The 144,179-nt window shown below is 43.2% G+C and overlaps 1 protein-coding gene across 1 annotated transcript; it reads right to left on the bottom strand.

Annotated features, from left to right (window-relative positions):
- Nucleotides 1-9,863: 9,863 nt before the first annotated feature.
- ERCC6 (ERCC excision repair 6, chromatin remodeling factor) lies at nucleotides 9,864-89,575 on the bottom strand. Its single transcript, XM_054034710.1, has 20 exons — nucleotides 88,911-89,575; nucleotides 81,405-81,525; nucleotides 78,980-79,088; nucleotides 75,397-76,129; nucleotides 62,906-63,034; nucleotides 57,029-57,187; nucleotides 47,518-47,653; nucleotides 36,146-36,316; nucleotides 33,319-33,495; nucleotides 31,812-31,928; nucleotides 29,841-29,936; nucleotides 26,931-27,149; nucleotides 23,587-23,697; nucleotides 20,990-21,109; nucleotides 18,665-18,759; nucleotides 15,948-16,093; nucleotides 15,128-15,853; nucleotides 14,322-14,523; nucleotides 12,933-13,011; nucleotides 9,864-12,446 (listed from the first exon to the last, which is right to left on the bottom strand). Exons 1-20 carry the CDS (start codon nucleotides 89,342-89,344, stop codon nucleotides 12,015-12,017), a joined length of 4,512 nt encoding a protein of 1,503 aa, XP_053890685.1. The 5' UTR covers nucleotides 89,345-89,575; the 3' UTR covers nucleotides 9,864-12,014.
- Between the last annotated feature and the right edge of the window lie 54,604 nt (nucleotides 89,576-144,179).

Below are 144,179 nucleotides of genomic sequence, written 5' to 3' on the forward strand. Positions count from 1 at the left end.
CGGAGAGTTTTGCTATTGTCCTTTCTGTTTCCCTTGTGCTGTTGTAAGTTTTAAAGACGCAGCATGACAACAGGAGCCTAGCAGCTTTGGCGGTCCTCAGCTCTGTAGGATCCCATGCAGGTGACATCCACCTCTCCCTGGCAGCATGGTATTACATAAGAAGATGACCCCAGGTGGAACATGAGCAGCAGAAGCAGATGAACTAAGCAACGAAGGACCCTGGGGCAGATCCTCTGTCTCCATGCAGATGTCTCTTAGGCTTTGTCTACATGAACATGTAATTTAAATCAGTGTCTAAACCAATTTAGTTAAGCTGGTGTAGGCTCTAGTGTGGATGCTCTTATATTGGTTTAAGTGGCTTACTGTGAGAGCGCTAAAACCAATTTCTAATTGATTTATGTTAAACTGCAATAAGTCCTTCTTACATGGAAATAAGAGCATTCACACAGGGGTCTGCACCAGTTTAACTAAACCACACCTTGAGTCAAAGCAATGCAGTGTTCTCAAGTAGACGAGACCTCAGTAAATAAAACTGCACAGAACCAGCTGCCTGCAACCCATCTCCTCTCAGGAACTAGGTGAAGTATCAGTGGAGTTGCATCTAATAGAACATTTGTAGTGTTTTCCAGGACATGTTGTGTAGTGGTGGCCAGAACTCGTGCATTCTCAGCTCTGCCCCTAGGACAAGTCACTTCATTGCTCTGCATATCATTTTTCCCCATCTGTAAAATGGATCTAATAATAATGAAACTGGGCCTCTCTTTGGTGCTTTCCATGTGAGGGAATGAAAGGATTTTACAGAACTTGTTTCGTTTAGTGCCATGATCCATTTGTATCAAGTAACAAATCTGTTGCTCCCTGGGACTTCATGGTGGTCACTGTGCTGCACACTGCCGCCCCTTGTCACTTCAGGGTAACAACCAGTAGAGAATTCAGATCTTCCTGCTCTAAAAGCACAAGCCACTACCACTCGGAGGAAGAGAATACCTACTAGCTGCTAGCAGAATAGGGCTTGTGATACACAACTGAGCACTTAGAAATCCATCCAGTAGAGGGCCGTGGTACACCTCCTCACTAGCCAGTTCCGTATAGTATTATCAGCCTCATTTTGCAGATGGGGAAACTGAGGCAAAGAAAGGCTGAATGATTTGCCGGGGTCACACAGGAAGTCTGCAGCACAGTCAGGCAAACGACCCAGATCTCTGGAGTCCTAATTATTAGCAGACTATCCTTCATACCTGGGCACAACATGCTTACCGTATGGCTTAACACATTGCTTATAAAAACATTGGTGTGAAAACTACGTGTGAAGTATAAATTATTTTGGTTTTAAAATAAGGCAACTCTACAAACTGAGCATTTTACTAACGCACACTCTTATTAGAAAGATAGATAAATCTATTCAGAATTCAGGAATGTCACTGTGTGTGTCACATGAAGCCTAAAATGTCTGGTAAGTCAGTATAGCATGATGGAAGCAACTGCAAGTGTGGCTGAGAGTTCTTTATGTTCAGTATATCAGCAAGGTGAATCATTACTGGGTGTCATGGTCTGTTACCATTCAATTGTTAAGATCTGAGCCATTTTGACTTTATACATTCCACCTACATAGTGCACAGCTGCAGTAAGGTGTGACTCTATGCCATGCCAAGAGTCCTAGACCATTGTGATATCAGAGTTGACTCAACCAGTCATCACCCTTACTCTACAGCTAATTTGAATGCAAAGATTTAATTGGTTTTTTGAGCGAGAGACTGCACAGATCATGAATTACTTGGCTCAATGGCCACACCCATGCTCCCAATTGCCACCTGCACAAATCAACACAAATCTCCCAGCATAACCCCTCTGACACAAACCAACACAATCCCCCACACAACAACACAGTCAGCACACAATGACCCCAAACACACATTGCTGCAGCACACACCCTTTATTTGCCACCCACACAAATCATCACAACTGTCCCAGCACAATACAACAGTCACTCAACCTCACTCATATTTACCATAAAATCATAAACTTGAGTTGCAAAGCTGTGCGCCCGTTTATAGCAAATGGGTGTGCACTGGGAGCAGGGTTGCATTTGAGAAGGTTGCATATGAATCCATGCACTTCAGAAACACTGTTCACTAATCCGTCACAGCTAATTGTCAGTCACATTAAAACAAAGCCAAGAAAAAGAAAATATTGATGATAACAACAACATCTCACAGTCACATAGCACCACTCAGCCTGACACTTCTCAGGGACGAGAAATCATACATGTACAACAGCACTGAAATGCAACCACTTCTGGGATGGAGTTTGGCAGCCAGACAGGGAACACCGCAGTGTATAACACTGGTGTAGATGGGAATGATCTTTTTGGCCAAAGTTGCAGAGGCAAATCCCTGCTTTTGTGAGAAGAGTCATGGGATCATTAATGTCTATGTTGAAAGGACAATCTAAAACCATGTTGTCTTAGGGGAGATCCTTCTTAGCATGGCATCACATGCTGTGTATCACTTAGCACATGCCAGTACAAAGCTAGCCCGTATTCATAGAATCATAGAAGATTAGGGTTGGAAAAGACCTCAGGAGGTCATCTAGTCCAACCCCCTGCTCAAAGCAGGATCAACACCAACTAAATCATCCCAGCCAGGGCTTTGTCAAGCCGGGCTTTAAAAGCCTCTAAGGATGGAGATTCAACCCACCTCCCTAGGTAACCCATTCCAGTACTTCACCACCATCCTAGTGAAATAGTGTTTCCTAATATCCAACCTAGACCTCCCACACTGCAACTTGAGACCATTGCTCCTTGTTCTGTCATCTGCCACCACTGAGAACAGCCGAGCTCCATCCTCTTTGGAACCCCCCTTCAGGTAGTTGAAAGCTGCTATCAACTCCCCCCACTCTTCTCTTCTGCAGACTAAACAAGCCCAGTTCCCTCAGCTTCTCCTCATAAACCATGTGCCACAGCCCCTTAATCATTTTTGTTGCCCTCCGCTGAACTCTCTCCAATTTGTCCACATCCCTTCTGTAGTGGGGGGACCAAAATTGGACACAATACTCCAGATGTGGCCTCACCAGTGCCGAATAGAGGGGAATAATAATTTCCCTCGATCTACTGGCAATGCTCCTACTAATGCAGCCCAATATGCCATTTGCCTTTTTGGCAACAAGGGAACACTGTTGACTCATATCCAGCTTCTCGTTCACAGTAATCCCCAGGTCCTTTTCCGCATAACTGCCACTTAGCCAGCCGCTCCCCAGCCTGTAGCAATGCCTGGGATTCTTCTGTCCTAAATGCAGGACTCTGCACTTGTCCTTGTTGAACCTCATCCAATTTCTTTTTGCCCAATCCTGTCACTTTTTGCCCAATCCCTACCTTCCAGGGTATCTACCTCTCCCCCCAGCTTAGTGTCATCCGCGAACTTGCTGAGGGTGCAATCCATCGCATCCTACAGATTATTAATGAAGATGTTGAACAAAACCAGTTCCAGGACTGACCCCTGGGATACTCCACTTGATACCGGCTGCCAACTAGACAACAAGCCGTTTTTATCACATATTACTTACGTGTGGTGTGTCCTGCCCATGTTTCTAACCTCTCTTGGTCCTTTTGTACTATTTCTTCGTCCTCAATATTGTTTGTAATTCCTCCTGATGTCGTATCACCTCTGAATTTCATTAATATGCTGCTTATTGTAATGAACCGCTTGTGATGGGTAAGGAGCGGTTGCATAGGTCTAAAAGATGCATCTGTGGGAAGGGAGCTTGCCTGTAAAATAATATCTGCTCACTGCAGTTAGGGTGATATGAGTTTTCACTAGGTGATATAAGTCAAGTACTTTGAGAGTCAGATGAAAGGTGCAATTTAAGTGCATAGTACTATCGCTGGGTGGGGGTATTTGCATAGGCATGGCAGGGGTGGAATCTGAGCAGGGAGCTCTATGGAGATTGCCTGCCTTTTTTGGTAATTGGAGGATTTTGAGGCCACAAACATGGCTAAAAGGAACTATACATTATGGATGGCTGTAAACCATGTAAATGCCTGGATCAGAATACCAGGAAACTTCAGAACACAAACCCAGCTCTGGCTCCAGATCTCACGGCTGACTGGCTCCCTTTTGGCTTTTGATCTGAACCGAATCCCAGGCTCTGAGCACCACTGAATATCGCAGGCTTTAGCATGTGGCTCCAGATCCAAATTTTGCAGTGGGGGCTGGTGTAAGAGCTACCTATGCCCACTCTACAACCACTTGTGGGACTCCTCCAGGGGAATTCCCAGCTGAAGAGATCAAGCTGCTTTCTATGCCATTGGCTGGACTGTAGCTCTGACCTCTTTGTTGTGAAGTTAGCCTTCAGAATAGAAACTGGATGCTACGTCTGTCCTTGTGATTTCACCAAATATTACTGGCTATTCTCTCCTCTTTCTCCTGTGAAATATCCCACCTTCCTCAGGTGCCTGCTTCTGATAGCTGGTCTCTTCCCGGCTCCCACCAAGAGATGGAAACTCTGCCAACCTCTCCATCCAGGGATGCACTGCCCTCTTGGGACTTGTCTACCCTGGGAGATTACATCGTGTTAGAATACAAGTAACACTAACAGTGTTAAACACAACGCAGCCGTCAATGTAGACAAGGTCTGTCATGCTCAGCGTTCTGCCATCCGCTTGTGGGCCCACTTGTTAACCACAACCAGCTAGATTAGAAACACAACAGTTCTTGTCTATGCTGAGGGACAGACCCTCAGTTGGTGAAAACTGGGGTCGCTCCATTGGTATCAATGGTTTATAGCAGCTCAGGAGCTGCACGGAGTGGTTAATATTAGATTAGTTAATGTTCTATAACGCCATGCAATTTCCCAGAGCTCTTGGGGATTGTACATTGTGAGGCCTATTTGAAACAAGACGCTTTCTCCTGTGGCCTGAGAAAAGCTTGATGTGTATTTCCTTGTAGATTTATTTTTTGTATTTAGCAAGCTGGCAACAGCTAAGTTTTTGAGAAGGCCTTTTTGACTTCAGTTAGCATTAGGATCAATTTTGCTGGAGCACCGGTAGTTGCCATTGATTTCCCTGGGCGTTGTGGCAGCTCAGCATTTCCAAGGTGCTGTGGAAAGGTTACCATTGTTCCAGTTTCCACAAGGTCCTGGGCCAGGTGCTGCTAGACATTTCCTGTCATGGCCAAGAGTCCTGACTTCTGGGGAAACCCAAAATGAATGAGAGATACAGACCCTGTAACTTCCCCCCATTACACTGAATATGAAATTCCCAGTGTAACTGTAACCCACTGGTCAATGTGTGTATATGGCCCGCTCAGTGCCCGATCTACAGAGGATAAGTCTGTTATAGCCCCAACTATAGAACCTGTCTATTTAGCTCAACCCATAGTAACTCATGAGGATTACTGGTTCAATCTCTGGTGTTGACCACTATTAGAGGTGGTAGCCAAGAAGTTCACACAGGGCAGAGTTAAGGTTGTTTGAATGCCTTAGCTGTGCATTTTCATCCCACAGCACGTTTGGGTTTCCTGTAAGGGTAATGTTGATTCTAAGTTCTGAGTTTGTAGTGCTTGGTTCTGATGTAATTACAACATTTCTGTAATGATTTTTACCCTTAAGTTAGTTACATATTTTCAACCTTAATTTCATTTTTGCATAGTGTGTTGTCTAGGAACAAAGAAGGGTGCAACTTGCTTTCCTCTCTCTGGGCCTCCCAGCAGCCATCCCCATTCGCCCCTCTGTCTCTGCTGCATAGCCCTGACTCTTCGCTAGCCCATGATGCATTCTCCTCTCACCAAGGAGAGCAATTGTCTGCTTGAGCAGTTCACTTGACTTCTTCTGTGGGGGATAAGGGGCAGCTTCCCTTGTGGCTGGTGCAGCCAGGGCACAGCACAAACACCATCAGCTCTTCCAACCATAGCTTGACACTTCACCCCAGAGGGAGACAGGCACTGGCCTGTCAGGCTCTCTTCAGCCCAACAGCTCCCCCAGCAGGGAGGAGGTTAGACTAATCTCCTCCTCTCTGCTTAATAAAAGCACTTTGCTCAGAGTCCTCCAGAAGCACAAATCTATAAAGGCATGGCTGAAAGAGCAAAACTCACACCACATCGGCAATTTAGAATGAGGCAGAAGTGCTGACATCACCCCAATCCCTAGAACAGCAACCCCTGAGTGGGTAGTAGTTGGAGAGAACTGGTGAGTTAAGAAGAGTAAATTCAGTATTTAGTTTGAATTGAAATGGATAAGAGAATAAGGGGCCCTAAATGAGTGTTTTTACCACATCTGCTACCCTTCCCCGTGGAGATTTGCTCCCAGCTCTAGGTTTGCCAGCACATCCTGGTGCTTCACTAGGGTCTTTAAAAGAACCTTATAAGAATCAATTAAGTCTTTAAACACCCCTATAATGGATTCACAGGTCTCCAAGTGCTTTACAAAGGAGGTCAGCATTATTATCCCCATTGTACAGATGGGGAAACTGAGGCACAAGGGGTGAAATGACTTGCCCAAAGTCATCCAGCAGGTCAGTGGTGGAGCCAGGAGCAGAACTCAGGTCTTCCAAGTCCAGTGCTCTGTCCCCTAGGCCAATGGATAGAAATTTATTCGTCAAAGAAACCCACCAACTCTGGAGTAGACTGCTGTGGCTTTTTAACAGCTCACAGTGACAGTGTAAGGTAGGAAGTGAACAACAGTGTATCCAATTGAAACTTCAGGGAAATTTAGGAAGGCAGAACATAATTACTTGAGCTGGAATTTGGGGTCAACTCCTAGTCTAGGGATAAAACTGACATGGGATCTTTAATGGTAGCTCCTTTTACATCGTATCTGACAACACAGCCAGCAGCCCAGGCGTCCCCTAACACCATGCGGGGGCATTGGCTCACTACTGACAGAAGAAAAAGTGCTTCCTACTGAATCACTAACACTACTGCCTGCAGCAGCTGGCTGTTCCTGCGAAGACTCCCAGCCTAAGTCTTCTTCACTTTGAGGATGTGACAGATCCACAGTCCAAGCTGGAACATTAAATAGATTCCACAAGGAATCAGCCCTGTACACAAGGGGACTGCAAGACTTAACACATTATCCCCCTTTGGTGCTATTTATTCATATACCCAGTTCTTCCCCTTAACACTAATGCCAGCCTCCTCTATTAGAGCAAGGTATTACCCTTTCTCAGGGCCGGCTTTAGGAAGTGCGGAGCCCGATTTGAATACCTGGCGGCGGGTCCTTCACTCGCTCTGGGTCTTCCATGGCACTGAAGGACCCGCTGCCCAAATGCTGCCAAAGACCCAAGCCGCTGCTGGATGAGTAAAAATTAAAAAGTTAGGCGCTCTTCTTTAGGGGGCAGGGCCCTCTTAGGCGCAGGGCCTGATTCGGGGGAATCGACCTAAAGCCGGCCCTGCCCTTTCTTTGGAAGAGCTTTGTCTGCGTTCCCTATTTACTCCGCGTTTTCTATGTCCTTGTTTTTAAGTCCATCCCGTTTTAACAATTTCATTTTGACAATCTGTCAATCCTTTTCATAACTTTCCCCCAGAAGATGCAGCTTTGCTGGATATGCGATGGCTGCCAAGATGTTTTTCTCTCTGAAAGCTTCCTTAAGAGGCAGCAGATTTCTCCTGAGAATCCAACTGAGAAATACACAATATTCTTCTTACGAAACCATATCTTGCCTTTGTTTCTTGCAGCTTTCAGGCTCTGCATTTTCAATCTGTTGGAGAATGTTCACAACATGGTGCTACCAACAGGGATTCCTCTGTGGTATTTCCTCACAGACATTTGATAGCATCTCTCTTTAAGGAATGGGTTTCCTTTATGCTCAGTCTCAAGAAAAAGCCAGAAAATCTCTTTCCATAAAAAAGAACGAGGAGTACTTGTGGCACCTTAGAGACTAACAGATTTATTTGGGCATAAGCTTTCATGGGCTAAAACCCACTTCATTGGATGAATGCAGTGGAAAATACAGTAGGAAGATATATATACACACACACACAGAGAACATTGCATAGAGTACCAGTGTATCTAAGAGCAGTTTCTGACTCAGTTATCTATATACTGCAATTATCAGACACTGGGTATCAGAAGTAGCCAAAAACCAATGTGTTATGAATTGGGCAATAGAATGAGGACAATGGTCAATATCGCCTCTCCTCAAGGTTTCTGAAAGTACATCACAGAAGCTATACAGTATATGGAGTCCAGCTGACCAAAAAACCCCAACAAGGTCATCCTGTGTAAAAAGCATTTTAATCGGCAAGAGAAAACCCGACCGGAAGCAGGCATAAAAGACATTTCCCAAATGTTTAATGAGCCAGAGCTGTCAGTAACACAACTGCTTAATTATTTATTGTGTTGGGAAATGGACAATTACAGTCTCAGATCCAAAACATACCCATGGAAATCGGAGAAATTGTTGGACTTGTCTAGGATTTTAGTATGCACCTGCTTAAAGGGATTATATTGCATATTCTGGGAAGAGCGAATGCCAGTAATTGATACGGTGGACCCCATGGGCCATATCCTCAGGTAATGTAAACTGGCATAGCTCCATTAACTTCAATGGAACAGTGCTGATTTGCACCAGCTGAGGATCTGGCCCACTGCATAGCAAGCTTTGTAGCCGTAATGATTTAGCGGAAGATTTTTCAGAAGTGCCAAAGGGATTGAGGAGCACAAGTCTTGTTAGATGCTTTTGAAAAATCTTCCCCCCTTATGCAAGGAATTCCACTAATAAGACTGGTTAAAACCAGTCACAACCAAGTAGCCTTGGGATTATAGCAGACAAATGGAGGTGATCTATGAGTAAGGCTATAATTTAGTCACGGGTATTTTTAGTAAAAGTCATGGACAGGTCTCTGTCCATGACTTTTTATTGTCCGTGACCTGTCCGTGAGTTTTACTAAAAATACCCCTAACTAAATCTTAGGTGCTGGGGGAAGTGCTCCAGCGGATGCTGCTGCTCAAAGGGGGGTGCTCCGGCGGTCGCTGCTGCTCCTGGGGCGGGGGGGAATGGCCTGTGGCCCCACCGCCGCCGCTGCTCCGGGTAGGGGGTAGCCCAGGGCCCTGCCCCCGCTGCTCTGGGCAAGGGCAGCCCAGGGCCCCACTGCTGCCTCTGGGTGGGGATGGCCCAGGGCACCGCTGCTGCTCTGGGGTAGCGACCAGGACTAGGTTGCCCAGGGCCGCCACAGCTGCTCAGGTGGCCCTGGGGTCAGCCACTGCAGCTGTAGAAGTCACGGAGGTCCCAGAAAGTCATGGAATCCATGAAAGACTCACAGCCTTACCTATGAGTAAGGCTATCATTTTGTCATGCCAATTTTTAGACAACTTCACAGAAGAGGTGCAGAGGGGGAAAAAAAACAGTCATCAAAAGGTCACACTGCAGCAGCAGTTCCTGTCCCACTGGGCTGGGTCTGACTGCCCATTCTGGGTGTTGCAACCCAGTGTGCAAGGTCACAGCACCATTCAGGTTTGACACATCCGCCCCTTTGTATTAAACTACCATGTATTCAGCTCCTGTTGCTAGAGTTTCAAGTTCAACTGAGTGAAAATCATTTTTGGTGGTTCTCTCAAACACACAAAGTCCAAGGACAGTGACTACAGACACAATCATAAGTACAAAGTCTTATCTGTACTACAAGTTTTAACAACACAATAAGTAAAGTTAGACTTACCCATGCATATAGAAACCCTGCAAAAACCCATGCAACAACTAAGACTACAGTTATACTCACATCCGCAAAGATATTCTAGGGTCTGATGGACCTCTCAATAGATGATCACAATGATTTCTGCTGGAGTTTCCAGTGGGGTCTTCCCATCTTTACCCAACCAGAAAGCCTCTTATATAACTTAACCCCAAAAAACTGGAAGTCTCTTAGAAAAAGTTTGTTTTTACTACTGACATTTTATTAAATTCATAAAAGTTGAGGAATTATAAAAGCATGTACAGCTCCTTTTACATCATGAACACATCAGAGGAGAGAGCTATAAACTTTCCTCCCTCTAATATAGGAAATATGCCTTTAAAAATGAAAGCAGTATGTGATATAGGGCACTCAAACCCTTTGTTAAGCACCAGAGATTAAACACTTAATTCCTGCAGTTTCAATCAAAATCAGTGTACAAACAACTTGAAAGGGAACTGGAAAAAAATGTTTGGTTTTGCCCTTTTACCGTTCTTTCATGGTGCATGAAGTCAGACTCAACATTTTCTACACATTTTTGCATTAGAAATATCAGCTCTTTGGTTCCCTCTCTTCACTGGAAGTCCTTGGCAAGTTTAGAGACTTTGTCATAATAGCCTGCAACCTGAACTGTGGCAATCCCTCCTCCAAACTGAGTGTGGAGAGGATGCCAGTTCTTGGCCAGTCGGACTCAGCAGCCTCTCTCATTCCTTTGTGCTGAAACTCAAGCGTGGCATCACTATTCAGGTAATGGAGTTCCACTAAAGATCTTTCAACAAAGAGAGGGAAGCAAGAACCCAGTATTTCTAGGCTAATACACAAGCAGAGGAAAGCCTGTTTGGAATAAACTCAAGAGCTGTCTTTCTAAATCACACTGGAGCAGGAAAGTAAAACACTTTATTCTTGCTTCACCATTCACCTTTAAGTTTTGCTTGTACTTGCAGCTTAATCGTTAGTTAATAGAAATTGCTTATTACTAATGAACTCAGATAAAACTCTGCAGCTGATCATCTTTGCCCTTCTCCCTATAAGGGGAGCCACTGACTACATTTGGTTATTTCTAGTTTAAATTATACAATAATGTTTTAGCTGTGCTGCAAAGGAATGCAGTTTTCTCATTTTGGCATTGAGCTGTATCACTTTTCCATTAAAATCTATCTCTGTAGCATACTGGCATCTTGCAGAGAGACTCAAGGTGGCAGTGGTGGAAATAAAAGTCAGGTTGACTACAGTGAATCCAGTTCTTTCTTCCTCTAAAGGAAATTCATGTTCATTTAGTGCTGGTTTGGAAGCTATGGAGATTGAAGTTTTCTTTTTATCCACAGAACAGGTACAATAAGGAAATCTTCCCCATACACCACAAACGTGCCTCAGCCCTGACCCAAAAGGACCATGCCAGCAGTGTGAGGGCAGTTCATTCTCCATGGCTAGTTCAGTTCTTGGTCAAGACTGAAAACAGGTCACAATTAGAACCAATTTTGGTGAGATTGTTTGTGATGTTACAGAGGCCATAGATGACAACTACCAATCACCCACTACTAGACTTACTTGTTACTATCACCTTGGTTTCAATGGGACTCTTCATGGTAGTAAGTATTACACCAGGCAAGTGCTTTGGGACTTGGCAGGATTTGAATTGGTGATTTAAAGGTAAAAGTATTCTATAACCTGTTACCAATCTGCTGACATCCAGATGCTCTGCCTGGCTCTTTATTTTTGCAATTAAACCGTCATGGCAGTAGAATTTAGTCCAAGTATTTAGTGACATATATCAATTACTGGCAAAAAGGAAAGCAACAACTCTACAAACAAATTTTCAACACCGATGAAAGTCTCTCACAATGATTCTTGATACTGTGTTGGTACAAGTTACCTTTTTATACCCACCTAAACTGTTCATTATTAATGCTTCTGGTCATTGGTGTAATGTGCACCCCATCGTGACCAGTCAAGTAACATACAGAAAATTAGACAAAAACTGAACTTCACAGAAATTGGATGAAAATCTGAAAACATGACAAAATCCATGGCTCTTATTGCAATAAAACATTAATACACCTGTTTCACAGCCCATCTACATTAAGATTTTTTTAAAAGAAAAGGTGCTGCTATTTTGTATTGTTTCAATTGTGAGGTAGATGCCACTTTTTATATATAAATAGAGTAAATAGGAAGTTGGTCAGTTATGTCTCCAGTGAAACATTCTTAAGTGCTGCACCAGGTACAGTACAAGTCAGTGATTAAAATATTTACACAAAATGAAACAGAACCCTCCAGTTTAAAAGATGAATAGAAAGTCTTATGGAGCAGAGTTTTGGCCAAGCACACACAGTTGCACTCCTAATCAAAGGGTCAACGGAATTCTGGCTTTAGTTTCCAGACACCTTCACCATTTGGGCTTCTATGGAAAGTACAAAGATTTCTCAGAAGTTCTCTGAACACACAAGACTGTGCTGCTGACAGCTTGGATTCAAACTCCTGCAGTATCTCCTGAGTACTAGCCTCTCCGTCCACACGAGCCTGGAATGCTATAAAGTTTCGTACATCCACTAGCAATTCGTCATGTTCCGTCGAAGTTGGGAGTGGAGCAGAAGCCTGAAGATTCTCATCACTGTCATTCTCCATCCTCTGCGGTAAAATAAGGTGGTTTCTGGCCCTCATCTTAGCTAACAAAGATGATGAATCTAGTGCACTGGATGATGATTCTCCTGCTTCGAGTTTCCCGTCAAAATGTACACTGGAAACATTTTTCTTTACCTTCTCTTTCCTTATTGTATCAGCATCCTGCAAATAAACACAGACACTATAGGAAAAGTTGGAGTCTGAGATCCATGGAACCTATTCTTAGTGAATTTGCCTGCCATTCAGGCTTACACAAAAACAAAACAAACCAACCTCAACAAACTGCAGGAGTTAATTATGTAAATTAAAACATGTCAGAGTCAATGTGTGCTAACTTCACAACTTTAATACGTATTTCAGTTGTTGGGAAGCTAAAAATAAAAACCTCTACTCTTGAACCAGAGTGAGCACAGCAAGATGAAATGAAAGACTGGTGCAACTGATTAAATTGAACTTGATTCTTTTTCAAAATGTAAGATCAAATCTGTATGTAATTCAAGGCCTAAAACTTTTGGAATTCTACACACAGAGTATGGTAATTATTTATGAGACATATATCCTAAATAGCAAAAGTCAAGCTACAATGTTTCAACTAAATCAGCTAATACTCATGGAAAAAATAAAGTAGTACCAGTTCTTGTGCTTTACCTTGCATCTCTTTCCAGGAGATGTAGTGCAGGAATTTGGGACAAGCAAAGTAGGGTTCCTTTTCTGACCAAACCTACTCCTAAAAAACATGCAAGAGGAGTAATTTATTACAATATCTCTCCTAAATATACATTGTGACACTTTGTAGGATACTTTGATTGAATTACTGTTGTAACCCTCTCCAAGTATTGTGGGATCTTATCACCCCTTTAGTGATCAATGATAAGAATTTCTTAGAATTTACAGACCGAGGGGTTCTCATATACAGGATGCAATTGTCACTATCAGAGGCCCAAGAGCAGCAGGAAGCTGTATCCTAGTACACAAGACAATTTACATTTATATACGCCTTTCATTCCAAAGTAGTCTACAACTTCACCCACCTCTAGTGTCAAATGTAGCAGCAGTTTAACATGGCAACACCACACTTGAGGTTGAGATGGGAAGTGAAGACTTACTGTATTCAATTGAAACTGCAAGGGGACTTTTAGATAGCACCATATAATCTGACATTCACACTAGGATCTGACACCCAGGCTAACATGGAATGTGACACAGGATCCTAAGGCTATGAGAGCTCAGGACCTTGGTTTTATGTCCCATTGGAAGATAGTGGGGCAGATCTTGGCACCCACTCCATCCCCTCTATGCCATTCTAGTGGTGCAAAGGGCACAGGAAATTAAGTTACAGTCAGCCAATAGGTTACTTGTACCTGACACCTTCCCACCCACTGCAGTGCAATAAGTATTCTGGAAGGGGGGCATGGCCAGAGAGCACTGCCCTCCTCCCCGGAATCCTTGAATGGCAGAATGGCCCCTAGAAGGCTGCTCTGACTTGTGCTGGTTGCTGAATTTGCCCCAGCTGTACCCAGGAAAGGTACACATATGTTCCCCTTCTGAGGTGTGCAGAGCTAGCCAAGGCACACCTAGGGATCTCATCCAGTAACTCGGATAGCACAGCATCTGTAGCACCTTGCAGGTTTCCCATCCAGGTACTGATCCAGCTTGAAGCTGGCTTAGTCTGAACGATCACAACCCCAAAATGGTACTTTGGTTAATATGGACCCTTCATTCATTCTAATTATATCTTCATCTCTTCTCAACTATATGTGGTGAGAGGTAACATTTTCAAAAGTGCCTAAGGGACTTAGGGGTTTAACTCCCATTTTCAAAAGTGTCTTAGGCACCTAAGTAAGCTAATACGGGAAAATGGGACTTAAGTGCTTTCGAAAATTTTATCCAAGAGCGAATATTTCAATACAATTCCTGTAACCAGCCCTGTATCTCATTTATAGTTTTTGAAGTAAATTCAGAGCAAATAACCAGCACAAAAAGCAGACAATGTTAAAGGCTCCCTCTCTGGAGAAGCCATGTGGGTACTCATCTTACTTTAGTCCGGATGGTGCCCCAGTCAGACCACTGTTGCCTGTCCAGGTTGGCACACCAGAAGCTGCTCCTAAACATCGCTGTCGGGAGATCTTTAAGGCTCTTAAAGCATCCTGGGCCACTCGGGTTGCCTCTGCTTCCACTAGCACATAATCTGGATTTGAAGCCTCTATAATAGCATCATGCTTCATCACACTGTGTACTCCTAGCAGAGTACGTACAACGGGGAGGAGGAGGAAAGAATGTGTAAGAATTAAGCAGTGAACTTTTAAAAAAATCTTAATTCATTTTTACACTGACAGTGGAAACAGTCAACATTTCAATACATCCATTTATAACAGAGATTCTTATTATATCAAGTGAACCGAACTAACTTGCAATATAATAAACCACTTCTATTGCCGGTAGGGCGTCAAAATTCATTCATTCATACTGGAACTCCCAGTTGTTAGTGCAAATTAGTAAGGTTCCATTGTATTGCTAGATGTAGGCTAAATCCATTTGGGTAACTTTATCTTCAGTGAAACTCCTAGTTAAGTGAAACTCAGTTACCTCCCTCGGCACCAGTGTTCCCCACCATACTGCTGTCCCACTTATTACCTTTGGCCAAAGAGACCTGTGGTTGTTTTCACTATATGAAGATTAAATTACAAATATTTTCAACAAATCATTTACATTAAAGAAAATGTTTAAAAGTCATCTATCGTATTGTAGCTGCTAGCAATTACAACAATGGAAACCCACATGTGCAGATTTTTCTATACTTTTTCCTAGCCTGGCATTGTTGCGCAAATCAATAAAAAGGTTACCTGATTTTTTGAAAAGTCTCTCCAAGACATAATCATCATTCTTCTTTTGTTCTTCCTCCTCCTCTTGGTTGTCCTTTCTGTACTGCTTTTGTTTCACCAAATATGGGATGCGCTCACCTTCAAATCTGGCACCTTTGCGATGTTTTGGCTTTTTAGAGTTACTCTTGTGGCCCTCAAGTGTCAGCATATCCATACTGTGTTTAGTTTTTGAGGTGCGTTTGTGAGGATTATTACCTAGTTGTCCATCTTCAAAGTTACCATTCTGTTTCCCCTGGGAGCTCTCTGTCTCACATTCGAGACCATGTCCACTCTCAATACTTACAGTAGATGCCCCACGCATTTCATCAAATAATGCAGAGTTTGAACATTCCACATTCTCTGAAGTCCATGCATTCCTTGGCAGTGCTTGGAATACAGACCCCTCAGCTGTTTTCAAACTTTTCTTCTCATCTTTAATCAGTGAAGCTATGTTATTTGTAGCTTGTGTACCATCTTTCGCAGAACCGTTTTGGTTGAAAGTTTCCAAGTTTCCTTTGGTTTCTCTAACTGGCTCTATTGTTTTAGAAGAATTCATTAAATGGCCTGTCGAGGAAGAATGTGTTGGCTTGTCATATTTAGGCAAGTTGTGCTCCTTAAGATGCAGTTCACCTTTGGAAGCACCATCAGCTGGCTTTTTAAGTTTCCGTTTTAATTGGCGTTTCGGGGCTTGAACATCTGAACCAGTACCTGATATAGGTATGAAGTTAAATAATAATAAACATTTTGCATACTCTTGTACAAAACCTAGATTTCACAGTTTAGGTAAAACGATTTCATGTACCTGCAAAAATAGCACTAGTTTCTGTCCCTTGAGACCCATCTGGGCTGGTCAGAGTGAAAAGTTCGTAAAGATCGTTGGATTTGAAAAAGCGCCTTTGTTTTGGGTCTTTCAACACTCTGTTTGTTAAAAACTGTTTGAAGATTTGTCTGGAAAAATATTAAATAAAATTGTATTGCTGGCATGAAACAATGTCTAGCTATGTTTAAGTACTGAATACAGTGCTCAAGCAGAAAACTTTATCATCATGAATTTTACCCTGCAGAACAATTAAGTGGTGGGAAGATGATGTTTGTTTTACAAAGACAATCTGAGTTAGTAACTTTTAAACAACCCACTAAATTGTTAACCATAAGAATTTATTGCATTTCAGTAATCCCATAGCACACTAGGTACCCACCATCCTGAAGTGTCCTATGAGACTTCATTTATTCTAAGTAGTAAATAACTTCACAGCTAGAGGGTTTTTTGTACATTAAAACTGGAAATCCTGCATATGTATACCACACAACCATCAGGAAGCAATGTGAAAGAAGAGGGTGAGATTGTCGAAGTGATGAAGTTTAAATGGTATGATGTTGGTTAGAGAGGCCACAAATCACATAGGCAGTGCAGCAGCACAGAGCCCGACTGCCTGCTGGTGTGGGCTGAACTACCCCACAGGGCTGGAGGAAGACCAAGAGCCCATCCAGAGGGACTGGGAGGAACAGAGTCTGGGGGAACTAAGCTGCCAGAACACTCCATTGAGTATTGGTAGATCTAGGCTTCTGTTTAGCATTAGTCCACCCCTGCAATTAGGCCCTGTTTGTACTACTGTATTCAATGGCAAGCTATTAATACTCTTTTCCCGTCCACAGTAGGCATGGCCTAATAGGATTGTAAAATAGTTCTCAAAACCATTCCCCCTTGTCCACACCACAGTTTTCAACATAGTTAGTCCCTTGTCAACACTGTGCAGGGAAACTGTGTTAGAGCCCTGTTAGCAAAATCTGTGTTCAAAGACAGATCACATTAACATGGTTTTGAACTATAGCATAATGTAATAATAATTATAATAATTCTTATCTAGCAGAGGATTTCAAAGGCGTTTACAATAATCGATTAAGCTTCAAAAACCCCTATGAGATTGGTCAGTATTACTGCCATTTCACAGATGGGGAAACAGAGGCAAAGAGAAATAAAGTTGCTTGCTCAAGGCTCAGAGTGAGTCCATCACAGCTCTCTGAAAAGAACTGAATTTCTGATGGCTGTTCTAACCCTTAGATCAGACCCCACTTCCTTTGTGTGGTCAGGGTTAGTCAAACTGAACCAATGTTTGTCAGTGGGAAGCGAGCCAAATAGCAGCGGAAGCCTTGTGTCTGTGTGGTGAGGCAAATAGCAAATGCTCTCCATAAGTGAGGTATTGGATTATTTAGAGCTTTTCATTTATCTGCCTTTTGAAAGAGGATGTTCCCATTGTGAAGAGAAATGTACATCCAAATGACGTCGAAGTACCTAAGTACACTCATTTGGAGTTCACATTAATGGAGTGATTACAATAACTGAATGGTGAAGCAAACTAAAAAGTAGTTTTGATTTAGAAGTGTATAAGTTTTAAGGGGTTTGTATGCATTTTAAACATACATCTAATATTAACCAGTTCTTCATGGGGACTTATTCATTTTGATATTTGTAAAATTAATAATTTGGGGATAGAAGCAAAACTATAAAGTCTGGTGAGTAGTTATTCTGTTTTTTATACTATGTATCACATATCACGCATAATACTAGAAATCTTATTGATTTCAGACTATATACCTGCAATAGCACTCCCAGGTAAATATCAGGTTTTGGCAGGTAATGGAAAAGAAAATAATTTAAAACGCATTTATTTTATAACATTGAAATTGGTTCTATGCTGACAGCTGTGTGGTGTACCACTGCATTCTGTAAACTTGTACTCATTCAACTACCTCAGTGTCAGTACACAACTCTGTTGACAATGCATCAGAATTAGTATACTCCAGCTCACTTGTTTATGGCTGCAATGGCTACGCACGGCTAAGAGAAATAAAAAAAGCAGTAGCCTTCCTTTTGTAATGAAAGTAATCTGATCTGACTGAATAAACATAGGGAATAGATCTGTTAAGAGATTATTTTTAATAGCAGTGGGTTATTTACTTATGCTTAAGGTCCATTTCAATTTTTCTACAGCATTCTCCTTGTTTAGAATAAGAAAATACTTGCAGAGTCCTATTTAGAATACTAAATGGTGTAACTCGTTATGATTTACTAAATATACAAGGGGATTGCTATAAGGGGCAAAAATGAAGAATGATTTAAGCATGTGCTTAATTTTGCTTACGTGGATAATCCCATAGAAATTAATTGCATAGGCGTGGCCCAGCGCAATGTGTCCTGGATTAGGACTCAGGACTCCTGTGTTCTATTATTTGCTCTGCCATTGGCCTACTGGGTGACCTTGGGGGAAGTCATTCACCTCTGTTCCTCAGTTTCTCTATCTATAAAGTAGAGATAATCATACCGACCTCCTTTAAATTGCTATGAGAACTACAGATAAACACACTCTGGAAGAGATAGGTATTATTATTACTACTATTATTGCTACTCATTTGAGTAAAGTTGCAGTCATGATTACATTTTTGCAGGATAGGACAAGTCACTCCAACCGTTCCTCCTCCAGCACAGTTCAGTTATCAATGAATATTGGTCCTACTGACCTGTGGTAAATCTTCTCTTCAATAGTACCTGCAGTAAGGAGCCTGTAAACAGTCACCTGTTTCTTCTGGCCTATTCTCCAAGCACGCTCTCGAGCCTACAGCATAAAGATGTGTTTAGCAGACCCACCCTCTGGAAGCAAAGGGTTGTATTCACAGGGAGCTATTGATACTACTATGTATTTTAAATCTACTTTGAAAATTTAACAAATAGTTCAAGAGATTATAATGATCACATTTCTACACTGATAGGAAATGAAAACAATTCCATATGGGCCAGCTTCCTAGAAAGATAAGACTCTAGTAACCATATCTACAAATCTATGTAAAATTTCAACAAGAAAGGAACCAGCATGTGATCTAACCATGTTTTCCGATGGATAAACTTATCCCCAAGAAAGATCCATTTCAGAAATCAATTGTTCTTTATACATGTGCATCCCAACAGTTTTTTCCTCCTCCACAATTTACCTTGAAACTTGAAGGTCTTACAAAATATACCCTATACAGAACAACTCAGGTCACCCAGACCATCTGTGAAGGGAGTTTCATAGGGCTGTGCTGATGGTCTAGTGGAGCTACATTTTTTCCCCTTTTTCAGAGGGGTAAGTCCCTAACTTGCATTTAAAGATATCCACAGAGAGATTGAATGTATTTCCCCCACACCATATGAACATGCATGCATTCTGAGAACAAAAGTACTGCAGAGTAATTTTATTTAGAAATGTGGCTATTTTACATAAAGCCCAACTCTTTCAGAAAGAAAGTTGCAGTGTATAAAATATAATCTCAACATCTAATGGCTTTACATGGCTTAATTTACAATCAAATAGGAAACTACCATGCTGACATGGATGTTTTTAAATGATGAATTTAGGGAATGCAGCCCCCATCAGAACACATGAGAAAGCAGAGGAATTTCAAAGTACCGTATATACTCATTCATAAGCCGAATATTTTTAGTAAAAAAGGGAAGCACCAGAGAAGAGGGTTGGGTTATGAACGGGTATAGAGAGGGAGAGGTGGGACACAGCCCCTCCCCCCAACAGAGGCAGCACAGCCAGCAGAGCCAGAAGGGAAGAGGCGGAGCCAGAGTGTCTCCGCTTCTGGCCACGCTGCTCTTCCCCCAGCCTCCAAAGCAGCTCCAGCTCCAGGGCTGGCAGGCTGCAGCCGTGCTGCTCGGCCCCGTCCCCCAGAGCAGGTTGTGGCCGCGCCCCCCAGCCAGAGCACGCTGCAGCTGTGCTGCCCAGCCCAGCCCGCTGGAACATGCTGTGGCCGTGCCGCCCGGGTCTGGCCCGCCGGAGCAGGCTGCGGCCACGCTGCCCAGCCTGCTGGAGCAGCTCCACCCAGGCCAGAGACATCCTCCCCTAGCCCTCCCCAGATAAGGTGGGAAGGGATGGGATGGTGAGAGTGTGGGGGTCCCGGGCTAGGGGTGGGGTCAGGTGGGGGTGGTCACAGGGGGTTACTCCCCTGACTCCCAGCTTCTTCCCCTCCCCCACCAAATTTCCTCACCAGTTGCTGTCCCAGCCCGTCAGGGTAAGCCGCTGGCGCGCCGGGACACTTTGTTTACTTAGGTTTACCTCTGTGCCTGCGGAGGCGAGGTAAACAAACCATCTCGGCCCGCCAGCGGCTTATCCTGATGGCCCGTGAGCCAAAGTTTGCTGACCCCTGAATTATAGGGTTGGCTTATGAACGGGTCATAAAATGTTTCCATTTTTACTTATCCATCTTGCAGGGTTTGGCTTATAAACGAACTGGCTTATGATAGAGTATATACGGTAGTTTTGGATGTGTGGGCTACCTTAATATTTGGCCAAAAACCATGTTCAGATTAATAAAAAGTAGAATTTACCTTTTAAAACAATGTTAAAGTCCCTGCAGCTTCACGCATTGAAATGGGACCAGAATTCCCAAAGTCCTACTGCATATCATTAGATAAGAGAACTTCCTCAGATGTACATGGCATAATGGCAACTTTCACTGAGAGACCATTCCCAGCTAGAGAGAGATTCAGATAGCAGTCGGTGCTGTTCTGAACATTTATCGTTCATTCATTCTGCTTATTAAATAAATTTCTAAGGTGTTCTGGTTAGGTACTGCAGTTTATATTTAAGGGTAAAAAAGGGACATAGCAGTTCCCCTGCCATGCGAGATTGTGAAAGCTATAGAAAAGAACACTGAAATCTTTCAAACACCTGCAGTGCTGAAATAGAAGCAGCATAACACTGATCTCTCACTAGTTATTTAAAATAATTTAGATTACCTCTTTCAATCCTCATTTTTATTTTAAATTTAGCTGTTAAATGATACATTCTGAGCCAAAAATACCTGTGTGTCTGTACTGGGATTCCAATCAGGGTCATAGATGATAACTCTGTCAGCACCTGTCAGATTGACGCCAATACCACCTACTCGTGTTGTAAGAAGAAAAACAAAGATGGACGTATCCTGTAATACAAGCAACACAAGATAGGATTTAGCAAACACCCCCAGCTAGAATGTCTGAAGTAGTGATGCTCTTGTCCCGTTATTTTCTTGGATGTATTATGCACTTTTTTATGTAAAGAAAAGGGGGTTAATTTAGTTTCAACATGTACTATAGAAGTGAAGACCACCATTAATAATCCAGAGACCCAGAATCCAATCACAACAGACAAGTTATTCCATAATTGCCCACCACAGGGTTTATTGCACCTTCCTCTGAAGCGGCTGGTGCTGGTCCCTATTGGAGAAAGGATATTGGATTAGATTGCTCATGGAGCTGATCCAATCTGGCAATTCCTATGTTCCTAAATTAAAGGTGCTATGGAAGCAGAAAATATTTCCTCTCCAGGACTTCTGGATCTAGTTTACAAGTCAAATTATTATTTTTTCAAATGGTTACCTATCTGTCTTAGGGTGTTATAATATCACTCATCACCATTGCATCTGAGCACCTTCCATGTAAAATGGATGGGCAATATTGAAGACCTTAGTGGACTTTTCCTATTCTAAGGTTAAAAATCTCAACCTCCAGTTGGCTTTATTGTCTGTTGGTTTGTTTCAGGCCTTTTAATTAATTTTTTGTAGGGGGAAGGGCACCTGGAAGGGGGTATCTGTGTTACAAGTGCCGTTCTTGCTATGGTGGACTCTTTTTTTTTTTTTTAAAAGGAAAGGAAGGTTTTGCAATGTTTTCTAAAGATGATCACACTCTGACTGAGTACATGCCCATTGGTCACTAGATACATACCTGAAGCGGCTGCCTCTTTCTGCTGCTTGTGCTACGTATGGCTATATTCTATTTTTAGCATGCTAGCTCTAATTGAGCCAGCGTGAGTATGTCTCCTCGAGCTGGGAATCACACCCCCAAGCTCAAAGTGTAGACATACCGCAGTGAGGAGCAGTGTTCTAACTTTTCCCTCCCATGTGCGGAATGAATTTTATTATGTGCACCAATATGGAAGTGATATGTGACACATCTCCTTCACATCGGTGCACATAAAATTCATGTGGAGGGTGGGGACAAGGGGTTTGGAGTCTGGAAGGGGGCTCAGGGCTGGGGCAGAGGGTTGGGGTGCAGGGGTATGAGGGCTCCAGCTGGGGATGCAGTCTCTGGGGTGGGGCCAGGGATGAGGGGTTTGGGGTGTAGGAGGGTGCTCTGGGGCTACGGCGGGGAGAGAGGACTCCCCCCAGCCCTCTCTCCCCACAGCAGCACCCAGGCTGTGGGGGGGAGGGAGAGGTGCCTCTCCCTGCCACGGCAGTTCTGGGGCTGGGGCCGCAGGATAGGCACCCTCCCCTGACTCCTGCACGTCCGGACGGGGCTAGGTTCAGGGAGGGGCATCCCAGCCATGAAAGGTCTGGGCTGGGGCTGGGCCCGGGCCGCCTGGGTTTGCACTGCACTGCCCTGGCCGCGGCTGGGTTCTGGCCGGGCCACGCTGCCCCAGCCGTGGCTGGGTTCAGGCTGGAGCAGGGATGCCCCGGCAGGTTTGGGCTGTGGCATAGCTGGGGCCGGGGAGGCTGTCCCGGCTGTGGCAGGTTGGGGGCTGGGCTAGGCTGGGGCCGGGCGCCCCTCCCCTGGTAGGTCCCTGGGTGGGTTCCTGAGCGCCTGCGCAGTGTTAAATAGGCTGCTGCACGGCCATGCAGCTTACAGGGAACTTAGGTGAGGAGTCAAAGTAGATGCAGAAGCTTCGTCTCACTTTGACAAATAGGGGCTATACACCTTCAGTAGAATGTGGAGAAACAGTGTTACAGTTAGTGCTTTGAAACATTTCCCCCCTCCAACCAGTATCACTTCAGTATTGCCTGGGTTGAGTTTGAGCCAGCTGCTCTTCATCCAGGAGCTGATCTCTTGCAGGCATTCTGACATCTTAATAATGGCAGTGGTTGCCTCAGTGGAGAATGACATATGTTGGTGTTACAAACTCCTGGGATCTCTCTGCCTCTTCATCCCAAGTAACAGCGATTCTATAATTAGACCATAGCTACTCCTTCTGTTGGCAATGCATGAGACAGAAAAGAATCTAGCTTGATTTTCCATGGGTGTATTGGCTCTGCTATGCTAACAAGTGTAAAAGCTTGATTTTGTCAGGTAAGTCAGGAGATATGACAAAGATGTAGAGGGAGTAGATACTTGGAGTGCATTGCCTTGCTTGCTCACTCACTTTTCTGACCATAATTACACTTTAAACCGTCTAAACTTGATTTGTTCTTTCACAATGAAGTTCTCTTTCTTGTTCAGTCTTGGGCTTTGTTTTAACAGAGAACCAAACTTCAGTTTGAGAAAAATGGTGATTTCTTTCCCTTCACACTAAGATAAGCAGTTCTGAATCAACTCAAATGCCAAAAGCTTGCTTCCTTAGACCAGACTGACCAGAGTGAATGCCCCACGTAGTCTACTCAGGCATCAATTATCAATATGAATTTATGGACAGGTTGCAATTTCTCACCTCATTGTATCTTGTTATAAGTGGCTGTCTGGATGCAATTGTCGTGGTACCATCCATCTTGAGGTAGGAATAGTTTCTGTCTCTCAGAAATACTTCAAGGATCTTCAGCATCTATTGTGATGGAAAGGATTTAAATGAAATCCAGGTATGAAGATTAACTGACTATTTGATCAAGTCAAAACTATTTCTGGTATTAACAGCAATTGCAACTGAAGGGATAGATCATGCTTTCCTGGGTGGGAATGGGGGGGGAGACTTATGAAGGCTAAAGAACAGAAAATTCACGAATTACACTGCTACCTCGATATGACGCCACCCGATATAACACAAATTTGGATATAACGCGGTAAAGCAGTGCTCCAGGGGGGCGGGGCCTGCGCACTCCAGTGGATCAAAGCAAGTTCAATATAACGTGGTTTCACCTATAACGCGGTAAGATTTTTTTGGATCCTGAGGACAGCGTTATATCGAGGTAGAGGTGTATATGAAGCTGTAAAACATATGTGACGTATCCTCTTGTTGGGAAGGAGAGTGTTTGCCCTGTCAGAATGCAGCAAGGGGCATGGCCTCAAAAGACCAATTACCAGGGAGGGGGCGGAACACTCCAGGGAACCCGCAGAGGCAAGGTGAAGTCATGCATTTCTGGAACAAGGAAGAAGGGAAAGCCACGTATACACTTTGAACTTGTGGGATGGAACAGTTTTATGGGCTCTGCCTGTACAAGTGCCTACAGCAGACACTCCACATAGGTTACCAAAGCTGCCAGGCAGCCATGTAATGGAGGACAGAAAACATCAATGCCGAATTGTCAGCATTAAACATTTCAGCCTATTTCTGCTACTCTGCAGGGGGACCATGCCAGAGAATGGTTCTCCCCTAACTGGCCATATCACATGGAGAGGCTTCCAAGTGACTGTTTTGGCCCAGGAGAGTAGATGCTGATGAGGCTCAACTTCCCATCTTGCTTGGACAAACTGCTGGTCATCTGGGTGGACCTTTTTTATCCCCTCTGCCCTTAAGAAGGTAGTGACGTATACTGTACATGGCTGAAGATTTACAAATGTGCCCCAGAAAACAGCCATGCTGCACATGCTTTAATACCCTTTCCAATTCAAACATTACTCCTTCCTCTTAAGGAACCCAGTTTTTGGAAAGTACAAGAATAGTAGAGACCACAGCATTCATTACCATCCAAACTTAAGGCTAGAGATTTTTTTATTTTAAACTATGTTTTCATTTCCACAACACTGTAGATCTAAAATGGAGACACTAATACACTAACAGAGACACAGGAGGGAGAGATGCTAACATCACATCACCCAAAAAAGAAGCAGGACAGTAGCCTTTGCCTTTGGAACATTCAGTAAGGAGAACAGGACAAGAAAAATCAGAAAAACACTCATGCATCTATACAGGTAATTTATACCATTCTTTGTTACTTGGGATTCATAGATTCCAAAGCCAGAAGGGACCATTAAGATAATCTAGTATGACCTCCTGACCCCTCTGACTTCTGGCCTGACCACAGAACTTCTCCAAAATAATACCTACAGCAGCTCTTTTAGAAAAACATCTGATCTTTATTTTAAAATGATCAGTGATGGAGAATCCATCACGACCCGTGGTAAATTGTTCCAATGGTTAATTACTCTCACTGTTATAAATGTATGCCTTATTTCCAGTCTGAATTTGTCTAACTTCAACTTCCAGCCATTGGTCCATGTTATACCTTTTGCTAATAGATTGAAGAGCCCATTATTAAATATTTGTTCCCCAATTATAGAATATAATCAAGTCACCCCATAAACTCTTTGTTACGCTAAATAGATTGAGCTCTGAGTCTACTGCTATAAGACATGTTTCCTAATCCTTTAATTATTCTCTTGGCTCTTCTCTGAACCATCTCCAACTTATCAATATCCTTCTTGAATTCTGGACCCAAAACAGGAGACGGTATTCCAGCAGCACAATACAGAGGTAAAAAACCTCTCTACTCGTACCTGAGATTCCTATTTATACATCCCAGGATTGCACTAACTCTTTTGGCCAAAGTCACACTAGGAACTCATGTTCAGCTGATTATCCACCATGACCTCCAAATCTTTTTCAGAGTCACTACTTCCCAGGATAGAGTATGCCCTACATTCTTTATTCCTAGATGTCTACATTTACATTTAGCTGTATTTAAATGAACGCTGTTTGCTTGCAGCCAGTTTATCAAGTGATCTAGATTGCTCTGAATCAGTGACCTGTCCTCTTCATTATTTACTACTCCCCCAATTTTTTTTTTATGGTCAGCTACAAACTTTATCAGTGATGATTTTATGTTTGTTTTCTTCCTGGTCATTGGAAAAAAAAAAAAAAAAAGTTAAATAGCATAGGTCCAAAAACCAATGCTTAGAGGACTCCACTGGAAACACACTGTTCAATGATAATTCCTCATTTATATTTACATTTTGACACCTATCAGTTAGTCAGTTTTTAATCCATTTTATGTGTTCCATGGTAATTTTATATAGTATTAGCAATTTATCAAAATGTCATGTGGTACCAAGTCAAACGCCTTACAGAAGTCTAAGTATATTATGTCAACACTATTACTTTTATCAATCAAACTTGTGATCTCATTAAAAAAATATATAGTGTCGAGCCAAGGAACAACTTTATAAAAGAAGTGATAGGCAAAATGGAAGCTGCAATTTGCATTTACCACTCCGACCAAAATATGAAGTGCAAGAAAGATATTACTTCAAACTTCCAAATTGTAAGAACTCCCCTTGAACAGCAAAAAACTCAGTACAATTCTGAGAGAATTAAAGACATGGCAGGAATACCTAATGATGTGTAACCAGCTATTACTGAATCAGAAAAAGACTCATGGCACAGGGCATGTGAAGCCCTATCATAGACAGTTATTTGTACTGTAGTACTGTGCCAAACACCACTCCTAGTTACACCAGTGTAAATCCAGAGTTACTCCATTGGTTTCAAAAGGACTTGTTTTCATTTACACTCACGTAAGTGACAGCAATATTTGGCTCCACATATTTTACTTGGGCAATACTTGGTATACACTATCATGCTAAGAAAGTTTATGGAACTGAAGTGCGTAGAAGTCTACCCTCCCGTTATGCTACATCTAAGAATCAAAGAAATTTCCCACTTTGACACTTTTCAGGATAATTGGAATTTTGTTTTTTTGAGGAATCCACAAAATATCCTAGCTTCTAGTGATAGGTCTTTTTAGATCACACACACATCTAGTCTGGTGGAGGTGGGTTTTTTTTTTTTTTTTTTTACTGCAGTTACTGCATAACTGTAATAAGTTTGTTAGATGTTCTTACCTGTCTCGACTGGGTAAATAGCAGCACCCTGTGACCCTGCTTGTGCCATATTTTCAGTAAGGACTCTACCACTATCATTTTTCCAGAACGTTTCCAGTATCCAAACTGATCTGCTTCTTCTAACTCATCATCTGGCACACCTTTCAAAATCTTGGGACCACCAGAAAAGAGGTCAGGGTGGTTGCATATTTTTCTCAAGGCTACAAGTCCAGAGAAAACCTACAGAATACAGGAGAGAAATGTCTTTCTTGCAAATTTTTCATTCTACCATGGGTTACATTTAAGAAGAGACAATAATGGACCAAACTGATAGTCACTGAGCAGGTGAATACTGGTGCTCTGGTTTTTACACCAGAATACTTTTGTTCCCATTTCAGTAAAAGGTATTATACAGTTGCCAAATGAAATACTGTGTTATATGAGAACCCATTTTGGTGATGTTACAAACATTCTAAAACAGTTTCTGCATTCATGTAATCCGTATTAGTCATAGTTTTTCTAGCGCTTCAGAAGCTAAGAAGTTCCATCCAACTGCACATTACATGGTCTTCCAGTAAAGATATTCAAAATATATATCACCTGCTAAAAGCTGCTATATATGCAGCTGGACTTATAAAGCAAGTTCAAATTGTTTCTGTGCATAGGTTGGGTCCTAACTGATTTATTTGCACTAACTGAGCCAAGATGGAAAAAATAAAAATAAAAATAAAAATAATAAAGAACCCAGGGAAAAAAGTTAAACATATTATTGAATTGGTTCATTTTTCTTTATTCATAAAATGAATTTCTCTCCCGCAAAAGTGGTGCAAATTCATAAGTGATGCTATATTTTCAGTAAAAAACAGTCACAATTTTCTTTTTTTCTTCTGAAAATAGGAAAATTGTGACAGACAAGATCATGAAAATCAATTCAAGACAAAAATGCACAAATGCTGGGAGAGAATTTGAAGATGAAAAGAAAGTTTCCCATGTTGGCAAGTACAACCTCTAGAATCCACACTTACTTAAGAGTGGGTTGTCTCAACATGTTTCAACAGAACACGTGTAGGAGGCTGATAATGACCACTGCTTACATCACTGCATTAGATGGATTCTTTTCTATTATTCATTAGACATTTTAAATACCATAAGTATAATCCCTTCTCTCTTCACTGAGAAAACTGTAGTTGCAAAAGCAACTGCCCCAGCATTGTAGAATTGAGTGAGTCAGAGCACCAAACCAATCTGTTAAAGGCCCAATGAAGTGTTAAACACTACATCAATGTGCAAACATTTAGATAGTAAAGGACAACTTCTAGGTAAATATTAAGATACGATGCAGGTAAAAACCCACTTATGAATACTTCCGTTATACACATTCTTTTACCTACTACTCAGTATAACAAAAGCTGCAATTTGAAATAGCTGCCCTCACTACCATCCCTCCAAAATAAGGCAATACATCAGAAGGAACACATGATTCCTGGGAGAAATTTTTCAGATTACATAGTTTATTTGCAGAAAAATTCAGTTTCAGGTTGAAACTATTCGTGAATTTGTATCACATTTTTCAAATACTTCCAACCAAGCTAAAGAAGGCTAAATGTTTCAGTAATATCAAAACAAAATCTTTTGTTTCTACCTAAAAAATTTCATTTACAGTTTCAGGCATTTTGACAAAAGTAATTAAAGGACTCACAAAATGGCCAGAAGAGGCAGAGGTGGTGGTACCCCCTTATAAATAGGACTTCTGATTTTTGGTTTTAAACTGATAAAACACCCCTGCTACAAACAAACAAAAACAAAACACTGGAAAACCACTGGGACTGGTTAATTGTACCTACTGATTTGTCTATACTGAGCAGTAAGGCAGACTATGGGTGTGTGTGTGTAATTTCTAAAGAGCTCTACTGTGTAGAAATTACTCATTACTGTATAAACAAAGAGAAAGGCCCAACCCCCCCAATTTTTGGGCATCTACAGAGAACTGAAAAATTGTTAAAAAATAAACCTGGAAAAATGAAATAAATAAATCCCCCAAACCAGAAGCTCTACATACGGTTAATGCATTCCCCTGGGATGTCGGAGATGTGGGTTCAACTCTGCCATATGTAGAGAAGGGATTTGGACTTGGATCTCCGCCAATAGAGGAGAGTGCCCTGGCCACTGGGCAATGAGATATTCTTTTGTGGGGTTTTCAATCTCTCCTCTTAAACAGTTTTACTTTTAATAAAATAATTGAAGTCTTACTACAACAAGAATTTGAACCTGGATCTCCCACATCCTAGGTAAGTGCACAAACTCCCAGGCTGTAGAGAGTGACACTCACTCATTTTCTGGCCCAATAACAATTCATTGTCATTCATAGTAGATATTCATCATCATTCATAATTTTTTCAATATCTGAAGTATAATCTATAGGCTACATTCCTTCTGTGGATACCACTATGCATTATAGACAGCATTTTCACTTCTAGAACAGAGGGTCATAAGTTGAAAGCCAACACCAGGATTTAGGTTGTTTACACTTCAAGGCACGTACTAAGGCAAAAGCTGCAAAGTTAAGAAGTCCTTTTACCTATGATTTGTATTTGGGTGAAAGATGAAGATCCTAGTGATTTTTAGAAATGGTAACCCACCTCCTTGGCCAGCATTCCCTCGTTCAGCAAAACTGGTTCTAATATCCAGTTGTGTGTGCATGCTATTGTTCAACACATAATGTCTTCCTCAGTCACTCTACTACTAGCCTCTAATTCATTACTATGTAAAGGGTTCTGGGGACATCTTGGGTATAAAGGTTTTTGTTTTGTTTCCCCTCTAAGATCCTGCTCAGAGTCCAGCTAGAAAAATGCCAAAGGGCAGTCAGCACCTTTATCCAGATGGCTATCTTTAAACTCTTACATGTCATCATCTACCTTAATTAATGCCAACCTGCATTTCTCCACTGAGAATCTGGTAAACTTCTTTGGAATCAATGAAGTTTTGGTAGACTTGCCGTTGTTCATCTGTCAAACGGCAAAACAGAACCTAAAAAAATAAAATAATAATATCGTGCACTTATCCAGTTACCGTTCAACTTCATGAGATATGAAATGTGCAACAAACAAAAAGAATAAAGCTTCACTGAGGAACTCTTGATCCATCAAAAGTGCAAAATTAAGAATAAGAGCCCATCAGAAGTTAAAACATTTAGAAAAGGGTACAGTATCTGTAGGGGGCAAATGCTATAGTTAGGGATGAGTTTCAGCATCCATTCTGTGCCCTTCTCAGTTGTTCATAATTTTCTCCAACTGCATTTATTTATGCAAGCTTCACTTTCCGATTTCCTGACTTCATTGCTTAACTGTGCAATCTTAACATTCCCTTAATGCAAGGGCTTTTTAAAGTGGAATGTATAGAATACTAAGTATTGGAAGCACTTTGTACAGTGTATCTGTTATGTCCCTTAAAACCTGCAATCCCCTTATGATCTCATGGGTAAACAATAGGTTAGCATATGTAATCTGTTCTGTCATTAATCTTTGAACGTGATCATATAATGATTTTTCACATTGCCTGATGGGCTAAAATGGAACAAAATCACTCACTCACATCCTGCAAGGCAACAAACATTATGCTGTAAGTCAAACTCACGTACACATGAGTCTGTGACTGACAAGAAAAATCAAATGATTTTAATTCACTTTGGAATGTGTTCTTTAGGGGGAAGCAGCCTACATTCTTTAAAGTGTACTGAAGCCATGTTCCAGAGTTTGACTGAACAGAGAGCATGAGACTTCACAGCAGACACAACGATCTCCCCTGTTAACTCACTGCCCACTCCATGACACTGTCCCAATGTGGAATCACTAGTATGACTACTTGTCTTAGATGCCTAAAGGTGGTAGAAATTGAAGGGAGAAGCATATCAAGGAGCAGTTGTGAGGGGAGCAAGAAGGGGAGAAGGAAGAAAAAGGGGTGCGGTAGAGAAACAAAGCCTGATGCAGGGAGGAAGTAAACTCTAACCCACACTAGAAACAGTGGCTCCTGGGAGTCACAGATGTCTATTTTTTTTGTTAAAAAAACACAACCCTTTCATTAACACAAGAATGGCTGAAGGAATTTAGCTCAAGACCTTTCCAAAAACATTCACCTTCAGGCACAGAACAAGCATGGAAAATTTCAGTCCCAGAAGGGAAGATTTTGGAAGGTTATTAGCATGTACAAACGGGGTCAGAACGGAAACAAATTTGCAACCTGAACTACTACTGTCACACTACATATTTCCCTGTAATAATTTGTTGGCCAAATGAACCTCATAACAGCAGGAACAACATTTCTTATGATAACTCTGATAATGAACATACCACAAGAGGTACCCTACAGGCACTGTTCTTAGGATGCAAAAGTCTGGCCATTTGAGGGCTGCACTGATCACTCTCCAGGAGCCCAAGGGCTGAAACCAATTTGCATAAAATAGACTAGAATGCACCTTACATGCCCTTTGCTTTAACATGGATGCATAGCTGTGCGGAGAATACAAGGTCAAGATGAAGCACTGCATGCTGGATCATAGAGGAGGCTGTAAACTGTAGGATTTGTGGGGCTACAATTCCTTATTTAAGATGAAAACAGATACTTTCCACATTACAGAATTCCATCAGACTTTTGTGCCCAGATGATATGGTAATCAGGTGATTTATAAATACCTACAAAATAAAATATCTCCGTTGATATTCAAGCTGCTAGACACACTTTGGCTTCCCCAGCTCATTAGCCTTATGCCACTACTGAGAAGTTAAAATGTGTAGCTTTAACTTCTCTATGCTCTTTTTCCACACTTGCTCTCAACAAAATCAACTGAAGTTTTGCTATGGATTTCAGGAGGCAAAGGATCAAACACTATATATATTTTAAACAAACCTGTTCATTTTTATCTGGCAGTGACAGGCTCATTTTCACATCAGCCTTCATTCTCCGCAGCAAGTAGGGATTTATGGTGTCCCGTAAAACACATGCACACTTGTAGGCAGTTTTTACCTTTAGAAGGGAAAAAAAACACAGCATTTAAGGGAGTTCTTAATGTAGAGGTTTTTTTGTTTTTATTTAAATGAGATTCATTACCTAGGAGTAGGAAAAAGTAAAAAAAAAAAAACTAGATGGCACAAGCAGACACATTATTTCAATTTTCTACCCTTTAATAGATATATGAAGTTACAGTAATGTTTTTTTAGTAACCAATATAATGTGATTTGTAATGAATTCATGTTAGCCAACAATAATATTTAATAAATAGACTCTCTCAGATCAGATACCATTAATTTATTTTGGCTTAATTTGGTGAAATTTATTCCACTGAAAGGAGACCAGAAATTATAGATGTATTGGCTAGTAAGACACACTTCCCCCTAGGCAAGTCCCTTCTATCAATGAATCCGTGTGTGTAAGCTTGCATAAACCAAAAGCCACACACAGAACTGCTCATCTACAGACTGAAGATCAAAACGAAGCCTGAAGCAATGGTGGGTAACAGACAATAAGTGAAGATTAGTGCCCACTTGAGACTATTAAAAAAATCGGTATAAGAAAATCCCTATGATCACAGAAACTAAAGGTCATTCTGGCCTTAAATGGAGCATATGGTTCTGTAATGGGTAATGGATGTGTGAGATGAGTATTAACTGTACATAATGGCTAAAAATACCCTCAATTCTCTTAAAGCAAAACAAAGAATATAATAAATTATTGATACATAAAAATCCAACTGGCCATTCAATTTAGTAAATTACCAAGCCTCAGACAAGGGAAGCACTTAAACTCAGAATGAAGATAAAATTATAGAAAAATGTGTGCATAAAACATTACCAGAAATGTTATAGTAGAAATAATTTATATTCTAAGCATTTATATAGAACTTTTAATCTTCAGGTAACTTTACAAACAATCTAATAACTAATTTAATAAATGCAAATACAGGTAAATGTTTAAAAGTCAGCTAAATAAAATACTTGCCATAACTGCAACAACTGCAAAGATTAACAGATATACTCATGTTTAAAAGAATAATCCGAGGCAGTTTATGCTCCAAAATTAGATTTAGTTTAAAAATACTTTCACAAAATCTGCTATTAATAGGATGGGAATAATTTAATTGTTTTTAAATGAAAACCATTTTCAGTATGGATTTAAACATTTCTCTACAGTGTCTGAAATTCAAATATTACAGCATTTTGCTAATGTTTTAAACCCAAACAGTGAAAAAAAATATATTATATATGTATATATAATGTATGTAAATGTGTTTACTCGATCAGGGCATAAGACATCCAATATAATATACATTTTTAAGTGAGTTTTGAAACAACACAGCAAACCATTTCCTTCAAATTAATGACCATCAATTAGTAAAAATATTTTGCTGTATCTTTACCTGCACGGGAGAGGCATTGGAATATCCTCCCATGGTTATTGGAACAGAGAATTGCTCCATGAAGACAGGCAGTGTTCCCAATTTCCCTGGGAATACAAAGTCAAAGAGGGACCAGAGCTCCTTTAGGTTATTCTGCATAGGGGAGCCAGATAAGATGATTCGATGGGGAGTGCGGAACTATAAATATAAAACAAAACAACTTAGTAGTAAGACATTTTCATGAGTTGGCTTGTAATACAGATGCCTACCGCAGAGGCTATCCAATTTCACATCAATGAGTTGTCACATTTTAAAATATATAGCATATTTTCTCTGAAATGAATATAAGCTTCTTGTGAAATGCTGTCTACCAAACGGATAGCTCAAACAGGACTTACAATTAATACTCCACAAACTAAAATGAACATAATCTGTTTTGGATATATATGATTTAAACCCACATTTAGCACTAATTTACAGCAAATTCTAATAAAACTTTGAATTTATCTGTCTGTTACAGCTGTCCCCCTGCTGTTCTATTTGTGCTGTGTGGCCGCCCCCCCACCTCCCCAGCCATGGAATTAACCAAAGTCACAGCCTGGCCCTGATCATGACAATGGCTTGTGCAGACTGACTGGAGCCATTGCTCTGCTGGGGGGGGGGGGGAGGGGACGGAGGCTTTCGCCCCTTTGTCTAGCTTCTTTGTTTGGACCCGGCTCGGTGTAGGGTGCTCTGCCCAGGTATGCAAGACCTAAAGTGGCCACATAGCTAAGCATAGGAGTCATACCTGTGGCTCAGAATATGCCCAGGCCTGCCTATGCTTACCTGCAACCTTTCCCTGCCTTCTCTCCTCCCCTGTATCAAGAGGAGCCAATCAAAGTTACTGGCGGGAAACTGCCTGAGTTTGCTCTTAAAAACAGACATTTTCTGATCAGACCCCCGGAGAAGGTCCTTGCTTTGCCCCCTGGTCTGATCAGCTAGGGGTCTTTGGGGGGCCCTCTCCCCGCTCTTGTTGTTTTGGAGCGTACCCTCATTTTTAAACTCCCCTCCCACGAACAATGAATTTGTGCCTGGAGATCTCCTGATTATTGTAAGCGAATCGAGTCCTCTCTGCGTCCTCTGATGCTGAAACTACTGTTCCTGCTGCTGCTTTGGGGATTGGTAAAGAAAAACCTCTTGCACACCCCCCTTGTTTTACCTGCTGGCTTTCTTTCCCCCAGCAGGCAGATCCAAGCTAACTCCTTGGTCTGTATCTGTAATCTGTTTCTTGCTCCGCAGTGCCTTTGCTGCTAGAAATAAGCCTGTGCCTTCCTGGACTGTATTCTGGGCTGCCAGCTTGCAGCCACCCCACTGCTAGAGCCACCACTAGTTAAACACTCCCCCCCTTTGGAGCTGTATCCTGGGCACACACCAGTCTGCCCTCTGGAACTACCCCTAGTATAAGGTGCACCCATTAGGTTAGATTTAGCTTTTAGTCTAGATAAGTTGTAATTTCATTTTGCATAGCTGTGGTTAAGTTAGGTTTAGGAAATTGCTTGCATTGTACTCTGTAAATTAGGCTTAAAGAATTGTTGCATTGTGTTTTGTTACTTGCTAATTTGTGTAGTCTTGGTTAAGTTAAATCATAGATAAGATTTTACTATGTCCTGTATAATTGTCTTTCTGCTGTTTAAACTTGCAGCCTGTCTGCTCTCTGTGTCTCCCTGAGTTTAAATCTCCCTCCACCACATGCTCCTCTTCCCCCATCCTCACTTCTCTACCACTTTCTTTCTCTCTCTCTCTCTCTCTCTCTCTGCTGTTTAAACTTGCAGCCTGTCTGCTCTTTCTTTCTCGCTCTCTCAATCCCTTCCCCCACGTGCTCACCCCATTCCCACTGCTGCCAAACCTCAACTGTATTACTGAAGTCTAGCATAAAACCCCATTGGTTACCCCTTTTCTCTCTAACATACCTCACATTTTACATTTACACAACTGTGACACATTTTTTACCTAAAGTCGTTGGTTATTTAACACATTTTACCCATACTGTTAGTTGGTTATATGCTGCTGTGACACATTCTTTACATAGAAATTGTTAGCTACCTGTTACATTTATACTTCAGTGTTAATTGGTTACCAACTGTATTGTACCCCACTGTACTGTACCCCACTATTGAAACCCCCATCCTATTTACTAAAAGAAACCCCTCCACAACTGTCTACCTTAACAAACCCCATACCCCTCTCTATTGAATTTTCCCTGTTTTTGCATTTTCTTAATAGGGTTTATTTTGCACCCCACCAGTGCAGTAGTTGTCCCCCAAGATCCCCTACCTGCTGGCAGGGACAAGAGTTGGCTTGTAATACAGATTCCTAACGCAGAGGCTATCCAATTTCACATCAATGAGTTGTCACATTTTAAAATATATAGCATATTTTCTCTGAAATGAATATAAGCTTCTTGTGAAATGCTGTCTACCAAACGGATAGCTCAAACAGGACTTACCATTAATACTCCACAAACTAAAATGAACATAATCTGTTTTGGATATATATGATTTAAACCCACATTTAGCACTAATTTACAGCAAATTCTAATAAAACTTTGAATTTATCCTATTATGATAACACTATTGATTTTTAGTGACCATTGTAAACAATTTTAAAAATGCCAAATAAATTAAGTATCCAAGCAAGATTTTAAAAGAAAGCCTCATGACATATGCCTTTATTCTTCGCTAAGATTTAAATCTACGACTTTATGATTCACCAATCCACGGTTACTATCAGATTCTGAACTTAAATTTTTCAAATTATTTTAAAAAACTATTACAAATGAAGATATTTGGTTTGTTTTCTGGTACCGTACCTGTTTGCATGCAAGTGTAACTGCAGCATGTGGATTCCGGATTTTATGACCCTCATCTAAAATCACATAATGCCAGTCATAGCTGTTGATATTATCCTGCATCAATCGAATGTATGAATAGGAAGTAATTAGAATGCCATGGCATGCTGCAATTTCACGAATTAGTTTCACCTGTAAAAAGAATGATTTGTTGTCAATAATTTAGCATTAAGATGCCAAATTAAGACCAACTGAACTGTGCATTTGTTATCCCGGTTGTGTTAAAAAGCATCTGAAATAACTAAGTATTCTTTGTAAATAAAATAACTATGGCCGAGACTAGTACTATCTCATCCCAAAAGAGCTAACAAATACATATGAAGGAACAAATTCTGTTTAGATACAATGGTGCAAATCTTAAGTAATTCCAATGACTTAAAATGGAATTACTCAGCATTAGCATGTGTAATTGATCAGAATTTGGTCCACTGCCCTTTCAGAAGAAACACTATTATCTCTTACATTAAAATTCAAGACCTGTTTGGGACCTACTGAAGTTAAGTTTTGCCTGCATAACTAATTTCCTCAAGCCCTCCTCTCTATTGCTCAACCTTAACTTTGGCATTGCAACTAAGATGCAATAATAAAAAAAAAAGGAAAAAATTAGTTAATGAAGATGTATATTTTACAGCCAACAAAGTCTTTCCATTTGGCTAAATCCCACCCAAAGAATTTTGAAGAAAACCATAGAACTAACATGACATTTATCACACTCTTCATTCTGCTTGCTTGTAACATCCCTTTCCCCTACCCTATGTGTCTTGTCTGTTTAGATGGTAAGGTCTTTATGGCAGAGACTGTCGATCTTACCTTTTTCTTGGCCACTTCTATAAACTTTCAAGACTATAGGAGCTGAGCACCTATGCTTTTGGTGCATTTATCTTCTCAACATCTCCGTGAGGTAGGGCAGTGCTATCATCCCCTTTTTACAGATGCAGAACTAATGCCCAAGGAGACTAATAGATTGCCCAAGGAAGTCTGTGGTGGAGCAGGGAACTGAACTCAGGTCTCTTGAGTGACAGGCTAGTGCCCTATCTGCTGGGCATTCCTTCCTCTATTATTCTTTGTCTGTATACTCCCTAGCAAAATAGGGCCTCCTGTCTCAGCTGGCTTTTGGGCATTAACATCAAAATAAATAAAATAATATAACAAAAAGAAGAAATCCACCAATTACCATTTTGTTGGATGTTTTAAATATTGGAAGATCAAAGTCTGGCAAATGAAGACTAACAATAAATAAGAAAATCAAGAAAAAAGGTAAGGGGAAAGTTTGAGAAAAGAATTACGAGCAGGTAACTGGAACTTCTAAACCTTCTCTCAATTTAATCTGCATTCAGGAAGTCAAGAGAAATTAGTCATACGTGAGCCTCAGCCCTCCAGGACTTGGAAAATTCAGGGTGACACACCCACAGATCTGTGGCAGCATTTGGCCAATTATATCTTAACACGTAACTGAGTGTCTTTTTATGCAGAGCTCTCTTACTGGCTTGTAGTAACTATTCAACACTATTTCAAGAGCTGTGCACATTCACTGCTGACCTGGGACTTAATCCTACAATAGTGAAATCAATGGGAGTTTCCCCCAATGATGTTAATAGAAGCAAGATTTGGACACCAGCACAAAAACAGAAAAGAAAAAAAGATGACAGCCAGGGTGTCTTCTGATATTTTAAATTCCCAAGGAGAAAACATGAAAATGTTTGCCAAACAATGGCCAGAACTGGTACGTAACAAAAACAATCATGTATCTAGCAGATTTTGAGCTTATAAACAAAGGTGTGATTTTTAAAAATCAGAATTTTTTTATTTTTTTTTAAACACACTGCTTTCCTCCCTAATGACTCAGATGAACATCTGATAAGCCACCAATCACTTTCTGTAAAAAAAAAAAAAAAAAAAAAAAAAAAAAAAAAAAAAAAAAATTGTAACTGATCCCTATATAGCTGAAGACATGACATAACGCCCCCCCCAACCTCTTCCAGTTCAACCTTAGATTTTCTACTCTTTGAATGTTATCGACTGAAATAAGTGTAACATATGCAATTGTTAAAATAAAAGTAGAAATTAGCTCCTTAATTCCCATAACATGAACTCTTTTTATAACATTCTGTATTACAGAAGCAGTAGTATTCCTAGGCAGATTCGCCCACACAACTTAACTTCACCTGATTCATTCCTAGTATTCTGTAACTGTGTGTTCTAGATTCTCAGTAATGGCCTATCGCAGAATATTGTAGACATCTCTACCCAAACACTTAAGACAAATCATCTCGGGCGATTTCAAATTAAAAGCTTGTAAAATATGTAACCTCTCCTAGTTTTTGCAATTAATAGGGTATGTCTGCAATTAGCCTGACTTACAGAATGCTACACTGTTGTCATTAAAAGATGTTTTGTGAAAGTGCTGCTGTTATTATGGAGGCTCAGGAGACCAATCCCTCCTAGAGGGCAAACAGTGGACTGGTAGAAAAACAACAGCCATAAATCACATTGTCAGATAGCAGAGAGAACAGGAGTGAAACATAGGCACATGAAGGCCATTCACTGTAAACAGCACAGCAGATTCCTAGTCAGGATTTACTGAACCTGTAATTAATTAAAATTTCCTTCAAGCTAAATCTTTAATAAACAAGGATTTGTGCTGACAAAGAAGAAAAACATAGCAAACACAATTTTAACAATGCATACAACAACATTTATTACCTATCATTTCGGTGTATCTAGCGGATACTTGAGGGTGTACGGCGTAAGTTACAGTTCTTAACATAATATAAAAGGAAGAGGGTTTTCAGAGGTTTCAGTGTTAAATTTTGATGTATCCTGTTCTGATACTGTAGCATTTCGGAATTCATGCTACTTTATCAGCTGGTGTATTTATAGTCTTTAGTTTGCAATCTGCACATAATACTCTTTATTTTGCTTAAATTAAGATGTACTTAATAGCAATGTTAGCTTTACTGGGATGTCTCAGGGAACCAATTTAGCCTAATGATAGTGCATGGCAATGACTGCTGCTTAACTGGGACAGCATTAGAATAAGTTTTGCTTAATGGGGACAAATTCATCCAATGCCTAAGGGTTAAGCAGTGGTTAATTAGGCTTGAAATTCTAAGTTCTGGTATTAAAAGAGACGGTGTCACAGACTACAAGAAACAATGACAAAATGAGAACTTTTTTTTCCTTTAAATTTTGCATTTTTATACAAAACAGTATTTTTTGCTATCAGACTTGAAACAATGATCTTTCTTCCTAAATCAGGGTGATAGACTGATTATCTAGGGCCTCCCAATTAAGATGTGTCTAGTGTCCAACACAGGACAGCATTTTGACAAGCAGCAACCAATGATTTTTTTGGCCGTATCCTATTTCTGATGATGCACACCGGAGAAATGCCTCTAACTAAACACATTCTTCTTCCTGCTGAATATTTAAGTGTTATATTGCATGATTTTGTTGTGATACAACCTATGTATGTGAATGAAAAAAATCTGAACAAAAACAGACCATGAACAAGCTGTGCTACAATTTCCCCAAGATTTCAATATGTATTTAAAAAACAAGTGTGAACCTACCAGGACAATAAATATAGAATCGCTTACTCAACCATGTATTATTGTCAATCAAAACTGCCTTCTCCAGCACTCTTTTCACTATCTCATAACTAACCATTAAGAAGAGATCCATAAATTCAACCTATAAAACCTCTCTTTGCTATGTGCCCCCCAAAACAATCTAAATGGCACTATGGAAAGGCTTCAACAACACATTACAAATCTTTAATAAATGTAAAAGTTGCAATTAAAATAGTTAGAGAGCTTATTACATATTTAAAGGGACACTATTTATTGTTGCTTCACTTTAAATTTATTTCCATATTGAGAAAGGGATTTAGTTCCAGGCCTTGGCTACCTTTGAAATGAGGTTTTACAGCTGGTTCTGCCACTGACTCTGTGACCTCTGTACTTCAGTTTCCCTATCTGTACAATAGGAAAATACCTATGTAACAGTAGTAGAACAAGGATTAATTAACATTCGCAAAGCACTTAGAGACTCTCAGGTGGGAAGGTGCTTGTACAGATTCTAGACAGTGTCACATACATGTATATTAGATTTTAAACAGGCTCTCTATGTAGGAAACCAGACCAGTAAATATTGAGCCTGGTGGAGAGAAAGGTATTTCTTTTTTGAAGAGACAATTTTTTAAAATAGTGAAACTATATTGCAGTTAGCCATTTCTACGGATTACATCATTTTCCTTTGCAGTACAAGGTGCCTTTGGCTTTTTTTTTCCTGAAGAAATATTTATTTATAAATAGAGCAAAAATTGCCTATGGGTACACTGCAGAGAGACATTAGCAGTACTTTGATTTCAAAGTCTGGCACTGCATGGTAAATTGTCATGTCAGTATCTGCATGCCTTTCTGTCTTGGAGGGCATGTAACCATGCTCCTGTGCACTTATATCTGGGCTATTCTGCTCTTCAACTGCCTCAAACTGACTAGACATACAAAGATGACTCTGCAACTTTAACAATAGGTTGTGCTTCAAGCTGTGCGTGGGTGCTTTAGTTACTCAGATTGGTCTACATTACACAATTAGGTTGACGTAAGGTAGCTTATGTCGACCTAATTATGTCAGTGTCTACACTACAGCCTTGCTTCTGCGGATGTAAGCGCCCTACTCCACCTCCACAAGAGGCGCAGGGCTTATGGTGGTGTAGTTAGGGCAAGACAGTATCTGTGTAGATACTCCGTTACTTACATCTGCTGTTTGCTGTCCTGTCAATTTCACAGCAGGTGCCATGAAACTGATAAGAAAGCTAGGCAGCTAGAGCCCAGCTGCCCCCCACTCTACTGGAGAGCTGGATGGCTGGACCCCGCTCCCAGCTGGGAGTCGGGGCAAGAAGCCTGGGTACACTTCCATGCTCCCACTCCCTGTCGGGAGCTGGGGCAGCTGGACCCCATTCCCCAGGGCCAAGAAGCCCCGGGAATCTTCCCCCCCACTCACATCGGGGAATGGGGAGGCAGGAAGCCTCAGGCAGCTTCCCCTGGCTTCTGGCAGAGAATGGGGCAGCCTGTCGGGAGCCTGGGGGATAGCTGGGCTCCTGGCAGGGAGCTGCTAGCAGAGCTGAGAGGCTTTAACAGCTTCCCACACTGCCCTTCTTAGGTTGGTGGAAACAATCCTGGTGAGGATGTGCACCACGGACCCAAGGAGAGTAGTGTGGACATGCATCACCGCAGTAATTACTGAGTGCAGTGTAGACATACACTCAGAATTTTGTTGGGTGAGGGAGGTCTTTCCAACCCTCTTCTTTTCCCAGTGACGAAGCGCACTACTGGAAAGCTATATGCTCCACTTTTATAATGGTGTTGGTGGTAAAGAAAAAACAAGTTAACCTCCCATATCTTCAAATACATACATTATCCCTGGGTGAGAGGAGGAGTATAGCAGATTTGCAAGACTGACTGATACAGTTCAAAACTTAGCCACCAGCACTACAGCTTTTTTTTTCTTCTCCTGAACTTCAAATTCTTGTCTTGTAATGCCACATAAAAATTCTCAATAGGAAATGTCTGTTATGCAGTTTTTAAAGTTTGACGGTTGGAGTGATCTGAATTGGACCATTTTGACTTTACAGCTTCTTTGGTCATGTAGTAAGAATCGTTGTGCTGCAAAACCTCGTTTGTACATTTTAATGATTTGCTTAGTTAACTAAACTTTCTCTTGTATTATCTGTTAAGTCTTGCACATGACTTGGCTCATTTTGCCCCCAAATAAACAAATTATTAAACAAGTTTGTAAGCATCTAAAGGATAATAGGGTTATAAAGAGTACCCAGCCTGGATTTGTCAAGAACAAATCATGCCAAATAACCTACATTTCCTCCTTTGACAGGGTTCCTGGGTTACTGCATAGGGGGAAAGCAGTAAATGTAATATATCTTGATTTTAGTAAGGCTTTTGATACAGTTCCACATGATTTGCAGTCTAGGTGAAAACTATAAAGTGGGTACATAATTAGTTGAAAGACTACACTCAGAATAGTTATCAATGGGCTTGCTGTGAAAATGGGAGGGCATATCCAGTGGGGTCCCACCGGGGATCAGTTCTAGGTCTGATAATAGTCAATATTTGCATTAATGACTTGGATAATGGAAAAAGCAACAGAGGGTCCTGTGGCACCTTTAAGACTAACACAAGTATTGGGAGCATAAGCTTTCGTGGGTAAGAACCTCACTTCTTCAGATGCAAGTAATGGAAATCTCCAGAGGCAGGTATAAATCAGTATGGAGATAACGAGATTAGTTCAATCAGGGAGGGTGAGGTGCTCTGCTAGCAGTTGAGGTGTGAACACCAAGGGAGGAGAAACTGCTTCTGTAGTTGGAAAGCCATTCATAGTCTTTGTTTAATCTTGATCTGATGGTGTCAAATTTGCAAATGAACTGGAGCTCAGCAGTTTCTCTTTGGAGTCTGGTCCTGAAGTTTTTTGCTGTCAGATGGCTACCTTAACATCTGCTATTGTGTGGCCAGGGAGGTTGAAGTGTTCTCCTACAGGTTTTTGTATATTGCCATTCCTGATATCTGACTTGTGTCCATTTATTCTCTTGCGTAGTGACTGTCCAGTTTGGCCAATGTACATAGCAGAGGGGCATTGCTGGCATATGATGGCATATATAACATTGGTGGACGTGCAGATGAATGAGCCGGTGATGTTGTAGCTGATCTGGTTAGGTCCTGTGATGGTGTTGCTGGTGTAAATATGTGGGCAGAGTTGGCATCGAGGTTTGTTGCATGGGTTGGTTCCTGAGTTAGAATTGTTATGGTGCGGTGCGTGGTTGCTGGTGAGAATATGCTTAAAGTTGGCGGGTTGTCTGTGGGTGAGGACTGGCCTGTCTCCCAAGGTCTGTGAAAATGAGGGATCATTGTCCAGGATGGGGACGACAACTACAAAGGCACAGTATAACTAGATGTAAAGTGAATAAAATGTTTAGTAGGGTTAATGTTTGTAAAACTTTTGGAGATCCCAGGATGCAAGGCAGTACAACAGTAATAGTACAGTAGATCTAGATATTTTCTCAACTTCTAGTTAAAGAATTCAAGATTCATTTGAAGATTTATAAAACTCTTGTCCTGTTGCCTCTTAGGCCTGGTCCCCACTAAGTCCCCACTTCGGACTAAGGTACGCAAATTCAGCTACGTTAATAACGTAGCTGAATTTGAAGTACCTTAGTCCGAACTTACCGCGGTCCAGACGCGGCAGGAAGGCTCCCCCGTCGATGCCGCGTACTCCTCTCGGCGAGCTGGAGTACCGGCGCCGACTGCGAGCACTTCCGGGATCGATCCGGGATCGATTTATTGCGTCTTAACCAGACGCGATAAATCGATCCCAGAACATCGATTGCGTGCCGCCGGACCCTCCGGTAAGTGAAGACAAGGCCTTAGGTATACTTTGCAGTTACTACCATGTCCAAAAGGCCATGTCAATTCCTATTCAATTTTTTTTTGCCATATAGCTAAATTTTATTCATCAGCTGTAGGAGCTGAATATTTTTGGCTTCTTGGGAGTCATTTGCCCTCTCATGCATCCCAGAGCGCCTCTTATAAGACTACTGTTGTGAATGTTCTTCTGGCCAAGGGCATCTGACTGCAGCGTCCCCTGGAACTTGTTACTTTTCCTGTAACCTCTGGTTAATTCAGAGGAGCCATTAATCACTCTGCACGGACCCACAGCATTCTCATCTCTGCCAGCTTAGGGAGTAAAGGGTCCCTCCTAATGGTGGGCAACCTGTGGCCCGTCAGGGTAATCTGTTGGCAGACCGTTGGTTACATTTGCACCCACACCGCTTCCCGCAGCCCCCATTGGGCAGGAACGGCAAACCACTGGGAGCTGTGGGCAGCTGTGCAAACTTAAACAAATGGTCTGGCAGCCTGACAGCGGATTACCCTGATGGGCCACAGGTAGCCCACCACTGGTCCCTCCCGATCAGGAGCAGAGTATGCTACCACTGCAGGGCTCCCAGATCCTGTTTGTCTGAAAAGCAAAAGTATCAAGCTCAAAACTCACGTGTCACATGGTAACACATTACGATATACCGCTAGATTAATAAGCCAGTCCTAGAACTGTCATTTAAGAATCAAACACCTCTGGGTTGTACTGAGAGAACAGGAGAACTCTGATTTTACTTTTTATCACTTCAATTTCATCTTTAAGTAAGCAAACCTGCTTATCTCTCATCACAATATTCACATTTATTTACTGAACTCAGTATTGTCAGCACAAAGGGGCAGCAAGATCCTTGAATCAAACACTATACAATCTGAACAGATGAATAGCAAACTATATTTAAGGTCACAGGTGATCTGGAGATGGAATCACTGTATTACTGTTGTGTAAACCTTCTGTAGGTGGTAGGTCAGCACTGACAGGCTTCAGAGTAAGTGCGTATTGAGGAAGAATTTGAAATAGGAAAGAACAAGCCTAAAGAACTACTTATTTTGCAGGATCAGATTTCACAATGTTGTAAATTGTATTTGTTTTAATGAAATCATAACAGTAACAGACTCCTTCACTCCAAGACCAATGAAGTGCCAACACAGATTTTATGAAGGGATTTAATTTAATTAGACATATAAACTGATCCTTTTTTGGCTATGGAGTGAGTAGGAAAAACTGTGGCATATAGGGCACGTCTTCACTACCCGCCGGATTGGCGGGTAGCAATCGATGTATTGGAGATCGACTTATCGCGTCTACTGAAGACGTGATAAAATCAATCCCTGATGGCTCTGCCGTCGACTCCGGAAATCCACAGCGGCAAGAGGCGGAAGCGGAGTCGACGGCGGCGCGGCAGCGGTCAACTCGCCGCCGTCCTCACAGCCAGGTAAGTTGACCTAAAATACGCAACTTCAGCTACGCTATTCACATAGCTGAAGTTGCGTATCTTAGGTCGACTGCCCCCCCCGCCCCCCCGTAGTGTAGACCTAGCCATAGCCATGAGCAATGTATGAGTTTTAGACCATGCTGATTTTCCTTGACACCCTAGCGTAAGACATTCTCTTTCAGGGCTCCAAGGTGCAGAGTGCCATTATTGCTTTTGTTGTACAGAAGCCACTGCCTAACCTGCTGATCACTATTGCCTCATTGTTTACTTGTAATCTCCCCTTGCCCCCCATCTGTCTGTATCCATCTGTTGTTTCTTGTCTTATACTTATGCTTGTCTACACTGGCAATTTACAGCGCTGCAACTTTCTTGCTCAGGGGTGTGAAAAGGCACCCCCCTGAGCGCAGCAAGTTTCAGCGCTGTAAAGCATCAGTGTAGACAGTGCACCAGCGCTGGGAACTACGTCCCTCGTGGAGATGGGTTTTTTAGAGCCACGACCACACAAACCACAAGCGTTGCCAGTGTAGACTAGCCCTTAGACTGTAAGTTTCTTGGAGCAGGGAGTGTCTTTTTGTTTTGTGTTTGTATATCACCTTTCACAATGGGGTGCCTGTCCATACCTAAGGCTCCAGGTGCTACGGTAACATAAATAAAAATATTTAAAGAGACATCAGCAGAGGGTATTTGAACTGTTGATTATTTAGATGGTGGGACAGAGTTGGGAGTCCTGAAGTCTTCAGTGTACCTCTCTCCCTACTAGTGGAAATTCTGTGTAAGTTAGACAGGTTCATTAATTAACAAAAACACTAAAATAAGTATGCATGATTTAATTTAGGAAAACATGCAAGCATATTACTGTGGTCAGTAGACTTTTAGGGCTTGAATGAAGACACTGAGTTAATTGAGCAACAGGAAGCTATTAGCACATTTCTCAGTGAGCTGTTCATTTTTTGCTGTGTACTGTAATTGTATCGATTATTTCATAATACATTTAATCAAATGCAATTAAGAGCCATACCACTGTAATATTATTACAAGAAATTCAATAAATATTTAAAGAGAAATTTTAAAATCGTTTACTGAATTCTGCAAACTCACTTAAGCGCCTGAAAACAAATCTAAATATTCTTCTCATTTTCTTTCCGACAAGTACCAAATATTGAAACTTCATGTGAAACGGATTTCATCAGTTTGAGAAATGGAATACAATTTTATAAAATTAAAGGTTACTCCAGAAGTGAAAGAGTAGCAGACACATTGTCAGAGAAAAAAGTTACACTGTCACTGCTCTAAGGGAGTGGGACTCATTGATTTAAACTGAGATAATGACCAAATAAATAAAAAAAAAGTGGACGTGTGTGTGTGTAAGGTGGAATGAATTAAAGATTGGATCAAGGCTTTTCTGATGCAGGATAGCACAATGAAAGAATTCTCCAGTACCAGTAGTCTGTACACAAATAGGTTCTTAGATACACTGATCATTTGCAGAAAAGAAGGCTAATAATTTCATACGCTGTTTTCTAATTATATACAAGGCAAAGGAAACAATTACACCATGGCCTTGCACAATGGTGAACACTTACTTGAGAGCACCTTACCTCTACGGGAATATACAGAAAAGAGTTACTTAAATGATCAAGACTACACTTAACTCAGAGGGAGTTGACAATGCTCAGCACCTTTCTGGATTGAGCCTTCAGACTCTAAAATTAGAAGAAGAGCAATTTATTTGTGCTCACCATGTGCATGTGGGCTTGTATTACACTGCAAAAGTACCTAGAGAGGACTGCATTGATTTTGAAGAGAGCAAAAGGAAAATGTGGACTCCTGGGAATTAAACTCAGATGACAAAAGTTTAGGTTAAACTGATGCAAGGACAACTCTCTCCCTCCGTCAAGAGCATGAGCTGTGTTTGGAATTTTTTGCCTCTGGAGGTAGAAGAATCCAATGTGACAAGATTCAAGAAAGACATGTTGAATATTACATGGCCATCAACACAGTAGGGTGTGAACAGGGTTAGATGACATGGTATGGGAATTCTTACTCACATGCACATGGTTAAACTAGTCCTCAGACATGGGGGTCAAGAAGGATTCCCTTCCCCCAGGGTACACTGGAAGGGGTCTGGGGTGGTTTTTAGTATGTCGGAGTATTGTGAGCTATGGCACGGCGAACAATAAATTCTGTGCGAGAGCACTGCTTACTATGGAAGCATGCGTTAATGTTAAGACTAATACAAAGTTCTTGGTTACATTACGGTTTAGTCATCACTTTTTTTCGTTGCGTTTCCCAGAGAATCTATGCACATCACTGAGAATGTTTTAAAGGATAAAACAATTTAAAAAAAAAAAAAAGAAGCAAATACACAAATCTTCAGGAATAATGGATATACAACCCTATATACTGAGATAACACAAAGTACACACACACACACACACTTTTCAAATGCTACCTTTTTGTTGGTGTAAGAGCCAGTTTCATGTAGAACTGCAACTCTAAAGGGAGGCCACCAACTGTGGAATTCTTTCACCCACTGATGCATCACTGTGGTTGGACACACAATCACCGTTGGGCCCAAACCTTTAAACCTAAAATAAAACATTCAGGAAGAAAACAAATGTGAAATAAATACGCTATATTAAGTGACTCATTAAAGTAACCAACAGACACTCAATAGTTCAAGTAGAATACGCAAGCTAAGGAAATTGATTGGCATTTTTTTTTTTAAAGCATGATGAAAGGGGTAAAGGGTACAGCTACAACAGTTGAACAGTTAATGGATGCATTTATCCATATAAATACAGAAATAGAAAAGCTCCAAACAGAACGGTAAAAGAGTACTGTGGTAATGCAAATCAGATTTAGGATGCACAATGTCTCTTTAAAAGAACCGAAATTATCAACTGCCAACATTTTTTACTTGCATGCTGGCTAAAAACAAATGGGGGCTTATATTCTCTCAATCATCTTATTATACACAGTGTGGATGAGGTAAGGACTTTTATTGCACCAACTTCCGTTAGTGAAAGAAACAACCTTTCAAGCTCCAGGGAACTCTTCTTCAGGTCTGGAAGGTAAACAGTGACACAGCTAAATACAAGATAAGGAGGTAATACATGTTGCAAGAGACCATTCAAGATGAAGTGGACAATTAACAGCACTGCAGTCATAGGGCAAAGGAGGGTTAGAGGGTTACAGATTGGTGCAATGAGACATAAAAAGTATCTCTATTACATGATTTTTAGTGTCTGGCACAGTTATGAATTTAAGCTCCCAGGCTCGTCTTTTGAAGGGGTTATGCAGGTTTCCTTTCAGAAAAAGGACTGAGAGGTCAGATATGAAAGTGATAATTTCGTGAAAAAAGAGTTTGCCCACATCATTATACACTAACATTTTGCATTATGTTGGTAATAAAGAATATACAACTTTAAAACCAAAAATACTTGGAGTTCTGACTACTTTTGGGCTCTGTCTTGTATCCTTTTTATTAAAGGCACACAATTAGAGCACATTTCATATTCAAACTCTTTATAAGAAACTACCTCAACACCCTATGAGGTAGTATCAGACCCCCATTTTAGAAATGGGGATACTGAGGCAGACAGGCAAAATGATCTGCCAAAATCTACAGATGAAGTCAGTGTCAGAGCTAGGATTAGAACTTCCCTGGCTCCCACTTCTTTTGTTCACATCTGACTTCTCTCTCTCTCTCATATATATATATATATATATATGTGTGTGTGTGTGTGTGTGTGTATGTATATATGTATGTATGTATGTATGTATATATATATGTGTATACACACACACACTGTTAGGAACAAACTCCAGGAAGATATAGTTGAATTCATAGCTATCCTGCTCTTCAGAAGGAAAATACTTTATCTCTCTCTTGTTTAAAAAAAAAAAAAAAAGAAAAAAAAGAGACACACAGGGTTAGTCCAGGTAGAAACACTGACAGACTATCATAGAGAAGATACAACAGCAGGAAAAATCTCAACCCAAAATGATACTGTTTTACTGTTAAAATATTCTCTACCTTGAAACATCAACATACATACACATATACGTACATACATACATAAGTCATCTTTAGCATAATCACATACATCTGTATTTTCAAGTCATGAAAAACTGTTGTGGAAAATCATGTGCATTTCAAGAGGTATTATCTGTGAGAGACTGAAGAGAAATCACTAAACACCTCTAGATTACTGATAAATAGCCAGGAAGGAAATAAACTAGAATAGCCACAAAAAAAGGATAACAGTGTTTCAGAGACTGGGGACATTTTATGAAGGATTCTGGTTATTTAACGTATAGGTTTCCAGAATGACAAGAGATCCTGCTCGTTCTAGCCTCATTTCTCCACTTCTTTCTTCCCCCAGCCTCAGCTCCCTCTATGTGGAAAAATGTCTGTGCACTAATAGCCCTTGCTCCCCTCCTTGCTCTCCATCACCAGCTTCCATTACTGTGATGTTTCTTTTTCCTCCTTCCCCACCTCAGTCTATGAAAAAAAAAAAAAGCAGAATGTATGAGATTCACCTGCTACAATACACCTATTTGTTTTAATTCCTGTGCCCCTTCTCCCTACCCTCATTCTTTGCTATCTTCAGGCTCTCTCTATATCTAATTAGTCTGTTTTAGGTACTTTCATGGCCCTAGCTTGTGGTGTCTGAGTACATCACAATCTCCTAATTATGCTCACTACACCACAGTGAGTTAGGAAAAGGCTATTATTCCCCACAGTGAGGAATAAAGACGGGGGAATGGAGGCACAGAGAGACTAAGTGACTTGCCTAAGGTCAGACAGGAAGTCTGTAGCAGAGTTGGGACTTGAACCCAGGCTGACCACATCTTAATCTACTGCCCTAACCACTGGACGATCCTTCTTCAGACTTTAAACTCTTCAGGCAGGGACCATGGCTTTTTTCCCCTTAAATCTGAAAAGCTCCATGCAAAGTAAATAAAGTGACAGGCTATTCAAATGTTTACTCAAAAAACAGCAGAAAGAACACAGGCTCCTCATTATAAACAACCAGACTCAACTAGTTTAGAATAATCCCTAATTAATGTAATTCTCTGACATTTATATCGCTCTGTAACCCCATAATCCCTTTTGGACACTGATAATCCTTTGTCCCCTTTACACTCATACTTCAGCAGTTTCTTTAAAACCGCATGGGTTTAGCTAACCAGTGCAAATGGGCCCAAAGAGCATGTTTGACAATTGAAGTAGACAGCTCGACTTGAGCAGCTGAAATGGTATTTAAAATGCATTCAGAAAACAAGGTATAGCACTTGGGTAGCATTGGCATAACTCCTCTCTACCAGTGCTGCAAACTCAAAACTTCAAACCAAAAATCTCCCAAGCTGTGTAAAGTTTGTCAGTTTTGGTTTGCAGGGGTTTTGTAATCTGTTCCACTTCACAGATGTTTGAGACCCACCCACCCTTCCCTGGAAGTTCATTTCAAAGTAACACACAGGCAAGAAAGCTTCTGATCAAAAACATGTAAAACAATGAGTTGAAACTGAATCCCTCCCTAGAACTCGCATGAAAAAAGGGGGTTCATTTAAAAAAAAAAAAAATCAGTTTTGGTTTGTTCACTGGGTTCACAAACCTGGGCAAAGTTTGGAGGCCTGATATAACCCAAACCCAAGCAAGTTTCACCCAATTTCAAGTTTTCAAAGAGTTCAAACACAGTTTAAAAACAAAAAGAGCTAAAACTATGGAAACAAACTGAATCGGAACTCACAAACAGCTTCCAATGAAGAGAGAGGGAGAGAAGTGCAACCTGGCTTGTTCTTTGGCTCTCAAAAGACGACTGTTTTAATGTCAAGAGATACTATGTTCTTCTGGGCACTTTCATTCACAATTGATTTACTTCTTGGGTTAATATACCACACATTCTTTTATTGAAGCCTTTTCCCCACAATACGATATTAATGAGAGATCTGAGCTATAATCCAATATACCATACTCTTTCATTATGGATCACAGGATATGAATATTGATTGTTAATTGATTTGAGTCTGCTGCTTATTATCAGCACTGGCTGCAGCACTCAAAGGATTCCTACTGAAGGCAGGCAGGTTTTCATTTCTAGCCCCAAATTTCAGGGCTGGCTTTTTGTTTCCCTAGGCTCAATGTGGCATTCTGCTTTGTAAACTTCAAACAGAAAGTAAACTGCTCATCAATGATCTAATGAAATCTTACTTTTTCTGATTTGTTCAACCGTAGCATAAAAAGCAAGACTTGTAATACAAGCCAAAGTACTTATCAGATGCCTACTTAATATAAAACTACTGAAGATCTTCAGTGCTGTTAGGACACTACTGACAGTATTGAGAAGGAACTTTGCCTTTAAACATTCATATTCAGTGGATTATCACTCTCTGAAAATTACCACAGCAGCTAGTTTCTCATGCTTGGTTTCAATCGAGATGGACTGTTTTGGCGGTTTGGAGAAAATCCATTCTAGCTATCTGAAGAGGTCGGAGGGGAAAAAAGGAAAACTACTGATCTGTAAATCTTGTACTCAGAGGGTTGTAATTATAAGAGATTCTTAACTCTTGAATCCACCTCCCAGTGAATTACTAGACTTGCAAAGTTACTCACTTTCTTCACTGGCAGGCAGTGGGTGCCCCAGCTGAAAGGGTACAGCAGGCCCTTCCCTGCCTCTAAGGTTGTCTAGACTTTGAGCTGGAGGTGTGATTCCCATGTCAAGGGAATACAATAGTGTAACCATGGCACTATAAACCGCTAGCCTTCTTGAGTAAATACCTCTCTAAGATGATAGAGACACACTCAGATGGCTAGCCCTTCCAGCCACTAGAGATACACTCTATTTTTAACACACTGGCTCAATCAAAGCTAGTGAGAGTACGTCTTCTTGAGCTGGGAATTACACCTCCTCCTCAAAGTGCAGAGACAGCTTCAGAGAGAAAGTGAAATGCATCAAAATGATATTCAAGACTCATGTGATTAATATAACTGTGCCTTAGCAGGCCTGCCGAGGAAAAGCAACAAAGAATGCAGTCAGCCAAACAGCTGACCATTTAGACATGGTTCTCTTGGAGACAGTTTGACTTAATGCATCTGACAGAAGTGAGAGAAAAATCTGGAGGATGTTCTAAGGACCTCAGTACACTCCAGATGAAGGACAAGGGTCCTTTTAACAAAGAGTTTGTGAAGTCTTGCCAGAATCTGCACAGAAAACAGAGCGAAATGTATCTACCTGCAGCAAATGAAACAGCAGCCAAATAAACTCTGATGGGTGGGATCTGTAACCAAGACTGAGAAGGGCAAAGAAGGCTGGTAAAGTTTTTTGGGAGATAAATAAAATGATCCACCCCTAGGTCTTTTCACTCCAGTTCACAAACCTTTTCCAGTTGAAATTATATGCCCTTCCAATAGATGCCTTCTGGGCAGCTAGAATCACTTGGACACCTGCTCAGAAACAGCAACCTCTTCAATGTCTACCCTATCAGGAGCCATGCTTATAAGATCCCAGGGTATCATGGAGAGAAGGAACATGTTTGTCTGCTCATGCATGCTGAGGTCCTCATTCTGATGCAATCAGCAACTGCCAAGTAAGAACTAATTCTGTGTCAGTCAGTAACTAATAGGCCAGAGGAAGTAGGGAGGCAGAGGGAGGGTATGGCTTATGTGATGGTCCAAGTACACAGACAAGGGAAGACATTTATGGCCACTATGGTATGAGTCTCCGAGTCTGGTTTCTTATGTAGTAAATTAGTAACTTTGTATTCAGAGATGTGACAGAGATACTTCCCCAGCCTTTTATCCAGGACCACTCTTGATGGTGTATTATGGTAGGCTCAGTCTGTCTGCAATAGTTTTGCCCATCCTTATCAAATAAGTGACACGCAGGAGTGTCTTTTAGGGACAGTTTCCAATTCCACCCTGCAGGGCTTTCCAACACAGGAAGTGAGACACCATCCTCCCCTATCATATTCTCATCAGCGTTCTGACTATCAGTCTGAATCAGATGCACCTCTTGATATACTAAGGGGTGAAATCCTGGTCCCATTGATGTCAATGGCAAAACTCCCACTGATTTCAATGGGGCCAAGATTTCACTGTAGATCTTCAAAACCCCAAACACCATATAACGCTGCACTCATCTCCAGGCCATTTATGTGAAGTGTGGATTCCTGAAGAGACTTATGCCAGCATTTTCAACCCTTGGCGTCTATAGTTAGGTTCTTGAATCTTTACTTCGTGGAAGCTGGGGTTGCTCTGCACCTCTGAAAATGAGGCAACTTCTATTTAGGGCACAACCTAAGACACCCAATTTGGAAAATTTTGCTTCTAATACCCTTATTACAATGTCCCTCTCTGTGGGCTTCCCCTCCCATGATTGGAATCAGATATCTGAAAGTCCTTTCTGCATTGTAAATTCTCTATAGACTTCCCCCAAGCAGTGCAATCTCAGAGGGAGCTTGTCACATGGATATCGTGAATCTGTCTTGCCTGTAGTCATGAGGCCTCCAGGGTTTCTAGAGGTGACTCATGTAGGGGCCTCATTTACCAGGAACATTGGTCCAGCCATTATTGTCTTTATTGAAACCTGATCTCTCTGTCAAATCTGTCATGCCAAGTATATACTTCATACTTACAGGATAGGGGACTCAATCCTGGGCCACATCAACTCTGAAAAAGATTTGTGGGTCATGGTGGAGAATCAGCTGAACATGAGCTTCCAGTGCAATGCTGTGGCCAGAAGGGCTAATAAAATCCTTGGATGAATAAACAGGGGAATCCTGAGGAGGCATAGAGAGGGTATTTTACCTCTGTATTTGGCACTGGTGTAACCACTGCTGGGATACGGTCTCCAGTTCTAGTGTCCACAATTCAAGAAGGATGTTGATAAATTGGAGAGGGTTCAGAGAAAAGCCACAAGAATGATTTAAATATTAGAAAACACACCTGATAGTGACAGACTCAAGGAGTTCTAACTATGTAGCTTAATAAAGAGAAAGTTAAGGGTGACTTGATCATAGTCTATAAGTACCTACCATGGGGAACAAAATTTGATAATGGGCTCTTCAATTGAGCAGAGAAAGGTACAACACCATTCAATGGCTTGAATTGAAGCCAGACACATTCAGACTGGAAATTAATTGCAAATTTTTAAACAGTGAGACTAATTAACCATTGGTACAATTTATCAAGTGTCATGGTGGATTCACCATCATTAGCAATTTTTTAAATCAAGACTGGATGTTTCTCTAAAGATCTGCTCTAGGAATTATTTTGGGGATGTTCTATTGCCTGTGTTACAGAGATCAGACTATATGATCATAATGATCTCTCCTGGCCTTGGAATCGATTACTGTAGCAAGGGGGAAGAAAAGCTTGATTACGTTTCCCAGATTTAATGTTCACCGTGTCCTCATTCAAAGTTCTCCTCAAAACTCATTTTTGCAAAGCCTATCAACTCCAGTTCCCTCAATGAAATGAAACACACGTAATTACCTTTTTAATAAAAGGACACTACTAACAAGTAACCCACACTGTCATGGCACCTTTTATATCTTGCTCTTCTTGAGAAAGGCAGTATCTCCCCCTGACTTCTGTCACCATTCCCACACTCTCCATAGCTTCAGCCAACTAATAATGCCGACTAAGCTTCAGTGTGTATTTTGTCTTTTTATTTGCCTGTAAAGCACTATGCTCACTAATGACTGCAATATGAAATAACAAAAAAGTAGGACAAGCAAGGCTGGTACTTGTCTACACTTGTACTCCCTTAGTTGTCAACCCTACTGCAGCTGAACTACTATTAGCAACTGTTTAAAACATTTTGCAAAATTACCCTGGGCTACAAAGTTTAAGTAATTACTCAAAGAGAGACAGTGAGTAAGTGGCCTGGCTGGGATTAGAATTTGAGGCAGGGAGTTGTGTGTGTGTGTGTGGAGGGGGGGGGGGGAATGGGGTGTTTCCTGACTCCTAGTAGCATGCTTTGCCAATAAACCCATGCAGATGTTTCAGCAATTATGCTCCTATGGTACTTGCAGCTCTACCACTGCCGCCAACTACAAAGGTCAATGAGAAAATTGTGGTCAGATCATCTCTACAGCATCTGAAATGTGATAAAACCATGAGCACTCCAAGTATTAGCTGAAGATATCAGTATTTACTGCTCAGCAAAGGCAAACTGTTTTCAAAAAGAAATTGGGGCATGAACTAGACAGCACTGAAGACAATTGGGTAAACATATTTTTGTGGATACGATATTAGGAAATTGCCACATGTACGAAACAGAAGCTCTCCTATCTCAACAGAATTTAACGTGTCCATTGACATTGTCCGGAAGGGCACAGGAAAATAAATAACTACAGGGCTTCACCAATTGTATAACCTGATGGCAAAGTTCCTCTGGGGCAGGTCTCTCTCAATCTCTCCTGTTGAAGCTGTTCCACTCTGTATAAATTACTTGAATAGTAACTAGTGGGTGGGGGCAAGGAGGAAGGGAGGGGAGAGAGAGAAAAAATGACTATAGCCTGGTGATTAGAATGCTCACCTAGTAGAACAGCCTCAATGGAAGAGACTGAGAAGACACCTGCCCTAGATTAGTCTACAGTCCAGAAATTAGGGCACTCTGCTGTGAGTAGGAGACCCAAGCTCAAATCCCTGCTCCACATCGGGCAGATGGGGAATTTGAACCATAATCTCCCATATCCCAAGTGAATACGCTAAAGACTGGGCTAAAAAGTTATAAAGGAAGGGACGGACACCACCACCTCCTCCTGTTTTGTGAATCTAGACTTTTAAAAAGGCCCCAAAACAAAGTGGTTCAAGTCAAATGACATGCTTAAAATTTAACTTAAAATTGACTTTTGATTTGCTGACATTTACCACAATTTTTGGCTTTGGTTCTGGTTGTAGTGAATTATTTTTGATTTTTTGGAAATCCCAGTGAACCAAAAAAAATCAGTTATTTGCCCAGCTCTAGGTGGGGGAGAGTAGCAATGTTTTCTATACTTGTGTCCTCTTCCCAGCTAGTAAAGCTACTTGCGGGTAAGATCGTTCTAGAAAGATGCTATATTTTGTAAGTCATTTTAACAGTATTTATGTCCATGTTAAGTATTCTTTAAACAAAGAAAAGATTTAATTCAGTTTGAAAATCACTTTTCATTACTTATTTTCTTCTCTTAGTAAATCCTATTTAGTAATTTGAGATCCTAAGATAGAAGGTGCTATAGAACTACAAAGTATTAGTAGTATTATGCATGCACTTGGTATTCCAGGATTTAAAGAATCTTCTTCTGGTAAGCTGTCTCATCCACAGATAAGAGTAAATTCCTTCTTTAGGTACTACTCAGTGATACATGGAAGGAGTAATAAGGGGTGTGATATGGAAGTCTGGTCAACCTAAAGAATGGCTTTCAGAAGAAAACACAGATGTAGATTTATCTGTTCTGGTCTTAAAAAAGATTCTGCAAGGATGCTCCGTTACCCATCAGAAGCTCTTTCATCCTGAATATGTTTGTTACTTCCTGTAAAGCATTCACCTGGTGTCTTGCCAGAACAAATATTTTAATGTAAAATTTAATAAATGGAACTAAAGGTATTACATCTAATTTAAAATTCCATATTGTGTAAACTATTGATATTAACGTAATTGAGTTTGTAAACAATCCATTTGTGTAAGCTAACCTTAGACATTGTATTGACCCAAAATATCTAGTGTGGCTCATCTGCAAAATGAAGCATCAATGCCTGGAATTCATTAAAAGTGTTACATGTTTAATTTTTCCTGCCCTACAGCTCCATTGTCTCGTAAAAAATTTCCTTTGATGTCCCCCACTAAAAGAATTAAAGGAATAATGTAATTGAAATGTCATTAATAATTCACAGGACCCTCCTCCACCAGCAATACATCTGATGAAATATTAATTGAGCTCCACAGACTGACAGTCTGCAGAGGAGCACTTGCCTGTAATTTGAACCACGAGTCCTGATCTTGCTGTAGCTCAGACCTGCCAAGAAGGCAATTATCTGGATGGTCTTGCCCAATCCCATCTCATCTCCCAGAATTCCTCCTGCCTGCTGGCAGTGCAATTCCCAGAGCCACCTAACACCTGTCTGCTGGTACCTACAACAACAAGGAAAAAAACATGGCAAATGTTTGATAATACAGATCATAACAGAAAGTACTCATGAAATAATCATTTGGCAAGGTTCTAATACTAGTTACAGTAACATGCTGCATGTGTGTTTTACATGAGTGCTGTATTTACAAGGTCATGCATTTTTGATGCACTTAGACATTATATGTGACAAATTCATTCTTTATGCAATGCTAAAGCATTTCTAATTAAACTGATAGACATGGTAATTACAGGGTATTTTATTTCATGTATTTTTAAAAATACTGTCAGAAATAACTTGGGAAGCTGCTCTAACATTCAAATATTTATTATCCCTTCAGAAAGGGGGAAACTCTAACAGGTAGGCATCTAGTAAGGTATACCATTTGAACTTAATTGGAAGATTAGGCTTGTAATTGATGATGCATGGGATTTATGCTCCACTACAAGAGATAAGCAGTTAGGTCTGTTAAAGCTTGTTTACTTTATATACAACCAGAAATTCATTTAACAGAATTCATCCTCTTTAAATAAGAAAAAAGCTGACAGACGTCAAAAAAAGGAAGGCAAAGAAACAAGATCTGTCTCAGAGAGTAGGATGTAGCAGTGTGTTACTAGAAGAGGATACCAGTGCAGTTACAATTCAAAGTGAAAGACTGGAAACAGAACGAACAGTCATGTAGAATACGTCCCAATTTAAACACAGATTAACGAAAGAATATAAAATGAAAAATCAAGAAGGTCGGAGTTGGGAGGCCAGATTGAGATTGATTTTAGGATATGCTTTTTTATAACAATATGTAATAGTGCAAGCAGGAATTATACTGAATTAAAACAAACACAGTTTAAACTGAAAGGCCATGAGGGTGAAAGAAATGAAGCAAGATAGACTTAAAAACATAAGTCATTTAAAGGGAAACACCAAGGCGGTTGAAGCATTTGTGTACTAGTTATTCAAGGGAGGACCAACATTACTGATTCCCGCCCCCACCCCCGTAACATGAGTGTTGAGTGGAGCAGAGGTTGAGTATAGAAATGTAGCTACTGATAGCATGGGGACAGTTCATACAGTGCACTCTCTTACACTTTCTTTTGTAATTCTGTTTTCCTTCCTTGAATGAAGGATATTTTGGAACACTCTGGCCTACTGACACTCAGGTCTACAAACTCCTTATAAATGACTACTCTGGTTTTACTGATCATTACACAAATTTGGGATGAGATTCTTAACTTAGGTATTTAGATGGAAGGCTAAATGAGATAAGAATGAAAAAAAGGATTTGAGAAGATGGGAGAAGATCAAAAAATCATCTAACACCACAAATGTTATCACTTGAGGGGGTCACATCATAGCATGATGATGACCCAAATGCATTACAAAAGGATCCCCCCTAAACATAAGATTTGTAGTGTGAACGGACCCAACATTTTTCAGGAAGGAAAAAGCTAAAAATGAAGAAAGAAAGGTTTGCAGAATTACAGTATTACTAATTATAACTGGAGTTAGGAACCTCTCCAAGAGCAATAGCAGAGGTGTTATGGTCTAACACCTTAATGAGATACGACAGCCATTTAAGAGTATTGAAATGTAAACACTACCAAGGAATGTCGATTCAAATAGTTAAATACCTTTGCCCCTTTCACTGATTTTAGATCAGAATTAGTTCTTAACAGCAGTTTTCAATTAAGACCAATTAGCATAACAGTTGTTTCCCAAGCATACTTGGAATGTTACTTATCATTAAGGAGGTAAACTATTAATCTGCATGACACCCCCAACATGCACAGCCATTCCACAGGCAGGAACGAAAAACACTTCACAATGATTTCAAAGCCTGTATTTAGATAGGTACTTTATCTTCTTACCTAGGTTTTCATTCTACACCCACAACTGGGGTATTGGATCGCCTTCATGACATCTGATGTGTGATATTATCTCAGAATCCTACTGCAATGGCATACTGCTAGCCAGTCACGGTGTGATTACAGTAGAACTCACACCATGTTAAATCTGAACAATGTTTTAAGATTCCCACTACAAAGATGAAAATATGGTTTCAAAGCCCACAGGGCCTGCCTATATGGTTTTGTAAATGGTTTTATAACATAATCAAGCCGTATCTATACTGGAGATTCACAGCATTAGCACTTGTCTAGCAAGTACAGTTTTTAAACATTTCTTGCTAACATGATCCTACTGTAGTAGGTGTCCACGCTAAAAACATTGTCACAAGCTTCTTCTTTTTTTTTTTTTTTGGTATTTGCCATTATACAGGGAAAAACCTGTACACAAAATACTGTCTCTTTTTACTCTGCTATGTTATCTTAGGAATTATTGTAAAACAATAAGTAAAACATTTTCAGGAATATGAGGGTTTTTTAGTTAAATATGACCCTGTAAAAGAGAGGTCAAAATGCTTTCCTTCACAACTTATTTTCTACCTTTGCTTATCAGATTCACGAGCATTGTGGTGATTTTTTATATTGACTCTGTCTGCATTCAATGATTGTGACCATACAAATGTTAGTTAAAAATATTAACTATTCCCAAATGCTCATATTTTTTTACACTAGTTTCCCTCCCCAAGTAGGAAGAGCACTTTTAATGACTACAGGACACAGTGGAGAGTTTATACAGGAACAGAGAAAACAGAACTGAAGTGACAGCACAGGGAAGAGATGAGACAAGTTAATACTCTTCTAGTGAGATACAATCATCCTAACCTAATTCTAATTCCTCATATCCTGACAGCTTTCAATGCACTAGTTTTCTAAGTTCTGGTTTTCATTATGAAAACATGTTGGGAACGCAGTTAAAATACTTTTTGGTCTTCCCAGCATAACTATGATTGAATTGTGTTTTAACCATATTATGCAAAGCCCTGTAATTTCACAGCTACAGCATGGATTCAGTTATACATTTTACTTTCATCTTCAGGGTGGGACAGAGGTATGTTTTATTTGCATTTGGAAAGAACTGTGCTGTGATTGGGTATCACAACACAATACTTCTCACAGTGTAGACAGGACTTCTCTCAGGTAGAAGCACAGACAGCAGAGTAAATGTACATTTATGGCTTGTGACGGGGCACACTCACCTCTCGTAAGCGCTCCCTGTCAGTTGGTGTGAACCTACTCACTCTCTCACACACGGTGCTCCCTGTTCACTGTTGCCCTCATTTACTTGGTTGCTGCTGCTATTCCCCAGGCCGCTTGCCACTTGGTCCCCTCACTTTCACCCGTTACCTTAGGTTACACTCCTTAGGTTCTATTTGTCTTGTTCCCTGCCTGCACAGGGTCTCCCCGAGCCCTCCTGGCCTAGAGAGTTTTTCCAGATTACCCCTGCTTGAGCAGGTCCTCCCCCACGCCTCCTTGCCCAGAGACTTTCTCCATTTCCCCGGACTTCCTCCCACTTCTGGTCCCAGCCAAGAACGGATATGCCTAGGCAGCAGGCCCTGTTGCTCCTTTTAACTGGGCTTGCTGTGCTCTAATTGTCTGCTTCCCTGCAGCCTTTCTAGGCATGCCTTGAGGACCCACCTTCACTGCTCCTTTTCAGGGGCAGGGAGTGGTAGAACCATAAGGCCACCAGCAGGGGGCCTCAAATGGCCAGTACACTGCGTCACATAGCTTTATTAAAGGCTACGAGTCAGTCACAGATCTGAGATTTTACAAGGCCGCCGCAATTTCCTCAAAATTCCAGTAATTCAGCCCCGGGAGGCAGAGTTCGGGGTTCAGCCAAAGCCCGAACCCCACTGCCTAGGGCTTCAGCTGGAGCCCCACCACCCGTAATATAGCTTCACAGGGCTCCCTGTGGCATGGGGCCTTGTGTACATTTCCGTGATTTTGTTTATTGCCCGCATCCTGTCCGTGACTTTTAATAAAAATATCCATGTCAAAATCTTAGCCTTTATTAAAAGCAATCCTGCTCACCAGTTTTTGTTTTGTTCTTATACTGGCATTCCTGAAACCTGGTTCCATCACTATATTAAGCAGCAGGAACACAGTTCATCTAACTACACCTTCTGAAGAGCAGACAGTAATAGATGGTGAGGAAGCATTATATTGCTTAAACAGTTTACTGAAAAAGTTAAAAGATCAGATATTACTACCAAAGGGAGCAAATGTGTTTTAGATTCGATTAAACAGTGTCAGAAAGCATCATGTAGAATTTACAACTGTAGGCTTCCTTAGGTCAATATTCAGCCATCTTCGTACTCAAATTTGGTCAGAACTCAAAGTTTAATGCCTATTGACTGAGAGCCTTCATACATAGGAGACTTGAACATTTAACTTACAAGTCAGACAAATCATTCAACTCAATTGATCTTTTTAACCACTTAGGAAGTTTTGCCAACTGACTCATGCTTGCAGGGATACCCTTCATTAGTGAGGCTTATATCGCTAAGATTAATTTTTGGTTGCCTGCCTCAACTGGATCTGTTTTTAGGAGGATTTCTTTGTATAAACAATTAGAGATGATACATTGGTTGACCAGGGTCTTGTCAACCAGATATTTATTCAATTACTCTTTCAGAGCTGGCTCTTTAATTCTGAGGAACTGTGGTACAAAAGTAGTAATTTCTTTGAGGTTATAAAACTAACTGTTCCTGATTAAATGGATACCATGCAATGTCTATTACAAAGAATAGCCATCTATAGAGCTAAACATTTTTTTTAATTAATTACTAGGATTTAAAGTTAATCTTTCCAGGGAGGAGATGGTCTTCCTACTGTGCAGAATACCACCAGTCACAGCTACACTCAAATCAATATTGCATGAAAGTCAAAGGGAAGTTATGTAATGAGTTGACTCGTCAGCTGCCTTATTTGCATTGCCTTTAGGGGGAGGGATAGCTCAGTGGTTTGCGCATTGGCCTGCTAAACCCAGGGTTGTGAGCTCAATCCTTGAGGGGGCAATAATCTGTCTGGGAATTGGTCCTGCTTTGAGAAGGGGGTTGGACTAGATGACCTCCTGAGGTCCCTTCCAACCCTGATATTCAAATTGGCTTATTCAGAAGAGCCCAAGCTGAATGATTTGTAAGTGTCCCTCAACATTTACATTCAGCATCATGGTTATCACAGAAATGAAAGATGGACAGTCATGTCCAGTCTGATTATTTAAAATCAGACTGGACAAAATGTTCTAACATACAGAGGGTACTATTAATCCTGCAGCAGGTCTACACCCCACGTAGGGTACAAGACTACAACCTTAACATGTCTGAGCATTTTGTCTAGTCTAAGATTAAATAGCAGTTTAAATAAAATTAACATAGGTTATAAAATAGTCTTCTCAAGATGAGACTTGCCCACAGTTTTTGCCAAGTATTTAACTCTCTCTCTTCCCATCACACAAGTGAACATTTTCCTAATTTTTATGCACCACAACTAAAGCAGCTGCAGCCACTGTATGCTAATCTTCAAGTTTAAAAACATAAAGTTTCCTTCTACTCCATACCCTAGGTAAACATTAGCATTGCCAAGAACAGAAAGTGTTCTTTACAATGAAAATCAGTTCTTAAATCTTTCTTTTACCACTAGATTAGCTGATATATAGATATTCCCCATAGTCACTTAATCATTTATTATCCATCTATTTTTTAATAGAAGCCACAGGGATTACTCATCTGAGTACAGGATAGGGTACTTGGAAATGACAGCTAAAAACTATTTATTTGCATAAACAGTCTGTACAATATTTTAGAAGTATATATGATACCTACTTAAAAAGCTTTCTGAAGAGAAATCCTGGTACTCTGAAACCCTCATCAAATTCAGCATCACTTTCATCAGAATCTTCTTCTGCCATTCGACATTTCTCTTTGTCCTTCAATCGTTGTTTATGCCATCTCCTATAATGACATTAAGATTCACCATTCAATTACTGTGATTACAAAAAACAACATGAAATTAAACTGATCCATGCAGCAAGTGGAAAACCCAAGATAAATTAGAAAATGGAAAAATGTCTTTAGTGTTTCTGCTCCCAACAGAAAATATAGCTTTTGTATAGTGTCGTTCACACAAACTATATCATGAAATCTCTTTACAGGATTAAATAATAATCCACCTAAGAGAATGTTAAGATTACATGGTTAAGCGCACAAAAATTAGGAAATACCAAAAATTGCATGTGGACAGCTTAATTGTCTCCATGTGTTCATGCATTTCACTATTGTCTTCAATGTTACTGAAGTGTTTAATTTCAGTTTTCTATAAACTTTGACTCCATTCTTTCCATATATCTAAGGATAACATTTTCAGAAGAGCCTGAGCAATTTAGAAGCCTAAGTCTCAGTGAAAGTCAACAGGATTTAGGCACTTCAGAGCCAAAGTCACTTTTAAAAATGAATCTTACGTGCTTTTGAAAGTTTTATGCAAAATATTATTTACATAGCTCCTTTTACCCAGAAAAAGCCCATGTCACCTTATATGCTATCCACCCTTTAGCTGTTCAACACTTACAGTTTAAGGCAGGAAATGATCATAGTAATTGGAAATTACAGAGAAATTTCAGGTAGGCAGTGTAATTATCCAAGCCGGAACTTGGAGAAGTCACTGGGGTTCTCACTTCTCTTATGAAAAGCGAGAAAAGATCTTTAATACCCAAAGTAGTTAGCATCTTGGGGTTTTGTCTTATTCAAAATATGCACTTCCAATAGCACAGTGTTCCCCAATCTCCAGGCTGGGAGAAACTGATTCATTATTGACTGAGTAGGAAGAGTACTGAAACACTAACATCACTTCATGTAGCTTTTAGACTGTCCTGGGAAGTCTCTCATCCAAGTGTTATCAGATCTAACTGTGCTAAGCTTGCACATTCAGAGAATTTTCACATAAGGTGGTATAGCTGTGGGACAGATGGAAAATGTGCTATCATGCTGCTGCTCTGGAGGCACAGCACAAGAGCAGTCATCAATATTTCAGTTAATAAAAGGTTACCACATACTGTAAGAACCAGATAACGAGATGAGTATTTCCTTATAGCCTTTTGAAAAACTGGTTAGCAGGAAAGTCTGTGCCTGGTGAAATTCTGCCCCCCCACTCCCCAATCTGCGGTTTTCCCCTTTGAAACATATAAATACTCTACTGCCCATCTTAAGTATATATCACACAGGAAACTATATACCTCACTGCAAAAACAATTATGAGGTGGAGGGATAGATTCAATTAACCAAATATGCAGAGCTAAATGATGATTTCGGGGGAGAAGGTGGATATACTAGTAGCCTACAAGTATTTGAGAAATGTAGGCAAACAAGCAGAGAGATGAATTGTTTAGGGTGGTTCAAGAGGTTGTAAATAGTAGCAAAAGGATGAAAATGAGCGAAGGAAAATTTAGGCTGAATACTAGGATAAGCGTTTTAACAGTGAGAGCTATTATGCTGTGGAACAGTCTCCCCAGTGAAGCGCTGGATGTCTCAGCTCTTGAATCATTCAACTCTAGACTGGAGAAAGTACTGGAGAATATACTCTCTAGAACAATTCTACAATGGCACAATAGGGGATGGACAAGATGGGACCCAATAGATCTTTACATCTCTGCTTTCTATGATGCATAAACATTACAGCTGAACAAACAGTGCAATTTCTGCCCCCAACTAACATTTAAGCTCTTAAGGTTTACTAGTGGGAATATTAACACGTAAATTTTTAGTTAGCTCAGGCTCCCTCTGTTGACTAGACAGCTGTAATAGCAGAAAAAATTACTGCAAGATAATGGAATAACAGGGTTTATTTATTTTCAATTTCATCACAACAGGGTGATGGATTAAAGAGATATTGATAATCTGAAGGATATTTACACACCTCTTCTGAAATTCATCCTTCCTTTCTTCACTATAATGCTTAATTTTTCTCTTAAACATCTTATTATACAATATTATGCAAAGTGTATCGTATCTCAAGCGTAAGTGTGACAAAGTGGGTGAAGTAATATCTTTTATTGGACCAACTTCTGTTGGTGATCCACAAGCTTTCGAGCTTCCACAGAGCTCTTCTTTAGGTTTGGGAAACGTAGGGTTTGGTCTACATGTACAGTGGTGCAGCTGTGCCGCTGTAGCGCTTTAGTGAAGACGCTACCACCTTAACAGGAGAGCTTCTCCTGTTGGCTAAGTTAATCCACCTCCCAAAGAAAGTAGCTGTGCCAATAGAAGAAGCTCTCCCATTGACAGCACTGTCCACACTGACGAGGATTAGGTTGGTATAATTATGTCACTCAGGGGTAGGGATTTTTTCACACCCCTGAATGATGTAGTTATACCAATAGAAAAGTCTGTAGTGTAGACCTGGCGTCAGAGTCTCACAGCTAAATACAAGGTGGAAAAGATTGTTTAGCATAAGTAGTTAATACATTTCAAGGGACCACTCAAGGTGAAGTGGCGTGTTAACACCCCTCCAGTCATAGGGAGGAAAGGAAGAGGGGGGAAAACTAAGCTGGGTGGGGAGGGGGATAGGTTGTCAGGGGTTATAGATTGTTCTAATAAGCCATAAATCCAGTGTTTCTATTCAGTCCATGATTTTTAGTCTAGCAAAGTTATGAATTTAAGCTCCATGGCTTGTCTTTTGAAAGTGTTGTGCAGGTTTCATTTGAGGATGAGGACTGAGAAGTTAGCTATAGAGTGAAAAGTGTTCACCCACAGGTGAGGTGGTGTTTTTGTCTTATCATTTTTCTGCAAGAGTTCATTCAAGAGCCCTAATAGCAACTATGTGGGTTAAACCAGACAATCACTATGCTCTCAGATGAACTTTAAACAGTCTGAATTAAGCGACAAGGACATTGCTCTGTAGTAGTTTTCCAACTAGAAAACTGTTACCTTCCCAGAACTCACTCTCAGCCTATTTTTAGGGAACTCAGCAATAAACCTGTAACTTCGACTATGCAGAGCAACAACATGGATGACTACTGCCATCTATGCATCAATTAATTACCTAGGGAGATGACTGGATTGTGAAACTGACCAGTGCCACATGATGCTGGTCAGTTTTGCTGAGGCCAGCTCCATTAGTAAAGCACTTTGGCTCCACTGTATAGAGGCTATAAGCCTGTAAGCACAAAACTTATGAGAAGAGACAGACATTAAATGAGAAATGAGGAGGTATATGCAAAACAATGAGAACATGGGAGGAATTGAATAGCTGAGATCTTCATACTAACAGTTTTCTAACCAAAAATTAAGTGGGTTACAAATATTTATAAGCAAGCTCCTAAACGGTCTCATTTGGCCACATTCCATGAAATAAAGTGTTTACACCTCTGATTAGTTTAAAAAGCAAGACACAGAAGAAGTTACTTAAAAAAAATAAGTAACATTCTTTCCCTGCACTCCTTTAAATAGTCATGCACATATGACAGATGAACTCTGACTCATTTAGGTATTTTCTACAGCCACTAGCAAATGTACTTTCCCCCACCCTATCTAAAAATGCTGAGGAAATGCTGTATTTCATAATCACACAGTGAATATATTCGAGATTTTTCTGTTTCCTTCTACAGTGATGAGCTACCACTCACAGTTTATGCAATTACCCCCAAATTAATGGTTAATCGATAGTAAAATTTGATAAATGCTGACAAATCATAGAATGTAGGGCTGGAAGGGACCTGTGGGGAGGGAGACATGGGTCTGAATTTGTTGATTAGATTAGTCTACCCAGAAAAAAATATCACCAAGAAAAGTCAAACAGAGAAGGAAACACTGTCATAATCATACTAAATACCTTACATTGTCTCAATACTGACTGCAGGGGCACAAATAGAAGGGAAATGCATCTCAGTGGCTTTTAAATCCATGTCTCATGTAGTTGGCAAACTGGGCAGTAATTTGAATAAGGAAGAACCCAATCTCTAATTTTATCCTTCCAATATGAATCACCGCTAAGAAGTAATGAAAGTTTATTCTCCTCTGGGAAGAAATATAGCACCCTCTCATGCATACTGGAAAAAGTGATCAAGGAGCAGCCATAAGGATACCACATCCAATGGAAGTCACTGAAAGCTGCAAGTGCTCAGCAGTGCAAGGAGTCATGTTTCGCCATGGAATATTTGGAAGCCAGATGTCTCAGATTACACAAATGTATTTTGTAAAAGAGGTCTGGACTATATTGGTTAAGTCTGCTAAATTTCTAGGTACCAAATAATTTAATGTTCACAGTCTGAGTTGGTGCATTATGCAGTTTATTTTTCTTTGGGAATGTTTCTCTTTTGCAAACTTTGTATCTGTTATGTTATTCAAGTGTTACACTACAAGAAACTAGTATTAAAAGAATTTGGTGCTACATCTTCTCCACAGGTCATTGTAGCTTTCATTAGTACCAAGTTTATATGAAATGGATGCACTTTGTAACTGTCTCCAATATTACAAACATTTTCCAAAGCTTGGTATTAGGTTACCATATGTATTAAGAAACTCTGTGAACATAATGCTAAGACATTGTATTAAGGGACATTTGAGACACAATAGTCCATGATACTTTAAAAGTAAATAATGAAGTTATGCAGCAACTTGTTTTAATTGTAATGAAAGGATAGAAACATACGGTTTGCCATAATAGCTCAGACAGGCCATACAGTTCAGTATCCTTTCCCCAGCAGTGACAAATATCTGATGCAAGCCAGAAGCAGTTCACTGTACCTAATCAATTGTACAATGTATTATATGGGGTGGGAAAATTCCTTACTAACCCCAGGTTAGGCCTTACTAGGATAAGTGAGCAATAAAAGAAATACAGATGTTAATGTATCACATAACATGCTGCTTGAAATTCTCAGCAACCTTATTGAGAAATCTCTTTATTTTTCATATGATCAATTATCACTGACCGAGGAGCAGCCTCAGTCTGCAAAAGTAGTGGAAAAAACCATACATCATGCAGTTAAATCATTCTCAATATAGGAGTGAATTTAGATAGCAAGCTCATATTCCATTTATTTCAATACCCAAGAAAGAAATTCCACAACAGAAGCACAGTAATGTTGATGATTTTAAAAAATATATTCAGGAACCAAGCTGAGTGTTTAATATAGTTTACACTTCTGTAGCACAATATGTTCTCTTTTTTAGACAGCTAAGAATCCCTTACTGATTATTCTCATCTGCTAAACAGAGACATTTGGTGCTACTTTTCTGATCTGACTTTTTATGTCTATATGAGTGGATTTAATTGGTATGTCCTAGCAGATGAAATACATGCAGTTAGTAGCACAAACCTCAGAGAGTAAATTAAGACTGATGCAGACAATTATGCACTTGAGCTTGGAATGAAAGGTGTATTCAGAGAGTGAACCGGAATACATCTTTATTTGCATCTTGGCACTGTCATTTTAAAGAGCAGTCAGGATGCTCTGTCTAAGAGAAGGTCTTCATGGAAAGGTAATGTTTCAGCATTTTCTTTTCTTAATTTACACCTCTGAAATTATGAAGCGTTTGAATCACTGACTCTCCCTGGGTAGGAGAGAGATGGTATATAAATGCTGACCTGGCCAGGGAAAAAAGCAATTCAGTTTTCATGTCTTGATATTTTTGACTGAATTCTTTGGGGCCAATAGCCATTTGCACTTCCATGAACTCAGGGAACTCTATCAGACACACACAGGTCGGGAGGTGTAGAAAAGGGAAGCCTTTCCAACCCTGACTACCTGCCCATGGGCACATCTACATGGGGATAAAAGCCCCAAGGCATGGCCACCACTGGCCCAAGTCAGCTGACTCGGGTTCACAGGGCTTCGGCTTGCAGGGCTAAACATTGCCATGTAGATGTCTGGGTTCGGGCTGGAGCCCAAGCTCTGGGACCAACCACCCTCGCAGGATCCCAGAGCTCAGGCTCCAGCCTGAGCCTGAAAGTCTACACAGCAATTTTTCAGCCCCAGAGCCTGAGCCAGCTGACCCAGGCCAACCATGGAATATTTATCCCTGTGTAGACATACCCTATGTGTGCTTGATAGCTCTCTGCCCACAGAGTTCAGTCCCTATCTCCCATGTTGTCCTCTGGAAATCTATGGGAAATGCACCACCTAATTAATTTGCACAATATGGAATGGAAATCCACCCCCCAGAAGCATCTGAAAAGAAAGCATTGGTGGCTGCCATGGAGACACAGATGGCAAGGAAGCACTGTAGAAACAAAAAATCTCTGTAAAGATGACCTCTGACTCTATGGGCTGGTCTACACTAAGGGGGGATCGATCCAAGATACGCAAATAGCGTAGCTGAAGTCGAAGTATTTTGGATCGAATTACCTGGGGTCCACACGGCGCGGGATCGACGGCTGCGGCTCCCCCGTCAACTGCGCCACCGCCGCTCGCTCTGGAGGAGTTCCAGAGTCGACGGTGAGCGCGTTCGGGGATAGATATATCGCGTCTTAACGAGACGCAATATATCGATCCTGGATAAATCGATTGCTACCCGCCGGTATGGCGGGTAGTGAAGACGTACCCTATGAATTTCCCCAGCTACAGATACTGTAATAGTGACAAACTCCATAACATAAGTGCTTGGTAATTTAAACCCAATAAATGAAGAAAAGCAAAGATCCCCAAGTTATAGTTAAATTCAATTAAAAACACCACCATGCCACTCTGGACTTATTTCTGAAGGGAAACCCATCATAATAAAAAAAACCTTAAAAAGTGACTGTTGATGAGAGGTATCTTTTCATTTTGTAAGATGCTTCAGATTGTTCAGGAGAACGATACAAGAAAACCTAAAGATGTTTACTTGCCAACAGTTTGACAGATCCAACAAGTTTTGTATATAAATGTATATAAACTTTACAAATAAAAATGCACAGTACCAATATTTATTTGTATTTGTATCTTCTGAACAATTACAGTTACAAGGAAAAGGAGACAACATTTTAGGACTCCATAGGCCTAACTTTAGGCATCTCTGCCTTAAGAGAGCTGTAGTTTAAGTGTAATGAACTGCGACAACATAAAGACACCCTGTCTGTTAGTAGGGATCGAACCCAGGATCTTCAGCACCAGAACTATGGGACTCTACTACAGAAACTGACAAACTCTTTAGCCAATAATCATTAGAATGAGGGTCAGTGGGCAATGACGACACATTTATATTTTTACTTTAAAAAAACAAACCTACCTCTTAGAGCTGATTCAGAACTGGGAGGTTATAGATATTAGCAGCCTCTTATCCTTATCCTCTCTTATTGTTTGTTACTCTTACTTGTTGTGCCTTGTCTTAAAAAATTAGATTTTAACCGCCTCAGGCTGGGATAATACTTCCCTATGTGTCTGCACAACAGGCCTCAAGCCCTGACTGGGGGCTTTGGGTGCTATTGTAAAATAAACTGGAGTGAATGTAGGTTGCAAGCTGTTCTAGTCTTCAATTATAGCCACTAGAAGTGAACATGATCATACGAACTAAGCTGGTATTTTTACACAAGATAATACACTTAAAGTCACAGAGGCATGCATGCTCAATTCTGTAACTACATTTCCTCTCTTCCTCGCTACTGATTACATCTTGCTTCATAGAATCAGGCCTCCTGCTTCCTCAAAGTAACCTTTTGAAGAAAAAAAAGCCCAGAACTATCACATACTTGACCTGTTTATTGCAAGAACCCAAACTTCCACTTTGGAAATGGTCTCTTGATCTAGAAGGTCATAGCAGTACTACACCTGGCTAATTATCAGACTTCAACACCACAATACTTTCACCCTGATGCAGGACAATCCATTCAACTCCCACTCCTCAAAAAGTTTTACGTTTAAGACTTGTTTTCTGCCTTACAAAGCACAGCACTTTACTCAGCATCTAGCCCTAAACTACAGTTCCGTTAAGTACTCCTAAAGGATTTTCCCCTCCTTTCTCAGGGGTAAAATTTACTGAAATCTCATCCAGTCATTTGTATCCAAAACTAAAAACTGACATAGAACTAGACAGAAATGTTATTTGCTCTCATTTACAAGGCATTCTTAATATGCTTCTTAATTCATTGCATTTTATTTTCTAGTAGCATTTCCCATAATGAAGATTACCTGGGGGTATCAACGTAAAAATGTCAATGTGGACAGCTGCAGTTTAACAGCCACAATAACTGTAGCTATGAAATTTTTAAGAGATGGAATGTTTTGGTGGCAATTACAGTTATTGATATTTCTAAAATTCATTTAAGCTTTTATTGTAACTTTAGCAACTGAAAGAAATGTAGTCTATGATATGACTTTGCTAAGGATAAATTGTCACAATCTTAACATTATTAAAAAAATCTGTTTGAATGAATTTAAACTGTGAATCATATTAAAACTTTCAATCAAAATAAATTACTCTTGATGAAAACACTGAATTAAAAATGATTTAATATTGACCTAATTTAATGGAAGAGTACAGCTTCATTCAATAAAGTAGTAAATATTTTACCGATTAATACATTTATTAATACTTTAGCACAGCCTACAAAAAGCACGTCTTTGGCCCTATGGACATCGTTCAGATTAATCCCCTATTGAAATCCCCATACAGAAGAATTATATAACTAACATGTGGTTTTACTTTGAAAAAAGTGACATTATGTGATTCCATGCCTATTGTCTTATCAATTCCAGCTCTGCTCTCTCAATCTGGGATCTGAAAGTAAAACTGAGTTCTTTCTAGCCAAGGCATCCCCACCAATAATAAGGATTCTGCAATTGGAACTTTTTCCAGTTAATAATCATTTTCACATATGCTATCTTGGACCAAAATCTTCCCTAAGGTCAGCTAGGCTACACATCTATTAGGAGAGCAGGAGTCGGCAACTTTTCAGAAGTGGTGTGCCAAGTCTTCATTTATTCACTCTAATTTAAGGTTTCGCGTGCCAGTCATACATTTTAACATTTAATACATATAAGTCTATAAAATATAACTAAACTATTGTTGTATGTAAAGTAAATAAGATTCTTTAAATGTTTAAGAAGCTTCATTTAAAATTAAATTAAAATGCAGAGCCCCCTGGACTGGTGGCCAGGACCTGGGCAGTGTGAGTGCCACTGAAAATCAGCTTGCATGCCACCTTTGGCACACATGCCATAGGTTACTTACCCCTGGAATAGAGGCAGTGGTTGTCAAGGTTACAGGACTAGCTGCACCTCCTGACACCTCTGATCTCTCTCAGTGCACCATCTCAGATGACAAGCCCTCAACCTTTACCTCCTTGTATTGGAATCTCATGATTCTCTTGCTCCTAGAGTCTTAGGCTAAAGCTTCCTGTGTACTAACTACAATTTCTCAGTAAGTCCAACTGGACTTGACACCTGCAAGTTTTCCCTTCAGGAGCTGTGACCAGTGTACAGCAGCAGAGTGACCAAGCAGCTTTCTTAAAGTACTGTTTAATCTTAACAGTAGGAACACAGAAAAGCAGAAGAGTAAAAGGATTTAAAAACAATAAAGCAGTCTAAATAGGTATCTATCTCACCCAGGGCCGGCTCCAGGCACCAACCGAGCAAGCTCGTGCTTGGGGCGGCAGATTCTACGGGGCGGCATTCCGCCCAATCCTAGGGCGGCACGGCGGCTTTTTTTTTTTTTTTGGTTCGCCAATCCAGCCGCCCTGTAGGGGGCAGAAGCGGGGAGCGCTCTGCTGGCAGTGAGCTGCGTGCTCCATCTGCCCCAGCCGGTCTGTAGCAAGCCCAGCTGGGCAGCCTGCGTCCTTCCCTCCCCGCCGACCGGAGCGGTATGGAGCCCTCCCGGCAAGCGGTGCGGCAGTCGGGGCATCTGCAGTGCAGGGAGTCCTCCTGCACCCTGGCTCCTACCACCCCGCAGGTTGTTTTTTTTTCCTGCTTTGCCACTCCGGCTGCATGTTTTTTTTTTTGCTTTGCCGTTTTGTCTGCCATGATTTTTTTTTTTTTTTTGCTTGGGACGGCAAAAAAGCCAGAGCCAGCCCTGATCTCACCTTATGCTTACCATCCCCCTGGAAGGCCCAACTACTTCAGAACCCTGCTGCAAGGCCTGATTGTGTCATCCGGTTCCTCACATACAGTCCCTGACAACTGCTTCTCCCCCATCACTCTAGAGAGAGCAAAGGCATGTCTATACAGAGTTAGTGCACAACAAGCTGTGGCGTAGTTTGCAGCAGGCTGGAGCACAGGGTGAACCTGGCTACCCGATACTAAAGGTTACGTGGTGCGCTTTGACCTAGTACTTTTACAGTAGCTATCTAAATAATCAGGTCACATAAATTACAGATCAGCCCTATGTCCTTCATAGTGGCCAATTTAAAGAGGACATCTTTACTAAGGGCATTTTTAGCCTCACTTCTTTTGAGAACAATGGGAGATGGCCATCATTCTCAAAGAGGGAAATTCATAGTGGAATTCTCTGTAGCAGAAGAAATTTTCAATTAAGAAAAATAATGGCAAAAATTACCCTTAATCTTAAAAAAAAAAAAAAAAAAAAAAAAAAAAAAAGGCTTCAAAGTAGCCTATATACAAGATTTCAATGAGTCAAGTATATGGGAAGGTTGAAACATTTGTCTTATTCCATTACCTAATACAGACCACCTAACCAAGAAGAAAAGGTGGATGAGGCTTTTTTTAAGCAACTAACAAAATCAGTCATAGCACAGGACTTGGTGGTGATGGGGGACTTCAACTACCCAGACATCTGTTGGGAATATAACAGAGTAGGGCACAGATTATCCAAAAAGTTCTTGGAATGTATTGGAAACAATTTTTTATTTCAGAAGGTGGAGAAATCTACTATAGGAGAGGCTGTTATAGATTTGATTTTGACAAATAGGGAGGAACTGGTTGAGAATTTGAAAGTGGAAGGCAGCTTGGATGAAAGTGACCATGAAATGAAAGAGTTCATGATTCTAAGGAATGGTAAAAGGGAACAAAGCACAATAAAGATAATGAATTTCAAGAAGGCAGCTTTAGCAAACTCAAGGAGTTCGTAGGTAAGATCCCATGGGAAGCAAGTCTAATGAGAAAAACAGTTCATGAGAGTTGGCAATTTTTCAAGGAGTTAGAGAAAACAGCCATACAAACTAAACTGGAGGTAAAAAGAGAAAGAAGTGTTCCAAAAGGAAGAGAATGACACAAAAAGGCACCCTCTCCCAGGACCCCCCGCCCCTAACTGCCCCCTAGGATCCTATCCCCTTATCCAACCCCGCCACTCCCTGTCCCCTGACTGCCCCCCCAACCCCTATCCACATCCCCACCCCCTGACAGGCCCCCCCTGGACTCCCCCTCCCAACCCTCCCTGTTCCCCATCCCCTGGCTGCCCCCCCAGAACCTCCGCCCCTCCTCCCTGACTGCCCCACAGGATTCCCTCGCTCCCTTTCCCAACCCCCCTGCTCCCCACCCCCTTACCAGCAGCAGGAGCTCGCAGCCACGACGCGCAGCCACAGCCAGCTGTGCTCCCCACGCTGCCCAGCGGGAGTGGCAGGCCAGAGCGCGGTCTGCGCGGTGGTGGGGAAAAGGGTACAGCGGGGGAGGGGCCGGGGACTAGGCTCCCCGGCCGGGAGCTCAAGGGCCAGGCAGGACAGTCCCGCGGGCCATAGTAGTTTGCCCATGTCTGGTCTAAAACTAATTTTCATTTAGTGTGAATGGGAACTCTGCTACAGACATCAGAACCTCCTGTTGAAAGGCCTCCAAACACTCAACAGGCTATATAAAAATACTACTGTACAAAACTACCACTAATTCAAGAGTTAATTCCTCTTGCGCAGCAAAATCAATGGATTATAGCAGAAGACTAGGACTCAGAACTCCTAGCTTTTATTCTCAGGTCTATCAGGGATTGTATGCGCAAAACATTGGGCAAGTTACAATCTCCCCGTACTTGAGTATTTCTATCTGTACAATAGGAGGAATGATACTTGCACATCTCTGTAAAGCATACAAAATCCTTTACAAAGTGCTACAGAAGTAAACAGAATTATTATTTAGTAATACCACACAATCCCCCAAACTGCCTTATTTTTCATGTATTGATTTTTGGCCACACTGAAAAACAATGAAGTAGAAATTGTTTATTTCACAAAGCAAGCTCTTTAACAGCAGGAAATCAGACACTGGGGTCCTTATAATTATAGAATATTCCCAATATCCTAACAGCCTTTTAGAAGTCTGCATGTGGATATTTTTATTGGCTCAGTCTACGTTTAATTTTACAACCCCCTCCCTTCAGCTGAATTCTTGGATGTATATTTCAGCCACTGTGTGTGTGTGATATCACCTATAAAAGTTACTAACATAAAGCCTTCTTGGACTAACCTTAGCCTTTGTTTATAGTAATCTTCATCTCCATCATCTCTGCATCTCTTTACTCTACGATTTCCTACTGTATTCTCTTCCTCTTCCTCAGAGCTTGGGAAGAAGTCTTCATCCTCCTCAGCTTCTTCTTTAAGGTTTCTCTTCCCTGAATGTTTTCTTCCTCCTCGCAAAGTCTTCAATTCATAATCAGAATTATCATCAGCATGAAAAAATGCCTCCTCCTCCTCCTCTTCTGGATTAAAAAGCTCCTCATCAGGCATATATTCTGACTCTTCACTGTCATCCCCCTGTTCACCTCTCAGCTTCTCCTTGACCTCAGGAAGTCTCTTTTCCTTGGGAATTCCTATCTTAAATTGGATCTGAAGAGCATGGTTCTGAAGTTTCTTCATGTGCTTTTTCAGGCGCTTGTCTGTTTTTGACAGGGTTCTGGTTTTGCCCCTCTTTCTCTTTATGACTAATGTGGGAGTTGCACATTGAATGTTCTTGGCCTCTGCTTTATTCTTTGCTCCCTTCTTAAGGGCTGACCTCTTTCTTTCAGACGACAGCTTAGCTTGATCTGCCAAATACTTCTCAAAATCAGATGCTTCATTTAGCATTAACCTGCGTGGCTTCTTTTCTATCTTCTGAGGGACCTTAGTTCCAAAAGGGGTCATCTGACCAGTACGAATGAGTTCCTCCCATTCTGTTTCCTGGACTGGCATGAGCATACTGCCAAGAGACGATGGACCAGGCTCTGCAAAGAGACTCAAAACATTCATTTCTTATCTGCAGACTCATTAATGTGCTCTAAGTAATATCACGCAGTTCAAACAGATAAGCAGGTTTGTTTTAACCTTTAAATTTATTTGTTTTAATAATATATAACGCATCAATCCTGAAACTAGCACCCTTCCTCATACACTGTACAGAATAAACCAAAATTACATCCAACTAATTCAATGGTTAGAGAAAACAGCCATACAAACTAAATTGGAGGTAAAAAGAGAAAAAAGTGTTCCAAAAAGGCAGAGAATGACACAGAAAGGCAAAATGGTCAGATAACATTTTACATGTACAGTATATAGCACCTTTTAATCTCAAAGTGTTTCTCAAACTATACACACAATGCAATCACTTCACCCACCACTGAAATGCAGCCATTTCTGACATGAAGCATATCTGCAAAAATAATCAGAAATTAAGTCAATATCCACATCATCAATCTCCAAGCATTACCCCACTGCCATCACAACACTCAATACCACTAACATATTAACATCCTCTCTGACATTCTGACTTTCCACAAGTCAAAAAACGGAAAATCCCACACACCACCTTAACTTTGATCTTCCAACACTACAATTAATAATTTAATGGCTATTATACTAAAACTTGTAGTCTTAGCATTTCTTCACGCCATACATCAGAGAAGGGACACAAAGCTGATTATACACTTAAAGTTTCTTACCTTATCAAATACCCTACCAAACATCTACTATAGATCACTGCCATCTACTTTCTGATTATGACTTAAAAAAAAAACAGCAACTACACAGAACACAATACAAAACTGCACAAAAATTACTGAATTGTTTATACACCACACACACTGGTCTATATGTATATGCATTCGCAACATGATGCATAACAAAAAGTTGGCATGTATACTAAGGGACTGGTGCAGTATCTGAAACCACTTTCAACTCATGCTTTAAAAACTGAGTGATCATCAAGATGCTGGTATCTCTAAACTCCATTTCTTCGATTCAGTGCCCAATTCATGTCCTTGCCAGAATTTCCCAGATACTCACACTGCATCCACAAGCTCATTTCCTCCAGATTCCTCTTTATTAATGTTTCTTGATGAGACTACAATTAAATATCTCCACAATACAACTCTTCCTCTTCCTCAGCCTTCCCACCAGAAGGACAGAAATTACAGTTCCAATCCTGTAAGGTACTTAAAGGTACACCTGGATCAGATTGTAGGACTGGGGCCTCTGGCACTGAACCAGCACAGTAGTTAAGTTTGTGCTTAACTTTAAGCATGAGTAGTCCCACTAAATTTAGTGAGATTACAAATGTACCTAACTACATTTCTGTATCAAAGAGCCATGTTAGTAAATGCCAAATATAAAAAACTTAGTTAATTTGTGTAGTCAATTTTTTTTTAAGTCATACCATATTCCAAAACGATTCAATTGAACACTTACTTATCGTACTCAAGGGGAACCTAATTTAAAATTAATGCCTAATTAAAATAAAATAAAAAAAAAAGCTATTTATTTAAATTACTATGTTTCTTCCGCTACACATCCTGAGTGTGATGAGCAGGTGTACAAGTAACTTGAGTTTAATGTTCTTTGAATAGATATGATTGCTCTTCAAGATCAACTATACCCTGCTACAGCTTTATGTTAACTTTTTTATATGTTTGCATGTTATATCTAGGTATTTATAAGCTAATCACCATAGCATCAGAACACTATTTCCTTCTAAATATTTATTTACAGAAGACAAGGATTCAGTAATTACATATGTAGCTATTTCTGTAAACTCATTATTTACCAGATTAGGTAACTGTAAGCGTTCAGAAATAAGAACACAAATTGGAAGTAAAGACCACATCATGACTAAGCTAAATTTCCTCGTACCAAATGCCCGAGTTTTAATGCACAGAGCGTAAAAGGAAAGATCTTATGGTGTATTTCTACTCAATAAAGTGACTGTCAATGTGGCACGTTCTTATTCCACAGATCTATTCCAACTCAAATCTACCACTTTTACTGTCAAAAATAAGTCTTTGCTGCTTTTTACTCCTTATGACCTGCAGATCCAACACAGATACGAGTGAGAGAGCTGGAACCTATTCAACTCGTGTCAGAACAGTATTATAAATTTCAATAAGCTACCCTGTGCAAACTCACTGAACTCTAATAGGGTTGCACAGATATCAATGGGTACCTATTTTGGCCTTTAGCATTTTGATTACTAGTGATGATGTACACGACAGAAAGATACCAGCTTGACTCTAAGAACTCATGCTGGGTTTGCAGAAGGCAGTAAGAAAAAAACAAACATGCTCAGTTAGATTTGATCTTGGAAACATGGAGATAATTATCATAGTATTCCATAAGAAACTGTTGTTCTCACACTGTACAGCTCGTACAACAATTTTTTTTTTTAATTTCTAACAAGTGTTTCTTACCAAGATACGAAAAACCAATTTTGTGAGTACTGATTGATGGCTGATTATAAAATGTAATTCAATCATTACGCTAGCTTTATCACATTAGCTGTGAAAAATGTTAAGATTTCCAATTTATTAAGCCCAATACTCTAATGTGCATCAGTCCTCCCTACTGAACTAAGCACAGATCTACTTTCAGTCTTTAAAAATCCCCATATGGATACTCTGAGATCTGCAATTCTGCAGGTGCAGAGAATTAAGTGTTCCTAAAATCACTCTTTGAAAACAAACCACTGAAATTTATTTACTCATGTTCACTGGCAAAGATCTTGGCAATGAGCTTCAAACAACAAAAGGCATTACATAGAAATGACAGAAATGCAAAAAAAGATTTGCAATGGCTTTTTCCCTCACCTTCATCATCCTGAAATTCAACATCATTTGTTCCAATGAGAGTCTCTGCTCCACCAAGAACTGCTTGGAGACGCTTTTGTTTTGCTTTGATCTTTTTTAACTGTTGTTCCTTGAATGACAATAGTGTACAAAATTTAAAACTCTTGGTAGCAGACTTGCTTTTCTTACAAACAAGGTTCAAGCTGTTATTAATATGTTAAGTAGCAGGTTAGCTTTTTGCATCTGAAACAAGTTCAAATTCTGATATGGTTCCATGTGATAAAAATGTATGTGGAAGGTGTCATCCCAGCACCTGGTGGATACCTCTCTACATAATACATACACATCCACACTCCCAGTTTGGCACAATTCATCATGACTGTGGCATAAATTTTTAAAAGTGCACTAATTCAGGTGTACATGCACAGCATATACATGCAAACACCAGATGGGCATGCACAAGTTAAGGTTGTGCACACAAACAAATCTCATAGGCATCAGATACTTTCACATACACTTGGGTATGCATTTTTTAAACTTGGGTCTTGGATCCAGTGAAGAAAAGCCCCATATATAGCATATGAAATTGCACTAAGCATATATTTGAGCTCTGTTAATCCTTCACTTTCATATGTGTTAAATAGAATCATAAAATTAAGTAAAAATCTTCTCTCCAACACATTTGTTTTGAGATGTGTTGCCACAAAGAGACTGAAAGAACTCAAAACCAGTCAATGTTCTTCTTCATGCATGAAAAGGTGGTATTACACCAAGTCAGCTCAAGAGAAGACAACTAATTTATTTGCAAAAAACTAACACCACAGTGCTTGTAAACATACAAGAGTGAGAGAATTCAAAATTACGAGGCTTGTAACAATTGTAGCTCACCACCATTTACACTTCTTTTACAATCTTTTATCCACTTTTATTGTCCTAATAAGTGTTATAATGTGGCAAAGTTACAATTCCCAAGGTGACCAAAAGGGTTATGGACTGTGTTATACAGGAGATCAGACTAGATCATCATAATGGTCCCTTCTGGATTTGGAATCTATGAATTTCCTGATCAAATTATTAAATAAACACACAAAGCAGTAAATGTTTTTATTACTTATAAACTTCATTCTTTCTAAATCTTTCCCCCTCCCCTCAGAGGCGCCTGATTTGAGGATCAAGTTTTAATTTTTTTAAATTTAGTAAAACTACCCTCAATGAGCTGTTTGTTTCCTTAAGAGTGTCATTTGCTGAAAATCCTCCAGTGCACCTGTGTGCAGTTACAAAAGATACTTATACAAGCACTGACATCCCTGCTGTCATAATACCCATATTATAAAACATTTGCCACATGTCAACACTAAGATATTAAGGAGATAATTTCACATCTTTTCTGTTTATAAGGTAACTAAAATTTCTGTCTCACTATCAAAAAAGTTTGGCTTTCACCTACTAAGGATTTTTTTTAACTACTCAAAAAGGCAAAGTGTTATTAAAAACACTGAAATCGCACAAGTGACAACACAAATAGGGTGCAACTTGTAATTTAGGGCCTGAATCTGTAATCATCATATACACGTAACTTCACTCATTTGACTAGTCTCTTAAGATCAATAAGACGACTCATAAAAACAAAAGTTGCTCAGGTTTTTCTATACAGTGATTTAGTCTAAGACAGCTGTTCTCAAACTGTAGGTCAGACCCCAAAGTGGGTCAGGACCCATTTTAATGGGATCACCAGGGCTGGCTTAGACTTGCTGGGGCCTGGGGCCAAAGCTGAAGCCCAAGGGCTTCAGCCCTAGGTGGCAGGGCTCGGGTCATAAGCCCCCTGCCTGGGGCTGAAGCTCTTGGTCTTCAGCCACCTAGCCTGGGGAGGTGGGGCTTTGGTTTGCCCTCCCCCCTTCCAGGGTGGCGGGGCTTTGGCGGGCTCAGACTTCAGTCCCCCATCCTGGCGTCCTGTAGTAATTTTTGTTGTCAGAAAGGGGTCATGGTGCAATAAAGTTTGAGAACCTCTGGTCTAAGTCTTCAGCAGTTTTAGAAATGACTAATAAAGGACACCTCATTCAAGTTAGCTATTATCCTGCAACTGGCTGATCATTAATTCATTTTCAGATAACATGGACACAAGTGTGATGAAAAAGTCACATAACAGGGGTAACGCTCTGAAACACCACCATGAGGCCCTGCAGGAATTTAATCACAATCAATTATCCAAACAAGCTCTATAACTATTATTTTAGAGACTGATCCAAAGCCCAAGTCAATAGAACAACTCCCACTGCTACAGAGGGCTTTGGATTAAGTTCTTATAGCCTTTGGTAAAAAACAAAAACTGTTAAAATGGTGAAGGAACTGCAAGTTTAGACTCTGACCCTTTATCAGGATCCTCAAGTGTGAAGCCTGACACAAGATCAGCGCCTTAAGCAATCCAAAGTTAATTTTTTCCAGTCACCTTGTTATACTTTTGTCGTTTTACAGAGTCTAGTTTTCTGTTTATATCTTTGCTGTTGACAGCTTGAGGAGTAAGTTGCTCTATAATTGTATTGATCTGTTTCAGAGATGTCGTACAGGACCTGAAAAATAAAAAGATGTTCATTTAGTACTCAGTTGTAATAATGAGAAGAGTAAGTACATGACATTTTCAACTCAGATAGTTTAAACCTAAAAATTATAGCCAAGATTTTAACAAAGAGAAGGCTAAAGTTGGATTTCTAAATAAGTATGCTGATTTTCTTGGCCTTTAACATTTTAAAAACTAGCCTTTGTAAAATTCAAACAGTTCTGTTCAAATACAAGCAATCCATTGCAGTATTTGGAACTCAATAATTACAACTCTGCTAATGAATGACTACCAGGAAGTAGAGCCCTGCAGTGGGACTGGGATCCTACAGGTCCTGCAGGACCTGCTGCCATAATAGCGGGAGTGGGATTAAAGAATAGTTCCGTGCAGAGCTCTACCAGGAAGTGAAACTGGCCAACCTACTTTTATTATCCAAGGTAGAGAAGCGCAAGAAATAAGTCTAAGTGGTGAAAGAGTTGGGTTTCTTTTTTAAATCTGTTTTAATAATCTATAGTAAGAAATTACATTGTATTGGCATTTATTTTAAATCTTATTTTAACCTTAGTGTCCCTTTAATTTAACAGATAAAATTATTTTTGTATTGTGCTGTAAAATAATTTTAAGGTGGTACAGTACTACTGAACCTTTCATGTCTAGGCCACTATATTTATTCAAATTCTTATATATAACCTGCCACTGCCTCACGTAAAGCCCAGACGAATAGTAACCAAAAAGTGTCACCATTTAATGACTGTTGCATGATCTGTCAAAATTTGGGGGAGGGTGGGAGGAGGGATGCCTCATCAACAGAAAAGACAGCACAAAGAGCCAACTGTACTGATTTGCTACAGATAAGAGGTAAAACTAACATTTTTTGAATATAAGATACTGCGTTCTTCTTTTCTCCATTGTGTACAACATCAATACATGATATCACTGATACCTTTGGACCAACTACAGAATGTGATAATACATTACCATTCAAATTAACAATCAGAAATGCCAAGGAAAGCATACCAGCCCAAACAAATGGTGGTGGAGAGAATGGACTTTTAAATATACGTTAGAGAAGCTTGCTTCTTTCTCTACCTATCCCTATTTTCACACTTGTAACTTGCTGCATAACTAGTCTGCCAGCTAGCTCATTTATATAACAATGCAAGACCGAGTGATATTTTTAGATGCTGATATTAGGCCAAACAGAAATCAAACCATCAGACGCTGATGCAACAAACAGAGGTCTCTTTGGAATGTAATCAGAAATTACATGAACAAATGTGCACACAAATGAAGAACGAGTCTCACACGGTTCGAGGCCCTACTAGCTAAATAGCAAGGGGCCAGAAGAGTTTCTTTGAGGACATACACACTGTGGATAAATTCACATTTACTCTTGCAAAGTGGTCTCTGTTGAATGAAATGAGAGCTACAATGTGTTTTTAAAGGAGAATCATAATTCGCTGTTGCCATTCACAGTACATGTGGCAAATGCATTGTGAAAAGCCATGCTTTTTCCATCACATTTTCTCCTATTACTTAGATTTGGGGTGGAACATACTAGTGAAAACATCTTCATGGATGTCTACTCCCACTAAATGTGCCCCTCCTATGTCCACCCTTATGTGGGGGTCCTGTATTAGCCTCTGTCACATCTGCAAGTTCTAATGGTAGAATAAATACATCATCCTGATGCACAGCTTTGCATCTCAAAGGTGCTATGTAAATGTGAAATAGTCACAACCCCTGTGACTGGGAGATGTTCATCCGTAAAATGAGGATAATGGCTAAGCACAGTGTAGTCTTTCCTATTCTCAGAACCAACACATCTTCAACCAGGGCTTTGGAGCTCTGCTCCATCTCCAGGCAAAAACCTGCAGCTCTACTGCTCCGGAGCTGCTCCGCACTCCAACTCCAGGCTCCGCTCCAAAGACCTGCCTTCAACCACATCTCCCTTTCCCTTCAACTCCAAAGTCATCAAGAAAGCAGTTAAAAATCATTGCTTTGAATTTGTCTCCTCCAAACCCATCCCCGCTCCCTTCTTATTTATTATTTTGAGGAAGTTGTACGTTATACAGTTATATACGTTACATTATTCAGTGGTCAGATTAGATGATCACAATGATCCCTTTTGACCTTGGAACATATTACTCTAATTTAGATTCCATCCTCTGCTGCTCCACTGAGTTATGACCTATGCCTCACCAAGTCTCAGGGCTTTTACTCCATCCTCACTATCCCTGACTTCTCTGCTGTTTTTTTAAACACTTTAGATCATGCCTCCCTTCTCATCACGTTGTCCTCCTATTGATTTTGCAGCTGTCCTTTCCCCTAGTTCTCCTCCTACTTTTTTGGCCATTCCTTCAAGGTCTTTTTACAAATCTTCCTGCTTCCCTCTCCCATTTCTGGAGTTCTACAGTACTATAACCTTGGTCACTTCCTCTTTTCCTTCTCCACCTTTTTCTTTGTGTGATCTCATCTGATCAAATAGCTTCAACTACTGTAGCTCTGACAGCAATGCTGACAACTCAAACATCTGCCTCTTACTCCTGACTTGTCTGAAGCCATCCAGTCACTCACTGCATGCTCTCTTTGACATCTCCTCCTGGATATCTTTTCTATCACTTTTGACTTAAAAACTTAACATGGTCACAACTGAACTTTGTCTTTTTTCCAAAACTCTCTCCACTCCCTCTCTTCTGTTACTGTTGAACACAGGGTGGATTTGATTTAAATCAAATTGATCTAATTCATGATTTAAATCACTAGTCAGGAAGACTCAATTTAATCATAGTTTTCTACATAAAAGTGCATTCTTGTTGGTTGTTATAACCAACAAGCATATACATATGCTTCACAACTCAGAGATAGATGTAGGTTTCATTTTTAGAAGGTACACACTATACATTTTTAAACAGTGATTTATTTTGAAAACTTTTCAGATTAGTTTTACAGCTATATCAGAAAATGAATGATTGTTTGGTTATTTCATTTACCAAAGGTAATTGAAGCAGATATTTATGAAGTCATTGTGAGGTGAACTATCTCCAATTCAACAGGTTAATCATTAATATTTGGAGGATTTTCTTGCCATGCTGTATTAGGAGGAGAACATGATCAGACAGACATTTAAATTGTTTTATTTAACTAAAAGAACAACGTCAAGTATTCTGGATTTTTTTCTTCAACAGCAAACATATAATATTTTAACAAAACAAACATATGTCCCTCACTTCTCACATTTATCTCCAGACTTCTTCTCCTTGTCCAGATCTATTCCGCCCCCAACAATCTTCTATGCATTGAACTTTTTGAAACTTTGCACTTTTAGAGGGAGGTAAGGGATTGACTCTGTGTACACAAATTTGCAGAGGGACAATAGAGTTAAGGTCTGTTATTTCTCACCTCTATATATTATTTATTTATTTATTTATTTTTGCTGTTAACAAGCATGTTACCTCTGGAGACACAAATCCACAGTTTGAGAACTGCAAAACTAAGCATCTCTGATGGAATCTTCTAGACCAGGGGTGGGCAAACTTTCTGGGCCGAGGGCCATATCTGAGTGGGGAAATTGTATGCAGGGGTGGGGTAGGGGGTTGGGGTGCGGGAGGGAGTGCGGGGTGTGGGAGGGGGTGCGGGTGGGGTTGTATGAGGGGGCTCAGGGCAGGGGGTTGAGGTGCAGGAGGGGTGCAGGGTGTGACAGGGGGCTCAGGGCAGGGAGTTGGGGTGCAGGAGGGGTGTGCGGTGCAGACAGGGGGCTTAGGGCAGGGAGTTGGGGGGCGGGGTGCAGGAGGGGTTCAGGCTCCGGGGTGGCAGCAGCGCGCACCGGGGCCAGGGCAGGCTCCCTGCACGCCTGCCCTGTCTCCAGCCCTGCTCCAAGAAGTGCTGCGGTCCCTGGGGGAGGGGGAGCGAAGGGCTCCGCGTGCGCTGCCCTTGCCGCACCTCCAGGTTCCTCCCCCGAAGCTCCCATTGGTCGCAGTTCCCTGTTCCTGGCCAATGGGAGCTGCGGGGGGTGGTGCCTGGAGGCAAGGGCCCGGCGGCCACAGGGACGTTGGGCCGGCCGCTGCGGAGAGTGGCGCGGCGCCCGCAGCACCATGGGGGGCAATCCTGCGGGCCGGATCCAAAGCCCTGAGGAGCCAGATACGGCCCACAGGCCGTAGTTTGTCCACCCCTGTTCTAGACTGAGAACTGAGTCCCATTGGTTAGATAGAAAGATTATTTAGGTTAATCTGTACAGAAGCCCCTGGAACCCCATAAGATTGGGTCCCTAATCCATGAATTATTGGAATTCATCTACAAAACTTTTCTTAAACGTTGCATGAATATATTGTCTTATACTATAGAATTAGAATTTATAATCCCTATTACATTATAGCTCAAAGATATTTCATCGTGGATCTTAATTAAAACTATCTTTAGATATGCTTTTTGAGGAAAAAACTTTTATCAAAAAATCCAATTTAAATAAAAAAAATCTGATTTAAAAAAAATAATTAATTTTTACCCACCCTGGTTGAACACACTATCATATACTCTATAACTAAGGTCTGTACCCCACATGTCATCTTTGACTCTTTCCTATACACAGCCCCATACATCTACTAACTCCATCTCAGGAAATCTCCAAATCTTGCTGCTGCTTCCTTTGTAACATCACTTTTCTCTGTCTACACAATTAGAACTCTCCTTGAGGCCCTGGTCACCTCTCACCTTGTTTACAAGAACCTCATACTATCTGACCTCCCCGATATCTGCATCACCCCCTTCTAGTTCATGCAAAAATGCAGCTACTAAGATTATCCTTGGGTTCTGTCATTCTGATCCTGTTATCTCACTATTTGAATCTTTCATTCACTCCCTTCCACTACCACACCAAGTTTAACATTTATTTTTTAACTTTCCAGGACCCTGACCAACTCTCTCCCTCTCTGCTTACATGCATCTCGTCTCTCATTGTCCCTGACCCTTCCAGTCTGCCAGTGGTACAAGACTTCATGTCCTATTTGCTTACTTTCTCCACAGCTATCATCACATTGTCTTGCAAGCAGCTTCATACATGTAAAACACTCTTTGTTAACTAGTCTGACTAGTTTACTACTCATCTTCCCTCATTTAAATCCCCCTTAAAGACCATTTCTTCTGTGACATGCACATGCAACTAAGAAAAAATAGTGGATCCCAAATTGAATGAGTCATCAATGTGATGCAATTGCAAAAAGACTAATATTCTGGGGTGTAACTGGAGATGGTTACAGGAGACGGTTACTGTCCTGCTCTACTCAGCATTAGTGAGGCCTCAGCTGTAGTAGTGCTGTGTCCAGTTTTGGGCACCACCACACTTTAAGAAACGTGGACACATAGGATAGAGAGAGTCTTGAGGAGAGCAATAAAAATGATAAAAGGTTTAAAAAACCTGACCTATGAGGAATGGGTAAAAAAAAGTGGGCATGTTTAGTCTTGAGAAAAGAAGACTGGGGGTGGGGGGGGTGGGAGGAGACCTGATACAGTCTTCAGATATGTTAAGGACTGTTATAAAGACAATGATTAGTGGTTCTCCAGGTTCACTGAAGGTAGAACACGAAGTAATGGGCTTAATCTGCAGCAAGGGAGATTATGGTTAGATATTGGGAAAAACTTCCCAACTATGAGGAAAGTTAAGCATTGGAACAGGCTTCCAAGGGAGGTTGTAGAATTCCCATCACTGGAGTTTTTAAGAACAGTTTAAGCAAACACCTGTCAGGGATGGTGTTGGTATACTAGGTCCTGCCACAGCACAGGGGGCTGGACTAGATGACCTAACGAATTCCTTCCATCCCTACATTTCTATGAAAAGTTTATTCCCCATGCTGTGCACCAGACTTGAAAGAGTAAATGCATTATCTTATTGATTTTGCCCCACTCTTCCTGTGTCAATCCCCATGTACCCACTACCACCTTTTGCTCCATCACTGAAAGATTAGGGCCCAATTTCAGTGAACTCTTATGCATCCTCTTAACTTCATGTATGAATAGAATCACTGATGTCAAAAGGATGAGTCAGGTGCATAAACTTTTCTAAGCTCTTTGAGAGCTGTCTTATACGTATTGTGACGCACTGTAAAGGAACAATTCTCGGGCACTGTAAAACAACAACAATGCAAAAAACAGAGAAACTAAAGAATTAAGAGGTTAAATGAGATGTCCAAGATCACGCAGTAAGTCAATGGCTGAGTTGGACAGTGTGAAGCAAGCTAGGATTAAAGTTCAGGAGTTCTATGTCTACACTACAAACCTTACAGTGGTACACGCGGCTGTAAGGTCTCCTGTGTGGCCGCTCTATGCTGATGGGAAAGATCTCTCCTGCCAGCGTAATTAAACCATCCCCAAAAGACTGGTGGTAGCTACATCGGCAGGAGAACATCTCCTGCCGACACAGCGCTGTCCACTACAGCACTTTTGTTGGAGAAATTCATGTTGGTCAGGGTTTGTTTTTTTCCCACACCTCTGACCAACAAAAGTGCTAATGTATACCAAGCTTTAGTCCCATTCCTCTAGATCAGTGGTTCTCAAAGCCAGTCCACCACTTGTTCAGGGAAAGTCCCTGGCAGGCCGGGCCGGTTTGTTTACCTGCCGCGTCCGCAGGTTTGGCCGATCGCGGCTCCCACTGGCCACAGTTCGCTGCTATAGGCCAATGGGGGCTGCGGGAAGGGCGGCCAACACATCCCTGGAGTGGCGAACCGTGGCCAGCAGGAGCCGCGATCGGCAGAACCTGCGGACGCGACAGGTAAACAAACCGGCCCGGCCCGCCAGGGACTTTCCCTGAACAAGTGGTGGACCGGCTTTGAGAACCACTGCTCTAGACCTTACTGATTACATACCACTTTAGTTTCTGGTTTTTATAGGGCAGATTTCCTAAATATTGTTACAAGAGCTTGTGACAAGATGCTTTGTTCTGTGATCCACCAGTTATGGGATCATACAGACCATATGAAGCTCATAACATGGTGCTATTTTTACAGGGTCACTTCTCCACGCATAACTCCACTTAGATTTACAGTAAACCTTGCAACATATTGCATGGGATAATCCTGCACTGGCTCATCAGAAGAGGGAAAAGATGACTTGGTGGGAGGCAGTATGGGCTAGTGGACAAGACACCAGATTTGAAATCAGGAAACCAGGGTTCTATTCCCTTACTCTGCCACTGATTAGGTAGATGACCTCAGGTAAATCATTTAACATATACCTGTATGTGTTTCATGTTCTCCACCTGTATAATGGAAATAAGGATTCAACTAACAACTGTTTTGAGATCTGATGGTGAAGTGAGCGATACATAATCATTTCCATCTCTTACTTCTATGATTCAACAAATTTTTATTACTGGGTACCACATGTGTTTTAAAGTAGTAAACTTACCTTAAATCGTCCAGCACCGATTGGTATTCTGCCTCTGCATTGGCTAATTTTGTCGCCTTGTTCGCGTCATTGATTGCATTGTCTACCTGCTGGAGGACTCCTTGCTCCAGCACATCCTGGTCGTACACGTCAACCCCCAGACCTTTCAGCTCAGCAATCTGGGCACTGGGCGCCACGGACTGGATCTGCTGCCTGTCAATGTGTAAGAGCGGCTGTCCCGTCCGGGGGGGCTCCCGCGAAGGAACCCCGGGGGAGCCGCAGGGGCCATTCTCGGAGGCCGGCGCTCCAGGGCTGCCCTCCAGGTCGCTGTCACACGGGCCCGTCCCTTGGGCAGTCCCCGCTTCCCCAGCGCTGCTCGGATCTGGATCGCTCGCAGCGGCCCCAGGGCTCCGCTCGTGGGACCCGCCCGGCGGGCGCGCTGTCTCGGTGGGCATCCTCGGCGCGAGCACGGCCCCGCGGGGCGATGGGCCCAGGCGGGCGGGCCGGGGCCCAGCGGGAGCCGCGCTCTCGCAGGCAGGGCGCCAGGGCAGGCCAGGCTGGGGAGCCGCGCCGCAGTGACAGGACGAGCCCCGGAGCCGGAGGCAGCCGAGTCCGGGGTGTCCGCCCCCCTCAGCTCCGCCGGCCCCGAGCGCCGAGACCCACTCACCTCAGCGCGACGAACTCGCCGCGACCGGGATGACACACTGCGCATGCGGCGCATGCGTAGAAACAACCCTTCCCCTGCACGCGCTCGGCGCATAGAGAGCGCGCAGGGCGCCACTACCTCGCCCTCCTCCCTCCCGAGCAGGAGACAAGAGCGCATGCGCTGCCTTCTCCTGGCTGTCCTGGATACAGGGGTAGGGCTGCGCATGCGCCTCCCCCTGGCTCACTATAAGCCCCTAGCAGGATGGTGTGCCACGTTTTCGATCTCGGCGTCTGCTCCGTCCTCCACCGCCACGGGTACCCCAGCCAGCATGGACAGCGTGGATTTTCCGTCAGAGGGAAAATGTGGAGATGTTCAACTAAAATTAATCGGGGATCGGAACCAAAGAGCCAAAATTAAAAAAAAAAAGTATGAGATGAAATTCCCCTACAAAAATGAGTGACAGGGCCGTGGAAATGTTTTGTTTCCATTTCAATCCTTTAAAACAGTTTTACATATAAACATTTTAGATAAACACCTTGTATGGCTCCTTTTTGGGCCGCCCAGAGTGCGCCACATGTTATATATGTAACTGCCGCTGTGGAAAGCACCTGCCCACTGCACAACCAGAGCACGCTATAGGAGGGGAGGAAATTAATTGTAGACCAAGAACCCTAGGGCAAAAGCCTGCTCCTGCAAAAAGTGCCACTGGGTCTTTGTTGGCCACTTGGAGAAGTGACAGAATTGCTTCTAAGGGTTATTTGAGACAAAGCCACCATGCATGGAACTCAGCAGGTTGGGTCTACACTAGAAAGTTAAATTGGCTTACCTACATCAATCAGCACTATGAAAAAACCCTCATGCCCTGTGCAGTGTAATTAAGCTGACCTCCACCATGGTGTAGACACTGCTTGGCCGACAGAAGAATTCTTCCATCGACCTAACTACTGCCTCTTGGGGAGGTGGATTTACTACAGCGACAGAAGAACCCCTTCCATCACTGTAGAAAGTGTGGATGCTACAGTGACGCAGCTGCTGCTGTGCCACTGTAGCATTCCTAGTATAGACGTACCCTCAGTGTATCTATTTCAGAAAGATAAAGAGTTGAGGAGGACTTCTTAATAGCCTGGGACTTGGCAAATCTGTTTCAGCTCCCACCTCTGCCACAGACTCCATGTGTGACCTAAGGCAAATCCTTTAGTCTGACTGTGCCCCGGTTCTCCCCCTGTACAATGGGGATAATAGTGCTGGCCTACTGCAGGGATGTTGTGAGGATAAATACAGTAAAGATTGGGAGTTGCTCAGATACTACAGTGATGAGGCCATCTTAGGTAGATGGTTTTGAACCTTTGACTCTAGAGAGTTTGTATATTTAAAGCCAGTTTAGACTGTAGAGTTGTTCCCTTGTAGAACAGATTTTTCTCTGCCCATGCTGTACATGGTTTTGTAGCGGAAAATGTGTGGGTGTTTTGAGACTAGCTGCAGATTTTAAAAAATGGGTTATTTTAAAGCACTTTATTGATCAGTGAGGATAATGGAAAATAAAGTATATATAACAAGGTAACAAGTATCAGAGGGGTAGCCGTGTTAGTCTGAATCTGTAAAAAGAAACAGAGGGTCCTGGGGCACCTTTAAGACTAACAGAGGTGCCCCAGGACCCTCTGTTGCTTATAACAAGGTAACAATATCTCATCTATTCCCAGGCCTGCTGACAGGGGGAGGGGGGGCGAGAAAGGGGGCAATTGCCCAGGAGCCCAGACGATTTAAAAAGGCCTGGGGCGGCCCTCGGCCGTCGCCGCCAGCAGCGCAGCGGAGCTAAGGCAGGCTTCCTGCTTGCCCTCGCTCTGCTGCTGCGCACCGCACCCGGAAGCTGCTGGTACGTCCCTGTGGCCCCTGGGGAGGGGGTCTCCACACGCTGCCCCTACCCCAAGCACCGACTACGCAGCTCCCATTGGCCAGGAACTGCAGCCAATAGGAGCTGCAGGGATGATGCCTGCAGGCAGCGGTGTGCGGAGACCTCATGGGTCCCCGTCTAGGAGCCACTGCCAGAGGGGTATGCCAGTCGCTTTCGGGAGCCGCCCGAGGTGAGTGCCGACCCCCTGACTCCCTCCTTCACCCCAACCCCCTGCCCCAGTGTAGAGTCCACACCCCGCACCCAAACACCCTCCCAGAGCCTGCACCCCTCACCCCCTCCCACACCCAAACTCCTTCCCAGAGCCTGCACCCCGCACCCCCTGCCACACCCAAACTCCCTCCCAGAGCCTGCACCCCGCACCCACTCCCGCAGCCCAACCTCCTGCCCCAGCCTGGTGAAAGTGAGTGAGGGTGGGGGAGAACCAGTGACGGAGGGAGGGGGGATGGAGTGAGCAGGGGGCAGGGCCTCGTAGAAGTGATGGGACAGAGGCGTGGAGTCAGGGAAGGGGCGGGGCAAAGGTATTTGGGTTTGCGCGATTAGACAGTCGGCAACCCTACCAGGTGAGCAGGTGGAAGCCCTGACTGTGCCAGCAGCTTGCTGGGCACCAGCCAGCGCAGGCGCAGCACCGCCCAAATGTCAGGTGGACTGCGTCCACGCGGGCGGAACTTGTGCGTGCGTTGGGGCCCATTGACTGTTCTGCCCTGGGGCCTGGAATTGCTGTCAGTGGGCCTGCCTGTTCCACAGTTTGCTTCAGTGAAGTGCCACAGAAACAGGAAGAAATTATCTCTAATAATGAGGACACATTTATAGTGCACGCTTTATCCCAAATCACTTTACTGATTGGACAGGCTGCATACAGAACATTTTGTTCACTATTAGAGAGATGTGTGGTAGGTGGATAGCAGAGTTCAAGCAATTAACTTGCTTGCATATGGCTACTAATCCTCTGTCTTCCTATTCATGCTAGCCAAAGATAACGTCTTTCATCTTCATGCCTCTCACCCTGTCTCCACAAATGGAGTTTTAACGGGGCAATCAGCTGTCAAACCCTTCTCCAGTTGATCCCATCTGAGAGCTGCTTCTTTCTGCTCCCCCCAGCTCTCATGCAGATGTGAAGCTATGTATGCCCCGCCCACATCCTCACTCTTGTAGCCCCCAGCTCAGCCTTGGGAATATACAGATTGCAACAATCTCTCCAGTGCAATTTATCTGACAGCCCTTTTCAGTGTTGTCTCTATGGCATGACCACAGAGCCCACAGGGCTGCAGTTAACAAGAGAGTAGCTTAAGTGAGCTCTAGTGATGCCCCAAGCATTTAAAACATTGGTGTGATTCTTTTGCCTAATCTATAGTATTTCTCACATGCCCACTACTGTGGTCTTTCTGTACCAGACATATTATTAAGAGTTTCAGTGCATTTGTTCATCAAGGACCAGCTGCTGTTACTTAGAGATATTTTTATCTTCTCCCATCTCCTCCTCATAGTCACCTGGCCATGAGAAATTATACTGAGTTTTCTTTAACTCTCATTAGGGGTAGGCTTTTGTGACTAGCTCTGAAAATGATGAGGATTGAGCTTATTCCGATCAACAACCAATGGTGCAGAGAACACTCTTCCCCCCTCCCCCCGAAGTCTCAAGACTGCCTGGCTTCTAGCCCTTTAAGGGCCATAAATATTAGCAACTTGAGATATATCCAAAATTGGCTGAGGTACCAGGGCAGGGTGTATAGCATCTGTGTGATGTACATTTGCCTGTCTTTCTTGCTCAGAAGATTCGCTACTAATACAAATATCTTTTGCTCACTGGCTAGGATGGAGGTGCTTACTTTTAACCTATGTTGCCATCTTCTAAGTACAAGGAATGAAGCTTTTTAATAATTGCTACAACAAATCTAAAGGGCGGAGCACACAGCCTTTGTGCAGAGTGAGAAAGAGTGTGACCAGGGAGCGTTTAAAGACAGAGCAGCATGAAGCTGTTGTCAAAGCTAAACTGCTGCACGGAGGGGCAGTCTCTGTTTTCCAGAAGCTGATTAATGAGGAGCAAACTATAAGCAAAGATATCCTGGAAAAAACATACAGAGCTTTGTATGAGTTGCCAAAAGAGGAGCTTTCAAATGAAAAGATCCTTCCTTCACAAGCTTGAGAAGAAAATGAGTTAATGGAGGGCTACCATTGGAAAGATGGTCAGATGTCAGTCCAACAGTAAGGGGCCATGGCCCCACATTAAATATTAAATATTATTACTACTAAGGGAGGCGGCAATTGCTGTAGCTCCACTGAAGTGTATTATAGATAGATTATAAAAAAAAGACCCCTGTCACCCAAAGCTTGTTCACAGGTGAGCCATCTGCAGTACAAAATCCCCAGCCTTATCCAGGGGTGAATTTACAACATCGTTATCCTCAGTGGGGCTAAAACATGGTTCTGTCTTGTAAATAGCTGGGACCTAATCATCGTTTAAACATGCTTCCATTGCATGCCACAATCGTGGACTGCACATTTCAGAGACTGTAGAAATACCGTTAGTTATTGTCTACGGTGTACAAGAGAATCAGTTTGAAGCTGCATCCCCTGTGTGGTTGTTTTCACGTGGTAGACTGATATCCTTCACACACACACACACACACACACAACCCCCAGATCTAAAGATGTAGAGGCATTAGTGCCAAATTCTGCTCTCTGTGACCATCATAGGGTGGCTGGCCCCATTAAGGAGAAATGGGGCCTAAGCCCACTTGTGACAAGATCCACTCACCTTCCCAGGTGGGTAATAAGTAATGAGACCATGTGATTAATTCACACCAGGCAGCCAGGGAAGAGATAAGGGAGGAAAGGACAGCCCCTTGGGAAAGGAAGCTGAACTTTACCTAAGCAGGGCTAGGAGTGCCACATAGGACAGAAGTCTGAGAAGATACAACTGTGCTGAGGAAGCAACTGCAGGTGTGTGCTGTAAGGAGCAAGACTAGCTCCTGCGGCAAGGAAGGGAACTGAGCCCAGTGGTGGGAGGGGAACCGAGAAGAGAGGAGAGTAGGTGAACTCCGAAGGGAAGAGAAATCTTCAAGAAGGAGTGGCTGTGCCCAGCTTGGCAGTGGGGTGGAAACTCTATTTCTTGTGTTCTGTTTCTGAAAGACTCTGGATAAGTTTTGATTAATTGGATTCCAGCAAGGGGAACGTTTTAAGTATTCGGATTGTGTGGGCTGCTTTTAAAGGGCTCTGAGCAAAAGAGGAAACTGAGGCAGGTGCTGCAGACATCCCCAGGCTGTGAGGAGATGCTTAGGAGATGGCTGACCCTGTTACAGCGGCATTCATGCAATTTCTTTGGAGCCAGTGGTGGTGTTACATGGGTGTAACTATCGGTATTCTATTGCTGGAGGATAGAAAGTGAAGGTAAATACAGTGTCCCTATCTTTGCTGTCAGTACCTTTATGGCTAGTTGGCAAGGCTGCCTACAGTGTGTTTAGTTTATTAAATCAGAAAAAAATAGTTCTCTGGACAGGGTGGATTATGTTTGTGTCTTTTATTGTTGTCTTTTCAATGTAGCTGAAGTGCTCTCCCCATGGCTTGCCCTAATCTGTGAGCATTTAAGGTGACACTTCATTCTTGCTGGAGATGACCCAGGCAGCTTTTGAGAGAGTAATTATGCTCTTTGATCTGAACTAATGATACTGGGAAATTAAATTCTGGGGGCTTCCTCCCATTCCCTCTTCCATGTGGGATTACTGGCAGAGTGTCTAAAGCAACTGCTTGGAGCTCAGCTGTGCATTCTGGATGGCTGTGGAGGCACTGCACAAACAGAGGTCTAGGAGGAAGCTCAAATAAGATAACTTGGAAAGGAAACAACTTGATGCTTTGCCTTTGAAATCCTTAATGAAAAGGCTGATAGTAGAGTTCCCTGTCAGTGACAAGACTTAAAGGGACAGCAGCCTCTCTATTCTGTTTCGTACAATAAAATATTGTCCTTAAAACTGAGACCGAGGATAAGGTGTGAGGGGCAAAGAAGAGGTATTTCCCACTCCTGGGCTTGCACCTCTAGCAACGTGACTTATTTCAGGCATGTGTGCCATTGGCTGGTGGTATTTGGAAGTGGGTGAGAGTTATTAACTGTGGCTTGGTTGTGCCGTTAGGGTCATGTTCTGGTTACATTAAGTCAAATCCTGAATTCCTTGCTTGGTTTTTACTGAGACCCAATCCCCATTGAGTTTAATAAGAATTTTGACAGAGTAAAGGCCAAATGAGGACTTCAGGACTTGGTCTATTACTAGGAATCTGTCTCTATGGATTGAGTCCTGCAGCTATTCTGCTCCTGAGTTTCCACTGATTGGAAAGGGGTCCCATCCATGAATACTGTGGAATCATGCCCTAAGAAAATGGCCCCCTTTTCTACTACACTTCTGAAATGAGCAACCCGGGGACTCCCCACATGTGTTGAGGTGGCTTTGAGATAGTAACAATCCTCTGCCTAAGGAACAGTTATTATTTATATAACATTCTCAGTGGATGCAGCATTTTACTAAATATCTAAAGACATTTCTTGCCCTAAAAAGCTTGGGCAAATATTTTCATTTATTCATAGAAGGAACCATTAGATCATCTAGTCTGACCTTCATAGCACAGGCTAGAGAATTTCTGAGTTTCTGCATCAAGCCCATATCTTGTGGTTGAGCTAGAGCCTCTCTTTTTAGAAAGCGCTCTCATTTTAACTTAAAGATCTCAAGTGATGGAGAACCCACCACTTCCCTTGGTAAATCATTCCAGTGGTTAGCTACCCTCACTGTTAAAAATCTGTGCCTTTTCTCTAGCTGTCAAAAAAACAGGAGCCTAAAGTTAGGGTCTTAAAATCCATATTTAGACATTTAAATAAGTGCCCTAACTTTTGGGAAGTGCTGAGTACCCAATAGTCCCTTTAAGGATCTTGGGCCTTGCAGGCTGACCAGAGCTGGGCAGAGGGAATTTTAGTTTAAGTATAGCATCTCCAGCTTTCATCATCCTTGCAGTATCAGCATTAGGTCTGACCTTATTTAAGTCCTGGCAGGCTCCTGGCCCAGCAGGGGAAGTGCTACCCCCTGAGTCACAGTGACACTTTTAAAACAAAACACCAGAACTAGAGCGTTATGATGAAAATAGAGAAATGATTTAGGCTGATGCATTACTTCTCAAGAGGGCATAGAATGTTGGCACCATTGGCAGAAATGGGAATTCTATCCACAGTAATAAAGCTTCTCAATCTCTCTGTACCAGGAAGTCGAGTGGCAAGTAGCTCTCAGAGCCATGCCAGGGTAATCAATCTGAGAGAGATGCTAATTATGTGAAAACAATTTGTATAGTTGGCAGGCGACAGCATGTCTTACTCCAGATATTGCTGAGGAATAGAATTGTTTTCCCTGCCACAATAAAGCTAAGAAATTAAATGCAAAAATCTAGTGCTAATGCAACATTAAGTGTGGAAGACCAAGGATTTAGATGTGAGCAAATTCAAGAAGCTAAGATTTTCCCCACACTAACTTGGCTATATTACATATCCTATATATCTACAGGACTGTATGTTTGTCACAGTTCAGGGCAACTGCATGTGTATTTGGCCTCAGTGGTTCAGTAAGGGCACCCACTCTTGGCTTCCAGCTCCCCAGCCATTGCCTTTCTTGGGTGGAGACCTCGTCTTATTCCCTGCTGTCTGGGGTATGTCCAGGTTGAACAGTTCCCTGCCTTCACTGTGTTTGTGCTCTCTTCAGAGACTGATCAGAGTGACAACTACAGATGTGAGTTACCACACAGTTCTGTCCAAGGAAGCCTATTCTATTCTTAAGGTAAAAAACATTACAGAGAAAACATATTATAAACAAATAAAAATCCCTACGTGGACACTAATAAGCTTACCAGAGTTCATCCCCACTCTGGATGGGCTCTGGCAAGAGCAGTCTTTAATCAACCCACGCTAGGTGCTTGCTTGTGGTTACAAGTTCATAGAATCATAAAATGTAGGACTGGATAGGACCTCGATAGGTCATCTAGTCCAGTCCTGCACACACAGGCAGGATTAAGCATTATCCAGACGATCCCTTTTCATCACAGTTTCTGCTCAGAACAAGCACATCCATGACAAATTTAGCCCATCCTCTTTATACAGATGAGGACTCTTTTATCTGGAGTTTCCAGCAGCAGATTATTAGTATACAATGGATCACACCCTCAGGACAGAATCTTCAAAAGGTTGGCGTGGGAGGGGAGAACTTGTGTTCCCATAACCCCAAGGTATTTCCTAGGAAATCCACTTCACACATATTTAGGGTTACCATTGGTCCGGATTCCCCTGGACATGTCCAGATTTTTGAGCTAAAAATAGCGTCCGGGGGGAATCTGTAAATGTCCGGACTTCCCCCCCCGCCACATGCAGAGCGCGTGCGGCTAACAGGGCAGCCGGCCGGATGGTGCCACTTACATGGGGCTCCGACAGCCAGAGAGAGCCCCTCCTCCCCCCTGCAGCAGAGCTCACTCCCTCCCTCCCTGCATTCGCAGATCGCCTCCGGCAGTCTGGAGCTCCTCCCCCACTCCCCGGAGGCATAACATCTGTATGGAGCCCTAGGCATTCCCCGGTCTCTTGGTTTGGGCAGTCTAACATCACTATCCTCTTCTCCCTCAGTGCTCCAACTCTTTGTGGCCTCTGATGAGCCTTCACCCTCTCTCTTTTTCCACCTGGGCCCTCCTTGTGGCCCAATCATCCGAACTTTAGGGCTTAGTGCTGCTGGTTTAACCTGGGGTGCCTCTTCCTTAACTGGTCGGGTCAGCTCTCTCGCTGTCCTTCGCCTCTCTACCAGGGCGACAACCTTGTCATAGGTGGAGGGTTCGTTCTGGCTTACCCAGGCACATAGGTCTGGTGGTAGTCCCCTCATGTATCGGTCAATGACCAGAACCGCTAGTATCTCTTCCGGACTCCGGGACTCTGTTTGCAGCCGCTTTTGTGCGAGATGGATGAGGTCATACAATTGGGACCACGGGGTTTTGTCTTCCTGGTACCTCCAACCGTGATACTGCTGGGCCCGCACTGCTGTCGTTACCCCAGATCTGGCCAGGATCTCTGCTTTCAGCTGGGGGTAGTCTGCTGCAGCCTCTTCAGGCAGATCATGGTATGCCTTCTGGGCCTCCCCACACAGGAATGGGGCAAGGATGCCAGACCACTGATCTCGAGGCCAGGCCTCCCGTAGGGCTGTCCTCTCAAAGGCCAGAAGGTATTCCTCTACATCATCATCCCATGTCATTTTCTGCAGTGTCCCATCATGGCCGTGATTCAGCTCTGTAAGGGACTTTACCTGGTTTACCAGTTCCCGCAACATAGCTCAGTCTTGAGCAGCCTGGTCCATCAGCAGGCGATTAGTCTCTTGCTGCTGCCGCACTGCCTCCTGTTGGGCGGCTGCCTGGACACGGGTAGCCTCCTGCTGGGCCGCCATAGCTTGTATCAGTGCCCACACTACGTCATCCATTGTGGTGAAAAAAATAAACCCTCCTTTTTTAAAAAATTTTTTTTTAATCACCCTCCTTCTTCCGCTGTGCTGTGCACCCCAAAGATCCCACTTCTGACACCAGTGTGACAAAGTTCCTCCTCTATCTTGGTGGGTCCTGTGCTTATTGGCAGATTTTCTTGCTTCAGAGATTCACCATGTGGGTTGGGGAACAGCCCAGAGACCTTCCCCTCTGGAAGAACACACAGTCCAGGTCAATTGGGAGGTTTGGGGGGAACCCGGGCCCGCCCTCTACTCCGGGTTCCAGCCCAGAGCCCTGGGGACTGCAGCTGTCTATAGTGCCTCCTGTAACAGCTGCATGACAGCTACAACTCCCTGGACTACTTCCCCATGGCCTCCTCCAAACACCTTCCTTATTCTCACCACAGGACCTTCCTCCTGGTGTCTGATAACGCTTGTGCTCCTCAGTCCTCCAGCAGCGCACCCTCTCCCTCTCAGCTCCTTAAGCCTCTTGCTCCCAGCTCCTCACACTCTCGCACTACAAACTGAAGTGAGCTCCTTTTAAAACCCAGGTGCCCTGATTAGCCTGCCTTAATTGATTCTAGCAGGTTCCTGATTACTCTAGTGCAGCCCCTTCTCTGGTCACTCAGGGAACAGAAAACTACTCATCCAGTGACCAGTATATTTGCTCTCTACCAGACTCCTGTACCCCACTGGTCTGAGTCTGTCATAGTAGGTATAATTCCTATGGCTGGAGAACTGCGGGGACTGGACAGCCTCCTCTCCCCAATTGCTGATGAGGTCCAGCAGCTCGGCATTGCTCCAAGCGAAGGATCGCCTGGTGCGTGGAGCAGGCATGGTTACCTGGAAAGATGCGCTGAGACCATAAACACGTCACCGAGCAAACAGAAAGGGGACTTTCAAAATTCCCAAGGAATTTAAGGGGTGGGGCTCACGGTTGGTCACCTGAGGGCAGGGCAGTAGAGTTCAAACCGATGACCAGAGGCGAGAACAGGCATTGTGGGACACCTCCAGGAGGCCAATTGCAGCATTGTAATCGACCAGGATGTCTGCACTGGCACCACGGTGCTGTAGCCCCGGCACAGAAAGCTGTACGCCTCTCATCAGGGTGTTTTTTTTATAGCACTGCAACTGTGCAGTTTCTGCGCACTAAGTGGCTTGGCAGTGTGTATACCTCAGGAATTAGAAAGCAGAAAGCTGCTTTACTGCGCAGAAATTTGTCAGTGTAGACAAGGCCTGACTCACTAGGCAAATGTTCTGGTGTCCAGGAGAATGTTTGTTGAACGGGGATCGTTAGATCGTTAGTCCTGCTGAGTGCCATTTATGTTTGGGCATTTCCTAGCCCTCATCATTTACCAAGGCCTCAACTCTAGAAGGAAGTCAAGTATGAGCCATTTCAACAAATATGTTGACACAGAGGTTGTGCAAAGTCACTTCAGGTACAGTTGGGAGCAGACAGACCAAGCTCCTGGTATGTCAGGGAGTCTCCTGTTGGTAACCAAAGTACTTCCAGCTCCTGGTACAATAAGCAAGTCTCCTGCATAAAAATGCCACTCTGTGAGACTAGGTCAGTCTGCATGGTGCATAGGGTCGCAGCACTCCTCAGGTTTGGGCTGTCTGCTCCTGTCATGATGGCCAAATTTGTGAGAGGGGCATTGTGACATGGCAGCACACAGGGTGGCAGCACCTACAGCAGGGCCTGGTTGAGGACGGGGAAGGAGGCAGAGCCTAAGCCAGCAGCATCAGGAGGTAAGGCAGGTGGTTGGGCAGCCCGCTCCCCTGCCACACTAGTCTGCTGATGCCAGTGGCAGCAGGAGCGGGAGAAGGCTGTACTAGCTGAGCTGATGGCTAGGGAGACCGAGAGCCCAGTGGGTGGGATAAAGCTCTGCTCACCTCACTGGGTCTGGCAGCTGTTCCCAGTCTCTCCGCACCCTGGGTGCCTGTTGCTGGTACCCTAGCGGCTCCACAGCCAGGAGGACTAGCTGAAAAATTGACAGATGTGTTATGTAACTTATGGACAGCCCCTATAATTCTGAGGGCAGACATTTAGGAGAAGTGCAGGGAGGGGATGTTGAATGTTTCTCTTCCTTTCCCCCAGAAGGGGATTGGTGGAGACTCATCCCATAGTGTAGTGAGAGAGTCAATCAACACCCTGTTCCGCCGCTCAGACTAGGCATGTGGTGGTACGCGCATCATACAGACACAAGCCTGCTTTCTGCAACCCTCCTGTCCCAAACAACTCACTTCAGCGATTCCCCAGATCAAAGCGGAGACACTGCTGATCTAATGTGGGATTGTCTCTCAGATTGAAGAGAGGGCGAGGGAATTAATGGAGGGGTGTGTGTGTAAGTTGCTCCACTTGTGATCGTGAGCTATGTAGCTTTTTTATTGGGCCTTTTCTTCTACTTCAGCCCTCCCCACATAGGTTACAATTGCACTTCCATCGGCTATGTAGCCAGTGGCCTCAATGCCTCCCCACTCTGGTGTGTGTGTGTGTGTGTGTGTGTAAATGTTAGTTGAAGACAGGTGGTTATTGGGGTCACACAGTTTACTAAGAAATAAGCTACAAATAAGACACAAGCTCTCTCAGGTTAACACGTCCTTATTTGTGATGTGGCAAAAAGGGTGTCACCCTTTCGGGGATAATTGGAGGCAGTGGCAGTTAGGAGTGGGCCCAAAATTGAGGAATTACTGAAGCCAACAGCAAACTTAGTATTTCTAAGATTTGACCTTTTCTCTTCCGGACTGCCGAACTCTTTCACTACTAAAATCCTCCTGCTCTTGCCTTGATGCCAGTCACGCTACCATTTAGTTAATATAAAACACTGCTGCTAGGCTTACGTAGAAATCCCATCCTCTGGCAGGGACAGAGCCAGCAGTTCGTGAAGAGGGCTCTGTTAATACCACAACTCTCCCCGACATGTAATCTGATGTTGGTCAGTATGGTTGGGAGCAGAAATTAGCTCTTTAGCGCAGGAGACCTAAATCTGATCCACACAGCCTTTTAAATTTTAATATGTCAAATAGGATAGCCAATCCGCGCATTTCTAGCCTTCAGGGAGAGCAACCAGCATTCCTGAGCTTCAGTATTCTACTGCTATCTAACGAACAGATTGCAACTCGCTGGACATCTGTGTCAAATCCCCCTCTAGTGGCTTATCCACATAGAAAATAATTACTCCTGAACTAAGGGCTTTTCTACACTTACAGATCTGCAGGGGTTGTGCTGCTGTAGCGCTCAGTGCAGACACTACCTACATTGATGGGATACTTTCTTCCGTCGGCATAGTTACTACATCTCCCTGAGAGGTGGTAGCTATGTCGATGGGAGAAGCCCTCCCATCAATATAGTGCCATCTACACCGGGTGTTCGGTCAGGTACCCTGCCTTGGGATGAGACCGCCAGTGAAAGCCCAGAGGACTACAAGGAAAGATGCTGACAATTCAGTAGGAGTTACTCTTCCCTCTGAGTCAGTAGTGATGATGCAGCCTAGCAAGTACTGTCAAGTTCCATCCTTCAGTTAATACACAAAATCAAGGCCTTGCTTTCTTGAGCATTATTTGTATTGCAGTAGGTAGTGATCTTTCAGCATTTTTTTTTTTTAAGCACAAGAGTAGGACTACTAACCTCTGGCATCCTGGTCAAATTCCAGCTCCAAGAAACTCTGCCCACCTAAATTCTTTCTGCACTTCAAATTTGAAATAGGATAATTTTTCACCTAAGCTATAGTGTTGCGGTGAGCTAATTTGTTCCCCTCCAGAGGTGGCTGCATTCAAATAATCCTTGCATATACAGTGGTCTATTACTCAATGTGCTACTTGGAAACTAGAGAAACAAAGGCATCACAGGCATGGAAATGTCAGGCATCTCAAGGCAGGTCTACACTACCACTTAAGTCAAGCTAACGTAGGTCGCTCAGAGATGTGAAAGACACCCCCTTGAGTGAGGCAAGATACAGTGACCTAAGCGCTGGCCACACCGGCCGACATACTCTCCCGCCGACATAGCTTCCCCCTCTCGCAGAGGGGGAATAATGATGCTGACAGAAGAGTGCTCTCCTGTTGGCATAGAGCGTCTTCACCAGACGCGCTACAGTGGCACAGCTGCATCAGTGCAGCTCTGCTGATTTAGTGCTTTTGTAGACCTGCTCTCAGTCCAATCCAGCAGCAAGAGAGGGAACCTGCTGAACTGGGTGAGGAGAGGGGGCAGGAGGACTGCCTACCCATCAGCCAAACCCTCCCCTCCTCAAACCTTAGGGATTTTCTGGACACGGGGATGGAAGCACGAAAATGTTGTTTAATCTTCCACTACTTGGCTTCATAGTTGTTTATATATTTAAAAAAAAAGTAAATTACTTTAGTGTCCCTCTAATTTTCATCCCATTGCTTCTTCCGATGAGTACAATTCAGGAAAGCAATTAAGCATGTAACTTATAAGCAGGAAAAGTACTTAAGCACGTCCTGGAAGCTACATGCTTAAGTCCTATGATTTCAAAGCTCAACACATGCTTCAGAATTGTCTTGAAGAGGGATGCCTTTCTGAATTGGAGCCTTAATCCTTATACCATCCTAAAATCCCTCGGCCTCCTTGGTGTGTACAACCTCTATTAATTTTAATATCGAGATTTTACATTAAGATTCTACAGAATATGATAAAATGGAAAGCAGCTCACAAATCCAGGAAACTGAGACTCCTGTCTCAGAAGATTAGTCACAAGCAAGCCAGTTTGTTACATTTCTTTCCATTGCTTTGGAAACGGACCATTCTGTACAGAAGAAGGGAGGAAGTTGGCTCAACTTTGCCATGTGCTTTTCTATCCTACCAGGTGCCGAGTGCCTCCTGAGAGCTGCTTGGGGGCTCAGCGGCTTGCAAGGTCAGGCCCCATATTTGGTTTAACACTTGGCAATGAAAAAGTTAAGTAAAATGATGCTTGTGATTTGATACCCACAGCACCAGGGCACCACATTTGAGTCTGACTTAGATTAACCGCACAGTGTAGAACCCAGAAGTTCTAGTCTATATAACATGAATTCCCGCTTGCTAGGAAAGGACAGGAGCGCCGCCAGCTTTTCTGCCGCCCTAGGTGGTGGAAGGCCCCGCCCCGAAATGCCGCCCCCCACAGAGGCAGCGGAAGGTCCCGCCGCTGAAATACCGCCGCGATCGCCACCCCCCAAATTGTAGTGCCCTAGGCGACTGCCTAGGCCACCTAATGGGTTGCGCCGGCCCTGGGAAAGGAACAATGTAAATCAAGGAATCAATAGGTATGTCTACCCTGCAATTAAAAATCCACAGCTGGCCCATGCCAGCTGACTCAAGCTAGGGGGCTGTTTCATCGCAGTGTAGACATTTGGGCTCAGGCTGCAGCCTGACCTCTGGGAGTCAGGACCCTCCCATTTCACAGGTCCTAGAGCCTCAGCTTCAGCCTGAGCCAGAACATCTACGCTGCAATTAAATCACCTCTTAGCCCGAGCCCTGAGTCAGCTGGCACGGGCCAGCTGTGGGTTTTTAATTGCAGAGTAGACATACCCAAAACTTCTCATTTCCAAAAAGATAAGTCTGGCTCTGTTAGCCTGATATCTGCCACCTGTCTGCTTTAACACCAGAGGGCATGATTGTCCAAAAGAAATCAAAAGCCTTTGGAATAGATTCCAGTTTTAAATAGTCCTGTCTTGGAAGAGAATGAAACAGTAATTTCTCTTGAAAGCCTTTGTTTTTACTGGAGCATGTTTTGGAGGCCTCATTTTTGCTTCAAACTGCAAGTGGGTGGACAGAAATTGAATCTTAATGATGAGACAGGAAGATTCAGTCTGAGCTGCTCTGCTTTGGCCCAGCCATCCTCTCCTGGGAGATCTTTTTGAGTGGGGCTGGAGGTAATTCACTCCCTGTAAATAGCTTGATGCCGAGTTAATCTGTGAACAGATTTTGAAAGCTCCGCTGAACAATAGACTTGGGGTGTCTTAGTTCACTACTGACTGACACCTTAAACCAATTTCCTTTGTGACCTCTGTCTGAATAGAACGTAGGGTCAAAGAGGTGACAGGTCAGTGGTTTAACAACTTCTTCTTTCCCCCAGTCACAGATATTAAACTAGTATGCCACTGCTGTAAATAGGCTATTCCTAGGAAGCGCAAAAGGGACATAAAATAGTTTAAAAAGTGAGGTGGAGGTTCCCTGGGGGGAGGGGGAATCCTTGTGTGTCGCCAGGGGTGTATCAGAGTGAGCTAAGTGGGAAAGCTGTGGCCGGAGTGAGCTGTAGTCTGGTATGCCCCTTTGAGGGTTTCCACAGCTGGAAAATTGTCGGGTGCCAGGGCTACTCTAAGTCACACCAGCTCCTTTGTGACTACTCCACGTCTGCTGTAGCCTGAGAAGTGCAGGCACCCCAGGAGAATGGACTGTGCGTGTCCATGTGTTATGTACAACTTGAAATGGGCTCCAGATGTGTGTGTCTGTCTAAGAGTCTAGAGGGAATCTAAGTGTGGTGCAGCATGCATGCTGAGGAGCCCAGCTGTTATGAAACTGCTATACTGGGGCCTGATAAGAAGCTGGAGAGACACTTTGGCTAAAGTATAAGTTATTCAAACTGCAGGTATTACTAGAAATTGGGAAGAAAGATCTAATGTCTAAGGTACTGTCCAGAGTCACTGAGACTCCTACCTGATTTTAGCCCCTAATGTGCTATAGGCAGTGCCCAGTCCTTCTGGCAAGACTGGAAATGTCCTGAGGTACCCTGGCTAACATGGGACTTACCTTGCTGTCCCTTATGCATCAGACTGTTCCCACTCAGTCATATTCTCCTTCTAATGAAAAAACTTTCCCGGTGTCTGTCTGCAGTTTAATTCCGTTGCGTCCCTGGGATGCCTCATCATGCCTGAGTCTCATCTAGGCTTTTGAAACGTGTTGTTAAATGAAAATTGCATTGGGGAAGCTGCTGATACAGTTCCTTCAGCATTTTGGGCTGTATTCCTGCAGATCTGTGGTTATTACAGCACATCTCTGTTTAGAGCAAGGAAGATTTCTCAAGGTGCTGTTTAAGACTTCCTGGTTTGTGCTGGCAAATTGTTAATCAGTCCGTGACAGCATAAATAAAATTAAAGGGTTTAATTAAAACTAATGAATGAGTGAATGGAGAATACACAGCATGTTCCACTTGCAGAGCCCTGGTGCTCTGAATAATTAAAATGTCACGAAGTAGGAGATGTCTTAGCAGAAGTGCCAGAGCTGCAAAAACAGAGGCCCCTGAACTTATGCAATTTGGGAGTGGATTTTTTTTTTTTAAATATATCCGGGTTTTTGTGAACCAGAGTATGATATGATAGAGGTCTATAAAATCATGACTTGTGTAGAGAAAGTATATAAGGAAGTGTAATTTACTCCTTCTCATAACACAAGAACAAGGGGTCACCACGTGAAATTAATAGGCAGCAAGTTTAAAACAAAAGGAAGTATTTCTTCACACAATACACAGTTAACCTGTGGAACTCTTTGCCAGAGAATGTTGTGAAGGCCAAACCTATAACAGGGTTCAAAGAAGAACTAGATAAATTCATGGAGAATAGGTCCATCAATGGCTATTAGCCAGGATGGGCAGGGATGGTGTCCCTAGCCTCTGTTTGCCAGAAGCTGGGAATGGGCGACAGGGGATGGATCACTGGATGGTTACCTGTTCTGTTCATTCCCTCTGGGGCACCTGGCATTGACCACTGTTGGAGGACCGGATACTGGGCTAGGTGGACCTTTGGTCTGACCCAGTACGCCCGCTCTTATGTTCAGAGTAAAGACACAAACGTATTTTTAGGTTTTCATTAGACAGGAGTTAAAATCAGACCCTCATTGCCACACCCTTTTACATTTTGGTTTTGTCTGGATCCAAATCAAGAAGGGGCCTGTTTTCTGAGTGTGGTGCAGATGTGGCTACAGTCTTACAAGCATGGCTTGTTATATTTCAATGCTGTTGAATTGGAACTAAACTCCAGCCCTGGTTTGGACTTGAAACCACAGCCTGACTGATCTGAACCTGATGTTTTGGCTCAGGTTGCAGAGGGCTACATGGTTGACGGATGAGTCCGGAAGTTGATCATGGCAGCATTATTTTGCATAGACGACCTGAGATGCATGAGGTAGGGTTCAGGAAGGTCAGGTCACCAGAGAGCAACCAGACAGAATCTAAGATTATAGAATGGGCCCGATAGAGCAGCTTTATAAATAAGGGGTGAACGTCCTCCACCTTATTTCTCTATGGCCACTTTCCTAGCTCTTCTCTCTCTGATGTAACCTGGATTCCTTGCTCCTCTTGCCTCTCTGCGGTCCTTTCTGTGGCTCTCCTCCTGCCCCTGCTCAGCTCTGGACTTCTTCCTGCTCCCTCTACTGCTGTGAGCCCAGTGAACAGGGCTGGATTAACTCTCCTGTAGGGCTGGGGCTATTAGATTTTAGCAGCCTGGAGATCGTGATCGACTGGCAGAGGCTCCAGGATCAACCAGTTGATTGCAATCAATGGGTTGGTGATCACTGAATTATATATAATTATGGATTTATTTTTGAGGGGTCCCCCTTAGCCCAAGGCCCTGGGCTACAGCCCCTGAAGCCCCTGCATTAATCTCGCCCTGACAGTGAAGCATGAAACAGGGCACAGTAAGTGTCCTGGCTGCTGACTTCACTGATGACCTAATCGTGCCCTGAAGCGGTCCCTCCACCGCACAATGAGCCAAGCTGAGCCCTGGGCTGAGGTCATCCATGTCAAGACAGTTGCACCAGGGATGAACCCGATGTTGCATGTCAGATGGTCTATAGGGTTTAATGCCTCCAGTAAGCTTCCACTAGAGCAGTGGTTCCCAAACTTTAACAACCTGCGAACCCCTTTCACTAAAATGTCAAGTCTCGTGAACCCCCTCCTAAAAATGAATATTTCCAGGGATTTTCTCCTTTACCTGAGTATAAATTATAAAAGCAGTGATCTTGGAAATATAAAATGTTGTTTTTATGACATGCTTATTACACACTATTTGTTATTATTAGTTATCATTACAGTATTTTTATTGCATTATGAAAACGGCAACACTCTTCCAAGATCTCACTTTCGTAGCTTGTATCACTTTGAATAAGCCTGTTATAACACAAGGCTCCTATGTTTCATCAAGGCGTATCAGATGTGAAACAGCATGAAGGCATTTAAGAAGCCAACTCAAAGAGCTCCTCCTACACAAGCATTCAGGTCTTGAGCAGTCCAGGCAAACAATGCACGTTACAACAAAGCTTAAAATTGTTCATAATAATTTTAAAAACAATACTAGCTGCCTATTTAATTTTAAAAACAACAAAAAATATCCACCTCCCTTTCCATTCCTTATAAGGAGTCTTGAAGTTTAAATCTCCTCAGTGTGATAGCTTTCTTTGATCTGCTTAGCTCTTGGAAGTCCAGGGGCTCCAGACTGCTGGCCCCATGCTGCCCAGGATCCCTAGGGACAGCTCTGACCGCCATTAGACAATTCCCCCTCTCCCCCCCTCAAGAACTCCCTGTAACATTTTGCGAACCTCCAGGGGTTCACGAACCCCAGTTTGGGAACCACTGCACTAGAGGCTGTGGTCTAAATTCAGGCCGTTTTTGGTGCAGATTGGAACAGGCTGAGGGAACGGAGCTGAGGATTCTCTGAAAGGTAAATGCCTATTTTGCTTTGTAAGTTGCTATCTCTGTGTAACTTCTCAATCGGTTTGAGTGAACTGACTTACCCTGAAAAGTTCTGTCAATTTTGGATTGGTTGGCTAGTTCCCTAAGATTTCCAACAAAACATACCCACAGAGTAAACTGCTTGGCCCTCAATTTATTGGAAAGGTGACTAGGTTTGGCAGAATTCTATTTTGGCCTCTTATAATTTTGATGGATAGTGATTTTTTTTTTTAAAGATTGTATCAATTTAAATTTTCACAGTTGCAGGGAATTATGTGGGGGATGGCAGACAATTATTTAATGACAGTAGACACTGAGCTTCAAAATTAAAGCTTTATAGCTTTTTAAATGGAAATTGTCAGCCTCATGTGAAAATATACTTAAATTAACAAACCATACTTGTTACAAATGGATTAGCAAATGAATAGTAAAAACAAGCCTAATTAAAAAGTGTAATTCACTGGATTTTGATTCTAAGTTCTCAGGCAGCATTTTTCTTTCTTCGCCTAAACAATTATCAGTGGAAGTCTTTTTCTTTTTTTTTTGGTTGGCTTGTGCGTATGGTGAAATTGACATTTCCCAATAATTGAATCCTTCTGAGCCTAAAAATAATGGTCCTTTAAATGGTCTTAAAAAAAAAAAAAATCTACATGAAAGGATGAGTGGACTTTGCTAGGAACATAACTTGTCTCAAGACATTCTAGCATCTGGTGGGATAAAATTGCAATTTTTTGGTGAATATTCCCACCATTTCCTTTTGCAGATAGTCACACTTCTGTGGCAAGAAAAAGAATACACTTAGCAATAGGCCCCATTCTATTAGGGAAAAAAAGGTTACATTCCTCCCCCCCCACCCACCCCCCCACACAATCACTAAGATGGGACCAGTTTAGAATCTGCAAGGAAAGGTGAAAATTCTTCACTGTTGAGCATTTTAAATGTTGAAAATATCTTGCACACTCCAGTCCAGGTTTTTCAAACCTAAAAATACTTTATTCTAGTAAAATACGTGGCTACAACAATACAGAAGCCATGTAGTGCTGTGCAAAATAATAGTTAAAAGACATGGGCCTAAAACATTCATCAAATGCATAATGCTTTGGCATTTTGAATAGAGGAAATTTCCAGATCTTGTTTCTATACAAAATTTTTGGGGGTTTTGTTGCAACCCCTCCAAATTTTGAAGAAAAAAACAATTTCATTTTTTACATTTCTCTACCAGCCCTAGTTTTGAACCTGTTTGAAGGGCTGTGAATTTACATATAGGAAGTTTTGGGCTATTCAGTGAGATAAAATTGATAAGAACCTATAGGCAGTTTACCAAAGTGGCCTAGAATTTCTGGCTTGCCCTATAACAGAGAGGCTTTAGTTATCCAGGAAAAATAGCTATCAATTAGAACTAATTAGTTAGGGTTATTCTCATGTAAATTATGCCAATTTATGTGACTTCTTGGACTTTAATTGATCCATTCATAATTAACTAATTAAAAATCAAGTACAAATGGGAAACCCTATTCTGATTCACTGCTTCATGAATTGGTTTTAATTAAAGGGTTCAGTACTCAGTTTCAATAAACCGTGGGCCTCACTCTGCTCCCAGTTACATCAGTGAAAATCTGGAGTAACTCCAGTGTAGTCACTGAAATTAGTCTGAATTTACACATCTAGACAGGAGCAAAATTGGCCCCTTAAGACTAAACCTTCTCTTCAGAGTGAATCCCATGTGATAATGGATCCCGTGATTTCAAGTTCAGCCTGGACAAAGCATGACTTGGCTTTAATGCTACTCCTGTGAATCAGTCATGTTGGGCTTGGCCTGCTCTCACTGAAGTCCATGAGAAACCCTCCTCAGGGGGACTGACTCATCTATCTGCCGCCCCGACCGGGAAAACAGAGAGGTCTGCTGCTTGCCAGGAGCTAGGATACACGATGTGACGGAGAGACTGCCGAGACTCATCAAGCCCTCGGATCGCTACCCCTTCCTGCTTCTCCATGTGGGCACCAATGATACTGCCAAGAATGACCTTGAGCGGATCACTGCAGACTACGTGGCTCTGAGAAGAAGGATAAAGGAGTTTGAGGTGCAAGTGGTGTTCTCGTCCATCCTCCCTGTGCAAGGAAAAGGCCTGGGTAGAGACCGTCGAATCGTGGAAGTCAACGAATGGCTACGCAGGTGGTGTCGGAGAGAAGGCTTTGGATTCTTCGACCATGGGATGGTGTTCCAAGAAGGAGGAGTGCTAGGCAGAGACGGGCTCCACCTAACGAAGAAAGGGAAGAGCATCTTCGCCAGCAGGCTGGCTAACCTAGTGAGGAGGGCTTTAAACTAGGTTCACCGGGGGAAGGAGACCAAAGCCCTGAAGTAATGGGGAAATGAGATCCTGGGAGGAAGCACAAGCAGGAGAGCGCAAGAGGGGAGGACTCCTGTCTCATGCTGAGAAAGAGGGACGATCGATGAGTTATCTTAAGTGCCTATACACAAATGCAAGAAGCCTGGGAAACAAGCAGGGAGAACTGGAAGTCCTGGCACAGTCAGGGAACTATGATGCAATTGGAATAACAGAGACTTGGTGGGATAACTCACATGACTGGAGTACTGTCATGGATGGATATAAACTGTTCAGGAAGGACAGGCAGGGCAGAAAAGGTGGGGGAGTTGCATTGTATGTAAGAGAGGAGTATGACTGCTCAGAGCTCCGGTATGAAACTGCAGAAAAACCTGAGTGTCTCTGAATTAAGTTTAGAAGTGTGAGCAACAAGGGTGATGTCGTGGTTGGAGTCTGCTATAGACCACCAGACCAGGGGGATGAGGTGGACGAGGCTTTCTTCTGGCAACTAGCAGAAGTTGCTAGATTGCAGGCCCTGGTTCTCATGGGAGACTTTAATCACCCTGATATCTGCTGGGAGAGCAATACAGCGGTGCACAGACAATCCAGGAAGTTTTTGGAAAGTGTAGGGGACAATTTCCTGGTGCAAGTGCTGGAGGAATCAACTAGGGGCAGAGCTTTTCTTGACCTGCTGCTCACAAACGGAAGAATTAGTAGGGGAAGCAAAAGTGGATGGGAACCTGGGAGGCAGTGACCATGAGATGGTCAAGTTCAGGATCCTGACAAGGAAGAAAGGAGAGCAGCAGAATATGGACCCTGGACTTCAGAAAAGCAGACTTTGACTCCCTCAGGGAACAGATGGGCAGGATCGCCTGGGAGAATAACATGAAGGGCAAAGGGGTCCAGGAGAGCTGGCTGTATTTTAAAGAATCCTTATTGCGGTTGCAGGAACAAACCATCCCGATGTGTAGAAAGAATAGTAAATATGGTAGCGACCAGCTTGGCTAAACAGTGAAATCCTTGCTGATCTTAAAGGCAAAAAAGAAGCTTACAAGAAGTGGAAGATTGGACAAATGACCAGGGAGGAGTATAAAAATATTGCTCAGGCATGCAAGAGTGAAATCAGGAAGGCCAAATCACACTTGGAGTTGCAGCTAGCAAGAGATGTTAAGAGTAACAAGAAGGGTTTCTTCAGGTATGTTAGCAACAAGAAGAAAATCAAGGAAAGTGTGGGCCCCTTACTGAATGAGGGAGGCAACCTAGTGACCGAGGATGTGGAAAAAAGCTAATGTGCTCAATGATTTTTTTGCCTCTCTCTTCACGAACAAGGTCAGCTCCCAGATTGCTGCACTGGGCAGCACAATATGGGGAGAAGGTGACCAGCCCTCTGTGGAGAAAGAAGTGGTTTGGGACTATTTAGAAAAACTGGACGTGCACAAGTCCATGGGGCCAGATGTGCTGCATCCGAGGGTGCTAAAGGAGTTGGCGGGTGAGATTGCAGAGCCATTAGCTATTATTTTTGAAAACTCATGGCGATCGGGGGAGGTCCCAGATGACTGGAAAAAGGCTAATGTAGTGCCCATCTTTAAAAAAGGGAAGAAGGAGGATCCGGGGAACTACAGGCCAGTCAGCCTCACCTCAGTCCCTGGAAAAATCATGGAGCAGGTCCTCAAGGAATCAATTATGAAACATTTAGAGGAGAGGAAAGTGATCAGGAACAGTCAGCATGGATTCACGAAGGGGAAGTCGTGCCTGACTAACCTAATTGCCTTCTATGATGAGATAACTGGCTCTGTGGATGAGGGAAAAGCAGTGGATGTGTTATTCCTTGACTTTAGCGAAGCTTTTGATACGGTCTCCCACAGTATTCTTGCCGCCAAGTTAAAGAAGTATGGGCTGGATGAATGGACTGTAAGGTGGATAGAAAACTGGCTAGATCGTCGGGCTCAACGGGTAGTGATCAATGGCTCCATGTCTAGTTGGCAGCCGGTTTCAAGCGGCGTGCCCCAAGGGTTGGTCCTGGGGCTGGTTTTGTTTAATATCTTTATTAATGATCTGGAGGAGGGTGTGGACTGCGCTCTCAGCAAGTTTGCAGATGACACTAAACTAGGAGGCGTGGTAGATACACTAGAGGGTAGGGATCGGATACAGAGGGACCTAGACAAATTAGAGGATTGGGCCAAAAAAAACCTGATGAGGTTCAACAAGGACAAGTGCAGAGTCCTGCACTTAGGACGGAAGATTCCTATGCACTGCTACAGACTAGGGACCGAATGGCTAGGTAGCAGTTCTGCAGAAAAGGACCTAGGGTCACAGTGGACGAGAAGCTGGATATGAGTCAACAGTCTGCTCTTGTTGCCAAGAAGGCTATTGGCATTTTGGGCTGTATAAGTAGGGGCATTGCCAGCAGATAGAGGACCGTGATCGTTCCCCTTCATTCGACATTGGTGAGGCCTCATCTAGAATACTGTGTCCAGTTTTGGGCCCCACATTACAAGAAAGATGTGGAAAAATTGGAAAGAGTCCAACGGAGGGCAACAAAAATGATTAGGGGGCTGGAGCACATGACTTATGAGGAGAGGCTGAGAGAACTAGGATTGTTTAGTTTCCAGAAGAGAAGAATGAGGGGGGATTTGATAGCAGCCTTCAACTACCTGAAGGGGGGTTCCAAAGAGGATGGAGCTCGGCTGTTCTCAGTGGTGGCAGATGACAGAACAAGGAGCAATAGTCTCAAGTTGCAGTGGGGGAGGTCCAGGTTGGATATTAGGAAACACTATTTCACTAGGAGGGTGGTGAAACACTGGAATGCGTTACCTAGGGAGGTGGTGGAGTCTCCTTCCTTTTAAGACCCGGCTTGACAAAGCCCTGGCTGGGATGATTTAGTTGGGAATTGGTCCTGCTTTGAGTAGGGGTTGGACTAGATGACCTCTTGAGGTCCCTTCCAACCCTGATATTCTATGATTCTATGGGCTTCACTGGAGCAAGACTAGGCCCTAAATTTGTTTAGAAACTGGCCCATATACAAAGAGGTTTTCAGTGTGGCAAGCAGTGATAGAGAATTATGGTTGCAAACCTTGTCAAGCATCTGAGTACATAGCTAAGCAGAGGGAACACTTCAGAGTTTGGTAAAAGTTTCTCAAATTCTAGGAGCCACCTAATTATGGATAGAGAAGGTGGACTGGTCTGGACTACAGGGAGAAGGAGTTGAAGTGGCTTGGAGCATGCCCATGTGATAGGTTGGACAGATCTCATATTGGCAACTAGAGGGTTAATGAGAGCCTGTGGCCCCAACTGGTCCTGCCCTGCTACAGGTCACAGACATGGAAACAGAAGTTAAAAGGAGACCTAGCCCAGTGCAGGGAATCCCAGGAAGGAAAACGGAGCACTGCTTCTCCTGATGTGAGAGACGCCTGGCTGCAGCCCAGAGACAGAGCCGGCTTGTCGGTCAGACGAGTCTCCTGCTAGAAGGGACACCAGACCCTGGGGGCCTGGCTGAAATATGGACTATGTAGAGACAAGCGCTGAACAGAAGGGCAAGGTCCCACTGAAGGTTAAGCAAACAACCATGTGAGTTGTGGTGTTCTGTTCCTGGTTTCTTTTGGACCATCGCACCCTGGAAGGGGTAGGGCTGAAGCATCTCTTGACTGATGGCTAAAGCACTGTACCTCAGACCTTGCAAGAGATGACGACCTGCCAGCAGAAACCAGCTGCTGGGTAATTGATGCCTGGACGAGCCAGAGGGGGCACCATGGAGGCATTCACAGTCTATCTTTGCTACATGGTGGGGAGAGTTCTGGGGGAGTGCAACATGTTGGAACAACACAGACTTTTCTCCAGAAGAGTTTAAAAACCAGGTGATGCTACTGCCTTCAGTGCAAGATCATCAGGGCATCCATCCACTCCTTCTCCTGCATGTATTCTTAACTACATGCATGGGGTTTCCAAATACCCAACAACTGGAAATCCAGAGACTGAGTAGGCTCTCCAAGGTTTATAGCCTGGAGTAATGGGATTAAATTATGGCCATTAGTTTTGTTTCGATGGGAGCAGAGTTGTGGCCCACCAGGAATATGGATTGCCCTAAGCTGCCTTCTTAGCTCAAAAATGAAGCTAAGGCTAGTGTAGACAATTAAATATAAGCTTCTATATAAAGATATAGGCAGGATGGTCTTGTGGGTCAAGCACTAGACCAGCGGTTCTCAAACTTTTGTACTGGTGACCCCTTTCACATAGCAAGCCTCTGTGCGCGACCCTCCTTATACATCAAACACTTTTTTACATATTTAACACCATTATAAATGCTGGAGGCAAAGCAGGGTTTGGGGTGGAGGCTGACAGCTCACAACCCCCCATGTAATAACCTCATGACCCCCCTGAGGGGTCCCAACCCCCAGTTTGAGAACCCTGCACTAGACACACTCAGGAAATCTGTGTTCTGTTCAGGTCTGTGCTTCACTGAATGACCTTGGGTGAGTCCCTTGATGCCTCAGTTTCCCAGAAGTACTGATGTAATGCTCTTTCCCATTCCACAGGGATGTTGGGGGCACATCATTAATTTTTGTGAGCTTCTTGGATTCTACAGTAGTGAATGCCATAGAAAAGCCTATGAAGACATTTAAAAATATACCCTTACAATTCCTCACACAGATAAGTTATTCTGCTCCATTTAGCCATGCTCTTTAAAAGGAAGGAAGTGTCTATCTGGAACTATACAAACATAGGTTACACAATTCAGAGATACTCCGATTACCACAGTGTGGTGCTTTGCCCCTGCTAATGGTGGCTGGGCCACATAGAGGAGCATGATTCAGAGCTGGGTGTCCTACCTCAGGTAGCAGAGGGGCGTGCGTCTAAGATGCAGAGGTCCAGGGTTCTGTCCCTGCTACCACCACTGACCAGCCCAGAGGTATAGCGTTAACCTGGTAACAGGTCAGAGTCCCTGTATATTCTATTAGGCCACAATGTACAGAAGGGACTGTTGTGCTTTCCTCAGAGGCAGATTGTGGGGGTTCCATGTTCTATCCCATTGGTAGGAAAATCAATGCTATATTTAAATTATATCTCTACCAATTCCTGCAGGTGTCTGGCACATGTCTCTCTGATCCCCAATGACTGCTTATAGTAGGACAAAGCACAGCACCTCACTGCTGCCAGGATTTTTGAACACACATATACTTAGTCTATAAGAGATCCATGCACAAGTTCCTTTGTTTGGCCAGAATAATCATGTGCATACACTTGGAATCACACATTAGATTTCTGGGTGACCCGAGGGTCCCCTGAATTCACTGGCAAAGATAGGGAAGGGGATGGTGTACTAACTTATCTAGCAGCATATTCGCAGAGAAATGTGGTGACCCCAGGTTCTTTACCAGGAGTATTAGGATAACATTAAGTAAAACAAAAAAATTAGACTGAAGGTCAAGAAACTTCTTGACAACAAGAATTATATATTAGCCAAGGGAAATACAGACTCTCCGTTGCTTGGGTCATGTACAATTATACTAGTCCCAAGCATTGGAGAATACACTCTAGGGCAGTGGTTCTCAACCTATTTACCATTGTAGGCCACATATGTGGCACACAATGTGTTATGTGGGCCGCATCCAATACTACCTCTATGACCTATGATGAAATGCTAAGGGAAATTAGAGAGGCTATCAAAATTAAGAACTCAATAATAGTGGGGGATTTCAATTATCCCCATATTGACTAGGAACATTTCACTTCAGGACGAAATGCAGAGATAAAATTTCTCGATACTTTAAATGACTGCTTCATGGAGCAGCTGGTATGGGAACCCACAAGGGGAGAGACAACTTTAGATTTAGTCCTGAGTGGAGCGCAGGAGCTGGTCCAAGAGGTAACTATAGCAGGACCGCTTGGAAATAGTGACCATAATACAATAGCATTCAACATCCCTGTGGTAGGAAGACCATCTCAACAGCCTAACACTGTGGCATTTAATTCCTGCAGGTGTCTGGCAAATGAGGGGGTTAGTTAAACAGAAGTTAAAAGGTACAGTGACTAAAGTGAAATCCCTGCAAGCTGCATGGGCGCTTTTTAAAGACACCATAATAGAGGCCCAACTTCAATGTATCTCCCAAATTAAGAAACACAGTAAAAGATCTAAAAGAGAGCCACCATGGCTTAACAACTACGTAAAAGAAGCAGTGAGAGATAAAAAGACTTCCTTTAAAAAGTGGAAGTCAAATCCTAGTGAGACAAATAGAAAGGAGCATAAACGCTGCCAAATTAAGTGCAAGAATGTAATAAGAAAAGCCAAAGAGGAGTTTGAAGAACGGCTAGCCAAAAACTCCAAAGTTAATAACAAAATGTTTTTTAAGTACATCAGAAGCAGGAAGCCTGCTAAACAACCAGTGGGGCCCCTTGATGATCGAGATACAAAAGGAGCGCTTAAAGACGATAAAGTCATTGCGGAGAAACTAAATGGATTCTTTGCTTCAGTCTTCACGGCTGAGGATGTTAGGGAGATTCCCAAACCTGAGCTGGCTTTTGTAGGTGACAAATCTGAGGAACTGTCACGGATTGAAGTGTCACGAGAGGAGGTTTTGGAATTAATTGATAAACTTAACATTAACAAGTCACCGGGACCAGATGGCATTCACCCAAGAGTTCTGAAAGAAGTCAAATGTGAAGTTGCGGAACTGTTAACTAAGGTTTGTAACCTGTCCTTTAAATCGGCTTCTGTACCCAGTGACTGGAAGTTAGCTAACGTAACGACAATATTTAAAAAGGGCTCTATAGGTGATCCTGGCAATTACAGACCGGTAAGTCTAACGGGCAAATTAGTCGAAACAATAGTTAAGAATAAAATTGTCCGACACATAGAAAAACAAACTGTTGAGCAATAGTCAACATGGTTTCTGTAAAGGGAAATCGTGTCTTACTAATCTATTAGAATTCTTTGAAGGGGTCAACAAACATGTGGACAAGGGGGATCCAGTGGACATAGTGTACTTAAATTTCCAGAAAGCCTTTGACAAGGTCCCTCACCAAAGGCTCTTATGTAAATTAAGCTGCCATGGGATAAAAGGGAAAGTCCTTTCATGGATTGAGAACTGGTTAAAAGAGAGGGAACAAAGGGTAGGAATAAATGGTAAATTCTCAGAATGGAGAGGGGTAACTAGTGGTGTTCCCCAAGGGTCAGTCCTCGGACCGATCCTATTCAACTTATTCATAAATGATCTGGAGAAAGGGGTAAACAGTGAGGTGGCAAAGTTTGCAGATGATACTAAACTGCTCAAGATAGTTAAGACCAAAGCAGACTGTGAAGAACTTCAAAAAGATCTCACAAAACTAAGTGATTGGGCAACAAAATGGCAAATGAAATTTAATGTGGATAAATGTAAAGTAATGCACATTGGGAAAAATAACCCCAACTATACATACAATATGATGGGGGCTAATTTAGCTACAACAAGTCAGGAAAAAGATCTTGGAGTCATCGTGGCTAGTTCTCTGAAAATGTCCACGCAGTGTGCAGAGGCAGTCAAAAAAGCAAACAGGATGTTAGGAATCAGTAAAAAGGGGATAGAGACTAAGACTGAGAATATATTATTGCCCTTATATAAATCAATGGTACGCCCTCATCTCGAATACTGCGTACAGATGTGGTCTCCTCATCTCAAAAAAGATATACTGGCACTCAAAAATGTTCAGAAAAGGGCAACTAAAATGATTAAGGGTTTGGAACAGGTCCCATATGAGGAGAGATTAAAGAGGCTAGGACTCTTCAGCTTGGAAAAGAGGAGACTAAGGGGGGATATGATAGAGGTATATAAAATCATGAGTGATGTGGAGAAAGTGGATAAGGAAAAGTTATTTACTTATTCCCATAATACAAGAACTACGGGTCATCAAATGAAATTAATAGGCAGCAAGTTTAAAACAAATAAAAGGAAGTTCTCCTTCATGCAGTGCACAGTCAACTTGTGGAACTCCTTACCTGAGAAGGTTGTGAAGGCTAGGACTATAACAGAGTTTAAAAGAGAACTGGATAAATTCATGGTGGTTAAGTCCATTAATGGCTATTAGCCAGGACGGGTAAGGAATGGTGTCCCTAGCCTCTGTCTGTCAGAGGATGGAGATGGATGGCAGGAGAGAGATCACTTGATCATTGCCTGTTAGGTTCACTTCCTCTGGGGCACCTGGCATTGGCCATTGTCGGCCAACAGGATACTGGGCTAGATGGACCTTTGGTCTGACCCGGTACGGCCTTTCTTACGTTCTTATGACCCTGAGGATGTCACATGGGCCGCAGCTCTATGCTGATTGGGCCACAAGCAGCCCGTGGGCTGCAGGTTGAGAACCACTGCTCTAGGGAGTAATCTTATCCATCATCCTGGATGATCAGTCAGGGCCAGATTAACCTTTTGTGGGCTCAGCGCCAAGCATATTTGTGGGCCCCCTGGAGGCAATGGAGTATGGCACGGGAAGTCAGTCCCCAGAGCAAGGGGCCAGCCAGGAGCAATGGGGCATGGCATGGCATGGCATGGCAGGGTCTGTCCCACTCCGCCCAGCCCAGTGCGAGGCCACTATTTACAAATCGGCAGTTGCCAGATGCACCATGGCCCGCCTGGCCCTGTGCTGCCAGCATGCCCCTTCCCCTCGGGGGGTGGGCCCATGTTGCCCCACACAGCCCAACACCCCAACTCCCTATGGCCAGAGCCCCCCGGACCCTTTATGTCCAGCACCACCCCAGACCCCTCCACAAATGCACAGCGCCCTGCACAATACCAATCCTGCCCAGTGCTCCTCTGCCCACAACCCCACCACAACTGCCCAGCACCCCCCACAGAACCCCCACTCTCTAGTGCCCCAACACACACACACACATCTTCCCCACCCCCTCACAGCCCAGCACCCACCCAGATCCCTAAGAGACCCACTCCCCCACAGCCTGCCTCCTGGCCACACTCACCGGCCCTGCTGAGAGGTGATTGTCTACCAGGCTGAGCTGGCAGCGCAGCCAGGGCTGGTCCCGGGGCAGGGAATCGCTCTGGCCCCTTGGGAGTGGTGCAATCAGCCAGGCCCAGGCCTGCCCCAGCTGGGCTCTCTGAGGACCCACTTGCCTTGAGAGGCCCAGCCAAGCCTCCTCCCCCTCCCCCACCCCCACTATCATCCCCGTCGGATGAGACCTGAGACTGGCTAAGCTTCTGCACCAGTCCCAGGCAGCTCAGCTCTGGGGAGACAGGTGGGGTCCCACAGGTGGTGGGAAGCAGAGACTGCCTGGAGCCAGAGGTGCACTGGGGTCCAGCCAGGGGGCAGAGAGGAGCAGGGGGGTGGGGACGGGGATGGAGAGGAGCCCACAGCAAGCCAATGGGCAGGCTGAGAGGAGCAAGTGGTTGGCAGGATCTCGGGGCACAGTGCAAGCGGAGCAGGTCAGGGCCCCTTCTGAGCATGGGCCCGGCTCCATGGCGCCACTGTAAACCCAGCACTGTGATCAGTATAAGATGCGCAAATAGAGCTTTGCCTTCTCTAATTTTGATTAGTTTGGTATAACTTGCTGCTTCTCTCTTTATTTCCTCATGTCCAAATAATGCCCGGGCTCTGAGCATTCCACACCTTGTCTCAGTAGTCCCCTATATACAGTTAAGGCTTTTATGTGACTCTAAGGCCCAAACCCATGATGGACGTTCTCTTAAGATGACAAGAGAGTGGGCCCATGTGACACAATGGAGATATTTATGTACCACTTGAACACTGAAGAATTTGTTCAAACAATGGGCCTGATTCACTACTGTTACTCCATGTGATGGAGCATCTGACTCACCACCATGGTGCCTCCTGCTGGCTGCCCTAGGAATTAGCTCAGCTGTTGCCAGTACACCCTTCTCATGTGGTGTCTCATCTGTTGTCTCATCTGTCCCCACCTCCAGGGCCCACGTTGCTCCCTGGACCACATCATCCTCTTCTGGACACAGCCCTACGGTTGTGCCCCAGTCAGTCCTTTTCCCCATTCCAGGGGACCGACTATCCTTAGTCCGACCACTTGCCTCAGTGGTAAACCGCAGTCCCGATTCTAGCCACTCATCTCAGTGGCAAACTGCAGTCCATTCACCGGCCATTCCCCTCAGTGGCAAGTGGGGGAGACCCAGGCATGCCCACTACTCTGGGTCTTGACTGGCAGCCACATACTGTCCCTCCTCTAACTCTGCCATCTCCTTCCCTGGACCACTTCCCCGCAGCCCTAGCACCTTCTCCGCCCTTATATCAGGACCTCAGTCTGGCAGCCATCAGGCTGGAGCTTTCTCCTACTCTGCTGACCCTGCCCAGTACTGCTCTGTCCATGGTGCTCCAGCCTTCTAAACAGCCAGTTCTTCTCCCTTACCTTCAGGAAGTGACTGCCTCTATTCTGCTCAGCAGCCCTTTTTTATGTGGGCCAGCCTGGCCCTGACTGGCTGTTCCACTAAGCCCTCTCCCTATTGGCTGGCTCAATAAGCCCTCTTTTAATTGGCTGGGTTCTGCGCAGCCTCCTCATGGCTGCTGTAAGCCTTACTCTGCCTGTGTGGGGCAGCTGCCCCACCACACTCCAGTTTTATGCCATTTGTACTGTAAAAGATTGGAGTAACACATAAGTGAATCAAGCCCGGTCACAAATAAGATCAATAACTATTTTCTTGGATGGGGAAAAAGAGAATGGCATCAGCATAAATATAGCGTCATAGTCTGCCGCCCCCTAACTCAACAAGTAAGAAAAAGAGTAGGCATCACACGCACAATTCATACAGCAGCAAAAACACAAACCTCAGCAAGTATAGAAAGCACAAGCAATTTTGGAGTGAGTGTGGCAGAGCAATTCCCTCCACAACAGGTCTATGTAAGCCCAGACTGCTGCTTTTTACACAAATGGTTATAAATAAAAGCTAAAACTTTGTCAAAGCAATAGTGTAAACTTAACATATTGGCCCCTTGGTGTCATTTGAAGAAAATTAATGCAGGGGGCCAAAGAGACAGAGTTTGCAATTTGTAATGCTCAGGAGATCCGCTGAAGATTTTGTTCCTAGTGTAGCAAAAATAAAATGCTCTTGGCAAGTCGTAAGGGAGAAATAATGACATGTGCACAAGTAAGATTAATCAGTAACGCCAGAGTCTATCTCATGAGTCATCTTTGACATCATAAAACCTGAAATAGACAAGGTTGTTGCATGTCACATTTGTGCTACCACATGAAAAGGAGAAGTTCTGCCTTCCTCCACCTCTTTGAAACTGCCGTTGTCAGAAAGATAGGGGGTGTATATGGGGGTGAGGAGAAGGCTCCTTTTTTTCCCTTTCTTTCTTTTATCGAGAAGTCCAAGAGTGAAATGCTGGCCCCACCAAAATCGACAACGGAACCCCTACTGACTTCAGTGGGGTCGCTATTTCACCCTAGCTGTGCATATGCCAGGGGTGAAAGTAAGGCGGTACGGGCCGGTACGGTGTACTGGTAAAAAGTGGCCACCGGTACTGGGCCCTGTTGCCTTACTTTAAAGCGCTGCCGCTTTTGCGTCCCCTATCAGTGGCCCTGCCGGGTCCCTAGTGGCAGGCCGCTGACGGAGGAGTGCAAAAGGGGCAGCAACATTAAAGAGCTGCCGCTGCAAAGACCCTGCTTAAAGTGCTGCCGCGGCAGTGCTTTATCGTCCCTGCCCCTTTTGCCCCCCCAGGCTGCCAATGGGCAGGGCAAAAGGAGCAGCTGCCCCGGGGCCGGAGATTTAAAAGGGCCCGAGGCTCTGGCCGCTGCTGCGGTACTGGCAACAGTGGCGAGAGCCCCGGGCCCTTTAAATCGCTGCTGGAGCCCTGGGCGGCATGGGCCAGGGAGCCTGGAAGGGCTGGCTGGGGAACGCTGACCTCCAGCCCCGCCCCTTCCACCCGAGGCCCTGCCCCTTCCTGGGGGGAGGCAGAGACGGCCCCATACCGATAAGTTTTCAATTTTACTTTCACCCCTGGCATACGCCCTGTTGTGGAAGGGCCAAATACTGAGATTCACTTAGTCCTTACTGGGGCAAGCTCACAAACAACGTAGTAGAAGTCAGAATAAATAAATAAATAAAGTGAAGGGCCTTTTGATTTTGCCTGACAACATGTGAGACGAACTGTTCTGTACTCCAGATGATGAAATGCCTTAAAGATGGACTGAAACAGAGCTGTGAACTGGGTTGTCTCCTGGAGCTCTATGCGAGGAGGGCTTTGTGTATGTGCACAAAGTTTCCCCCTTCCATGTAGAAGGAAGGAGTGCTGCAGTCCATCACAGAGGGGCTTTGCAGGAGCTGCATGTGAAAAGGCTCTACAGATCTGCAGCACCGTTCCCTACTTTGCTCCCAATCTTCCAAGCAGAGACACTCCCAAGATAGCAATGTTGATGCGAGGGGAATGATGCATCACTTTCCTTCTTAGTCCCTCCGGGGGAGGAGCCACCTGGTCCCATGTGTCTCCTTTCTGAGATATCACCTTTAGGGGAGATGACACTACCTTCATTTTTTTTATCACCCTCAACACATCTTGGAGTATGTGGCAGATTTTCCTCTTACGCTGCCTCCTTCCTCCCCACTGGAAAAATGTGGGGGGAGGAGCAGAAAGAGAAAAGGGGGAAGCTGACCAAAATGTAATGGGTTTTCAAAACCCAAAGAAACCCACCCACTGCAATTCAAAATGGAACAAAACAGACGTTTTTTGTTGTCCTCCCCCCCAGTTTCAGGTTTTTCCACTGAACAAAATTAGCTGAAATCGAGCTGTCTTTGTGAAATACTTTTTTTTGACAAAATTGCTTTTTCAACAGAAATATTTTCTGTTTGAAAAATCTCAACCTGCTGTAGTTATTAGTCTGGGGCTGATCCCCTTGAGCCTAACCAGGGCAATTGGCTGAAATCAGTTTTATCTTCACTCGGTTTCAATTCTGCACTAGATGTAATGCATCACCTCCTTCTCCAACATCTCACATCCTTCTGTGTATTCCCCCTATAAGAAAATACCCATCCTCTCCCATTCTAGCACTGCCGGGATCTGCTGTTTGTAGTTACTGCAATTAGTTATAAAATGCTTTCACTCTATATTTATGGAGTATTTCTATACCGTGTGTGTGTGTGTCTGTGTGTCCATGTTTCTTTGTTTCTGTACCTATTATCCTGCTTGAGTGTCTTAAAGGAATATGCCTTCCAGACAGGTGTGTGTGTGTGTGTGAGGAACAGTACTACCTGGCTCTGATTCAGATGTGTTTTTGTGTGTGGGGGAGGGCAGAAACAAGGAGCTTTCCATCCACAATCCAGTCCCTGCTTTCAGAGGACACAGGGGCAACTCTCCCCCAGGCCTCTCTGGGGTACAAGCCCCCCTAAGTCAGAGAAGAGAAAGCAGGGTTTAAGGAATGTTGCAATTTATACACTTTCCCCTATGTGACTTGGAACTATTGAGCCTTAAGGACAACCCTACTCAGAGCTTCTCTTGTGGAGGTGTGGTTCTGCACTGCCTCCAGTACAGGCCTGGGCCTTCAAGGCACCCTCTGGGCTTTAGCATTTGGGTGACAGCTGCCACTTTGCACAGTAGGGCTTGAACCAAGGGCCTCCATAGTAAAATAGGGTTACCATATCTGAACTTTCAAAAAAGAGAACACTCCATTGCAGGGGGGGGGAGGGTAGCACCACCCCTAGCCACTCCCTCCCACTTCCTGCCCCCTGACAGCCCCCCCAGAACCCCTGAACCATCTAACCCCCCTACTCCCTGTCCCTGACTGTCCCAACCCCTCTCCACACCCCTGCCCTCCCCGACAGGCCCCCCGTGCCGCTTGGCTTAGAGCAGGTGTCTGGCTCTGCCCCGCCCCGCCCGAGCGCTGCCGAGCAGCGTGCTGAGGCTGTGGAGGAGGGGGGAAGCGGGGTAGGGGCTCTGGCCGCCGCTGCCAGCCCTGCCTTCGCGTTCCCTCACAGGTGCACAGCCCCGCCCCCCAGCACTGCCAGGCGGCGTGCTAAGGCTGCAGGGGATTGGGGGAGCCGGGAAGGGGCTTTGGCTGCCGAGGCCCCAATGCGAGCGGTGTTCAGCCACCCTGTCAGCCACTTTTCGGTCGATAAATAGCCGACCGGGGGGAAATCCCGGACATTTTTAGATTTTTAGAAATCCCCCCGGACGGCTATTTAAAGAGCAAAAAGCCGGACATGTCCGTGGAAACCCGGACGTATGGTAGCCCTAAGTAAAAAAGCAAGAGTCACTACAGCTTGAGCTAAAGAACCTGGCTCTGTAGCTGTGACCTGTATCAGACTTGGGGCCTCTCTCACACATTGACCAGTAGGTTACACTAACATAGCACTGTGAAAGGTGCTAGGGCAGAACATGGGTTTTGCTCTTCCAAACTAGGTGCAGCAATGGTGTTAAAGCCCAGCTCATCATCTAGATCATCCTGGTGGGGGAGTGGCACTATATGTTTTCTTTCAGATAGAGTCAAATACAGTAAAAATCTTAAATGAGTGAAACTGTACCATAGAATCTCTATGGATAGAAATTCCATGCTTGAATAATAAGAATATAGCAGTAGGAATACACTACTGACCAAGATGGTGGCTGTAACTGTGAAATGTTCAGGGAGATTACAGAGGCTATAAAAATAGAAAACTCAATAATAATGGAGGATTTCATCTATCCCCATACTGACTTGGAACACATCACTTCAGGTCGGGAAGCAGAGATAAAGTTTCTAGACACCATTAATGACGGCTGCTTGGAGCATCTAATCCTGGAACCCACAAGTGGAGAGGCAATTCTTGATTTAGTCCTAAGAGCAGCATGGATTCTAGACCAAGAGGTGAATATAGGTGAACTGGTTGGTAATAACGACCATAATATAATTAAATCTAACTTTTTTGGGGGGGCACCAAAGAAGCCCCCCCACAACAGCATTTAATTTTAGAAAGGGGAACTACACAAAAATGAGGAAGATAGTTAAACAGAAATTAAAAGGTACAGTGACAAAAGTGAAATGCCTGCAAGCTGCATGGAAACTTTTTTTAAAAATGCCATAATAGAGGCTTAGATTAAATGTATGCCCCTGTGCCAGGGCAGGGGTGAAACCCCTTGAATGCCCTGCTAAAATGCTGGCTAAGCCCTGCTTTCAGGCAGAGAGGCCAGGGGCAGAGGCTCAAAGCAGCCAGCAGGGAGCCCAGCTGCGGGCCCTAACGAGGGCTGGCTCACTGCAATAGACTGAGCTAAGCAGCGACAGCTGGGCTGAAGGCTGGGAGGGCTATAAAAACCCTGAACAAAACTCAATTAGGAGGCTAGCCTGTGAGGGGACAGGAGGCTACAGTTCTGTCTTCTCACCACAGGAAGGGAGCCTCAAGGGCCAAGAGACCCTAGAATGGGTTAGAAAGGGGATAACTGTTGGGGGATAAAGGAGACTGCCCGGTGGCACAGTAAAATAAAGCACAAGGGTGAAACACCAGAAGAAGGCATGAGAACTCTTATTTTACCAGCCTAAGCAGAGGGCGAGGAGGTGGAAACCTGTGCGGACCCTGTGACAGCCCCCAAATTAAAAAAAAAAAATAGTAAGAACCAAAAAAAAAAGTGCCATCATGTCTAAACAACAAAGTAAAAGAAGGGGTTAGAGGCAAAAAGGAATCTTTTAAAATCAAATGGAAAGCCTATGGAGGAAAATAGAAAGGAATATAAACTCTGACAAGTCAAGTGTAAAAGTATAATTAGGCAGGCCAAAAAAGAATTTGAAGAACAACTAGCAAAAGACACAAACTAACAGCAATATTTTTTTATGTACAGTAGAGCCCTGTTTATCCAACTCTCCCTTAACTGTCTCTCCACTTCTACTGAACAACCAGGACTCCAGAGCCGGAAGATCTCTCCTGTGGCCGCTAGATGGCATTGCAGCATCACATTTTCCCATTCTCCAGTTTATCTGGAATTTTGATGATCTGATCTGGCCCTGGTCCCGATTAGACTGAATAAGTGGGGTTTTACTGTATATCAGAAGAAGGAAGCCTGCTAAACAATCAGTGGGGCCATCAGATGATTGAGGCACTAAAGGAGCACTCGAGGAAGATAAGGCCATTGCTGAGAAGCTAAATTAATTCTTTACATCATTCTTCACTTCAGAGGATGTGAGGCAGGTTCCCACACCTGAGCCATTCTATTTAGATGACAAATCTGAGGAACTGTTCTGGGTTGAGGAGGTGTCAACAGAGCAGATTGTGGAACAAACTGATAAATTAAATAGTAATAAGTCTCCAGGACCAGATTGTATTCGCCCACAAGTTCTGAAGGAACTCAAATATGAAATTGCAGAACTACTAACTGTGGTATGTCATTTCAATGAGCTTCTTTACCAGATGACTGGAGGATAGCTAATGTGATGCCAGTTTTTAAATGTTCTAGAGGTGAACCTGCCAATTGCAGGCTGGTAAGCCTAATGTCAGTACCAGGCAAACTGCTAAACTATAGTAAAAAACAGAATTATCAGACACATAGATTAACATGATTTGTTGGAAGAGTCAACATGGCTTTTGCAAAGGGAAATCATGCCTCACCAATCTATTAGAATTCTTTGAGGGGATCAACAAACATGTAGACAGGGGTGATCCAGTGTTATAAAGGCCAAGACTATAATGGGGTTCAAAAAAGAACTAGATAAGTTCACGGAGGATAGGACCATCAATGGCTATTAGCCTAGATGGTCAGGGATGCAACCCCATGTTCTGAGTGTCCTTAGACTCTGACTGCCAGAAACTGAGACCGGATGACAGAAGATGGATCACTTGGTGATTGCCCTGTTCTGTTCACTCCCTCTAAAGCACCTAATATGGCTGATGCCAGAAGACAGGATCCTGGACTAGATAGACCATTGGTCTGACCCAGTATGGCCGTTTTTATGGATGATTTAAACAGTGAAGCAAGGAGGTTGGTGTTTCAGGCTGCAGTCAGTGTACGTGTGTAAAATGCTGTCCTTCTAAACTAGTGAGGAGTCTGACAGGTGGTATGCTCTCTCAGGGCTCAGAGCAATAATCCTTCCTGCCAGGTCCAATCCTCATCTGCCCCAGTCCTCATAGTCTGAGCAGCGCACCTGCAACCCCAATGTGTACTAGGAAACGAACCAACACAATCAGACTGTGACCAAGCATGAGGCAGAACGACACAGAATGGAAAAGCCTGCTTTGTCTTACACCACATAGTAACCATCAAAAGCCTCCACCCTGTATCTACAGCTGATGTCTGGTAACAAATCGATACACACATCCTCCAATACTACAAGGCACACATGGGGGGGGGGGGGGGGGAAATGCATCTATGCAACATCTATCACTAACCAGTAGGTGGCACCCAAGTGCAGATAGAAATCATTGCAGTAGCAGGCTGCCGAAGAGTTCTGACGGTTAGTGCTGTGGGCCAGCATGCAAGGCTGGGTTTGTGGTGCATAGGGCACAGGGTAGATGAGGCAGCTGTGCCCCAGGGAGCTTTTTGATCACTGATGCCCAAGCAAGCATGCAGCCACAGAACCCCTATTAAAGGGCAGTGATAGTAGGGGCTCTGACATCTTTTAGTGGGAACTCATAAGTGTTTAGAATGTATAGTTATAGGCAACTTTAAATAGTGGGTTTTCTGCCCCCCATCCCACCCGTATTCCTAGCCCAAGATTAGGTTAAGCACTCTCAACCTTAATATTTGAATCAGTAATGTAAGGGTTAAAGTCATGACAAGAATGTTGTAATTCTCACAAACAACATTATACACCTGCAAATTCAGAGTTAAGGTTACATTTAAGACATCCCAATGTGCTGAGGGATGGAAATGCAGAGTTAAAGTACCCAAACCACCTTAACTCTGCCTGCCAGTGACACCATGAAAAAAACTAACATGGCTTTTAAAAATTAAAATGAATATTCTCTAATCTGGGCCCACAAGCACTGCAATGCATATCGCATGGATCCATGCTGTGAATGAACCTACTGGATGAACCCCAACACCCCCTCATCTCCCTCTTCTGCTGGGCCATGTTGAGCATTACCACCATGGTCTCCTCCTTTAGGGGGATGGGGCACTGTCCTCAAAGACGCATTATCTGCTTCTTGGATCCCAGTGCAGAGAAAGTGCCATGGTCATTGGTACCAAAGTGTTTGCCCGTTGCATCTGTACAAGTGAGGTTTAGAATTTGCGCCTCTCCCTTGCTCCCCTTTCCACATAGCTGTCCTTTGTCTCATAGCACAGACATCCTCATCTGTGCAGCTGTCATCACACTTGGAAACCAGCCACTGTTCCCAGGAACAATTAAACTTAACCCAGCCTCTTGCCATGTTTGCTAACTGACCTCTCCTGCTGCCCTGAGTCAGGCTCTTTCTTACCATCCAGGCTCCCCTGGTTCTCAGCACCGTCACCACTCTATCACTCTCAGTGCCCCAGCTCTACTGTTTTCCAATTTGTGCTCAGGATTCTGTGACCTGGGGACCTTTTTGTCAGTTACATCCCACAAGGACCCCACTTAGCGCGCACACCCTGTCTGAGGTCCCTGTCTGCCCAAGATTCCTCCCTGTACCTCTTCTGAATTAAATAACAGGCTGATTTATCTTGCTCCTAATTGCATGGGATCATTTGTCAGTTCCCTTCTCCTTTGATTTAATTTGTCTCACCATTTCGTCTCTACAGCAGAGACCTGAAGCAAAGCTGCCTGACAATGATTTATTGAGCCCTGGCAGTGACTTAACAGGTACTCCTTTCAATCCTCATCCTGCCATATTTCTTGCTGCATCCTGGGGAAGTCTGAGCAGAGAGCTGTGGGGAATCTGCTTGGTTTCACCTTCTTCACAGATCAGGTTTGTCAGGAGGCTTGCTAAAATGGACAGACCTTTCTGGAGAATCTGGAACTCTGAAATAAAATTCGGAACTGGCCACAATCAAAGTCAGAGCTGGGTCCAAGCTGGCAAGTTCTGATCAGCATCCAGATTTGGGTTTCTCCCAAAGTTCAGCGGTGTTTAGGTCTGGTCAGGATTTAGCTTTAGCCTCCTATAGAGAAAGAGGGGCCAGTCACAATGCATTGATTAGGTATCTGGCACCATCCAAACTCCAAAAGTTCTTTGGATCCAGATTTCTGGTCCAACTTTACTTCTTACTATGTGAATTTGCAGTACAGTCTTGCCCAGTTTTAATATAAGCCAATGTGAAATCTGGGAGTTTTCACTGAATTTTGTTTTAAGTTTTGGGTTCATTTCAATTGAAAACATTTATTCAGCCACCTGTGATGTTAGAGTTGATCATTGCATATTTTTCACAAGGCACTCCCAGCTTTAGAGTGGTCTCTTTCTTCTGTGCTCTAGTCACTTTCTGCTTATATCAAATGCCACATTGTGCCATAGAGAGAAATAACTATGGGCCAGATTGTTTTCCTGGGATTTGCATATGTGTAATGACCTCTCCACTGCAGTGGCTCAGCATGGATCCAATCCTGGACTTCAGCACAGGCGTCTTCCTCCTGAATGAAAGGGCAGTTCCTTTAGCTATGAGTTGAGTAGCAGGGTCTACAGTTACCGTGAACAGTTATAGAGGGAAACACAATCACATGCACTGGGATAGAGGAGTACATATCCTCCCTGATCAATCAGCCACTGACACACAGCCCTACATCAATTACTACTCTATAATTTCACCTTGCCATGGGTTGGGATAGAACCCAGGACCTCTACCTCACCACTACTCACATCTTTGCCATGTGAGCTTAGCTAGCAGAACAATTCCACTAGCAGCCAGCAGTAAGAGGCTGTTATCCTCTATGGTGAGCAACCACTAGAAGGGGGGAAAACAACACACTTACCCTGTACAGGGATGTTCATCCCAAGCATCAAGGGTTCAGATTCCAAAGTGGGCCTCCTCTTTCTATTAGTCCCCACCCCGTGTCATCAGCAGGAATTGAACCTATGCCAGAAGGCAGATCTGGACAAACAATTTTTGAAAGAACACTTTTCTGTCGAAAAATGCAGCTGCCCAACAATTGCAATGTTTTCTGAGATCATGCACATTTCAACACAGTTTACAGCAGGCAAAAGTCAGTGTTTGGCTGCAACAATGTCAAAACATTTTGAGACACAAGGTGGGTGAGGTAATGTCTTTTATTGGCCCAACTTGTGTTGGTGAAAGAGAGACAAGCTGTTGAGCTACACAGAGCTCTTCTTCAGGGCTGGGGCCCTCTGAGTATGTTTCCCAGACCCAGAGAAGAGCTCTGTGTAGCTTGAAAACATCTCTCTCTCCCCAACAGAAGGTGATCCAATAAAAGAGATTACCTCACCTGCCTTGTATCTCTAATAGCCTGGGATTGGCACGGCTACAACACCACTGTATAAACCACTTTGATTCACTTTGTTTAGACTTAGTGCTAGGTATATTAGATTTCATAGTCTAAACAAAATGAAGCATTTTGACAGTGCCAAATTGAAATGTTTTGGAACTTTCAGCTCATGGGAATTTTTCAGCTTGATGGTTCCAATTTGGATTGACTTTTTTTCTCCAGAATTTGTGTTCTGGGGGAAATTCTGACATTCCAGTCCCCAAGCAGTCAGCACAGGCTTGGACCAGTGGAGCTAGCAGTGTGACTGGCATTAAGTAGCAGGTTCTATAGGGGCTGGAACCAGCCACTAGATGGCAGTGATCTCATGTAGTAGGTCAGTGTATTACAGATGGAGAGGACTCTCTGAGGATGACCCACTGCACTAACCCCATGGGGTACCCCAAGGGAAGTGCTCCTCTGAGAAGGGAATTGTTATCCTTGTTTACAGGTGGGGAACTGAATTACAGAGACTAAGTGATCTGACCAAGGCTAACCAGGACATCACATCAGAGCTGGAAACTGAACTCCTCTCTCCTGCATCCTACACCCCTGCCTTTGTCCCAGGACCATCCTGTCTCTCTTATAACCCACCCTAGTTTTCATTTCAGTTCCTCATGGACTTGTTTCCTGAGAAAACAGAACAGGCACCTTTCCACCTTTATCTGAAACCCTAGGAATTATTGCAGGGAGCAAGTTAGTGTCTCAGTGTGTGTCCATCGAGACTCCCAGCTTCATTGGGTGCACCCAGGGCCAGCCTCTCTAAATTTTGAGTCAGTTTCAGTTGTTTCCTCCACGGAGGGTCTGTGAAACAAAAGTTACAGCTGGGGAGAGAGTGAGATTTAGCTTGAAAATTCCACCCCCCCCCCCAAAAAAGCGCCCTTGAAATTGTCAAAATTTTCTACTTGGAAAGTTTTCAGACGGCTCTAGTACAAGATCTCCTTAGGGATTTGGGTGCAGCTTTGTTAGAAATAGGAGATAGAGGCCATCGCTGTCAGATGTGGGTGCCTAAAATTAGCCACCTGAATTTAGGTTTGTGGAAAGGGTCTAACTTTAGGTATCCAAATTTGAAAATGTTTGGCCCTGACATTTTCTACTCCACAGTCCAGATGCGCCTCCTGTGCTGGTCAGGTTCATCTGTCTGAGGTACTTCTCTGGCCTCCATCACCATAGTGCCTGAGCTCCTCATGTAGTCCTTGAGGTGCAGTTATCCCAGTTTTACACATGGGGAAACTGAGGGACAGAGTGGCGAAGTGACTTACCCTTGGTCACACAGGGAGACTGTGACAGAGTACAAGATTGAATTTGGGCCATGTGAGTCCCAGGCTTAACTTCTGGACCTTTGTCTAATTTAGAGGTTGGGGAGCCCAGAGCCTGCTGAGCACAGATTCAGAAGCAGCAGGGTCAGATCACACCATTAAGTCAAAGAAGCTCCCCCTAGTGCACAGAAAAGGTGATGCTGCACCCCTTAGGACTGGAAAGCCTGCTGTCTCCTGGGTAGCTAGCCAGCTCTGCTGAAGTGCATCGGATGAGGGCTGGTCCCTGCACAAAGGGTGTAAATTGAGGAAAGCTCCTGTGTGCCCTCCCACCCCTTGCAGTCTTGCATGAGGGTCAGGCACAATGTCGTTCTAGATAAATAGGTGAACTGGCAGAATGAAGCAATGGGACTGGGAGTCAGGGATACACAGGCGACAGGCTGGGTTATACACATGCCAACGTACATACAAAATGAGGGGCTAGTGGAAACATACGAACCGCCTTAGCCACTAGGTTGTATGCTGTCCAGTTGTAGCTTTGTCGGTTGCAGGATATTAGAGAGACGGGGTGGGGGAGGTAATATCTTTTATTGGACCAACTTCTGTTGGTGAGAGAGACAAGCTTTCAAGCTACACAGAGCTTCTCCAGGTCTGCGAAAGGAACTCCCAGCGTCGTGGCAAAATGCAAGGTGGACACTGGATTTATGGCTTATTACAACATTCTGTAACATGAATCCCCTCTTTTTGCCCCATGACTGCAAAGGAATTAACGGGCCACTCTACCTTCAATAGCACATATTGTAAGGGACCAACTACTTAAGCTAAACAATCTGTTCCACCATACATTTTGCTGTGACGTTGGGAGTTCCTTTCGCAGACCTGACAAAGAATTCTGTGTGGCTCGAAAGCTTGTCTCTCACCAACACAAGTTGGTCCAATAAAAGATATTACCTCACCCACCTTGTCTCTTGGCCACTAGGTGGCATCCTCTAACTGCTTTTACATCAGCGCTTGTTAATTTCTTAGCTACCTTTCAAGCAAGTAATTGATCGGCACTTGGTAAATACCGTTGCCAATTTTGGTTGGACGTATTCCTGGAGATTTAATCACATGACATAATCTTTAATTAAAGATTAATCTTTAATTCCTGGAGACTCCAGGCCAATCCTGGAGGGTTGGCAACCCTAAAAAGTTGCCTGGCTTCTCCATTGAGATTATGTGAACTGCTAACAGAGTTCTTCAAAGAAGGGCAGACCTAAATGGCTGGGCAGTTCATATTTTATCCTATATATATATATACACAAACAAACCCACAACTCCTGCCCTGCCAATGAGTTACTGTTACAACAACACTGTAACGACAACCCAGCGGCGTTAAAACATTATGCGAATAACACACCCACTCAGCTTACCGGCAGCATTAAACAATTGAATGGTACCAAATTAACCCAGCCACACAGTAAGTCAAAGCAACAAAAAAAGTTCACTATCATGGATTTTGTATCTGAGGTCACTTTGTCTAATGGCTCTCCTCAAGGTATATTGGCCTGCAATTTTATTCTGGAGGTGCTGGTTGTGGCTCCTTATTTAAGGCAGAGTTTCATTTAGGATTTATCACAAAGGCTGGATCCCTGCTTTATGTGAGAAAAATACAGCGTAGCCTCTCCAAACATATAGCGCTGACTCTTTGGGCACAGAATGGATTTTCTGAGAATTTACAAATAACTGAAATGAAAAAGTATTTAAAATTAATTGAATGCTGGGTCCTTTAAGAAATTCAGCACCTGTCTTTTTATCACATAATGCAATGACAGACTTTCCATAGAGTTGAAATTCATTGAAATGTTGTGCTTAGTCTGCATTTGAAGACATTAGAAATTGCGCAATTACTCATACTATTTTTGATTGATACAGTCAGAGATCTTTGCAGCAATGAGACTGGTCATAGGCAAGAGCCCTTGAAAGGAAACCCAGATACTGCTGTAAGTGATTCATAATAGATAAAGCTATTAATTTGTATTGCCATCCCGGTTATGGATCTAGACCTCTTTGTGTTGTACAAACATGGGACACAAAGATGGTCCCAGCCCCAAATTGATTACAAGCTAAGAAGACGATAAGCGACAACAGGTAGATACAGACAGACTGATGGGAGGAATACAAGAAAACAATGAGATAATACTTGTCATCATGATAGGTAGTGGTTTCCGCACACCAGCTGCCTAACGTTTGTCAAGTTTATTCCAGTGACTCAGTAGGGGGCAGCACTGAGCCAATGCCCAGCAACATGCTAGCTGTCTCACTGCAGGTGTCACTTTTTAAAACCCAGTTCTTGCCCACCTGTTGTCACTAAAGAGCTCATGGCACTTTTCACAAAAGAAGGGGCATTCTGCTGTGCTATCCTACATTCAGCTTGGGTAATTGAATCCTGCCTGCTGAACATCCCCCCTGAAGATTCAACTGAATATGAGATTCCTCTTCACTTCCTGTCCTAAAGTGTATGGGTAATGTTGTTGGGCATTATTAAACAGTGGTGGCATTTTGTCCCACAGGTGGCTGAATTTCTGTGATGGGTGAAGGGATCCCCAAAATGTTGGCTTTGGGATGCAAGACAATCCATGACTTCTGTGGGATTTGGCTCAGGCCCTAGGTGAAGAGAAGATAGTATTGTTATCTGCTCCTGCTCCTGTCTGTAGACTCAAGGTGAAATCCTGGTCCCATGGAAGTTAATGGCTAAACTCCCATTTACTTCTATAAGGGCTAGTTTCACCCTGGCTGTGTGCGTAAGCTAGGTTTGAAAGTGCCATGTGATCTGATGTTGTTACACATTGAAAATTATTTAAATCAATGTAATTAATAAATAATTGGATTGGAGTATGTTATAACAATAATAGATATGTAGTTATAAAGCACCCAAGGGCCAGAGGATACCTGATAAAATATTAGATCCGCTCTGATAGTTTAGGTACCTCATTTTCTGGGTGTCTGACACAATATCATTTAAACTTTACAAATAAAAAGTACTGCTTCAGTTGTACAGGGTACCGTGAGGCTGTCCTAGTAGCTGGGAATTGCCAGAGCACTACTGCTCCTTGGCTATGCGTCTTTTATCCTATCCATGCCCTACTGGACCCAGCCACATCCCCAGCATGCCCTGTATGCCGCGGGAGCTTAGAGCAAACTATGTGAGCCATATGCCATTGGAGACTTCCCCTGAAGAAGGGGGATCCTCAACTGGCCACTTAGGGCTTGATCCTATGCTCCTTGATGTCAATTGCAAAGTTCCCATTGGCTTTAGCAGTGCAGGAGAAGGGCCTGAAAGTGTGCCTCAGTTTCCCAATATATAAATTAATATCTAATATTAGTATCTATCTGTCACCACAGAATGTAGGCATCTATCTACCTCACCAGAGCACTGTGGGCATTAATTTTCTTATGTCTGTAAAGCACTTTGAGCTCCTTACGTGGCAGGTGCTACATCATGATGGGGGGATATTATTAATTGTATTTATTATATTATATCTGCAAATGTTACATCTCCAGATTCATTTCCCTGCTGTTTCTTGTTTTACGTTTAATCAAGGGCGCTGTGAGTTTTCACGTCCGTCTTTTGCTTTTTTAATCCCCATCAAAGGGATATGTGTAATGCAAAGCAAGGGAGCGGTGATAGACAGCCCCCCCCGTAAGCTGTTTGCTGAGGACAGTGATAGTTTCTGGAGCTCAGTGGCTGTATCTCAGGCACATGGCACAACTTCCCCCTTTAGCTCAGGGAAACACTCCACATACTGCGTCAGTATCCAAAGTGTTAAAGCTGGCAGGAGTCTCTCATTACTTCCTCATCCCCTAAAGTGTTATCGCGCCAATCTAATGTGTCTTTATGGGTATGGAATCTCCCCCCGCGATTATGGAGCTGAAAGGAACACGAGCGCAATTTGTTCCAGTTAATAACCAGCAGGCTTAACATAAAGTGAGTCAAAGTGAAAGCAAGTGCAAACCAGATGTACAGAGGCCAGAGCTGTAGCCTGACGAGGAAATGATCAGGGCTCCTTGAGTGGTTTTCTTCTTTTTTCTCAACACCATTTGTATTAGAGAGAGAGAGAGCGCAAGTGCCTCAAATCCACTTTCACAGAGTGCAAAGGAAGTCAGTGTATGCAGCTGGCTATAAAGATCAGCATGATTTTGAAGAGTACGTGAGGGCAAAAGCTAAGATGATTGTTGAACGGTGTAATCTTAACCCGTTGCAACAGAGTCCTACAACAGCTGTCCTGGGGTTCCCAGACTGGCATGGGCTGGCCCAGTTTCTTCTTGATCTTATGGTTAGATACCGAAAAAAGTCATATTAACAAGACCGTATCTCTGTCTACCTAGGTATATGACTCCATTCCTGGTTCTTTTAATCCATACTAAGGTGATGGGCCCCATGAATAGATAGGTAGCTTTGATAGAGCCTGAAGTCTGGTTATAGTATAGCAGCAATTCATAGAATCATAGAAGATTAGGGTTGGAAGAGACCTCAGGAGGTCATCTAGTCCAACCCCCTGCTCAAAGCAGGACCAACACCAACTAAATCATCCCTGCCAGGGCTTTGTCAAGCCGGGCCTTAAAAACCTCTAAGGATGGAGATTCCACCACCTCCCTAGGTAACCCAGTGCTTCACCACCCTCCTAGTGAAATAGTGTTTCCTAATATCCAACCGAGACCTCCCCCACTACAATTTGAGACCATTGCTCCTTGTTCTGCCATCTGCCACCACTGAGAACAGCCGAGCTCCATCCTCTTTGGAACCCCACTTCAGGTAGTCGAAGGCTGCTATCAAATCCCCCCTCACTCTTCTCTTCTGCAGATTAAACAAGCCCAATTCCCTCAACCTCTCCTCATAAGTCATGTGTTCCAGCCCCCTGATCATTTTAGCTGCCCTCCGCTGGACTCTCTCCAATTTGTCCACATCCTTTCTGTAGTGGGAGGCCCAAAACTGGACGCAATACTCCAGCTGTGGCCTCACCAGTGTCGAATAGAGGGGAATAATCACTTCCCTCGATCTGTTGGCAATGCTCCTACTAATGCAGACCAATATGCCATTACCCTTCTTGGCAACAAGGGCATGCTGCTGACTCATATCCAGCTTCTCATTCATTGTAATCCCCAGGTCCTTTTCTGCAGAACTGCTGCTTAGCCAGTTGGTCCCCAGACTGTAGCAGTGCATGGGATTCTTCCGTCCTAAGTGCAGGAATCTGCACTTGTCCTTGTTGAACCTCAACAGATTTCTTTTGGCCCAATCCTCCAATTTGTCTATGTCACTGTGGACCCTATCCCTACCCTCCAGCATATTTAACTCTCCCCCCAGCTTAGTGTCATCTGCGAACTTGCTGAGAGTGCAATCCATCCCATCATCCAGATCATTAATAAAGATGTTGAACAAAACCGGCCCCAGGACAGACCCCTGGGGCACTCCACTTGATACTGGCTGCCAACTAGACATTGAGCCATTGATCACTACCCGTTGAGCCCGACAATCTAGCCAGCTTTCTATCCATCTTATACTCCATTCATCCAACCCATATTTTTTTAACTTGCTGGCAAGAATACTGTGGGAGACCGTATCAAAAACTTTGCTAAAGTCAAGATATATCATGTCCACTGCTTTCCCCATATCCACAGAGCCAGTTATCTCATCATAGAAGGCAATCAGGTTAGTCAGGTATAACTTGCCCTTGGTGAATCCATGTTGACTGTTCCTGATCACCTTCCTCTCCTCCAAGTGCTTCAAAATGGATTCCTTGAGGACCTGCTCCATGATTTTTCCAGGGACTGAGGTGAGGCTGACCGGTCTGTAGTTCCCCGGGTTCTCCTTCTTCCCTTTTTTAAAGATGGGCACTATATTTGCCTTTTTCCAATCGTACGGGACCTCCCCTGATCACCACGAGTTTCCAAAGACAATGGCTCTGAAATCACATCAGCCAATTCCCTCAGCACTCTCGGATGCATTAGTTCTGGACCCATGGACTTGTGCATGTCCAGCTTTTCTAAATAGTCTTTAACTTGTTCTTTTACCACTGAGGGCTGCTCACCTCCTCCCCATACTGTGTTGCCCAGGACAACAGTGTGGGAGCTGACCTTGTCTGTGAAGACCGAGGCAAAAAAAGCATTGAGTACTTCAGCTTTTTCCACATCATCTGAGGAACAGCCCAAGCTTTGCCGGTAGCAAACCAGCCTCTTAACCCTGTGCACACCTCATTAGTTCAATTTAGCAACATTGGTGAGGGGACCGAGATGTGAAGTTGGGATCCACATCCAGATTTCCCTGACGTTTATGGCTTGTCAGATCTAGGGTGTTAGCCCAGCCCATGACAGAGACAGACACCAGCCATGTTTGGATCCAGAACTGAGCAAGTCCAAATGCTGGGAGGTGCTGAGAGCTGGGGATTTGGCTGGGGGCCACTGCTAGTAATAACAGCAAGCTCTTTCCTAGATATTAGATCCTTACCAAGAGGGAACCACAGCTCCAGTTGTGTGATGGAACCACAAGGCCTTTGCAGAGCCCTACATCTCTCCTGCCACCTTCTGAGTGTTCACTGCTGCTCTTTGTGACAGGTCTTTACTCACCCCGCTGTGCCCCAGGAAAACCTTGTGCGCGCCCCCTTACTGGACACCATTTGTCCATGCTACACACAGTGTGAGTCAATGTGCAACCTGACAGTGCTACTGCTAGGACACCTCCATATAGGGCGTGCCTTTTACTTCTCTGCGAAGCCATCACCATTCCTCAGCTCTCCTCCAATAGTCCATAAGAGCCTGTCTCTGCTTTTGGAGTCAGGTTATCATGGCAATAGCACCTCCTTTCCAGCAGGAGCGTCAGGACAGACCTTCACTAGTAGCTGGCTAATGTTGTGGGTCGGTATCACAGGCTGGCTGGCCCTTTAAGGGGGGCTGGACTCAGCCTCACTTGTGACCTGACAGCTATCTCCCAGCTGAATGTGATATGGAGACTTAATGACTGGGGGAGAGATCAGGGAAGATTACAGAAACAGAGTGGAGAGCTCAATTAGAGGAGGACCCAGAAGAGAGGTGGTAGGGAGCTCCCTCTCTCCCTGCGAAGGACCTGGGGTAGGTATACTAAAGATTACACAGACAAATCAATCACTGGAAAGGGGGCAAGGCACAGAGAGGCAGTGCTGTGGGGTTAATGTTCCAGCAGAGAAAGAAGGAGCTGGGAGGACCTAAGGAGAAGCCAGAGATCTGGGACCCAGATGAGAGGCTGAGTTAAGCACAGGTGACAGAGAAGCAGCACAAGGGGCTGGGAGGTAGGATGTGCCCCAGGGAAAGAGCAGCATGTCTGAAGGAGCAGACCTAGCCGCTCAATGCAGCATCCCTGGGTCAGAATCCAGAGCAGGGGGTGAGCCTGGGGTCCACTAGCAGCCCTGAGGAAGGGCATACACTCCCAACGTAAGGAATATTGAGCCCAGGATGGGGCTGGAGATTGAGCCTAAAGGATGGGCTGAGGAATAGCTCAAGAGGAGACATCGCTTGTGTTGGGACATTTTGTACTTTTGTCACCCCAGAAGGGGTCCGGTCTAGACAGGACTTAGCCAGAGAGCTGAGTCATGATGGAATCAGCCCATCGCAGGGCCAAAGAGGTGACCAACATGGAGCGCTAGAGGGGAAGACCTCTTCAACACCCTAGCCTTCTGCCAAGCAATGCCACGGTGGTGAGTGTAACCACTTATAGCCTCTTTCTGAGTCTGACTTCTTGACCCCATTGTATAATGGTGTAACTATTGATTTCAGGGGAGTTATACCCGTGTAAGTCAGGAGTTGGTCTGATTCTCTTCACTGTCTTTAAACACTGCCCCTTTGAGGACCTCATATGTTCTTTGGCTTCCTCTCTGCATGGAGGGTGAGGCAGTAGCTACCTGCTGTGTACCTCTTGCTAGCCCAACAGCTGTTTGTGCCAGCGGTTTTTGGTCTCTGTGGGCTTTGCTAGTGCGGAGACTATATAAACACATGGCAGAGATTTATTGCCACAAGCAGGTTCCAAACATTGTTTTATCTTCACAATTTTAGTATTCAGGTGGGATTGGCTTGGGTTTCTTGGCTAAGGTAGGGGAAATTATCCACCAATTACTTGGATGAGTTATAGATTGTAGCAGCTTTATGAAAACACTAGTGGCTGAACAGGGCTTCCTTTCCTCCAGCTCATTAAACCATTTAGCGTCAGATTACAGTCCAGATCAAATCCTACAAATCCAGGGTAATCTGACCATTGCCATTTGGCTTGTTTTAGCCAGAATGAAATCCTTATTCAAACAAAAGCCAGCCATGGCTCACTCAGTGTTAAAGGAGTGAGTGCATTCTAATCACTTAACAAAGGAAACACAAATCTGGCAAGAGAAGGCCTAGGAATGACATGAAGTTGGAACCATTCATAGAAGCACAGGGCCAGGTTCTGCTGAGCCCACACACAGGTGTGTGGTAAGGGCTCGACTGAAATCATTGGTAGGATCAGGCCTTAAGGGGGAAGGAGTCAGGAGCTTCCACCTCCCAGCACAACCTGGATAAGAACCAAGTAGAATTACATTCCTTTCTCTAAAGGGGAGAAGAGCAGTGGCTCCCTCACAGCTCCCTGTGTGGAACATGACCCAAAGTGGACAGAGAGGGGCAGGAAGTGAGCAGAGTCAGGCTGTGCTTGGCTGGTAAGCTGCATGGTGGGAACATGCTGCCTCCTGTAAAGGGGTGTGTGTGGAGGGGGGTGGGAAAACAACAATAAAATTCACACAACACCAATGTTTTTGGAGGAAAAAAATCTCAAGTAAAAAAAATAGAAAATTTTTGAGGGTTTTTGAAATTTTGTTCATGTTGGTTTTTTCCTCCCCCGCCCACCTTGTTTCTATGTTGCTACTGAAAAAGGGGCAGGGGGAAATGAAAAGAAAAAAAAACGTTTGTTTCCATTGAGAACTGCCCCAAAACTATATGTATGTGCACATGCAATTTTCTTGTTTGGGGGGGAAAGGCCCTTTTTTGGACAAAAAAAAGTGTGAAAAATGTCAGTAGAGTTCTAAGTGAGGGAGCTCCCCCTGCATACCAGGGAGGACCTGGGGACTGGGATACAGCTGCACAATGAAACTTCTTTACACACAGGGTGTGGCTAATGGACCTGAAATGGCCCCTAGTGATTACAGCAGAGGCTAGGGGAAGTAGGGCTCCTGGGTTCCTTGTGCACGTGCAGAGTTCTTGACTCATCTACTATCTTGGATAAAACCCCGCACTGTGACCTATACTGACCTACAATCCTGGGCGCTGCAAAGCTTAATGAACGTGCACAGAGTCACTGCATCATTTTGTACGGGAACTAATTTCAGTTCCAAAACATGGTTACAGATTACACAGAGAGCGGGTGAAAATAATTCTCAAGCCCAGAACAACCCGCTGGGTATGGAGTCAGATTCCATTCCCCAACAGAGGGGTGGATGCTAGGGTTGAGGTGCATACCTCTATGGCTACTATTCCAGCCTGTTGGAGTGGCATGAAAGCCACACCCTGGAGGTGTCCCACTCCCCCAGGCAGGCATTGGGGCTATTGAAATTCTGTAAGTCTCCAGTAGCCCCTTCATCTGCATTGACTTGCCTTGTATGTCGGGTCTACAGCTGCTCATCCTGGCACCAAGAAGGGGCAATGTGGGGCAAAATTTACACAGAATAGACCCTTTTTAAGATTCACATTAATAATTGTAATGGCCCATTTGATGCAGTTGTTTCATTTTCCCCTCTGGGTTCTGCCTTTAGAACTCTGAGCTGTTTAAGCCCTAAATGTATTTGCTTTGTTTCAGTCTGTGCTTTATAAATCTTCGGGGGTTATTCACCATAACTTCAAACTTTAAGCTAACACCAGGAAGCTAGGGAAAGAGATACAAACAGGCTGCCACTTACAGCTGGTCAAAAAAAGGAATTACTGTCCTATAGGACATTTAATATTTTGCCTTTTTTTTTGGTCTCAGATGACACACCTTGGCCCCCATGGAGAGACCATGGTGCATCATGGGAGATGTAGTCTGGCCGGACCCATAGGAGAGACTGGATCATGAGGGACGAGAATCTACAACTCCTACGAGACACTGCAGCAGCCCAGTTGGATGCAGAGGATAATGCTGACCCAAGCCAAAATGAAATATTACCGTTTGAATTTTCCTGCTGGAAACATCTGTTGAAATCAATCATTCCCCACAGAAAATGTCAGTTTCAATAATACCCCATTTTCTAACAGGAAAATGTTTCCTTCAGAATATTTCAACCAGCCCCACTAACACTGCTTCTTGGTTTAGAAAGGACTTGGTTCTAAGTCAGTACTGTATAGTTAGACCGCTGTAAAACTTGCATTAGATCAGATCCACGCTTACGGTGTTTATTTTTTTTCTACAGTGTACAGAGGGGACTAGAGAAATTTGAAACAGTTTGAAATAACCATTCCCTCCTATCCAAGGATAAATAAACCAGCACTGATTTTTCTCATTCAACCAAACACTTAGGAAAAACATGTCCGGTCTGTCGTAACATGCCAGCTTTCAGTTGTGATTGAAAGAGAAGTAACGTTAGGGGAGAGGAGAATGGGATGGAGTTTTCACATACAGCATGTGACGCCCCAGATGCTTGACATTGCTATTGTTGCTGGTGTAACAGAAATAAATAGTGTAGACAAACCACTGGGGCAAGTGAGCCAGGTCCTTTTTAAGTAAGATTAATTGATGCACTTTGCATCTACTCAGTGAGTCATTATTCACATTCAGAACCACCATGCTGTTGCAATCTGCCTCTCAAGTTCATGCCACGTTTGGGTCAACAGAAGCCTCTGAATCTGCACTAGATCACCAGCTCTTACAGCACATGTGTAAACATCCTTCTAGAAAGAAAAAAACCCCACAGGGATGCGGGAAATGCCCCAGTATTTCAGTTGCTCAGGAGCCTGGATAGCCCAGGAGGTTGCTGTTTAGTCATTCAGTTCTAAGGTGGAGGTTTGGATCCAGCCAGGCCAGCATTGATCAAATGTTACCATCTGTCAGCTGTCTGGTGGTCTTAGCCTTCTACCAACTAGACTGGCATCCACATTAAAAAAACATCCCACACCTGGCACTGAGTGGCCCCTTTGTTGGCACTCATCTCAGAAATCCTGCACTGAGATGGGACTCGGGATCCTTCCAGATCAAAGGTGATATACAGTAGTGGTGCGGGGAGGCTTACATTCCCATTGGGTACCATCTGTTTGCTCTTTGTTTCCGGCTTAGACGCTCTGGGTGCACTGAGAGAGTCCTTGGTGGCTGTTCTGGGGATATATACCTCTATTACACACATCAAACTACATTAAAAGAACAGTATTAAGATTACAAACTCAAGCACTCAAATGTTATGAAATGCCAGAATTAAGGTTGCCCGTTCAACTTTAATTCAGGTTCCTTGTGTGCCTGCATTATAATACAATCTTCAATGACATGGTCATATACTTTTATTTCCTCAGAACTCACGCCCCATTCATTATCCGGGCTCTGGGGATGGATCAGGCTTGTGTAGTGAAGGAGGCTATTGTCCATGAGACCCCTGCCTCATTTGTTGCAGAAGCTGGGAGGTGTGCAGTGAATGAAGCAGGGGATAGCAGGGAGAGAAAGGATGGTCTTATGGTTAAGGAAATTGATTGCTCCTCTGAAGAACTGGATTTTTTCCCTGCCTTTGCCACAGAG

This window comes from Malaclemys terrapin, chromosome 7 (genome assembly GCF_027887155.1).
Source record: "Malaclemys terrapin pileata isolate rMalTer1 chromosome 7, rMalTer1.hap1, whole genome shotgun sequence".
Lineage (NCBI taxonomy): Eukaryota > Metazoa > Chordata > Testudines > Emydidae > Malaclemys > Malaclemys terrapin.

What these genes read in the sequence shown, in the direction of transcription:
- ERCC6 (XM_054034710.1), bottom strand. Translation starts at nt 89,344, where the DNA reads ATGCCCACCGAGACAGCGCGCCCGCCGGGCGGGTCCCACGAGCGGAGC. An exon ending in TGCCAGATAAAAATGAACAG is followed by an intron (nt 29,937 to 31,811) that starts GTTTGTTTAAAA and finishes TTATTTTTTTAG; the next exon opens with GTTCTGTTTTGCCGTTTGAC. An exon ending in ATCCCAGTACAGACACACAG is followed by an intron (nt 18,760 to 20,989) that starts GTATTTTTGGCT and finishes TTTATGCTGTAG; the next exon opens with GCTCGAGAGCGTGCTTGGAG.